Genomic DNA, 134,571 nt, shown 5'->3' on the forward strand with positions numbered 1-134,571 from the left:
ACTCGGTGGATGACTTTTTTGCAGCATTGGGTCTTATTTATGATGACCCAGACAAGATATCGGTGGCTGAAGGGAATATCAGACGCTTACGACAGGGAGACTCCTCTGTCGAAGATTATTGTGCTGGGTTTCGACGTTGGGCAGCAGAAACTCAGTGGAATGACCCTGCTTTAAAGAGCCTGTTCCATTGTGGTCTGTCCAATGAGATCAAGAATGTACTGGTAGGTTATCCAGTACCCCGTAGTCTTGATGAGGCCATGTCTCTGGCTATCAAAGCTGGGAGACGGATCAGGGAGAGACATCAGGAACTCTCCATAGATTCTGGCTTCTTATCGGCGGATGTAGAGGAGCCCATGCAGTTGGGGTTTCTGGCTGCCAGGGCTAGGAATGGGAACAAAGTACAGTGTAAAGGGCGATACTTTTCCTGTAACCGCATTGGTCGCATGGCTCAGTGTTGTCCCCGTCATAATTGCCAGCCAGGACTGGATGACCAGGAGATTACTGAGGGGGCCCCTCTAGGCCATCAAATTGCCTGGATATCACCCTCCAGACTGGTGCTTCCTGCTGAGATTCTGTCTGATAGTGTGGGCAACCCCATAAGAGTCCTTCTGGATTGTGGAGCTAGTATTAATTTAATACATCGGGAGACGGTCAGACGTTTAGGCTTAGAGATGAAGGCTCTGGAGTCTCCCATCCCAGTATCTGCCATTGATGCTGCTCCACTATCGCAGAGAAGTCTGAGGTTTTGTGTGCCTAACGTCCGTTTAAAAATTGGGCTGTTCCACATGGAGACTATAACATTATATGTCCTAGAATCCCTCCTTTCGAAAGTAGTCTTGGGGCTGCCTTGGCTATGTCTACACAACCCAGTAGTAGACTGGGAGAAGGGGGACATTGTTAAATGGAGCCCTGGGTGTTTGTCTGGTTGCATTTCTGTCGATCTGGCTTCTATTCAGGCAGAAGAGCTGCCGGAAGTCATTGCTGACCTCTCTGATGTGTTTTCCCCAGAGGGGGCAGACAGATTGCCACCGCTCCGACAGCGGGATTGTGCAATTAAACTCCTCCCTGACTACGAGTTCCCCAGGAGCCGCATATCCCCTCCTGAGAGACTGACGCTCAAAGATTATACCCAAAAGGGTTTTAAGATGGATCCTGAGAGGGTTCAAAAATTGAAGAAGTGTGTTGCTATGACTCTGGCACCGGGGCAGCCAGATTCCACTGGGCCTATTATTGCCGAGGTCCAGAGAGAGTTACGGCGAGCAGTTCAGCGGAGAAAGCGAGTTGCTAACAGTCACCGCTCAGAGGGGGCGGAATTCCGTGTTGGAGACTTGGTTTGGTTGTCTACCAGAGTTATAAAACCCAAACAACCGTCCGCTAAACTTGGCTTGCGATTTATAGGTCAATTTTAAATAACTGAGAAGAGTAACGCGGTTGCTTTTTGGTTAGAAAATCCCAGTGCGATGAAAATTAACAATGTTTTCCACAAATCTCTGCTCAAACGATTCATCGATCCTGGGAATGACCCTCCACCCCCGTCTCCTGTGCTAGCGGATGGGGAGGAGCAGTTGGCCATAAGTCACATTTTGGACTCCCGTCGAGTCAAAAAATTTCACAGATTAAACCCTGGTCGTCCTGATCTTAAGGCTCCTGGGGCCCCTTCTAGAAGGGGAGGTACTGTTGCAGCCGTTCTGAGGTTCCCACCTTGCTTTCAGGCCAGACCAGGGTTTAGCAGCATTCCTACCTCTCCTGGAGCTGAGAGGTGTGGTGGTTGCAAGATTAATGTCAGTCAGCACCTGGTGCTAAGTAGCTCTGCTCCTATTTAAGCAGAGTTAACTGTGACTCCTGTGCTGGTCAAATCACTTCAGTCCTATGTTGGACAGCGACGGGGAAACACAGAGTGGTGGAAGCTCTTCATATTAAGCTAAGTTCTTTGCTGTTTGGTTTGGTTTGGTTTCTCCTTTTGTTTTGTGCTAGGGCTCCCTGATAGGGACTGGTCAGTGGCCCAGGCACGAGTGCAGGCTCGCACTTATCAGCGCGGTCGGTCTGTAGGCAGGGCCCCCTCCCGGGTTAGGGGACGATAGGGAGAGCATTCCCCTTTAGTTTTTGTTTCCTTTTGCACAGTTATGCCTTTGATTTATGTTATTGAGGTTGCATGTCCTGAGGACGCAACAGATCATGACCATGGCCAACAAGTCCACATAAAGGTCAACAACAAGGAAATCAAAGTGGTTAATCATTTCCTATTCCTTGGGTCCCTCATCGATCATAGTGGCAGCTCGACAGGTAATATAAAGCATCGATTAGCACTGGGGTGTACGGCCATAGTGAGCATGAACCCAATATTGAAGTGCAAGGATGTCTCAGTCACTATCAAAGGAAGGTTCATTACAGCCATTGTCTTTCGGACTGAAATACATCCTGTGAGATGTGGACATTGAAGAGAGCAGACAAAAGAAAAATTGACGCTTTCGAGCTGCGGTGTTGGAGAAAACTAATACAAATCCCGTGGACATCTAGGTTCATCAACAAAGCTGTCCCAGACCGTATCAACCCAGAGGTGTCCCTGGAAGGCAAGATCACCAGACAGAGACTGAATTACTTTGGACACGTGATGAAGGTGAACTCGCTGCAAAAAGAGGCTGAAATAGTCATCGGTAAAAGGAATCAGGGAAGACAAGACACGTTGGCTGGAAACCATCGAGAAGGACAAGGAAATGGACATTAGGAAAATTGAAAGCAGCTGTAGAGAATAAAGAAGTTTAGTGGCCCAGAGTTGGGGTGTCCTTAGGGTGACGTTGTGTCTGTTTTATGTGACCTGTTGTTTACGTGTGTCTGTGTTTACTTGTGTTCTGTGTGATGTTAACAAGCTGTCTTGTAACTGTGCTGTCTCACTTAACGCTTTGTTTGTGTATGTGTCTCGTGGGAACTTAGGACGAGTGGGGAGGTTGAGCTTAGAAGAAAGGAGAGTTGAGATATCAGAGATGTAGTCAGTGGAGGCGAACGTGTCAGTCGGAGGCTGACGTTCACTTTGCTTCTGCCCACGCCGAGCCATGGGCCTACCTTAGTCCCGGCGGGATGATTTACCCTGGGCGCCGAAGCACAGAGCGACAACCCCTGTTATAACAAGTTGTGTGGGAAGTGTGCAGCACAGTCGTAGAGATATCGTTGCCAAAGAGGGGAGCAAGAGTACCTCAAAACAACGGAAGTGAGCGAAGAGTGAAGAGAAACCGGAGTTGGAAGCCGTCTATCCGACATAGAGTTGTAGCAGCCCCTATTAGATGAAAGCCAGGGAATTTCAAGCGGCCCAACTCCAGTTACTCCATCACCCACTAACATAATCCCTGAGAAAACAACCCTCAGATAACTCGAACTGATGGAAATTGTTTAGGAAAAGCTGTAACCGAGAGAGAGAGAGTGGAAAATTGTGTGTTCAGAGCAACGTAAATTCAAGTGCTCAGTAAGACTGCATCACTGTGAACTGTACTTTGTTAAATTGTTGATTGAATACTGCTCAGTAAACTGTGTACCTTCGGTTTACCACAAAGCTACGTGGACTTGTCTTCATTATTTCATCATCACCACCAAGAGTCCACCCCCCTCCCCAAAGGTACTGTCATCACAGTGACAACTACCATTGAATTGTGCTAATTTTCTCTTTCCGTGCGACTGGGTTGGTCGTGGCTTTGCCGCTTTTGAGGGAGAAGAGATTGCAGAGCCACCCGTGATGACCACTTTGAACATATCCCACGGTCTTGCCCCGCTATGGTCTGTGGAGTAGCCCGGTCGCCACAGAAACTTGGGGAGGACTTGACTACGGAGTATCCAAGAGTATGCAGTGACTGAGGAGTGGGTTGCGGCCTAGGAGACAGCGGGGTAGAATTTGGCTTGTCACAGTGGCTCTACCGTCTCCCACCCGGAGAGTAACCGGTGACACATCCAAGGCCCGAGGACAGGTTAATAAAGGGGAACCCAAGGGATGGATTACCTTGAGTCCTATTTTTGTCTCGTGATGCCACCGTTTCTTCCACAGCAGGGATTCCTGGATGGTGGAGTAAATCCTCTCCTGTGTAGCTTCCGTGGGAGAGATCCCTGATGGAGTAAATCCACAGACGGGTACAGTTTAAGACACAGCCTCTGGAAACGGTCATTTTATTCAACAGAAGTCCCCCCATTCACTAGGCCATCCTCTCAGCCTCCTCCATTCTGTGTCTGTGGGTTGAAGGTATCCACAGACAGCTGCCTTGCACTCCTCTCTCTAGCAGAACTCAGAACAGACTCCCTTTCCTGCGCAGACTCCGAACACATAACTCAAGCATCATCACGTGACACACAAAACGATACAAAACCAGACAGTCATCTACATCCCAGACACATAACTCTTTCAGTGCTGCAGAAATGCAATGCACACCATTCTTGCAACATGAAAGACACTGACAACACAGGACTGAGCATACACACCATTAAAGAAGGGGCCCCGTTGTACTGGGCCACTACAAGTACACGGCTCAATGGATAGAATTCAAATTGAGCAACATGTTTTATCTTTCGACATTCCCATGGAATGCTTCGCCTTTTGTTTTCAGTGGGACCTTAAAAGACATCACATGGCACTCACTAGTGTGCCTGAGTTTGAAAAAAAAAACAGAAACGGGAAGATAGTTCCTGTCCTATCTTGCTCGTAGTATTAACTACATGTGAGAAAGAAAAGGCGAGTCCTATCTTTTCAATGGTTTAGTAACCGTTATCAGGATTTCCAAGCACGATATTAGTATGCGATTAGTATCTTGATAGTGGAAACGAAACCACTTAAATCAATGGTTTTGCTACATCCCGTTATGTGGCTGTGATTTTCACGGCCACATAACGGGCCAAAACATGCCCACCTGTTCAAGCCCTTACTGCGTGTTTATGCCAAGGATACAGTTTAACCCTTTCCAATCCACTGTCTGACGTCTGAAGACATTCTGATTGAAGGCTGTACAGCTCCGATGTCGGAAGACATCTGGCAGGGTATTATTACTGTATATTACTGGCCGCCCTGTTGTTAGGGGCCTCTCCAGCATGCCCCATACCGCAGTAGTGGCTCTAGCCAGCAGATGGCACCATTTTATAATGGCAGAAAAAAGCCCCCTAGGAAACTGAATCCAAAATTGGATTGCAAACGGTTAAATTCATGTGTAAATATCTTTGTAGTTCTGTTCCCCTGACCTGACAGGAGGCAGTGGTGAGTGAATTCAATAGGTTCCTGATACTTCCAGTTTCTGTGTATATATAATAGTTGACTTTTCATTTAGGGATTAGTGTTACAACCAGCTTCTCATCATATAAATTTACTGAGTAAACTGTAAGGAAAATGTTTCTAATCGCGCTCGGCAACGTGTGTTATTAACGGAGATGCGAAGCGATTTTGATTTCTGTGTTTTACGTGAAAGGATCACAAGTCTTTCCCATCGACTTCAATGGAAAATAATATGAGACGGCGCTCAACCCACTGTAATGCAATATTACTGCAATAAATGAACGGGACTTACATGGCGTAGGCGGGTGGGTCTCGTAGGGGACCCCCCACCTAACACCTCCACGTCCCGGTAAGCGTTGTATATATAGAATAATAATTCCTGGAAGGCTTAATCCAAGTTTTCTGAGACTCCTCTCTCCAGTCCAGAAACAAGGGAAACGGTGCAAAGAGCTGGCAAGGATCTGTCGCACCCCTAAGATAGGGATGCGACTCCGTATAAACGAATATGAATAAAGAAACAAAAAAGGATCCAGCGCTCCAAAGCAAATCTCTTTAGCCCAGTTAATACAAGGCTCTTTAGACTTCAAAACATATGGATGCTTTTATTGAGAATATGTCCGACGCGTTTCATCGCATAGCAGCGACTTTTTCAAGTGACATATAAAACACATACTGACCTTATATACTATACATAAACCAATCTTACCTATGAGACAACTGTTGCTTATTCGCTGATCAATAGCCCGGACTGCCGTCCCATAGCTTCCGGTGCACGGAGACGTCCGTGGATGTCTTCCGGTTCATGTTAATACTTCCGAATACGTACCCCACGTTAGATTACTAGTGGTGTGACGTATTGCTGTACAGATCACATGACAGTGTGCGTCTCGTGATCCCCCAGCGGCTTGACGTCATTACGCCCAGCGCAGGTCCTTCAAATCTATAATAGAAGGATGCGTTACCATAGTAATGGAACGCGTGATACCCCAGCGCTTTGACGTCATGGCGCCCGGCGCAGGTCCTTCAAATCTATATGTGAAGGATGCCTTACCATAGTAATGGAACGCTCTCCTCCAGATTAGAACAGATGAAACATTATATATAACGCTTTGCTGTGGCATATCGATAAGTGAATAATGCAACTGTATACATTTATAAGTTTTTCATTATATCATCATTATTACAAATGCTCATATATAAAATTCCGTTAAAAAGTACCGTTAAAAGACAATAATAGCATTATTATAACAACGTTCATCTGAAATATAAACGACGTGTATAACATGCAGACTTCATTATTGTCTCCCTCTATAATCTACATTACACCCTCATTAAAATTATCTAAAATCTATAAATAATCCTATTTATAATGATAATATGCAATGTTATACCATTCATATATATATATATATATATATATATATATATATATATATATATATATATATTATCCCAAGGCCATAAACACTAAAAGACTTTTCCTTAAACATATGTCCCACTTCACACTGGAATATACACTAGTAAGTGAACAACCCAATGTTTCCCAATCCATTTGAATGCATTTCTGCGTAAACTCACCCTTAATAGATATTTTATACAGCACTCACAGGATAAAAAGAGGAACATGGGAAATGAGGAGGTAGTAAGTGATTTTTCATTAGAGGAAACTCTCATTACAGAGTTAAAACCTCATTCAAAATTGTATCCAATAGAATCCAAGGGGGAGTACTTAGAGTTGTTTTATCAGAATGTTCTGAGAGACTTTAATGCAATGTGCAAAAAGTCGACTAAAACGGGGAAATCTAATCTTAATAAAAAACAGAGAAGAACATTGGATAGACTTATGAAGGAGAAGGATGTTGTAGTTAGACGAGCTGACAAAGGGGGGGGGGATTGTTTTGATTGATCACTCTGATTATCATAAAGAAGCGTTAAGAATATAAGATGATGCATCATATTATAAAAGGCTTACTAAAGATCCGATGGGAGAAATCAATAAAAAGTTTTATGATATGATGAAGATAGCTCTAGATAAAAACAGTATTTCAAAAACAGAATATAAATATATCACCAATATTGATTCAGAGACCCCTTATTTTTACCACATCCCCAAGGTGCATAAATGCATTTATAATCCCCCTGGACGTCCCATCATAGTCGGCATGTGCTCTATAACTAGTCATCTATCCGAATATGTAGATATACAGCTACAACGGTATGTAAAAACATTACCGTCCTATATCAAGGATACCGGCCATCTATTAGAGATCTTAAAGGAAGAAAAATGGCATAACTCATCACTTTGGTGTACTTTAGATGTTGAGGCCCTGTATTCGAATATATCACATCAGCAGGGATTGGATGCCATAAGAGAAGTCCTGGATGAAGACCCACTTATGCCCAATCAGCAGAAAGATTTTCTCATACAAGCCATGTCTTTTATTTTAAGTAATAATTGCTTTACGTATAACGGAGTGTTTTATAGGCAGATAAAAGGCACAGCCATGGGCACTAAATGTGCCCCTAGCTTTGCCAATCTTGTCATGGGTATATTTGAGAGGAACCGGTTTAAGGACCCACGTATTGGGCTGTATAAACGTTATATTGATGACATCCTAATGATTTGGAGAGGAGATCTGGAAAGTCTGAGAGAATTTATAGATACCTTGAATACAAATGAATATAATTTGAGGTTCACCGACACGATTAGTCCCCATAGTATAGTATTTTTAGATTTGGAGATATTTTCTGATGAAGAAGAAAAGATTAGTATGAAAACATTTTTTAAACCAGTCGACACAAACAGTTTTTTAGAGTTTAATAGCTGCCACCTTAAAAGTTGGCGAACAAACATACCATATGGCCAACTCAGAAGGATAAAAAGGAATTGCTCCAAGAAATCTGATTTTAAGTTACAGGCGGAAGTGATGAAACAAAGGTTTAGAGAAAAGGGTTATCCTGGAGAAGTAATAGAAGGAGCCTACAAACGGGTGTGTGTAATATCAGAAAATAGTCGGAAAGGAGAGGATAGGGAAAAGACACAAGAAAATAGATCCTCGAGGACTATGTTTATTACTAAATATAGCTCACAGCATAGTGAAAGAAGAATGATAATTAAAAAGAATTGGAGTCTATTGAAAAATGATCCGTTTCTGGGGAAATACATAGATCAAAATCCAAGATGCAGCTTCAGAAGGAACAAGACCCTTAAAAATATGTTGGCCCCATCACGCCCAAAAAAAGAAAAAAGAGAAGGAGATGATCTAGAGAAACAGGAAAAAATTGGTAAAAAGGGTGCGTATAGATGTGGAAAAAAGAGGTGTAAAAGCTGCACACATATTACTCATGGAATCATGGAAGTAACAACTCAGGAGGAGGAGAAGATCCAGTTAAAACAACATCTTACATGTAGATCCAAGAATGTAATATACCTACTGGAATGTCCATGTCATAAAAAATATGTTGGAAGAACTCTTAATGTGTTGAGAGCGAGGATTTCAAGGCATAAGAGCAACATAAAAAAGGGATTCATGCAGCACAGTATCTCCAGGCATTTTAAAATCTACCACGACAGCGATCCATCAAGCCTGAGAGTTACCCCATTAGAAATCATCTCCTTACGGTCCGTGAGCAATTTACGGATCAAGGAGATGTACTGGATATATAAATTAAATACGCTTATCCCACATGGCCTAAATGAGGTTTTGGAGAAATTTTAATGTGGATTTCCTTTTATATCCAGGTGGTCTTGATCTCTCTCTAGGTAGGCAGTTTTGTAAATATATCCATATCTATATGATATACACATGCAAATATACATTGGGCTGTGCGCTTACTAGTGTATATTCCAATGTGAAGTGGGACATATGTTTAAGGAAAAGTCTTTTAGTGTTTATGGCCTTGGGATAATATATATATATATGAATGGTATAACATTGCATATTATCATTATAAATAGGATTATTTATAGATTTTAGATAATTTTAATGAGGGTGTAATGTAGATTATAGAGGGAGACAATAATGAAGTCTGCATGTTATACACGTTTATATTTCAGATGAACGTTGTTATAATAATGCTATTATTGTCTTTTAACGGTACTTTTTAACGGAATTTTATATATGAGCATTGGTAATAATGATGATATAATGAAAAACTTATAAATGTATACAGTTGCATTATTCACTTATCGATATGCCACAGCAAAGCGTTATATATAATGTTTCATCTGTTCTAATCTGGAGGAGAGCGTTCCATTACTATGGTAACGCATCCTACACATATAGACTTGAAGGACCTGCGCCGGGCGCCATGACGTCAAAGCGCTGGGGTATCACGCGTTCCATTACTATGGTAACGCATCCTTCTATTATAGATTTGAAGGACCTGCGCTGGGCGTAATGACGTCAAGCCGCTGGGGGATCACGAGACGCACACTGTCATGTGATCTGTACAGCAATACGTCACACCACTAGTAATCTAACGTGGGGTACGTATCCGGAAGTATTAACATGAACCGGAAGACATCCACGGACGTCTCCGTGCACCGGAAGCTATGGGACGGCAGTCCGGGCTATTGATCAGCGAATAAGCAACAGTTGTCTAATAGGTAAGATTGGTTTATGTATAGTATATAAGGTCAGTATGTGTTTTATATGTCACTTGAAAAAGTCGCTGCTATGCGACGAAACGCGTCGGACATATTCTCAATAAAAGCATCCATATGTTTTGAAGTTTAAAGAGCCTTGTATTAACTGGGCTAAAGAGATTTGCTTTGGAGCGCTGGATCCTTTTTTGTTTCTTTCTTCATATCCATCGACTTCAATGGGAAGCATTACATCCCACTCGCATGCACATCGCACGGTATGCGAGTGCCATGCAATGGCTTTTAAGGTCCCATTGAAAAGAACTCCAAAAGATGCAATTTTTTTTCAGCATGTGAATAAATCCATTCAAAAGAATTGATTTCAGATTCAGCAAATTTTTGTACACATCACATTGAACAAAACATGTGCGAGAATATCGCTTGTGTGAATAAGCCCCAAAGGTGATTTTACGCAGGACGATCTGACAGGCAGCAGATGCCAGACAGCTCATCCAAGTGATAATCGTTCCTGTGCATTTAGATAGGAACGAGCACCGCTGACTGAATGGAGGCAGAGCCAGTCACGGATCATTCTGGCCCACCCGCTTCCGTTCTCAGTGAACAGGCAGCCATTCACAAGTAAACGACTGCCTGCTTACGCGGGTCGATCCATCATTCTGTTTTCTGCATACAGAAACTGAACGACGAACAAGAAGTGAATGAATTCTTCTTCGCCATTCATTCGGTGTATGCATTCACACTAAATGATGATCGCTCAAATTCTCACTGGATCACAAGAAAAAAACGCATGGTTGCAGCTAAATCTTGCGTTCTCTTGCCCATTCAGACGGCTAAGTGCAGCATATATACGCCACAGCCCGGAATTTCATTGGCTGGGTAACAAATCCTTCAACTGGCTCAATAGACCCAGCAGAGATACATTAACAGCGCTAGCACTGCTAATCTCCCCCCCCCCTCCCGTCAATAGAAGCTCCCATAGAAGCCTAGGAAGGGGGAGGGAGTTTAGAAGTACTAGTTGTGCTAAACGCCCTCCCCCTCACTTTGCTGGCAACTCCCATAAGCCACTATGGGAGCTGCCAGCTGATTGCGGCCAAAAGATAAGGCAAAGGACTACTCCAGCGAAAACACTTCTTCACTCCCTGCCCCCCTCACTTGAATGCCTGTAACACTCTGGAGGTGTCCTCTGTATATTGTAGCCACTTCCATGCAGTGCAGCGCCCTGTATAATGCTTCTCAGATACCATCTTGATGATGAGAGCTTTTAGTTTCACTTTCACATCTATCCCATAATGCATCAGCACAGCATTAGCTACAGGTTGTACCATGTATGCCTACTAGGGGGACAGCTTATCATTAGCTTCTATATCCCCTTAAATAAGCTACAAACTGTAAATATACAGTCAGGAGGATGAGCTGTGATCTTCTCTATTATAACTGTGTAACGGGAGCTGTGTGGTCATCAATAACTGTATTTCCTTGCCCAATCCCTTGCAGTGGCCTCCTCTTCTGTCTACTGTTCCACTAAGTAACAGCCGCTCAAGCTCATTCTATGTGAATGCGTGCATGGTCCTGAATGGGATGACTGAGGTGGAGCTTGGGGTATGCCCCTATCCACCGCGAGAATTACAGGAGTAGCGAGCAGCTCAGACCCTATTTGAAATACACCGTATATTTATCATCACCAGACATCTTGAATGCGAAGAATTATTCAAGCCTAATAACAATGCAACAAGCAAAATAGCCGGTACGCCCGTATCTGCAATGTCACATATCAATAAAGTCTTCAATTTCTGGAAACCAGCTGTATTTAATGATGAGGGTGTAACCAGCCATGCGATAGTTTGTAGGACACGAGTTGCTTACTGCTAACGGAATGTTTGAAGTCCTTAGTAGAGCTCGCCCCGTTGTCCTTAGTTGTCCTTTACAGCCCCTAATGCTTCCAGACTGGCCACCAGTTACAGAACAGTCTTCATGCTGAGTATCGCGGCTCCCGGTTGCTTGTAGGCAATTAACTTTGCCTCTCTCACCCATAGGGCGTTTGGACAGATCACCCGTTGGGTCCTGTCCGCAGCATTCCTGTGTACAGGAGATACCCCTGCAGCATACTACTAGCAGCTCACAGTGCTTCTCACCGACTAAGGGTTCTTTCAGACACGCCGATTACTGTTTGTACTAGGGAGTGACGTCATCGCCATCTCCTTTGCTGGTTCGCCTTGTTTAGACAGGCAGATACATCGTTGGTTCGTTCAAACGGGAATCGTTCAGTCCTTAGCATCCATTGCATAAGTGACTAAGAAGGATGGAACGATCGGTATCTAAACCCAACGAAACAACGGTGGTTATTATTATATCACTTTCGCTCATTTGCATAATTTTGTTAAACTGTACTCACAGTTCTCCAAATGTGCTGGTATTTAACCCTTCAACGCTGCAGGGCGTACAGTTACGCCCTGCAGCATCAGGGTATGCCTGAAAGGAGATCGCGTGGTGATCTCCCTCCATACAGCGCGGGTGCCGGCTGTTTCTTACAGCCGACAACCGCACGCCACAGCTCCGATAAGCCGAGCGGCTCATCGGAGCTGTTAAGTCTTTAAATGCCGGCTGATTTTTGAGGGTGCCGTAGGGCTTCCTGCGATGAGATTGCAGGGAGCCGTGGGGGTGTCATGCCAGCTGGGGGCCTTCTGAAAGACCCCATGGCTATCATGGCAGAATGCCTATCAAGCCATGCCATTGGGGTGGCTTAATAGAATGCCTGCCCAATCGCAGTATGATGTAATGCTATGGCATCTCATCATACTGCAGGAGCAATCAAAGCATCGCAAGTTGTTGTTCCCTCTGGGGACTAAGAAAAAAAGTAAAAATAAGATTAATAAAAAAGATTAATAAAGTTTTACTAATTATTAAAAAATAAAAGCCCTTTTGTCATATTTATAATAAAAGAATCTAAATAATAAAACAAAAATAAATATTGAGTATCAGTGCGTCCGTAAAAGTCTGATCTTCCAAGGCAATGGATTATTTACCCCACATAACAAACGTCGTGAGGAAAAAAAAGAATGCCAGAAGTGCCCTTTTTTTGTCACCCTGTCTCCAAGAAAAAACGCAATAAAAAGCGATCAAAAAGTTGTATGTATTCCAAAACACAACGCAAACTACAGGACATCCTGCAGAAAATGAGCCCTTGCACAACTATGTTGATGGAAAAATAAAAAATTATGGCTGTCAGAAGATGGTGGCAGAGGATAATTAAGAAAAACAAAAAAAACCTATATGTTTGGTATCATAGTAATCATACTGACCCATGGAATAAAGTTATCAGGTCATTTTTGTTGCGGTTCGTGCGCCATAGAAACAAGATGCACCCAAAGATGGAGGAATTTCTGTGTTTTATTTTCATTTTACTCCAGGTTTTTCAGTACATTATATGATACATGAAATAGTACCATTGAAAAATACAGCTCTTCCCGTGAAAAACAACAAGCCCTCAGACATCTGCGTCGATGGATAAATAAAAGAGTTCCGATTTTTTTAAAAGGGGGGAGGAAAAACCAAAGATGAGAAAACAAACGGCCATGTCCTAAAGGGGTTAAAGACACATAGCCCATTATAATGAAACCACATGGGGCACCCCCTTATAGTTCCTCCATTCAGATCTATATGAAAATGACGCTTTGAACATTTCTTAGATGCAGTAACTGAGGAGCGGGTCACGGCCTAGGAGACAGCGGGGTAGAGTTTGGCCTTGTCACCATGGCTCTACCGTCTCCCACCCAGAGGGTAACCGGTGACACGTCGAAGGGCCAAGGGCAGGTTAATAAAGGGAGGCCAAGGAATGGATTACCTTGAGTTCTGTTTTGTGCCGCCACCGTTACTTCCGCAGCGGGGGATTCCTGAGTGACGGAGTAAATTCACACACACACGGGTACAGTTTATGACACCGCCTCCGAAACTGGACGGGCGACTGGTCGTTTTACTCAACTTCATAAACAGAACAGTTCAGCAGTGACTTAACAGGTGATGTGACAGGGAGGACTCATGGGACGTCAGTAGAAACCACAGCCACAGTTATTTGTAGGTCCTGGCCCAGTACCACACTTTCTTCTCTCTCTCTCTCTCTCTCTGACTCTACCGGTTCACCTTCACAGATTAGGACATGCTGCCGGACCGCTGGGGAGTAGTAGTCCCCACACTCGCTAGGCCATCCTCTCGACCTCCTCCATTCTGTCTGTGGGTTGAAGGTACCTACAGACATCTGCCTTGTACTCTTCACTCAGACAGGAACAGAACGGAACAACCTCTCTCCCACGCAAACTCAGAATACCTAACACATCCACCATCACGTGACTGACAAAGAGATACAAAACCAGACAGTCATCTACATACCAGACACTTAACTCTTTCAGTGCTGCATATATGCAATGCACCCCAATCTTGAAACATGAAAGACACTGACAACAGAAGACTGAGCATACACACCATTAAGGAGGGGCCCCGTTGTACTGGGCCATTACACAGGAGTCATCTGATTGCTTCATCTTCACAATCAGATTCATGAATCTGTAATTATAGACACTTAACCTAATTGTTTTCTAGCATTACATTAAGATTTACTAGGGAATAATTATATTTCGCAATAAGTTGTTTATGTTCTATAACATTAGCTTGTATATTGATAGGATCTAGGCGATAAATTAAGTCACTATGTACATTATTAGAGATGAGCGAACGTGGTCGTTTAGGACAATTAATCGATTGAGCATCGCTTTTTTCGAGTAACTGCTTACTTGGGCGAAAAGATTCAGGGGGTGCCTGGGGGAGGCGGGGTGGAGCGGAGGGTAACAGGAGGGAGCTCTCTCTCTCTTCCCACCCCATTTCCCACCGTAACCCCCCGCTCACCCCCGGTGCCTCCCGAATCTTTTTGCTTGATTAGGCAGTTACTCGAAAAAAGCAATGCTCGATTGAGTAGTTGCTCTAAACGAGCACGTTCGCTCATCTCTATACATTATATTACTTATCCTGTACTGCTCCTGAGTTACATAGCTGCACTCAATCTGCTGGTGGAGACATTGAGGCTTATTTATTCAACTACTGTGTTTCCCCAAAAATAAGAGCCTGTCATATATTATTTTTTGCCCCAAAAGAAACTCAGGGTTTTACTTTCAGGGGATGTCTTATACCTTCCTAGCTGTCGCCGTCTGGGTCCCTCCCGCTGGTCTCCGCAGATCCGGAAGGCTTCCTTGCAGTTCTCAGCCGCCGACAGAAGATCTCCTGCTGGTAACGGGTTTGTAAACGCCGCCTCTAGCAAGCAATTGCTTTGATTGGTTCTCAATTGTTGCGGCTCAGCCAATCACAGCCATTCAATGGGGCACTCAATGTACCAATCATAGCTATTCAAACCCCGTTAGCAGCAAGCAATCTTCTGTCGGCACTGAGAACTGCAAGGAAGCCTGCTGGAACTGCAGGGACCAGCGGGTGGGACCTGTGCGCCACCTGCTAGGTAAGTATTGTCATTCAATGATCTGGAATTTTTTTTGTATAAATTGGCAAAAAGGCACATAAATATTTTATTTTCTGTGAAAACGGAAAAAATACAGCACTTTCCTTTTAAGAAGATTTTTGTGCCTTTAAGGCTGCTTCCACACGAGCGATCCGATATCACTGCAAAATAATCGCAGCTATATAGCATCTGTGTTCTGTGTGATACCGCTGCGTTTTCTCTAGTCAATATCGGGGTTTTGTGTCGCTACAAAGTCGCACTTGACGATACAAAGTCGAAAATAAGCCCAGCCTGCAATAAAAAAAAACAAAACAGATACATCACCTAACTGCCGCACTTCTCCACAGCTCCCTGGTACTTGTCTTCAGGCAATTCTTCCTGGTCCGGGGTTTCAAAAACCCGCCTCCAGGAAGAACTGTCTCAAATTGGCTGAGCCACTGTGCTCGACAACCAATCACAGCCATTCAATGAATATTCAATAAATGGCTGTGATTGGTTCATCGAGTGCTGGCTCTGATTGGTTCTCGGGCGCCACGGCTCAGCCAATCAGAGGCAGCGCTTCCTAGAGAACCCCGAACCAGGAAAAATTGCCTGAAGACAAGTACCAGAGATATATAGAGAAATGCGGCATAGGCTGCTGGTGAGTTTTCAGTGGTGTACAGTGTATTGGAGGACGCTTGAAGATCTGGATAAATAACCTTCAGCAGAAGGGTGTGTCCCGGACTTTTTCTGAAAGTGTTAGAAATGTAAGACAACCAGTTTCTTTCTCCACCAACTTGGATCTTACTGGAATTTCCTACCTAAGGTCGGCACAAGTGTAAGTACAGTTGTGCGCACCTGAGTGCTACGTTTATACGCAATGAACTATGCTGTTTTGCGTGCGCATCGGCATAGCTTACTGTACTTTTTTCCCACCCACAAGCCATGTGCATGCAGCAAACAAAGATGCACAGACTGAAATGGCTAATTAGTCTTTGACTTTTAGATCAACCTTTGATGTGCAACTCTGCAGTTAAATAGAGTATGCTGTATTCTGTTTTGCGTGACTGAAATGCGTATGCAAAAAGCGGAGATGTGAACAAACCCACTGCAATCAATGGGTTCTTTTCTCTGCATATTGTGTACACAAATGCCTCCCTTTTTCTCAAACTTAAACTTAAACCTCTCTAAAACTGACCTCCTTGTCTTTCTGTCTTCCAACCGACCTCCCCTCAACATCTCCATTCCAGTGTATGGCACCATCATAACCCCCAGACAGCACGCCCGCTGTCTTGGGGTCACACTGGAGTCTGACCTCTCCTTTACCCCCCACATCCAATGCCTGGACCAAACATGCTACATGCACCTCAGAAATATTGCAAAAATGTATCCGTTCCTCACTACGGACACGCTAAAGACACGTGTTGTCACCCTCGTCCACTCCCGACTCGACTACTGCAACTTGCTATTCATCAGCCTCCCCCCGCACCAGACTCTCTCCATTCCAATCCATACTAAATGCGGCAGCTAGGCTCATTTTTCTAGACTGGGGGGACTCCCCACACTTCCCGCTCCCTTCCAATAAAACACGTGACCACTTCTTAGTAACAAAACTTCTTTATTAACCAAAATTCTTTATTAGACATGTATATCACTCTATGCTGGCATAAACTTATGTGGGAAGGCCACAGCTTATTTATTATTAGTATATAACATCAACTTATTTCCTTCTTTCCATGCCTATCGCCTGTTCTTAACATCTAATGCTCTAAACCTTTCGAGGCGTGAGAAAGCCCGTTACGGCCTGTACGCACCCTCAATCTTCCAGCTGGCATGGAAATACCGCTAAACCGCCATGAAGGATGCAGCCTGCTTATGCTGCCATCCGCCCCCCACATGCCAGCGACAGAGCCGCCTCCACCCCGTCCTGCAACCCTGATAGGAATGTGTCCATACCTATATCACTTAAATGGACACCATCCTTCCTCCACATACCTGGCACCTTTTTCTCCAGCTCCCAGTGCCTAATGGCTACCCCTCCTATTGCCTTAACGAATTTAGAAATTTTAAAATGTACACTTTTTTTTACCCTGTCGATAGCCTCCACGTCCCTTGCTTCTTTCCACACTCTTCTGGCGACTATATCGGACCATACTATAATGGTCTCCTCAAAAATTTCTTGAACCTCAACATATCCTCCTTCATAAGCGTCACTAACTCAGCTATCCTTACCCTCCCCAAGTCATTGCCACCCGCATGAATTACCAATATCACTTTCCCCTGGGACCATCTGCTGACACACAATATTTCTTGTAGCAGCCTGGCCCATTGTAGACCTCTTATCCCGTGCCATTTCACCTGGACCTCTTTCAGGCCCAGGTTCCTGCCAATGGGCCGGGTCCCCGCTCTTTTCTCTGCCCAATGAATGAAAGAGTGGCCCACCACCCAAACCGTCCACTCCGAACCTGCAAAATAAACACATAACGGCACACCACAATGTAACTTTAACTATAACACTCTCAAGTTTGGTCGGACGTACGACTTGTACGCCTCCGACCTCCAGCGTCCAACCCGCTTCACCTCGTCTCCTCTTAATCCGCAAGCGAACGCTGACGTTGCTGCGCCAATCCTGAAAGAATGCGTGCCAAACTCGCTGGGCTCGAAACCTAATCTCTTCAAGCATGCGCGCATCACCGCCCCAAATTGGAACTTGGTTAGTGGGGCTCCTGATGCATGCGCCAACAATTGTCCTTTTCCGCTGTGCCGCGACAAAAACTGTTTCAGCAACGCCACAGGACACGCAGCTGTCCCCAACACCATCAAGCGCAGCCACTCGCCTGCGCCATACACATCAGTCTTGGACTTTTTGATGCATAACTTTATATCCGACTCACTGCACAGCACATCCTCGAAACGCAACCCCCCCAGCTTCCTACAGCTGGGAGCCACTATTTCACTTAGTCTCAATGCTGCGAAAAACGCTAACGAAAACGCAACCCGAAAGAGCAGCACCTCGCTTTCGTCTTTGCACACTGCTCCCAAAACGTTCAGCATCGCATTTAACAGCTGAAAAGTTATCGGCCGCCTGTCGTCTCTTGACGACCTTTCTTTTTTCCAACCTTTAAGTATCTGTCCGAAGACAAAATCCTTTGTCACATCGCGCCGTCCGTGCAGGCGCAACAAAAACGCAATGGCCGATAAGTGCTCGCGCGCCGAGCTCGCCGATGCGCCCCGACGCCGCAGCTCCGCCATAATGTCTAACGTCACCGCTCTCGCCTGCGCTCCATCAGGGAATTGTCCCCCTGCTGCCATCAACCATCTTTTCCATATTGCATTATATCGCTTCCACGTCGATTCCGCAACGGAGTTGCGAATCAGAGTCGTGAGCTCTCTTCTACTATTTCCCATAAGATCGCCGGGCAACATACCCCTTTGACATCCGCTGTCGGGTGGAGTTCCCTGAATCTCTCCATCTGGAAACGAGAAAGAGCGTCAGCCGTGTTATTGTTCACTCCGGGTACGTGTCTCGCCTTCAGCTTAATATTATTCTGCAGGCATCTCAAGACCAAATGGCGTAAAACTGCCAAGACCAAGGGAGATCTGGATGTCTGCTTGTTCACCGCTGTTACTACTGTCTGGTTATCCGACCAGAAGCAGATATTCCTGTTTTCCAAAACCGGCCCCCAGATCTCCACCGCCACCATTAGCGGAAAAATCTCCAGCAGTGTTATGTTCTTCACCCACCGTCTTTCGAACCATTCTCTGGGCCATGGTGCACTGCACCAACTGTCCTCCAAAATTACACCGAAACCACAGGAGCCCGATGCATCCGACATCAGTCCCAGCTCCTCGTTTGCAACTTCCGCAGTTTGACAAATCACCTGACCATTGAACGTTTGAAGAAAGACTTGCCATGTGTGCAAGTCCTCCCTCATGCCCTTTGTCACTCTGATGAAGTGGTGTTTCTCTTTTATCCCGACTGTCGCCAATGACAGCCGCCTTGCAAACGGGCGGCCCATCGGAATGACCCGACACGCAAAATTTAACAAGCCTATAATTACTTGGAGCTGGTGCAGTCTAACTTTCTTAGAACTGCCAGCCAACTTAACTTCTTGTCGCAACCGCGCTACCTTCTCGTCCGGTAAACGAAATACCATTGCCATGGTATCGATTTCAATGCCTAAAAATGTAAGACATGTCACCGGACCGACCGTTTTCTCACGTGACAGCGGTACTCCCGCTTTTCCCATCAGATCCTGAAATGATGCCAATAACAACCCGCATACCTCTGAATCTGATGGCCCGACGAAAAGGAAATCATCCAGATAATGTAACACCGATCGGATGCCCGTCTCGTATCGAAGCATCCAGTCCAAAAATGAACTGAACACTTCAAAGTAATAACAAGAGATGGAACACCCCATCGGTAAGCACATATCCACAAAATATAAGCCGTCCAGGCGGCAACCCAACAAGTGAAAGCAATCTGGATGCACCGGTAATAGTCGAAAAGCGGACTCGATATCAGCTTTTGCCAACAGAGCCCCCTTTCCGGCCTGCCGTACTAAGCAGACAGCCCTATCGAAGGAAGTATACGATACGGCTGTTTGCTCCTTGGAGATCCCGTCGTTGACTGACTCGCCCGTCGGGTAGGATAAGTGATGGATAAGCCGGAACTTACCCGGTTCCCTTTTTGGTACCAAGCCCAAAGGTGAAACGCGTAAGTTCTCGAATGGCGGTTCCTGAAAAGGCCCCGCCATCCGACCCAGTTCTACCTCCTTTAGCAGCTTCTCCATCACCATCTCTTTATTGTCATACGCCGATTTTAAATTGCGACTAAGCGTTAACGCTGAACCCGGTTGATGTGGAATGACGAAACCCGTGTTAAAACCTTCTTTAAGAAGGTTTGCTTCCCATCTCCTGTGGTACTTGCATAACCACTCCTCCAGAAACAGCGCGTTCACTGGCGTTGCCCCCGGGCGACGCTGTGGCCGCGGGCAAGTTTTGCTTTTGTCTCCGAAAACAACGTACCGCTGCGTGCGCACCGCCGCAAAAGGAGCACTCGTGCCGGAACTTACATGCTGCAAGAAACCGACAGTTACCCTCGTTGAATGCCCAGCAGGAACCCGAGGGCTTATGTGCCCCGGGTGCCTGCTGTCCACCCGTTACCGCGTTATTGCTCTGAAAAAGGGGCTTCGCCGGCTTTTGCGCCAGGATCAACTGGATCCAAGCATCCGTCGCTTTTGTCGCCCAACTCACGTTGCTCATTCCCGAAATCCGTCGACGAAAATCTTCGTCATAGCGCCACCATGCCGCACCGCCGTGCAGCTTGTAAGTGCTATGAATAGTGTTAATATATACCAGTAGCTCCGGGCCTTTTCCCGGCTGGTACTGGCATATAACGTGAGCCAGGGTCAACATGGCTTGTAGCCAATTGCTAAATGTTTTAGCTATTTTGGGCTTCTTGTCCCGTTCAGCGAAGCGCTCCTTATCAACCGACACATGCTTCACCGATAGGAGCGACCAAATATCCACGTATATACCACTTTTAATTTTCTCAATTGTTTCCTCCGCGAGGCCCACCCCCAGCGGGGCCACGCCACAAAATAGAGAATCTGAAAAACGTAGACCATCTTTTACCGACTCTTTCGCTTTTTCCGGTCGCCACCGCTGGCGAGCACCCGGTAGCGTGAGCCACATCACCAACCACGGGCGAGTCTCGTCTCCCCGGGTTACCACACGACACCGTTCCTTTACCTTTATCAAACTCATTCACCAGCGCTCTCAGCGCTACCATAAAATTATTCACGTTATTGGGCGACGAATCACCCCACACTCTATCACATTGGGACTCACCTTCCAATTCGTCCTCCGGCCCTGCCGAGGGGAAAGACGGGTGACTCGGTCCCGGTTGGCTCCTTTCCGGACTCGCCACCGCGTGTCGTACCCTGTCCCTATTACGGGAGACACCACGGGGTAGCATGCTATAGCCATAGGACGCCCTGGAGGCTGCAGCCCGTTCGCCCTGCCTTTCGGTACGTGAGGCCCGCCTCTCATCTGTGGAGGAAGCCGGTGAACATGGTAAAGCCTGCTGCGAAGCGCAAACCAAAGTCCCATGGCCGCTGCGCCTACCACTCCTGTCCACCGCTTCCGTACGCCTGTACCCTCTAGCGAAATGGGGCGCCTCCCGACGTGTACAATGCTCACCAGACTCCGAAGACGAGCTATCTATCCTTGCATCGCTGCGCCAGCTTCCTCGCGTCGTGCCGCCAAACCCCCGCCTGCCGCCTAACCCCCCCTCTGTCCCGCTACCGGCCCCTTGACTACCGGGCACGTAGCTTCCCCCTCCCCTCTTACCCTTCCTCTGTCTCGCCTGCCCACTTTGCTCCACCCCGTAAGCCCCTTGCCGGCCTGAAGTGCCTTCGATTACTTGCACTCGTCTGTCCTCTCCAGAAGGGAAAAAACCCCGTGGCGACATGTGACCGCTGCTCGCTGCCCCTCCTCCCCCTCCCTCCTTCCTTCGTACCCCGTAAGCCCCTTGCCGGCCTGAGGCGTCATTATAGTACATACCGCTGCCCCTCATATTAGGGCATGAGCCCTGGGGCGACAAGGGGGCCATACTGCCTAATAGTACTCCCCCCCTCCCCCCCCCCCCTCTGTTTTCCCGCCCTGCGCCTCTTCTTTCTATTCCCTCCCCACCCCCTTCCCCTTGTACTGCGCTCGCGCTGCTGCGGCCGCTTGCGCTGTTGCCGGCCTCGCTGCTGCTGCTGGCGCTCATCTCCCTCCGCACGGGAGTCCCGGCGCCGGAACTTCTTTCGGCCCGCAGATCTATCCGCCCGCCGCCGGCACGGCGCGCAGGCCGTCCCCCTTCTCTCTCTGCCTGACGCTGGACAGCCGCGGGGCAACCCCTTCCCGCGCTGGACTTACCCGCTCCTGATGCCGCTGCTGACGTCCCGGTAAGTACCTCGGGGGTTTCTCCTGTTCCTCCGGCGCTTCTTCCGGTCGCGCCCATGTTGCTTCCCGCCGCGGCTCGCTGCGGCCGCGCTCCGCCACCGATACTTGAACGCGCAGGTCGCGGGCTTGCGTGCTGGCCCCCCTTCTTCACGGCTGGGCTCGGGCTCAGCCTGGTAGGGGGAATCCTCCTTCTCTGGGGTCTTCTGCGGGGCGCACTGGAAACCATCTGCACCGGCTGTTCTTCTCCTGCCCCGGCTTCTCCCGACGGCGTAGCTCCGAACTCCGCGGCCATCCTCATCAGCCAGTCAGGTCCCTGGCTGGCAACAGCTTCCTTGATTTGCAGAACGAGCTGGTCCATGTTTCTTCTCTTTTAATCTTCTGCCTTCCTTCACACGTCTTCCTTCTTCTCTTACTCCACGTGGAATGGCACACTCTCCTTCTCCCTCTCTCTTCTTCCTGTTTTAACTCCTCCCACCTCCTCTGGTCGCTTAACCCTTTCCTGTCCTAATCTCCCGCCCCCCAGTCCCTCGCTCCTACGCTACCCGCTTTGTAGCTATCTATCCTGTTGTTACTCAGACGCCTCTGCACTATGCCAGTGCAGAGTCCAGTAAGGTGACTCTGGACACATGGCATACGCTGAGGAGCTGGGAGGGCAAGATGCTGGCTTGTCATGGTGGCACTTACCACGCTCCCTCTCGGAGTCAAGGCCAGAGCAGCACTGGGCCTTTTCTGGACACCCCTATGATTGGGATGCGCAATAGATGGTAGAACAGTACACACTAAAATGAACTCCGGCAGAGAATAGAATGAAGCGCAGACAGATATGAAGTACCTCAGGTCCCTAGGAATAGTCAGGGCCTGGAATAAACTTTACTTGGCAAACTTCAACAACACAAGGCACTATTTAGAGTAATGACAGTGCAGGAAATTAATAGATTTGAACAGTAGTGCTTCCACCCGGTGATCCAGACTTCAGAACAGCCGGGTGTGACATACAGAATGGGTGTACCTCTACTTGGGGATCCACTTGATTCGGATGGCTGCGTAGGAAATTACCACATAGAGAGTACCTCTGCACTGAGCCTTGACAAGCACTCACTCACAGTAGCTCTCGCTCTGCTTAGATGGGGCTCACTCCTTCCTTCTCACATGTACATCCAAGCTGGGAAAACCTCTTCTACTCTTTCATGCTTCACTACATGAGGGCTAAAGGTACCGCCATGTAGCTGGACCTCCTGACTACGACTCCAGAAGACATAGACCACCTTTCCCGCTCTCAAACACTCAGATTTATAACTTCTCTCATACCATGTGACAGGACATAAATTGATACATTTACAGACAGTCTCCAGGCTTTTCAAACACTTAAAGGAGATGTCCCGCGCCGAAACGGGTTTTTTTTTTTTTAAACCCCCCCCCCGTTCGGCGCGAGACAACCCCGATGCAGGGGTTAAAAAAACCACCCGCACAGCGCTTACCTGAATCCCGGCGGTCCGGCGTCTTCATACTCACCTGCTGAAGATGGCCGCCGGGATCCTCTGTCTTCATGGACCGCAGGGCTTCTGTGCGGTCCATTGCCGATTCCAGCCTCCTGATTGGCTGGAATCGGCACGTGACGGGGCGGAGCTACACGGAGCTACACGGAGCCCCATAGAGAAGAGGAGAAGACCCGGACTGCGCAAGCGCGGCTAATTTGGCCATCGGAGGGCGAAAATTAGTCGGCACCATGGAGACGAGGACGCTAGCAACGGAACAGGTAAGTATAAAACTTTTTATAACTTCTGTATGGCTCATAATTAATGCACAATGTACATTACAAAGTGCATTATTATGGCCATGCAGAAGTGTATAGACCCACTTGCTGCCTCGGGACAACCCCTTTAACCTCTTACTTGCTGCAGCTGTGCAATACACATAAGAGAATGACAAGACAGTTTTGCACAGTGCATCAACATAAGACATACATGTATGACATTATGGAGGGGGCCAGGAAAGCATGTACTGAGCCACTACACCAGTCACTGTATTGGCTGCCCATCCACTGCAGAACTAAATTTAAACTCCTCATCCTCACAGCTTTCTACATCGCCTCCCTCCTGTCCGTACATCACCCAGCCAGCACACTCTGATTCGCTAACACACTCAGACTAAACACCCCTCTTATACGAACCTCACATGCTCACCTCCAGGACTTCACCAGAGCAGCACCCATCCTCTGGAACGCTCTACCCCAAGGCATCCGGACAATTCCTGATGCAGGGAAATTTAGATGCGCCTTAAAAACTCACCTCTTCAGGGAGGCATACTAAATCTCCTGACCTAGCCCCCTGCCCCTCCCTATGGCTCCCCAGAGCTTCCAACCTCCCTATCGCACACAACCTCTACCCCTGCTCCTCCTTACCACCCCCACCGTGTTTGCTTGCTCATAACTGATTTCCACATGTAATTCCTGTACTGCATCTGTTTCCCCATGCCTCACCCCCCCCCCCTCCCCATTGTACCTCCTATACCACCCCAACGCTGTTTGTTTCAAACGGATTGTATATCACATGTAATTGTTGTATTGTCTGTGTTCTCCCTTGCTTGAAAATGCTGCGGAATAAGTTGGCACTATACAAATAAATATTAATATTATTGTTATTATATCAGTCCGCTCAGCTCCTCCTGCTCTATAACATCATGCTAGCAGTTTGGACAGAATTTTTAAGCTGACAGATTCTATTTAACTCAGTTTAAGGGCTTATTCACACGGGCGTATATCGGCCGGGTTTTCATGCCCTGGCGATATACGCTGCCCCTCTGATGCATTGGTTTACAATGCATCAGTGCACAGGGGCGTATCTCCGGAGAGTAAAAGCGACTGGCCGGGCGCTTCTATGTCGGCTGTGGCAGCTGCATTGACTCCTATGGGAGCCAATGACAGCTGCAGGAGAAGGGAGGTAGGAAGAAGTTTAGCAGCATGACTGCTAAACTCCACCCCTTGCCTCTGTTTGCAATTGGAGGGTCAGGATGGGGGGGAGCTAAGCCCCACCCCCATCCTGCCCTCCCATTGCAAACAGCAGAGAGGGGCGGGAGCTCAGCACACTAGCTCCTGCCCATCCCGCCTCCTCCCCTTGCAGAGAGCCTGCGAGGAGGAGGGAAGGACTGTCTCCTCCGCCCAACAGCGTATATGCCGCCCCCTGCATGACATGGTAGCGTATATTGTCCGTCCGTTTTCACGGATATACGCTCGTGTGAATAAGCCCTAAAGGTGAAACAAAGGTTAAAGTGATGCATTTTTGCTGCACAATGGAATGTAATGTGGTATACTCTGTTATCAGCCATTTCAGGCAAACTCTTCTCCAATGTATAACACGAGTAGGGAGTCAAAATATTCCAGCCAAAGTATGCTTGATTTGGAATTCTCTGCCATTTGTGCCTACACCTCTCTTTGAATAGTTTCCAATTCATTATGTCCCTTCTGCCTCAGAAGTGCCCATTATATTGATTACAATGAGAATTATGTAATACTGCATTTCTCCTGCGGAGGTGCTGCAGGGCAATCGTATACTTGTACCTGGGTTTCATCACGGATTACAGATGATAGTTGGGGGTTCCCTGTGATCAGCTTTTCATTGGAGACCTTTCTAATAATCAGCCAAGTGCAAAGTTGAAAACAATGACTTGCCACGGGCTATCCGTCTGTGACTGCAGGTTTCACTAAACTGGTTTGCCATTCCAAAATCTGCTGACTTGCCCTGTGCTAATTGAAAGCCGAAAGACCTGTTTAACAGGTCACTAATGGATAAAGGAGGTCACAATGTTCCAGTTTTTTTATTAAATTTGATAGTGATCGTTTTTGCTTTATTTTACATACTTTAGGCCGTTTTCACGGGGCCAAGAAAAATTAGGGAAAAAATACAAAGAACGTGTTTTATAATTTCCTACTGACCTGCAGTGAACATGAGGACACGGCCTAGTGATTCATAATGCCAGCCTCAAAATCCCAGTGAGGCATATTTACTTAGGGCGGCTTCAAATAATCATATGCACAATTATGTATGCTTCAGCACAACGTATTTGCACTATGAATGAGGTCGATTTGCATACGTATCAGAGCATCTTACTGTACTTTTTGTACAGGCAGGGTTTTAATTTAAAAGGCTTTTTAGCCTAATGAGGTCCAAATGCATTCTTTCTCCCATTGAATTGCACATCCTGTTGCATATTGCGTACACATTTGTGCACCTCCATAGACTTCTATGGAGACTTTTAGTGCACCAATGCACACAAAAGTAGAGTATGCTGCGTTGGTGTTTTTTTTGGCGCTCATTAAAAGAGGAACTATGAACGAACCATGTGAAATCAATGGGTTCTATTCTCTACATATTGAATGCAGATTTTGCACATGCAAATACTCTCATGTGAATCCATCTTAACATATATCGGTCGCTGCCCCTCCCACTCACCGTCTCTCTGCCTCTCTCCTCCACTCCTGCGTTTGCAATGGGAGGGGGTGGGATGGGGTGGAGCTAAGATACGCTCTGTCCCGCCCACTCCCATTGCTGGCTATGGACAAAGAGTGGGAGCTTAGCTCCGCCCTGTCCCACCCACTCCCATTGCAAACCACTCGGAGGGGAGGAAAGAAGCAGAGAGCCGGTGAGGGGGAGGGACAGCGTATATCAGACGGCCGTGAAAACCCAGCCGATATACACATGTCTGAATAAACCCTAAAACAAACAATGCATTTTTTAAAATAGTTTTTTCCAATTTTTTCCATAATATTTTTAAAATGTGGCAAGCTGTAGGCCTGCTGCCCATGGCCATGTCAGACTATGCCAGAGGAATATCGCAGCAGAGTCCGACACGGCGCCCCCAAAGACCCCATACTCACTTCTCCGGATCCGCCATGCGAGTCCTATCTGGTGAACCAGCGTGCAAGAGCAGTACAGCGCTTGACGCACTGGCAGTGGGCGATGACGCGGCCGGCGGTGACGTGTCATCACGTGATACTTCCGCTGTGCTCACAGTGGAAGTATCGCGCGACGGATGGGTTCCATTGTAGTCAATGGAACAGTGCCGCATGTTTTTCTGCGGCAATTAGATTTCTTTCACGCTGCGGAATTCCGCGGTGGAATCCCACAGTGTGAACATTGAAATGCAGAAAGCTATTAGGTTCAGTAGAACCTTATAGCTGCGGATTTCCGCCAGAAAAAAAAATATGCCACAACTAAAGTGTGTGTGAAGAAAGTCTAACGTGGGCAATTGGAAAAAAAACTGCTACGGAATTTGCAGCAAAATTCACAGCAGGCATTTGTCAAAACCTGCAAGTATTCCATGAGGATTTTGCTGCAGGCTGCACTACATGCATTGAAAGGGTTAAAGGGGAAATGTGAAAGAAACTTTACTGCAGCCTTTTTTTCACAGCCTGTGGAGGGGATATATACATATATAATAGAATGCGGATGTCTCACCAAAAATGTTGCAGGAAATATGCAGCATAAACAACACATATGAACACGTATGAAGGCGTATGAACACGTGTGAACACGTGAACAAAGAAACATTGAGCAACAAGTGAATAATTCATCAGGATCATCCCGGCTTCATCATCTACTCGGAATCTTCTAACATTCCTTTCAGTCTTTATGAGTCAGGACTCACGAGACCGAACCTACTACCATGTTTCCTTATTTATATAAGACTGTCTTATATAAATTTTTGCCCCAAAATAGACACTAGGTCTTATTTTCAGGGAATGTCTTATTTTACTTATGTAGCAGGCGCGTCCCTCCTGCTGTGCTCTGTAGCTTTACAGCTCCGCCACGCTTCTTGCACTCCTCAGCCGCCGACAGATCCCTTCCTGGTTACGGCATTCATATATCCCGCCTCCAGAAAGTGATGGCTCTGATTGGCTGAGTAGCGCTCGCTGAACCAATCAATGCAGCACTCACGTTGTGGTGGTGGCATTGATTGGTAAATTCATAAATCCTGCCTCCACAACGTGACGGCTGTGATTAGTTCTTCAACTGATGCTCAGCCAATCAATGCAGCGGGCGAAGAACCAATCGCAGCTGTTGCGTTGGTTCAGCGAGCGCTGCATTGATTGACTGAGCAGCGCTCCCTGAACTATTCAGAGCCATCACTTCCTGGAGGCGGGATTTATGAATCCTGCAACCAGGAAGTGATCTACTGTGGGCGGCCAAGAAGTGCAAGAAGCGCAGCGAAGCTACGAAACTTCGTAGAGCAGTGGGTGTGACCTAGATCGTGCCTGCTAGGTAATGTATTCCTTTTTTTAAAATTAAAAAATCAGGTTAGGGCTTATCTTTGGGGTAGATCTTATTTTTGGGGAAATGCGTTTGATAGGAAAATACATATCCTAGTAAAGTTTCCCTCAGGGCTTAAACACATGGGCACATGTGCTAATACGATAGGGAGTTTACTTGGACCTATCTGTGGATGTATCCCAGGAATGAGGCTCACCACCACATTGACTGCTTCTCCCATTATCACCCCTTTACTGCCAGCCCATACGTGATTCCTTCATCAGTAGCTAACCAGCTTCCAAGCAACATGGGGAGAAGGTGACTGGATGCAGAATCTCAGCAGCTGCCAGTCTGAGTCAGAGAACCTGAAACTGCAGTTGGAGCATGTATACGGATCGAAACTGTTGAGATGTGTGTTGCTAAGTTCTAGCTAGGTGCTATAGGCCTGAGTTGATATGTGCCTTGCTGCTGCCACTTTAGAGAAACCGAGAAGTGATATACAGACCGATGTGTAATGACGTCCCGTCTGAAAGGTCACTTCTTGCTGCAACGAACGGCCTGCATCTCACCACTGCCCCATGACAACATCCACCGGCAATCTCTTTCATCAGACTAGACTCTGACAACACATGACCCCATGGTAGAAAATATGCAAATTCACACATCAGGTTATTTACATGGATTGATTGAAATAAAGAATCCGAGCATGCGCTATTCTGATCCAATTTGCGGACGAGACTCGCCCATTCAAGTCAATAACAACTGTCTGCTGTCACGAATCCACTAAGGCAGTGTTCCCCAACTCCAGTCCTCAGGGACCCCCAACAGGTCATGTTTTCGGGATTTCCTCAGTATTGCACAGGTGATGTAATTATTGTCGGTCCTCAGGCATTGCCACAGGGGTTCTTACCATAGGATATCCTGAAAACATGACCTGTTGGTGGTCCCTGAGGACTGGAGGTGGGGACCCCTGCGCTAAGGGACTTTTCACATGTGATGGAATATTCCACCACAGCATTGCGGAATATGCACTTCCTGAATTCTGCACCAAAATCTGCATAGCGAACTGCGGATTTAGATGCAGAATTGCAGGCCGAATTCTGATATTTTCAATTCTGAATTAAAATCTGCATATTTGTACATTTTAATGGGTCTGCCTGCTTTCTTTTTTGCGTGTGTAAAAATGCAGTGTATTTGTGCACATAAAAAATGCGAGTATAGGTAAATATGCTATGCCTGTGTGAACGAGCCCTAATAGTGACCCCCACATTGGTTCCAGTAGTAATAGTGACCTCATAGTGGCCTCAATCGTAAAAGTGTCCCCCATAGTGGCCCCAGTAATAATAATGACCCCCACAGTAGTTCCAGGGATGCTACCCAGCCCGATACCAATAGCAATCCTCCCTGAAAATAAGACCCTGTCTTATATTAATTTTTGCCCCAAAAGAGGCACAGGGTTTTATTTTTGGGGGGTGTCTTATATTCACCCAGCAGGCACCATCTGGGTCCCTCCCGCTGGTCTCCGGCACTCCAGCAGGCTTCAGTGCAGTTCTCAGTGTCGAGAGAGCATCGCTTGCTGGTAACTGGGTTTGAAAACCCCGCCTCCTTAAAGTGATTGCTCTGATTGGTTCTCGAGCGCCATGGCTCAGCCAATCAGAGTCGGTGCTCGATGAACCAATCACAGCCATTCAATGCGATGCTGTGATTGGTTCATCGAGCCCAGCTCTGGTTGGCTGGGCCACATCGCTTTAGAACCAATCAGAACAATTGCTTGCTGGCGATGCGGTTTACAAAACCCGTTACCAGCAAACAATATTCTGTTGGCACTGCACAGAGGTCTGCCAGACCAGTGGGAGGGACCTGGACGGCGCCTGCTAGGTGAGTATTGCTTTTTTTTATCATATAGTGTATCTATGGTCGGTGCTTGAGTAAATGAAGTGGTGCTGGAGATTGACAAAGTGCCTGAACTTGGTGATCTACGGCAAACATCATCGAAGTGAATGGAGCCCGGTTTTCAGCAATCAGACCCCAACAATCATAAATTTATCATCTATCCAGATAGGGGTAAGTTTATAACTTGGCACAACCCCTTTACGCTTTATTCACACAATCGCTTTTACGCTATTTAGCCACGTTTTTACGTCGGCCGAAAATTGCGACACTCTAAGGGCTTATTTAGACGACCGAATATCGGCTGGGTTTTCACGCGGAGCCGATATATGGTGCCCTTGTCTGCAGGGGGGGGGGGGAGGATGGAAGAGCCAGGAGCAGGAACTGAGCTCCCGCCTCCTCTATGCCGGAAAAGATAGGTCTTGTTCTGTCTTTCGACTGATATATGCCGGGGGCTCTCATAGACTCCTATGGGAGCTGCAAAAAAAGGGAGGGGAAGGTAGTTTAGCAGCGTCCAACACATGGAAAAGCACACAGCTGCCTCTATTTAGGCATTTGAAGTCATTCCGAGGATTTATGCTGAGCGAGAGCTTTCCAGGCTGCAGCGTATTTTTTTCGCTAATACATCGCACCTGGCCGCGTGAATGGACGAGGAAATGCTAATTAAGCTCAGGATTTGATCACGTCTTTTTTTAATTCAGGTGATTTTACGGCGTGTTTGGGCGACCGCAAAAACACATACACTCGTGTGAAAGAGGCCTCAAGGAGAAACTGAAGCCTCTGGTTTCTGAATCCTTGAGGTCTGAACTCAGCAGAAAGTCATGATCTCCTCATTGAGAATGCATGACAGCCCTGAACCAATTACCATTAGTGTGTTTGTGTGTCACCATGTCACCTGCCTAGAGATGAGCGCACGCTATGGAATTAGCTTAGGGGTTGTATTTCCACAGCCTTCACCTGAGCAACATAATTGGGCGTGCTTTTGTAATCTCTCTAGAGTTGGAAGGCTCAGCTGTGAGCTGCATGCCACATCCTTACAAGAAATTCCATCCCTGAATAGGTTAAACCCCCGGAATCCTAGGTAGGAGGTGTACTCTTCCCATGTTTGGGGAGGAGGGGTTACACCTGTGTCAATAGGTAACTCATTCCCCATAGTGGTTCGCAGTAACTGTATAGGATACAGTAGTGACGGAGAGCTGCAACGGGCACAGGTTGGCGCACGCCAGGTAGGAAATCACAATTGTCAGCTTCAGGGTTTTTCCCCGTTCATGGGGATCTATACTTCCATGCTTGTGTCATATACCAGTATGTATCGTGTACTCCCGACAGGTCATGATGTGAGGATATCCTATAGGAAGGATCTATTGTTAGTGCCTAAGAAATGTTCACCTCATTGGTGCAATACTAAGGAAATCCTGAAAACCTGACCTGTTGGGGGGGGCTGAAGAACAGCACTGTCTAAGAAGCACTGCTATATACTGACTGTAAAGTCTATAACGATGTATGATATATTTTAATCTGTTATATAGAATTTTTTTACATTTTTTTTTCTTCTCTATTTCCATTTTATGATTCTTCTTTGGATAACATATTATATATTTCTGTCCTGAAATTATGTTCACAATGGCATCAGGAATATATATTTTAATTTTCATCAAAAAGTCAGGAAACACCCATCATTTTTTGCCCTAGATTTGGCTGCGCGAAACATGTGGTGCGTTGGAGAATACGGTCAACTTCACTTTTTTTTTTAGGAATTTTTATTGAAAAAGCAATTAGCAACATTGTAATTAAATTAAGCAACGTTGTAACTTCACTTTTTGAGACACATGTATGAGTGCACAGTATATTATATGGTAATGGAGCTCAAAGCATATATACAACTGTACAGTTATTTATTAAATATGTATAATATAAATAAATATGTGATGGAATGTTTCAAACAGTCCCATTGAAGGTGATGCATGAACAGGGTGTGAACCTGAGCCCTACTTGTTTTGTCTTGATACATAGCTGACTGTTGATGCAATTGTCTAGGTGCTCAGATCTATAGGCAGGCTCAGCAACCCCCCCCCCCCCCCCCCGACCACGGCAATAACAGACCATTTTGGCTTACTGGAAGGATTCTTTCCTGGCTCCATAGGGCAAACATCAATTATTCAGTGTTGTTAGTCATGACTTATTGCCTTACCCTTCGTTAAATGCGGTCATAGTATCTGCTAATGATTCCCTTAGACGGCATGGTCTCATTTGCACAAACAAATGAGCTACTGATGTCATCACCAGCTCGTTTGCGCTCGTGCAGCCTGTGTAGATGAGCAGATTCATCGTTGACTTAGTCAACGCTAATTGTTCGCCGCGTGCTCACCGTTTTGCATTCCTATGTGAAGCACTGAACAAGAAGTGTTTTAAATGCAACAACAAGTGTAAGATTCTTAGTCCTGCAGGGACTGAAAGATTTTTGTTCGCTCGCGTTTAGACTTTTGGGGTAGGGCACTCCAGAGTTTGACTAACTGTAAATGAGGCTGCTTTCACATCTGCGTTGGGAGTTCCGTTCTCCTTCTCCGTTATGGGAACAGTATAGGGGAATCCCCCGGCTGAACGGACCCTACTGATTATAATGGGGTCCGTTTGGTTTCCGCTCAGCTGCCGGACACTTTACCGGATGTAAAAGCGCTGCACACAGTGTTTCCTTCTGGTGTTTTGCGCCAGATCTGCAATAGAGCCTCCGCACGGAGGTTCCAGCGTAGATGTGAAGGAACACTTACCTCTTCCTATATTAAACTACAAACTTTACTGTTTTGAAGTTGTATGAAAAATACTTCCAGTGCCTGACAGACCGCAATGACGTAAAATCTTTGCAGCGCTCTTCTTTCCATCGGAACTGCAGGGAAAGGCTCCAGATGCAGCCTCCGATCGACGGCTGAGTGAACACAGACTAAAATCCTAATAACCTAACATATTCTTTATAATTGAGAATGAACCGACATTAAAAATGGAAATATATAAAAACTGAGGAATGTCAAAAAAAGACAGAGGACCAACCCCAAAAGAGCCTGCCCCTGCAGAAGTCTATGAGGCCCTGCTGCATCTTGATATGCCTGCAATTTCATTACAACTTGTGACGCATCGGATGTGGTGTTATGGGGGTATAATGAAGCATTATTTCTGGAGGAGATCTATGTAATGGGACAGAGAATGGTGGCAGCACACAGGTTGGGTGACTCCATGAGTGGCTTTATATACTATTACGTGCATGAAACCTTTAAAGTGTGCTCCCACTGGAGGGATTTGCTATTTAAAACACACAGTGACAAAAACCTTACTAAAGGCTAGGAGTACAATATTGTATATCGGCCACCTGTTTGTGCTTGTTAATACAGAAATGTGATAAGTTTGTGTAACTTGAATCTTAAATGGACATAAGGTAACTTAATATATAGACGAGCAGTCCTAAAGGAAGGCTCACCACTTGGTACCATCTGTTAATTATTAGAATGCTTCCAGAGTTCCCAATTCACAGATAACTGTCCATGCAATGTTAATAGATCCATGTGTTTCCAATGTTTTTTGTGTCTTATTTTATGGATGGCAAACAGTCTCACCTGTGAGAATAAGTGCTAAATGGTAGAGTTGGAAGGGACCTCCAGGGTCATCTGGTCCAACCCCCTGCTCAAGGCAGGATTCACTAAATCATCCCAGACAGATGTCTGTTCAGTCTCTGTTTGAAGGCTTCCATTGAAGGAGAACTCACCACCTCCTGTGGTAACCTGTTCCACTCATTGATCACCCTCACTGTCAGAAAGTTTTTTTCTAATATCTAATTAGTGTCTCCTCCCTTTCAGTTTCATCCCATTGCTTCTAGTCTTTCCTTGTGCAAATGTGAATAGGGCTGATCCCTCTGCACTGTGACAGCCCTTTAGATATTTGTAGACAGCTATTAAGTCTCCTCTCAGCCTTCATTTTTGCAAGTTAAACATTCCCAGATCCTTTAACCGTTTCTCATAGGACATAATTTGCCAACCAGCTATCCCTCCTAGCTTTGTCGGCAAATTTAAAGAGTTTCCTGTCAAGTCCTTTCTCCAGGTCATTTATAAAAATGTTGAACAACACTGGGCCTAGGACAGAACCTTGTGGTTCCCCACTTGATACATTCTTCCACTTGAATGTGCAGCCATTTTTGACCACTCTTTGAGTACGATCACTCAGCCAGTTGTGAATCCACCTAACCGTTGCCTTGTCAATCCCATATTTGGTCATTTTTCCAGTAAGTATGGTATGAGATACTTTGTCAAATGCTTTACTAAAGTCAAGATATACTATATCCACCGCATTTCCCTGATCAACCCAGTCGGTGATACTATCATAGAAGGAAATTAGATTAGTCTGGCATGACTTGTTTGTTACAAACCCATGCTGGCTCTGCTTAATTACTCCATTCCTATTCATGTACTTGCATACATGCTGTTTAATAATTTGTTCAAAGATCTTTCCCGGTATAGAAGTCAGGCTCACAGGCCTGTAGTTTCCTGGATCCACCCTTTTTTGAAGATGGGGACAACATTTTCCTTTTTCCAATCTTCTGGGACTTCTGTTCTCCAGGAATTTTCAAAGATTATGGCGAGTGGTTCAGCAATTACCTCTGCTGTTTCTTTTAGTATCCAAGGATGTAATTCATCTGGACCTGAAGTCTTGAATTCATTTAAGTTAGCTAAGTGTTCCATCACCATATCTCTGTTTATAGGTAGCCTGCATGTGTCCCGTTTGCCCAACTTTACTGCGGTAATCAAACTGAACTGAATGCTGGCAACGCTTGTGCGGTGCTGCTCCATTTATTTCCCTGTCTTTGAAGCAGAAGTGACCTATTATTGAATAGCAATTTCACTGACTAGATGCCTAAAATAATAAATTTTATTACATACTGACTAAAAAGATGGGAATAGTGGAAAAATCACCCATCCATGGAAGAACAAACATATAAAGACCGATGTTATGAACAATGGTCCCTATGCATAATTCAGCAATAGAGCCAATATGCCTGAGAGAAAATAGGAAATGGAACTCTTATGGGATTGGGAACTGGCTCTTCGCCTGGAACCAGAATCCGAAAGAATCCAACTAAATGTTGAACACTTCAGGGACGTTTCTGTAAATGTATGTGATGACCCATAATTGTTTAACGTTGTTTATCTATAGAAAGTAGAGGAAGGGCTGAAGTACCACTTGACAGCAGAATCAGATGGGTTTGTAGTCTGTTACCATGGAGACACACAGATCTGCATAGTAGCTGTATACACCAAACAAGATTTTATTTATTTTTCTAATCAATTTGCAAAGCTGCATTATTTTAGATGCAAAATATACATACCAAGCTGTTTACAAGCGATGGAATGTTTATATGGTGCCTCCTCTCTGGGGTATGTGCACACTAAATAGGTGCCAATGTATGCCTGGCTGCTAAACAGGTATCTGCTTTACAGATAGTTCTATTGGTTATTGTGCATTATACTGAAATTAATGAAGCTTCATCGGATTATTGGATTATGATTGGCTATACAATCAGTGCTTCTAATTTCTGGCATCTCAGTAACAGGTTTAACATTCTTTTCCAGGTATTTTTAATCTTGTCTCTACCTAGTACTCTGAGTGCACATGGGTGTAGTGATCTCAATGGGTGAGATTCTGATTCATCAATCCATAGATACCCAAAGCAGATCAGAAGATCACTACTATGACATTTGTCCCTATAGCCTCGCTGTACATTTTCCTGTTCACACGGGGAGATGCACTGCCAATCGGCGAGCATGTTTATGCTCGCTGAAACTGAATGATTGAGCTTTCACTCATTCGTTGGCTGATCGTTGGTCGCTTTATGCAGCCTGATTGATGGGTGAATGAGCATTTAAGGGAATGTTTGGGCTATATATATAATATATATATAATATGCCCATGTAAAAGGACCTTACATTAATATTTTGTCACTGATCTAATAGGAATCAAAGGTGGAGGTTCTCAAAATAGATACATGATGATTAAAAACTATAAAAAAAACTTTGTTTTGCTTTTTTAGGCCTCCTGTTGTGGATCTATGCTGCATGGATTCATAATATAGCACCCATAAACTGCCAAGAGCCTATACTCGCGGGCGTAACTATAAGGGATGCAGTTGCACCCGGGCCCAGGAGCCTTAGGGGGCCCATAAGGCCTCTCTTCTTTATATAGGGAGCCCAGTACTATGAATAAAGCATTTGGGGGCCCTGTTACAGGTTTTGCATTGGGGCTCAGAAGCTTCATTACACCATACTTCAACTGTGTAGGCTTCGAATCATTGCACTGGATGCAATATTATGGAGCCATACTCCTCTAGGAGCTTTGCTTACTATATGTGGGTACAATGTGCCCACAGTACAGACCATAGTGACTCCAGGTGCTACCATATGGTTTGCTGTGTGCATTTATCCATTAACATCCAGAGCTGGATACAAAATCCTGCCAGTTGTCACAGTTAATTAATAGAACCGGAAGAATTTTAAATGCAGTTCTTGTACGTGACTCGAAGAGTCCTGATGTAACTAAGTCAATATTTAACGTCTTGCTCATGACTATGGATGTCGCCCAGGTTTTCAACACCACAAAAAGCAAAGTTGTTTAGAAAAGAATATCATTGTATACCAAGCAAACTTGCAATTTGCCACATTAGGAAAGCAATATGACAGCTCTATGGGAGTTGTAATAATAGACTGATTATTTGAAAGGTTACCACTCCTATAGGTGCAAACAGCCTAGGATTTACAATGGAAAATAGATAAGACTGCAGTTTTGTCTTTGGGTTAAAGGGAACCCGTCGGGCGGCTAACAGTACTCATCAGGGGATAGTGACATATGTTGTCTTCAGGTCTCCTGACGGAGGCATTATGGGGGATTTGTGTGGGGTTCATGCCCCTGCCTGGACACACAGATAAGCCTTATGGATGCACTATTATAGCAAAATCAGGGATCTATACCCGGATAGGTAGTATAACCCCCAACAGGTGACCTCTAACCATTGGTCTATGCATGCACCTGTAACGGAGTCCTGAATACATGTGCAACCATTCAGCTTGACTAGCACTTCACAACTGTCATTGTCTCTTTTTGCATATTTAATGTTCCGAGGGGGAACAAAGGTGGCTATTTTGTACTATTGATATATTTAGGACTAGTTTAGATTCGTATTTATTGCTAACCACCCTGAGTGTTATGCAGCGCCTCTTCTTCTAAACCATTTTAAATGGCTTTAAAAAAAAGTTTGCCGCTTACATGTTCATAAACTGTAATTATTACTACTTTTGGCGAGTACTGCATATCTCAGACTCTGGTTTCTATGTATAAGAATAGAACTACTATAGGGCTGGTCTCACACGGGCGTATTAATATTGCATGTCACGCGCTCAATCTTCCCATGCGTGATGCCAATATCCCATTAATTTGTGTTGGGCAGCTCACACCTTCTTTGGTGCATGTATTACTAATGCTAAAACAATTGTGGGATGCAGTATCTTGTGTGTATTACACATGCATATATGCCATAATAGTGTAAGGGATTGGCAGCATGCAACACGTTTGCATGTCATTGCATATTTGCTGTGTGCTCGTACCAAGAGAGGCGCGTCCGGCATGTCGGCACACACGGTCGTATGAGCCCGGCCTAATGGCGTCTCTTATGGATCCTAAAATGTTGACAGTTATTCGCGTCTGTATGTGTAATGGTTGGCCCAGAGGCTGAGGTTGGCCCTCGCGGGTTTGGACATATAGCTGCTGTATGCTTCATATCCTTCTCTTTGTACTTTTTAAGCAGCGTCTCTTTTTCACAATTCTGGAACAGGCAGAATCTGTTCCCACTGACCCCGAAGGATGTTATGTTGTGTACACAGACTAGTGGCTGGTTATATTTGGTCTCGTTTGCAGCCATCATTCAGTATGCAGCCTTGTAATGAGCTGGTTTGGGATTTGAATCCCTCTATTAATACAGCACATGGATATCTGTGTATGGTTTAACCATTTGAGGCTGATTGTGCATACAGAATGATTGTCAATAAATACCTTAATTAGTGATTTCAGTTCATTACAATTTGTATTTGTATTTTAATGAGGGGATAATCCTCCATACAGACATGGGGGCTTCCTCTATTATTCAGGTAGGAACACCTAAATGAAGCCATTATTATTGATTCTGGTCATAGATGGTGTTAAAGTTACCAATTGGATACTCAAGGGGTATTGTAGCTTTATCAATCAGGTATGCCTAATTATTATTCGATGCATCGGAGAAGAAAACAATGAGAAACGTTCAAGTGATGTTTCCAACATCTGTTGTTTTATGGTTCTATAATGTGACAACCCCCACAGTCAACAATTTTAAGTCCCCAGCATGTGTAATATTTCTTGGTGAAACATTAAAAAGGTTAATTATGACAAAGCTGCATGCTCAGCATCTGAGACCGTTGGTAAAATTTCACTACAATGCGTGTCCTTTTCACAAGGTACAAATATTCACATGACACTACTGCATGAAATATAATTCAGTACTTTCACAATGTTAGTTTCTACAGGAGATCACATCATTTTGATAAGCAAAAAAAAAAAATGCCCCAAATAAGTTGTTAACAATACAGCACAAGTTTATTTGACAACTGCTTATCCTTTAATACTTGGTGGCCGTGACAATGTAGTCAAAAACAGTCAGTGGTATAGCAACAGTTATAGCAATCCTTCACTTTCTGGATAAAATTCTATCCCAGGAGCAGAAGTGGCAGGTGGTATGTTACCTGCAGTTGTTCTTCTTGCCGTACCTCCGATCTGCTGATTCCAAGTCCCTCTTATAGACTTCCAAGATGGCCAATGCAATCTTCAGGCTACCTTATCCGCCACAGACCCAGTGCATTGGCGTATTAAACTACCAATGCACTTTACCTGCTCTGTGATTGGTCAATGCTCATCACATTTGCCCATACGAATAGAAAATTGCTCTGGCTATCTTGGACAACCAAAAACAGTGTCCAGAACTAGTAGATTGGAGATTTGGCAAAGAAAAGTAACTGCAGATAATTTACCCATTCCCGCTGCTGTGTCTGGATAGACTTTTGTCCCAAAGCATGTAATATTTGTGCCATTTGGTGCTTAATACCACACAGTGACTATATAACAGACATAAACAATGCTACACATACTGTACCATGTCTAAATAGCACTGCCACACACAAGGTAAACACACCATACAGTAATATGGTAACATAGTATGTTGGGCTGAAGGAAGACAATGTCCATCCAGTTCAGCCTCTTTCCACCCCCCCACCTCCCTTGTTGATCCAGAGGAAGGCAAAAAAAAACAATGCGGCAGATGCCAATGTAGCCCATTGTGGGGGAAATTTTTTTTTCCTGACTCCATAATGGCAGTCAGAATAATCCCTGGATCAACGTTTGAAAGTTCCTACCTGACTCCAAGACCCGGATCAACAACCTGCTGGTTATTTAGTGTCTATATCCTGTAATATCATAGCACTCTAGAAAGACATCTAGTCCCTTAAACTCCTCTATGGATTTTGCCATCACCACGTCCTCAGGCAGAGAGTTCCACAGTCTCACTGCTCTTACAGTAAAGAACCCCCTTCTGTGCTGCTGATGAAACCTTCTTTCTTCTAGACGTAGCAGATGCCCTCTCGTTACCGTCGCAGTCCTGGGTATAAACAGATCATGGGAGAGATCCTTGTATTGTCCCCTAATGTATTTATACATAATTATTTGGTCGTCCCTTAATCATCTTTTTTTCCAGGGTGAATAATCATAATTTGATAGCCTCTCTAGATATTCCAGTCCTCTCATTCCGTTTATTTAGTTGTCCTTATTTGAACCCTCTCAAGCACGGCAACATCCTTCCTGAGCACCGGTGACCCGAACTGTACAAAGTATTCCACATGAGGCCTGACAAGTGCCTTATATAGTGGAAGGATAATGTTCTCGTCCCTCGCCTCTATACCTCTTTTAATGCACCCCAAGACTCTATTTGCTTATGCAGCAGCTGACTGGCATTGATTGCTCCAGTTACGTCTGCAGTCCACTAGTACCCCCAGGTCTTTTCCCATCTCACTTTTCCTTAGCTGTACCCCATTCAGTGTATATTAGTGACATCCGTTTCTGCCGCTCATTTGCATAACCTTACGTTTATTGATGTTTAACTTCATTTGCCATCTTTTTTCTACCCAAACCCCCACTTTATCTAGGTCCGTTTGTAGCCATCCATTTGTCCTCCATTGTATTAATTACCTTGTATAATTTTGAATCATCTGCAAATATTGATATTTTACTGTGTAGCCCCTCTATCAGGTCGTTGATAAATATATTGAACAGAATGGGGCCCAATACTGAACCCTGTGGAGCCCCGCTAACAATGGTGGCCCAATCGAAGTACAAGCCATTTATTACCACCCTCTGCTTTCTATCTCTGAGCTAATTCTTTACCCAGATGCACACGTTTTCGCCTAGACCGAGCTTTCTCCTTTTATATATCAGCCTATTATGCGTCACGGTGTAAAAAGCTTTTAGAAAAATCCAGATATATGAGATCAATAGACTCTCTCAGGTCCAGCCTAGAACTTACTTCGTTGTAGAAGCTGATCAAGTTGGTTTGGCATGATCGTCCACTCATGAACCCATGCTGGTAAGGAGTTATGTTGTTATTTTCCTTGAGGTATACCAGGATGGCATCTCTTAGAAACCCCTTGAATATTTTTCCAATTATTGAAGTGAGACTTACCAGCCTGTAGTTACCAGACTCTCTTCTTGACCCCTTTTTTGTATATTGGAACCACATTGGCAATACATCTATCCAGTGGTACAACCCTGGTCTCAATGAAGCCCTCAAATATGAGAAATAGCGGCCTGTCTATCACATTACTTAATTCCCTTAGAACCCTTGGGTGTATTCCATCTAGGGCAGGTGACTTGTTGATTTTTTTTTTTTTTTTTAAATCTTTTTTAACCAACTCTAATACCAACATATGATGACCATATAACAGATCCATATCTAATGTAACACAGCTATACAAAGTAAAAATAATACTGCGACATAATGTGTACAAACCATACATAAAGTGCAAAACAAAATCTAAATATTAGATAACAACTCCCCCACCCCGGCTACTGCCGCCAGTCAGGTGATGCGGAAGTGAGTGCATCACTTGACCTGCGGTGGGCTCAGTAGCAGTTGCCAGGTAAGAGATGTGCTCTCCAGTGAGGGGTCAGTATTCCGAGGTGATACGAGTGGCATTGTAGGCTGAAATTGGATCGACATACACACCAATGGTGCAGATTTTCCCAAAAACTACATTGGAATGCACGCTTCTATAGCCTTTCTATATTCAGCATCTTAAAGTTAGTCTTATGTAAAGCCTGGTTTAGACACAATGATTATCGCTCAAAAGATGTCTCTTGAGCGATAATCATTGTGCCCATTTACAGGGCAAGGTGATCGCTCAAACGTTGAGCGATCACCTTACGCTCTGAGCCAGGTATGCAGACGACAAGCGGGGTATGCAGAACACAGCTGGACCGCTGTGTTCTTCATACCCCGCCTGTGTTCACGCTGCGAGATACAGCTGAAATAATAGTATCAGCTGTATCCCGCTGTGATCTCCTGATAAGGCTGATTATTCTCTATCAGCATGCTGAAAGACAACGATCAGCGACTGATTAACGAAAACTGCACAAAGTCAGTTCAGTTGGACACAGCGATAATTGCTCAAAAGACTGCTTTTGAGCGATAATCATTGTCTAAATGACCCTTAAGTATTAACTCACAACCTAAAAGATAAACTACGCTACCCCCCCCACCTCCCACCCCCTTAAAGTTATAAACAGCAAAGGCAAGCAACATCCCCTGTCTTTTTATATACACTGCCTTTATTGGTATTTTGGCTAGTCGCTGTCTCATTTGGGCCATGCAGCCTACCAGGATATCTTTGACTCTTCACCTTCCTTCTGTAAACTTCTGTTCTTCTTGGTAAACCATTTCTTAGCAACTCTCCACATTTTATTGTAAACATCCTGAAAGATAATGGTTTCTTACGCAAGTGGGTTGTAGAAGGAAGTGACCTCCTTAAATGTGGTCAAAGACCTGAAACACAAATAGGCCCCATGCTTTGTTGTCCACACAATGGTGGTTTCGTGTGAGGTGTGTTTCCCAGTGACGCTTATGTTGATGACGTCCTTAATGTATTTATATAAAGGCTCTAGTCTATAAGAAAAAAACATTCAGTCTTGGAGACAAAGCTATTTGGCCGGATGCCTCGTTAACTTGCCTCCTCCCTTCCATTGTAAACAGCAATGCCAAACACAAGGGAGGCACAAGGATCTAATAAAGCTTATGCAGTACATGTAGTCTGTGTTCGTAGTTACTGGTACTTATACATTAAATATTAATAATCTTTATTTGTATAGCGCCAACATATTCCGCAGCGCTTACATAGACAGGGGGAATACAGAAAGACAAAATACAAACATTACAGAACCACGGTTACATAGTAATCAGTTGATGGAAACAATAGGGGTGCGGGTCCTAACCATAGATGTACCCCATCTCTGTTATAAAGCGGAGATGGGTAACGTGATCAGAACCACTCAAGTTGTTGCACACAATGGTAGACAAAATAATCCAAAAATATAATGGCACAGGAGCAATTGTTGGGATGGCTGTCGGGCACCTATGTGCGTTACAATTTTCCCATTTTAAAGGGCCCTAAATCTATAGTCTATCCCCACTTGCTTTGCTGCTTAATTTTGTTACTTCCTGCTATCAGCCTGAAAGTGTCACTGTAGTGTTCTTTAATGGGATGACTTGACTACAAGTAATGAAAATGTGTGTCCCCTACCCCCATTACTACATCACATATATCCAGTATTGAGAACCTCCAAATGCATTTACATCCATAGATCTACCTGAATGCTCCAGACCAGCAAGCTGCCGAAACTTCCGCTTTTATAGAGATAAGGCTGGTTTAGACACAACATTTATTGCTGAAAAAATCTTTTGAGCGTTTTTTTGTTTTTTTTTTCAAGCTTGGTGTTGTGTGGGTAGTGAGTGTTGAGGTTAGGTTTGGGGTTATAGGGAGAGCGGGCAAGAGTGAAGTGAGATGTAGTCGGAGGAGAAGCTCCACCAGGATTAGCCATCAGATAACTGAGGCTGACGCAAACCATGTCTCTGGGAAGGAGAAGTTAATCAACCAAGGTTTATCGATGACCATTATGGAAATCTTGCCAGAATTGTTGTTACCTAAGACTGTTGTAGTATGTACTGAAAAACAACATTACAAGTTAAGTAAACCGTGTGCCTCTGGTTCAAACAACGCTTTGACTACTGACTTGTTACTTTGTTCTGATGTTACATCCTACTCAGAGGCACTGGCGTCACGAAAGACTTCTTTTCTGTTGTTGTCGACCATGTTTGTGTGAGCCGTTAGTTGCGCTGGCCTTCATTTCCAGGCAGTGTAACAACCCCCGTGACGAAGCTAGATTTTGAACCAGCCCCTCGAGTTACCCCTGCCGACTTCAGCTCGCTGCAATTCCTATGGTAGCAGTAAGGGTGTACTTAATTTTTCCCACGACTCTTTTGCACTTTAGCTTAGGTTTTGTTAATGACACAGTGTAGTTTGTCATGTGGCGTTCATCTGAGGCTGTATTTACCTAATTTTAAGGCCACCTAAGAATGTTCTTAGGTTTTCCCATGACTGTAACCAATGTCCGCTGCTGTATTGGTGCAGACTTAGTTTTGCATGCAATTTATAGAGTATTGTATACTCAACTTGAAAGGACCAGCTTGAAGTCCAGGAAGTGGGCATTTCCTGTGTAACCCTTATTTAGGGAGCTCCGTTATCTTTGGAACACAATGTGAAGTATTTTTCTTCTGTGTCACGTAATTGTGACCTTATCTATCTTGCATAATAAGCTTTTATTGCCATGCCACCTGTAATAAAATATCAGGAGTCTGTGGTAATCATCACTATGAGAAAACTTACATGTCAACTGGAAAAAAAGAGAGGGCAATTGCGCTTTAGTACTTTTACTGCAGAGAAGGACAAGGTGGTATGTGATTTGTCTTCCCTGCACTCCTCTATTATTGTAATAGAGCCTGCTACTAAAGGGGGGGGGGTCATGTTTATAACCTTATCGAGGGTTCTAAGTAGGTTTTTTGTTTTCCCAGAACAAACTTTTTCTTTGCTGCCCTGTGCCTTCAGTCTAAATAATCCGCCTAAGGATGGTTGGTTTGTTGGTACAAAGGGCAAATAGCTCCTGGCTTTACTTCTGCATTGTACTAGGACGGTAATATATAGTAGTTAAAGGGGAAAATGCTTCACTTGACCCTGATCATAAAGGTTAACTATTTCAGCCCCCTGAAATAATTTTTGGACTCTGAATGTCCAGGTACCAGGAGCTGTGATGAGTACAAGAGCTTAAAAAAGTTCTCTGGGACTTTTACTATTGATAGCCCCTCCTCGGGATAGGTCATCAACAGTGGGATCACTCAGGATCCGTACCGATCAGAAGATTCCCAGGCCTGCTGTCAGTGTGGGCAGCGCTAGAAACAGATGGTGCAGTCAACATTGCAGCAGCCCGGTTTTGTTCTGCAGGCACAGCTCCCATACCAAACCAGGCTGCTGCTATATGGATAGCGCTATTTGCAAACCATGTTGGAAGTACTGACAGCGGGCCTGAGGATCCCGAGGGGTGGACTGCTGCCAATCAACTATTGATGATCATCTTGAAGATGGGTCATCAATAGTAAAAGTCTTGGCAAACCTCAATAATATTTCATACTTAACTAATTTGGTACTAGGATCTAGCTTACTCGGATGATTGAATGGACCAATAGAGAATACAACTAGAACTGCAAAAAAGGAGAAGTTGTATTTTATGGCTCTTGGAAGGCAGGGATGAAAAATAAAGATGGACTTGAAAGAGTTAAGATGAGGTGTTTAAACATTGGTCTTCTAAACTTCCCTTTGTCAATACAAATGTTTGTTTTGTTCTTGTTCATCGGTTCGCTAAATGTTAACTATATATGAAATTACATACATATAGGTGAGGATAATTTGCATCTGCTTTGCCAGCTCAGATGACCGTGCATTAGCTGCAAGCAGCTTTCTGGCATTGTTTGCTCTTCTTGTGTAAGCGCCTCCATCTGTTGTTACCAAACAATGAGTTATTCCCCTCTTGATTACATAAAGCCGGGTCAGCGAGACAGACTTCCTCCATACAACACGTATAGGACGTTCATGACTTCCAGGGTAGCGGATATCGCTGCTGCTATGGGGTCCATCTGCTAAAGGGAGGGTCTACCTTACTGAGAGAAAGTTAAAGGGAACTCGTCACATTGAAAAAGCAGTTCATTCTTCAGGCAGCAGGTTATAGAGCAGGAGGAGCCGGACAGATTGATATATGGCATTGTAGGAAAAGATTCAGTATAACTTGTAGTTTATGTTCATTCTGAGCTCAGGGGTCCAGTGGGCGGTCCTATCGGTGTTCTGTGTATGACTGTGCATAGAGAAATAGCTGTCAATCACTGATAGGACCGCCCACTGGACTCTAAGACCAGAATCAGCAGAAATATGTAAAATGAGTAAAATGCAAGTTACACTGAATCTTTTCCTGCAAAGCTATATATCAATCTGCTCAGCAACTCCTGCTCCATAACATGCTGCCTGCAGTTTGGACAGTATGTTCAAGCTGACAGGTTCCCTTTAACCCCTTAACATCACAACGTATATTTACATCCTGTGCGTCTGGGGTTTGTATGGAGGGAGACCGTACAATGCGGGTGCTGGCTGTTTCTTACAGCTGACACCTGCTGGCAACAGTAGTGACCAGCGTGAATGCTGATCGTGACTTTCAACCCTTTAAATGCTGCTGTCAGTTCTGACATCAGCAATTAAATCCCCTGATTGAAGTTTGGGGGGTACTGCAGGCCTTTCCTCCCATCCCCACAACCACCACACTATGTGATCCTGAGGTTCTGTTTGGTTGCATTGGCAGTCAGGGGCTTCCTGGTTCTGCAATTTTAAATTTTTTTTTGTCACACCCATCTTCAAGAAAATAAATATAAAAGTGAACAAAAAGTTGTATGTACTCCAAATAATACAAAAAAAAACTATAGGACATCCTGCAAAAAACAAAAAAGCCGTCATACAACTACATAAAAAGGTTATGATGGTCAGAAGACGGCAGCAAGAATTTGTTTTTTCTTTCAGAAGAGGCCATCCCCTTTACACACTTGTTGTCTATATCCTTCTACGGCTAACTTTATTGTATGAGTGCTTTTTGAAATCTTCCCCATTGTATGTAGTCAATCATTTTGGTACTTATGGTCATAGTCTTGATGTCTCCTTTCGAAAATTGTGCTGTAGAATGTCATGTGACCATTGTATCATTACTCCCAAGGACCCCTTACATGTTAACGGTAATATATAAGGAAAAACAAGGAAGGAGTCTCCTTCAGTGGCCATTAGAGGTGTAATTTGAAGGTCTTGTTGCAGATTTTCCATTGGTTCACAAGTCCCATCTACCATTTATTCTACTGGTGCCTTATGAGGTAGAAGGGCATTTGGGCCCAGGTGAGACTGATGCAAGTTCTGCATGCCACGTCTATAACCTAGGTAACGGCTAATAACTATGAACTTTCTCTTCCAGGGCTCATGAAGTGAAGACATTGGATGCTGCAATTGCTTCTCCTCATCGGATAATTACAGATATGTATCCAGTATGTCAGCTATCTTATTTCACAGATATTTCTACCAAAATGTATTCCCCCTCATACTCCCCAAAAATCCTCCATGAACCAAGCCTAAGTAGTCACTGTTCATATGTGCATTTGAGCAAAGCAAAGGACATTAAATGCTAATCCGCCCTCTCGTGTCACTAGTGATCCAGCTAATTATTTCTCTTTCTGTTTATTTTATGATTAATGAGTAATCTGCTGGAATGAAGGCTGGGCAAATCAAAGCAACAGCAAGCCGAAAATGGTTTTATTGTACCAGGATACATAAAGCCAGATACAGGGACCAGGCTCAAAAGTCACCAGAGGGTTCTATTAAACGCTTTAGGACTATAATGAAAACACAGAATATAACTTCTGAATGACACAAAATGTCATATCTGCTCTCACCAGTCAGGTGGATTAAGTTTTAATGGAACTAAGTTGCATAATAGTCAGCAATCGTAGAAAACAACAGCAGAGACTAGTGCAAATCTACCCCAAAGTGGGAGGGGGGGTTGGTTGGTGGTTCGGGACGTCACTAAATGTACCTGTACAAAAATTAATTATTGCCCGAGTTCTAGCTGGAAACGGCTAATTTGGGCAATAATCATCCTGTGTCAATGTGGCTGCCGAAAGGGTGCTGAATGAGAAACTGAGTGCTCGGAGTTTCAGGGGTTGGTGTCCACAACCAAAAACTAATAGCCTATCAGTGTCGAAGTCCTGGGAATGCCATTACATTATTGACGGTTGAGATTACTCCATCCTTTCCTGACATATTGTTTAGTTTATTTTAGAATTCTTCTTCTTTATACTCTCAATATATGGTTAAAGCCAAATGCCCCCTGCATATGATCATTTCCGCCACTAGGGACCCAAGCTTTGTACAGCCACTATTGAAACCTATTAATGTCTTTATAAGTAATCACCAGAGTGTTTCTAATTTTGGTCCTGGAGAGCAGACATGTCTTCTATCCTACTTTGAGCCCCCCATCGCCCTACAGTTTGACTCAGGGGTGAAGTAAAAGATTCTTTGCTTCTTACAGAATGCTCCACCCTTTTATGACAATAATGGATACCAACCGGAATACAACAACATCTATACGTCCAGAGGTCCATACTACGTGAATACTCCGTATTCAATACATCCTCCACATTACGTCTCCCCAGCGCCACAGTACTTGCCTCAGGTGACTCCTCATCAGTCTGTTGCAGCAAATCAACAAGCAACCTCAAAAACAGGGATCTTAAGTAAGTGTACTATCTCTCAAAATGAAATGTGTTTTTATTAATGTGGTTTGAATAAAATAGGGAAGGCTCCAAAATAACTACTATAATACTGCCCCCTATGTACAAGAATATAACTACTATAATACTGTATCATATGTACAAGTATATAACTACTATAATACTGCCCCCTATGTACAAGAATATAACTACCATAATACTGCCCCCTATGTACAAGAATATAACTACTATAATACTGCTCTTATGTACAAGAATATAACTACTATAATACTGCCCTCTATGTACAAGATTCTAACTACTATAATACTGCCTCCTATGTACAAGAATATACCTACTATAATACTGCTCCCTATGTACAAGAATATACCTACTATAATACTGCTCCCTATGTACAAGAATATAACTACTATAATACTGCCCTATATGTACAAGAATATAACTACTATAATAATACCTCCTATGTACAAGAATATAACTACTATAATAATACCTCCTATGTACAAGAATATAACTACTATAATACTGCTCCTATGTACAAGAATATACCTACTATAATACTGCTTCCTATGTACAAGAATATAACTACTATAATACTGCCCTATATATACAAGAATATAACTACTATAATACTGCCCCTATGTACAATAATATAACTACTATAATACTGCCCCATATGTACAAGAATATAACTACTTTAATACTGCCCCCATGTACAAGAATATAACTACTATAATACTGCTCCTATGTACAATAATATAACTACTATAATACTGCCCCCTATGTACAAGAATATAACTACTATAATACTACCTACTTGGTACAAGAATATAACTACTATAATACAGCTCCTATGTACAAGAATATAACTACTATAATACTGCCCCCTATGTACAAGAATATAACTACTACAATACTGCCCCCTATGTACAAGAATATAATTACTATAATACTGCCCCCTATGTACAAGAATATAACTACTATAATACTACCTCCTTTGTACAAGAATAGAACTACTATAATACTGCCCCCTATGTACAAGAATATAACTACTTTAATACTGTCCACTATGTACAAGAATAGAACTACTATAATACTGCCCCCTATGTACAAGAATAGAACTACTATAATACTGCCCCCTATGTACAAGAATATAACTACTATAATACTGCCCCTATGTACAAGAATAGAACTACTATACTACTGCTCCCTATGTACAAGAATAGAACTACTATAATACTGCCCTTTATGTACAAGAATATAACTACTATAATACTGCCCCTATGTACAAGAATATAATTACTATAATACTGCCCCCTGTGTACAAGAATATAACTACTATAATACTACCTCCTTTGTACAAGAATATAACTACTATAATACTGCTCCTATGTACAAGAATATAACTATTCTAATACTGCCCCCTATGTACAAGAATATAACTACTATATTACTGCCCCCATGTACAAGAATATAACTACTATAATACTGCTCCTATGTACAAGAATATAGCTACTATAATACTGCCTCCTATGTACAATAATATATAGCTACTATAATACTGCCTCCTATGTACAATAATTTAGCTACTATAATACTGCCCCCTATGTACAAGAATTTAGCTACTATAATACTGCCTCCTATGTACAATAATATATAGCTACAATAATACTGCCGCCTATGTACAAGAATATAACTACTATAATACTGCCCTCTATGTACAAGAATAAAACTACTATGATACTGCTCCTATGTACAAGAATACAACTACTATAATACTGCCCCCTATGTACAAGAATATAACTACTATAATACTGCCTCCCATGTACAAGAATATAACTACTATAATACTGCCCCTATGTACAAGAATATAACTACTATAATACTGCTCTCTATGTACAAGAATATAACTACTATAATACTGCCCCCTATGTACAAGAATATAACTACTATAATACTGCCCCCTATGTACAAGAATATAACTACTATAATACTGCCCCCTATGTACAAGAATATAACTACTATAATACTGTTCCTATGTACAAGAATATAACTACTATAATACTGCCCCTATGTACAAGTATATAACTACTATAATACTGCCCCATATGTACAAGAATATAACTACTATAATACTGCCCCTATGTACAAGAATATAACTACTATAATACTGCCCCTATGTACAAGAATATAACTACTATAATACTGCCCCATATGTACAAGAATATAACTACTATAATACTGCCCCATATGTACAAGAAGAGTTTAAGATTTCACTTTAGTTTGAATTACTGTACTAATATTTACTGGCATAAACTTTGTTTCTGAGAACTGCTTGACATCTGTGTTGCATGGAGTCTTCCAGCATCTAGTACCTCTGAACAGGTATTCCAGTCCAGGAAGATTGGACTGCATTCCACAGCTCTTCTGCCGTTTTTTAATTTTGCCTCAAATACTCATTTTTTTTTTCTTGATGTCGCCCCACAAGTTCTCTATGTGATGGAGCTCTGGGGATTGGTCTGGCCACTCAACTACCTCAATCCTGTTTGTCTGTAACTAAGATGTTCGCGTACTGGTGTTTTTTGGGGTTATTTTCATGTTGAAATACTCATTTCAAGGGCATTTCTTCTTTGGCAAAGGGCAACATAATCTCAAGTATTCAGATATATTCAAACTGTTTAATGATCCCTCAGATGTGATAAATAGGCCCACCACCGTGGTATTAGAAACCTCCCCGTATCATGATTTATGTACCACCATGGTTTATGGCCTTCACAGCATACTGTGGTTTCAATTCAGTACACAGGGGTGGTATGACAGGTACTGCTGCATTATGTCTCTACCGGATGTATGGGTAGAGACATGGGTTAGAAGCCCTGAGTTACAGGGTATGCCTAGGTGATGGGCACAGCTGTGGATTGGCTGCCGCAAACACGCCTCCCCACATGTACTGTCCATCCCCCTGGCAAGCTCACACATCTCCCAGGCAGACTCGCATGTCTCCTTGCGCTGCGCTCACACAACTTCCCTGCTGGACTGCCCTGTCAGCTCCCAGCTCCCATGCCCCCGCTCACTGCCATTTCCGCTCCTGTCCCGCCGTGGTGGCGCTCACACAGCTCCCCGCCTGACTACCCTGTCAGCTCTCAGCTCCTGTCCCCCCGTGGTCATAGCAACCAGCCCTTTTGTCACTCCTCATGCTGGGCGCCATTGCCACAACCAACCCCACTCTCACCGTCCATGCTGCCACTGGTGGCCTGCTCTACCGAGGACTGACAGCTGCTTTTCGGTCGGAGTAATGGAGGCTTACCTACAACACACCGTCCTGCACTGTGCTGGCCAGCTGTGCCTTGGACTGACAGCTGCTGTTCAGCCGGAGTAGTGGCCTGCCTACAACCTGCGTGAAAGAACAGCCAACACCTACCATACTGTCTGCGGGTGGGAAGATGGCCATAACGGCTAACACAGCCAAGACCTGAGATGCTGTTTGCAGGGAGTAGCCAATCCACAGCTGGCGGGGGCATTACCTGCCCTTCCCTGTCACTTGGCCAGGGTAACCCATGTCTCCACCCCTAGTTCCGATGGGGACATAATGCACCAGTACCCGTATGACCTACTGTCTGCAGCCACTAGATTCAAAAATAACAATTATGCTTTCATCAATCTACAAAATATTGCGCCATTGGACCAGTCAATGTTTTCTTTGCAAATTGTAACCTATTGACGGCATGTGAACTTTTCAACAAAGGGACTTTGTCGTGAGTTCTTGCTAGTAACTTGGCTTCAATTAATGGTCTTGTGATCGTAGCTCTACTCGCTGGGAGATCTTCTTTGATCATCCTGGACGTGATCATTGGCTGAGTCTTAGCCTTGTTAGCATTCTTTGATCTATTTGAACAATAGGTCCCCACGTCCTTCTGCATCTTTTTAGGTTCGGGTTGCCATTTCAAGGCATTTGAAATCATTTGGGCTGAGCAGCCTATAATTTTCTGCACTTCTCTAAATCAACTTTTTAATCAAAGTACATTCTTCATCAGAATTGTGACTGGAATGACCCATTCCCCCCCCCCCCCCCAGTATTTCGGAAGGAGATGCACTATAACCAACATTTGCCTCCCGCCTACCTTCACTAAGGGCCAAAATTAGCACCCGTTGTATCACTAAACTAATGATTCCACCAATTATCTCCTCACTGTTATTATTTTGAAAACTCACCTTTCAATTAATGATTCAATTACTCGGAATGAGTGGCTCGCCCTAATTGCTTGATCTGTTTATTTTTCTATTACTCTACTGCACTTACAAGTACATGACTTGCTATGTAGAAATATCACTTGTACCGAAAACGGGGATTTATCAGGTTAATGTTGTATTTTTTTGAGCACTAATGTATGTATAATATGTAAATTAGTAGATACTGGTATGTACCTTTTGTGATATATCCTAGAAAATACTGCAGTATAAATTCAGTAATTCCCTAGCTTTATAGGTATGTATATACATAGATGTGTGTAATATATATCTATATCATTCATTTGTCTGGATGGAATTTGAGTAGATTGACTGAGTTTCATCTTTTTGGAATTATGGATGTTTTACTTTTTTCTTTCAGGTAGAAAAAAGATCTGTATAGTATCGGCAATCCTCATCGTGGCAGCAGTCATCATCACCGCTGTTCTCTGCTGGTATTTCTGTAAGCTTTTATTTATGGATACACTTATTTCTTTGGGGGAAGGGAGGGAGGGGGGGGGGGGGGCAAAATCAATAAATATAAAAATGTCTACATTTACTTAAATACATTTTTCCATTTTTCTGATAGTTTCAAATACCTTAAATATTAATAGCGTGAAATGGTAACATACTGACTGTCTGCAGCTCCCCCTAGTGGTGGCTTCAGGCAGCCAGAATTTGATCGTTCAGTTCAATATCTGTGGGTTCATACTATGGCTAAGAAACCAATATACAACATTGTAATCCATATATCACATCTCCTTCCTTTTAATTTCAACATAGTAAGTACATGTGAAATGAGATGTGGCGCCTCATCGCAATGTGTACAAGCTTCTGAGTGGTGTGATGGTACGGCACAGTGCCCCAACGGAGAAGATGAGTCCTACTGTGGTATGTAAACTGGCATCATACCCTGGATTGCTAAAGAAATTGGGCAGATGTTGCAATAGTGTGCTGGGTGGTAAAGAACTGCAATTTGCTGTGGTTATTGGCTATTGAAGTCCATTGGTTAGCAATGGACTTCAACCTACAGTGATTCAACCCGTACAATAAATGTATAGTCAGACTGCACAGGCCGGTAGTCCATTTTTAGGAGGGCTTTAAAGGGGTGGAGCCACAGACCATATAACAAAGTAGACTAAATGTTCTATTTTGTGACCTGCAGCTTTAAGAAATTATGTTGAGATTGTACTTGCTATTATGTAGACTTCATCCCCCCCCCCCCCCCCCCCCGTGTTCGGGTTTGCAGCGTCTTGATGTAAACGGTGCTTTCATACACTAAAAGCAAGCAGAAGTTTCAAAAATGGCAAACTTTTATTTTCATAAGACTGTATGACTTACTTTAAAATTGTAGAAAAATCTCCCATAAGACTTATTCATTAAAAGTCTTTTTTTTTCTTTCTACTAGTGCGACTATACGGCCAAAATTTTATATTACAAGCCTATTCCCCCAGCAGGGCTGCATGGCTGAATATGTGCTTCGATGACTGGCGTTCAGCATATGCACCCATGGTCTGCCGTGGCATGGGCTACAGGTAAGTGGTGCTACTTATTCACGTCTTCTAGGAGTCCTGTCTCTCATTGTTCTGAATTAGCAGCCTGTCCTGCTACTAGTAGAAACTATACTTGAAGAAGTCTTAGGCTTCACACGCACATTTGCGCACCTCCCATTAACTTCTATGGGGACCTATGGTGTGCAAATATGCAGAAAGACAGAACATGCTCTATTTTTCTCTTTTTTTTTTTGTGTGTGTGACAATTGGGCAGGAAAATACGGAAATGTGAATGTATCCATTGAAATCAATGGGTTCTATTCTCTGCCTATATGCCTGTGTGAAGCCGGCCTTAAGCAGAGACTCCACCCTATTGCATAATGGGCCTCAGGTTTGGAAATGTGCCAAAATAAAATAACCCCAGCCCCCCCCCATCTCAATGCCGGCCACAATGCCACCCCAAAAAAGAGGGCTGGCCACCATAGTGACAGCTTCCATCATGAATATCCTGCCCAATTACCACCTGTAGTACCCGCATTAGTACCAAGCAGTGCTAATCTGCCCTGTCCCTACTCCGGGGCTGACTGAATTAGTAACAGTCACTAAATGTACATTATTCTTTCTTTTCCCAGGTCCACTTATCTTCGTGATGGTTTGGAAGATGTCACAAACGATTTATCGGGTTTTGCCAGTATAAATACCAGTGTGCCTTTCGGCAAGTTATATAGGAGTATTAGGACGAGGTATGCTGGAATTCCCTTTTTTTATCTCTAACAAGTAGAGATGAGCAAACGTACTCGGCCACGCCCCTTTTTCACCCGAGTACCGCGATTTTCGAGTACTTCCGTGCTCGGGCGAAAAGATTCGGGGGGCGCCGTGGGTGAGTGGGGGGTTGCAGCGGGGAGTGGGGGGGAGAGGGAGAGAGAGGGCTCCCCCCTGTTCCCCACTGCTACCCCCAGCGCGGCCACGCCTCCCCCTGCCCCCCGGCGCCCCCCGAATCTTTTCACCCGAGTACTGAAGTACTCGAAAATCGCGGTGCTCGATCGAGTAATTACTCGAAACGAGTACGTTCGCTCATCTCTACTAACAAGTCATCCTTCCAAAACACAGATATTTTGTTCTACAGACCGTAATCTCCTATATTACATTTTCTCTTTGCAGGGATTATTGTCCATCTAGAAAGGTGATCTCGCTGAGGTGCATAGGTAAGACTGTAATGTTATGTCCCCAATTACATCATATCACTAATTTATGCCTCCAGTCACTAGGGTTGCCACCTTTTGTCAATACCGCCCAAGGCTAAAAGGCGCGTGATTAGAGGTGTGGCTTATCCCAATATATATTTTTACCATAGTTATTCTAGTGATCCCAATTCGTAATAATGACTGCAATAGAAGTAGTCTCCAGTAGTAACAGTGCATCCTTAATAATGCTCCCTCTTTGTGCCCTCCCCACCATTAAACTCCAGCATCGACACACCCTCAAGTATTTCACCCACTCCGGAGCTACGATCTGGCCAACGCTGCTGTGATCTCTGACCTGCCCTCCCGACATCTGCACTATGCATAGAACATGCAGGAACGTAGAGGTTGGGAGGAGAGGTCAGAGATTGCAGTCTGATTACAGCAGCGGTGGCCACACTGGTGCTACAGAGTGATTAAAATACTTGGTGTGTGGCTAATGTCTGCCCGCAGCTGCTCACCGCTTACAGTTATTTTTTACCCACCATTTAATATGGCCGGTAAAAAACGAATACCGGCACCAGCCTTGGACTTCATTATTGGCCATACTAGTGAGTTACCGGCCGGGTGGCAATGTCATCTGTCGCCCAACCTGTAGACCCTTCCTATACACTTGCTCGACTCTCTCCATTTCCGTTGATCTTGTATACTATACGTATGTTACTCAAATGTCCATAATTCTCCAGCAACTAGGCTTACTACACAAGGAGAAGGTGCACCTACTGAAGTTTAGAACGGCCACATATCAGCCCACAAGCTAGTAATACAACTTCACAAGTGATCATTCTAAATAAATTCTTTCACCTTCAGATTGTGGCGTGTCAACCAAGGGGGAAACAACTAGCAGAATAGTTGGCGGAACAAGGGCTACAGCTGGAGATTGGCCATGGCAAGTGAGTCTGCAACTCAGGCAATCGCATGTCTGTGGAGGGTCTATTATCACTCCTGAATGGATAGTTACAGCAGCGCATTGTGTCGAGGGGTAAGTTCTCATCTTAATTATAGGTTACTTCTATACACTGTACTAGAGAATGTATACACATTGGTCTTCCAAATATGTGTATGGAATATACAATAAACCGGTAATGGTGTAACTTATATCCCCTAGTATCATCAGTTTAGTGTATCTTACATGTCGTGATCCAAGTATCAGGATAGCAAGCCTGTTGTCCACTCAATAGCGGGCCTCCATATCCGTTTCCCTTAGGCTGGCAGTAAAGCAGGTAGTTTGTCAATAGTAAACATAGTAACATAGTATGCTAGGCTGGAAAAAAGACAATTGTCCACCCAGTTCAGCCTGTTTCCAGCCCCTTTCCCCTCTGTTGATCTAGAGGAAGGTAAAAATAAACAACAATGAGGCAGAAGCCAATTTACCTCATATTGGGGGAAAGAATTGTTTACCAACTCCATAATGTCATAGTGCTCTAAAAAGACGTATAGTCTAGAGATGAGCGAGCACGCTCGGAAAAAGCAGTTACTTGAGCAAGCATCGCTCTTCTTGAGTAACTGTTTACTGGTCCGAGCAGGCTTGGGGGGGGGGGGGGGCTAGGGTGAGCGGGGGACGGTGGGGGTAGCAGGGAGGAAGGGAGAGTGAGAGAGATCTCTCTCCCCCGCGCTCGAGAAGAGCGACACTTGCTCGAGTAACTGCTTTATCCGAGCGTGCTCGCTCTTCTGTAGACTAGATGTCTTTTAAACTCCTCTATTGATTTTTGCATCACCATGTCCTTAGGCAGAGAGTTCCACAGTCTCACTGCTCTTACAGTAAAGAACCCCCTTTTGTGTTTGGTGATGAAACCTTCTTTCCTCTAGATGTAGCGGATGCCCTCTTGTTACTGTCACAGTCCTGGGTATAAACAGATTATAGGAGAGATCCTTGTATTGTCCTCTAATGTATTAATGTAGTAAGGTCAAACTCTAACCAAGAATGAACTAACTAAGCTAGGTGTGTGGCTGAAATATGTAACTCTACCCCCACCCACTAACCTAGCTCTGATTGGCTTTGTGTGTAACTACAATCTGGGCTGTTTAACGGTTTCTGTTCTATATATACAACTAAACCACCACCTATAAAATACATAATACAGGGTGCAAATACATTCAAGAACATAAATATATACCATAAAGATAAAAACTTAACAAACTCTATTTATTTTGGTGCTGGAGTCTCGCTCCTGGATACTACATAAGCCTTTCCTGTGAAGCTTAACAAGGGCCAGGTTTAACGTTCCTAGGCTCGTACTGTAAACAGACAAGTGGGGGAGAGCTCCTGCTGCTGCCGGTTGCCTAACAGACAGATTTGTGAGGATGATGAATATGGGTGATCTTGTGGAACACACATGCTGGGTTAAGAAGTAGTGGATCTATGCTGTGGATTCTGAACTTCAACTCTACGGCCAGTTAGAGTTCAAGTGAATGGGCTTTTCAGAACTTCATCCACATGTAGCAAAAATAAAAATCCATATGGAAATCAAGGCCTGCAGCAGAATTTCAAACCCACAGCATGGCCGTTCTTGTACAGAAATAAAGCAGATTATAGAATGGTAGAGTTGGAAGGGACCTCCAGGGTCATCGGGTCCAACCCCCTGCTTAGTGCAGGATTCACTAAATCATCCCAGATAGATATTTGTCCAGCCTTTGTTTGAACACTTCTATTGAAGGAGAACTCACCACCTCCTGTGGTAACCTGTTCCACTCATTGATCCCCTTCACTGTCTAATATCTGATCTGTCTCCTCCCTTTCAGTTTCATCCCATTGCTTCTAGTCTTTCCTTGTGTAAATGAGAATAGGGCTGATCCCTCTGCAGTGTGACAGCCCTTCAGATATTTGTAGGCAGCTATTAAGTCTCCTCTCAGCCTTCTTTTTTACAAGATAAACATTCCCAGATCCTGTACCCGTTCCTCATAGGACATGATTTGTAGACCACTCACGATAATTAAGCAGCAAAATCTGCAATGAGCCAATCAAAGCAAGGATAATAAGATCCATCAGCCTTAACGGGATTACTAGCTGAGTGTTTCCAGAGTGAAGGCAGAAGAGATGGATTCTAAAAGATGCTGGATGTTATATGTATCTTTCTCTGTAAGACCATTATTTGCTTTTTTAGGACCGGGTCTTACGCCTCAATATGGACTGTCTATGCTGGATCCATCCAATTATCGGGAGGACAGGCAAGTTTTGTGGAGAGAGTCATTTCTCACCCTAAATACCACAGTGACACAAAGAATTACGACATCGCCCTCATGAAGCTAAGGACCAGATTACCATTTGATGGTAAGGGGTTGAAAAACTATGGGGGGCATTTACTTTTTTTTTTACCATATTCCTCCGTGCATACGGATATCACTATGGACTTTAATCCTGTCTGAAGAATAACCCCTATGGTGAAGCCCAGAATCGCACCCTACCATGCAGCACAACCACAGTAACCTAAATCAGAATTACAAAATAGATATGCTATATTTGCACTCTTACTAACTAGCAATGTTGGTAGAAACTCTGTGACCTCTTTAAGGATATTTTGATACTTGAAAATGGAGCACTGCAAACAGAATCCTTGCACTGACGATGACCTATGTCCTAAGAACCTTGTGTTTCCACAGTAACAGACTACAAACAAACCCTGTTGTCACATCCTTTCTAATCCAGGGTCTGGCCTCATCCGACATTGAGATTTCCCTGCATGGTTCTCATGTTGGGCAAGGTCTGACATATGTTTCTAACACTGTTGTAGAGAGGTCCGACATCTGAGAAGCAGTGTGCACAAATATGAACCCCATTCTTTTGATTGGGGTCATACACATGAGCAATGTTTTCCCACATGGCACCAGAATGTGGGAAACAAATCACAGCAAGTTCTATCTTGTGCTCTCTCATCGCACCGCCCATTGTTTGCAATGGGGCCGTCGGCAGCACGCCGTTTGCAAAGTCCATGCTGTACAATGCGAAATCTCCCATTTAAAAAAAAAAAAAAATGGGACAAACTCTGCGAACCTCGACTGACAGCCATGACTCAGGTTCCCTGAGTCCCCAAAGTGATGTGAGGCTGTTTTGACATGAAAACGCATTGCATCCTTGGGGATTTCACATGGTGGGGAGTGTGATAAGGGAGTGGGATTCACGGACCCATATCTCGCTCGCCCGTGTGAAGTTAGCCCAAAGAGGTGCATGCCTCTTCCTATATCAGTTACATCTTGACGAGTTGACATGGATTTAAATGTATTAGTCCGGGTGTCCCTGCCCCCTTATGACAAGCACCACCCAGTTTTTACAAAACTAGTGAGGGTGATGCAAAAAGTCACAAATCTTTTAGGCAAGAGCGACTGGCACAAGAATTTTGGCATAAAGCCCTTTGTAAATGCGCCCCTTTGTGTTGGAAGTGGGCATGCCCTTTTAAAAGGGTTGTCAGTGACTACAAGATCATGGCTGCTGTCTTCTGAAAAATAGTGCACCACCTGTTCACAGATATGGGTGGCATTGCAACTCCACCCCATTGACTACAGCAGCACACGTGGCCTGTGAACTAGTGTTTTTGAAAAGAAGGTAGCCAAGTTTTTTTTTTTCTCTTCTGGACAGCAGATGTAAATATATAAATCCATCTTTACCTTTCAGGGATTAACATAAAGCCTGTATGTCTGCCCAATGCTGGAATGCCATGGACGGATACACAGTCCTGTTGGATCTCAGGATGGGGTCACACATATCAAGGAGGTAAGAAATGAAAATCAGCTGAAATAGTTTACGTTAATGGAGATATTTCCTCCCAAAATCCAGGATGAAATGGCGCCCTCTGCTGCACCATCTTGTCCCAGAAAATGCCAGAGGGCAAGGCGGAAATTGTACAGACCCTGTTATAGCCAATGAGGTCCGTTGGTGCTGTTCAGTTACAATCGTAGAACGCAGGGGTTACATTTTTCTGCCCCCACGATGGAACGGGAAAATGGAAACTAAAACACAGGTGGAGCCTTAGCATGTATTTTACAGGTTGCATCAGTTTTATAGATTTTTTATTTTTTTATAATTTTTTTATTTTTTTTTAAATGATGCATTTTTTGCTACTTTTCTCTTTAAACTACCAGAGAAAAACTACAGCAAAAAGACAAAAACCTGCAAAGGCAGCACATGTGACCACTACATGTCTCTTGGGTGTCTTAGATAAACTGACCACAGTGTTCACATCATGTCATGGGCAAAACCAAGGCCATTTGAAACGTGAGGACCTCACCAACAGCTCCATATATCTCAGCCTCCAGGACTCTGTGTCTAGTGTATGGAGTGAGGCAAAATTCACGAGAGTATATAAAAATTTGTCTTCTACCACTCTTCAGCAACAAACTGTAAGTGAGATCTGCTTCAACCTGGATCAAAAGTGTGCGCACTAGGACAGACTCACAACAGGCCTGCTGTATAGGGCAATGCTGCAGCGATTTCTAGTTAAAGAGACAGTCCTCCAAGGTTACAAACAGAGATCTAATCCAATACATCACCGTGCATCTTGGTGATGCTGTATAGAACTAACAAGCAAGTTCACAGTAGTGCAGTAACAACAGTGTTCATAAGGACTGCATACTGTTTCCAATGGCATTGACTATTATGGATCCATGTACTGTCAGTCCAGTCACTTGTAGACTTGAACAGCCAATGGACTGACAATAGGGCCACATGACTGGTCCCTTATGGAGGATGTAACTCGGAATCCGTAAAGATCAGTAACGTATATACACAGCGACTTCGCTCCACGGAACGAGCGCTCTGCAATCTCTGTCACTGAAATGAATGGAGCGGTGGAGCCTCCTTCACTTTATTCATATGGGGGCTGTTGAGACCCCATTCTTGGAATCGCTTGGGGTTCCAGCGATCAAGTGACTACCCATTCTTTTTCCTTCATGAAGTAATGGCGTCCCGTATCTGGGGGGTGAATGGACTCTGTTGGGGTGTGTTTTATGCTCCGTTTGTAACCTGCGTGGAAGGCGAACGCAGTAAAGGTGAAAATAGATTAACCCCTTGCAGCCACACACATATCAAGTGCTGGAAAAGTCTGTATGGGAAGTTTGTACATAGAGGCTAGTCCCAAATTCACCAAATTAAAGATGGCCCAAAATTTTGGTACATGTCATAAGGTGACCTATATAACGGAGAAATGTGGCTAAGGAATCGCATCAAAATGTTCATGCCTTGTGCGCCATTTTGATAACCTTTTTAGTGTAATTTGTGACTTTTTTGCCAACTTCTATGGTACTACAATGAAGTACTCACAGGTGTATTTTGCCCCGCAGGGACAACGCAGACTTTACTGAGGGCGGCCAGCGTTCCTTTAATCAGTTCTGCAGTTTGTAACTCTCGCTCTGTTTACAACGGAAACATCACTTCCAATATGATGTGCGCCGGCTACCTCGCTGGAGGCGTCGACTCTTGTCAGGTAAGACTGAGGACCGTAAGGAGTGCGGGTACAAATCATGTACAGTTCCCACCATTGTTACTGAGGTACTAATCAATTGAAATTGTCCCTAGTGTCTTTAACCCCTTCTGGATCACAGATTTTTCCCCCCTTTTTTTTTGTCCATGCCTTGCAAGAGCATATGGCTAAAGTATTAAAAAAAAAAAAAAGTGCAGTACAGATGACATATGAACGTTGTTCTATGGGTCAGTACATTTATGGTGTCAAAAAATATTATTTTGTCGATTTGGGATATGTGAGAGCTCATTTTTGGGGTGAGCTAAAGTTTTTATTAGCGCCATTTTGGGAAACCTATATCTTTTTGAACACTTTTTATTCACATTTTTTGGGAGCCGGTATATTTGTGATGCGTTTTTGTGGAATATTCGTTACGTTTTTGCATGCGTTTCGGCATATTTCACTGTACTTTTTGCACGTGGATGTCATGAGCAATTGCATGCGCGGGAAAACACGCACCATTGCTCTCAGCCATTGAAATGGCCAATTGGTTTAAAGGAAAATAGAGCATGCTGACCTGAAATACGCAGGCACACACATTTATGTTAAGCGGTCGTGAACTGTATTAGAGGTGTGTACATTTCCACAATCTATTGTTTTTACTGCTTTAGTGCACCTAAAATAAAAAATGGGCAACTTTGATTAAAAATATCATACTGTGTTTACAGCTCCAGTGCAGGCCTATGTGTTTCCAAGGTTACAGACTACAAACAAACCCTTAATTATTTATTTTAATTGAAGTGACCCTCCAGACCTAAGGGTGGAGGGAGTATATTACCTGCACTTGATCTTCTCATCTAGCTCTCCATTTTGCCTGTCCCTATACTGTTTTTGGCAGCCAAGGTGGCTGCCGCCACTTTCTAAGTACGGGGTGCTCTAAACTGCTCTGTGATTGGCTAGTGCTGATCACACAAACAACACTGGCAAATCACAGAGCAGCTATAGTGCATTGGGAGTCGTAACACTACCAATGCACTGTGGCTTGTTGGGTACTCTAAAGATGGTGGTGGTCATCTGGGCGGCCTGAAATTGGGACTAGAACTAGCGCCAACAGAGAGACAGAGGAGATGATCAAGTGCAACTAATATGCCCTTACCTTCCAGTCCCAGGATACCCTAGTAGTGACTGTATAAATCTGTATGGAGTGAGCTCCCCCTAGTGGTGACTGTATAAACCTGTATGGCGTGAGCTCCCCCTAGTGGCTGTAAAAATCTCTATGGAGTGAGCTCCTCCTTCTGGGTTCAGCTGGAATTATATTATGGATCAGAGCTCCCATGTGCTGATTTAATCTAAAGTCTGCACAGAATCATGGAGCTCTTGGGGGAATGGTGGTGGTGGTGGTGGGGGAGATCCATTCTTATTTTGGCAATGGTGCCCTTTGGGTACAATGAATGACCTTGTTGCTGAGAATTGTCATTTAATTATTAAGTTGTTCCTTTTGTGTCTCTGCAGGGTGACAGTGGAGGCCCCCTAGTAACGAAGACAAATAATTTGTGGTGGCTTGTCGGGGACACGAGTTGGGGGTACGGTTGCGCGAATCGTAACAAGCCTGGAGTCTATGGGAATGTTACAGGGTTCTTGGAGTGGATCTACAACCAGATGCAGGTAAAGTAGTCGTCTGTTCTATTAGAGAACCGCAGTGCAGAAGAAGTTGTTCAGAATTAGAAAAAACTCGGCTGCTTTGTTGCAAAGAAACAGCGCCTCCCCTGTCCAAGGGCTGTCGGGTACTGCAGTTTCACATCATTAAGGTGAATAGAGCTGAACTGTAATACACACAACCTATGGACATGTGCAGCTTTGTTATTGGTAGAAAGTAGCCACATTTTGTAAGGCCGGGGCTCACAGTGATGGTTGGGATCGGTAAAAACCTGTCCTACCTCAGTGGGAGAAAAACTCATCCGACACCAACCTCAACAACCATGTTGGAGTTCGAATTATTGACACCAAACTTCTTCTCCATTGGGGGTAATTCACTTGGGTGATCTTCACTGGCGAGTTGCATCTGGTTGCAATATGGATGGAACTCGCATACAAAAAGAACACGTGCTGGTTTTTTGTTTTTTTTTCATGTGAATAATTTTTTTAGTTCCTTTCTCTGAGCTGTGGTCCAAGGTAGAAAAAACACGGCATAGTCAACTTTTGGACAATCTTGTTTAAGGATTGCCCATTATTTCCCATGAAAGACAGATAAAAAATAATTTGAGATTCTTGCGAGTGCACTGCAATTTTCTCTCTTAACATTGAAAAAATATGCAATTTTTCTTGCAAAATGCATCACAATCGCAGGTAAAAAAAAATCACAGCTTTAAGAGAAGATTGGTCCGAGAAGCTTCGCCCGTGTGAATTCAGCCCTAGGGATACACTGGGGTTGCGCCACCATCATGGGAGCCAGTGGTTTTTTGCATGAATAAAAGATTTTCTTGTTGAGCCCTAACCTTAACTTTGTGCAAGACCTAATCTCCATTTACATGTGACCAGAACACAGTCGTGGCCGAAAGTTTTGAGACGGACACAAATTTTGGTTTACACAAAGTCTGCTGCTTCTGTGTTTTTAGACCTTCTAGTCAGATGTTTCCATGGTGGCTCAAGTACAAAGTTATAAGCATACAAGTTTTTAAACTTCTGACAAATGCATCAAGTTTAGGCAAAGACTCAATAATTAAAGCGTTGACCCTTATTTTTCATGACTTTTGCAGTTCGCCCTGGCATGCTGGATATCAGCTTCTGGGCCAAATCTGGACTGATGACAACACATTCTTCCTAATCAGTGCTTGGTTTATCACAATTTCTGTATTTTTGTTTGTCCACCTGCTTCTTTTGAGGATAGACCACAGGTTCTCCAATGGGATCGGGGGAGTTTCCTGGCCAAGGACTCAATATGTCAATGTTTTGTTCATCAAGCCACTTCGTTATCACTTTTGTGATAGGTTACTTACTCCATCATGCTGGGTAAAGCATTGTTCCTCACCAAATTGCTCTCGGATAGTTGGGAGAAGTCGCTCTTGGAAGAGGTTTAGATTCCATTCTTTATTCATGGTGGTGTTCTTCAAAATCGTGCGAGAGCCCACTCCCCCTGATGAAAAACAACCCCTGAGGAATGGCAGCATGCTGAAAAAAGTCGCCCAAGTAAATGGACCCATTCAAAAGAATAGGTTCTATATTCATGCAAGTTTTGTGATTCTTGTGCAGTGACCAAGGTGCAGGGCCCACAGCTAAGGAGATCACGGGGTAGCTGTTAGGGCTGTAACGGTGGCACTACCATCTCCTCCCTGAGAGACACGTGCAACCCTTTACCAAGGCCCTGGCAGGCCTCTCCAGGCAATGCTGGTGATGCGGTTATCTGTATAAACCTCTGCGTGGAAACTTTAGTATGTGTCATGGGTGACGCCACCATTCCACGGACATATCGCTCCACGTATTCCATGTTGGATAGGCCTAGGTGGGAATGTCTCCTGCCCCATGGGTAGACTTGCAGACTCACTCGCTGTCTGACTAGACTGACTAACTGACTGTTTTGCAAAGACTAAGGACTAAGGGCTCCTTCCCATGGACGGATTTCCGCCGCGTATTACGGAAATCCGTATTACGTTGCCCGCAGCTATTAGGTTCTATTGAACCTAATAGCACAATGCTTATGGTGCGGAATTCCACCGCGGAATTCCGCACCGTGAATTCACCCGTCCTCACCCGCGGCATGCTCTATTTGCTGCGGGTGTACGCACGGACGGCTTCCATTGCGGTCAATGGAAGCCGTCCGTCACGGTATCTTCCGCTGTAGCACAGCGGAAGATAGCGTGAAATCGCTTCCCCGCCTACCGCAGCCACGTCATATGACGCTGTGGGCGTGTCATATGATGCGGCCGGCGCGTCACGCGCTCTATTGCCCATGCGCGCCGAAGCGTCATGCGGGACCTGGGACGCTGGATCCGCAGGTAAGTATTGGGGTCTCTGGGGGGGGGGGGGGGGGCGCCGTGACGGGCTCCGCCGCGGAATTCTGCAGTGGAGCCCGTCACGGCCGTGTGAAGCCGGCCTTAGACTTATTTGCACACCTTGCAAACACCTATATCTTTCATGCTCAGGTGACAACATTGGATACACACAAACTGTTACATTTTCCAGGCATTAACCTCTTGTGTGCTGCAACTGTGCAATACACATAAATCCCTGACAAGACAATTGCACCATATTAAAGACGTGACAGACATTTAGGGACACACATATGAACAGTTATGGAGGGGCCAGATATGTATACTTCAGGCCACTACACTTGCAATGAACAAAACTTGCGTGATGTTATCACCCATCTGAATGAGCTCCGAGGCGATGGCGTCTAGAGGTGGCCTGGTGTCAAGTAAGGCAGCAAAGAAGCCACTTATCTCCAAGAAACCTATTAAGGACAGACTGATGTTCTGCAGGAAGCACGGGGATTGAACTGCAGAGGACCAGGGGAAAGTTATTATCTCTGAAGAAGCCCCTTCAAACTGGGAGATCTGGAAAATGATTGTCCAGAGGAGGAAAGATGAGCGCCACCATGAATCCTATGTCCTGCCAACAGTACAGCATCCTGACACCATCATTCACTTTGTGTAAACCATAATTTGTGTCCGTCTCAAAACTTTTGCCCATGCCTGTATAATGAAAGTTTTAGAATGTTCTAAAAGACTTTTATCTCTTCCTCGCCATTTTCAAGCTCTTTACTTGCTGTCAGTGAATGAAAGATTCTTTAACCTACAAAGGCTAAAACTGTTTTGAACTAGTCTTGCTCACAGCTGAGGGTTTGCTACATTTTAACTTATGGAATGTCCTCTGAGCGATGCATACATCAGTAACATAAATCTCTCTCCCGAAACCACCAATGACCACTCTTACTTACAAAACTATAGAAAACCTACAAAACTATAGAAAACCTATCAGCTGTCTGAGCATCTTTAGTTAAGGGGGATTTTATATTCACTGACATGCTATAGTTGCCCAACTTCTGAAATACAAAGTGCAAAACTTTTCAAATGTGCAAATTTTTGTGACACTAGGCTGCCACTAGGGGGAGCGAACTGCAGACAGACCTATATAGCAAATATTGAGTTCAATGGACTTCATTTTGTGGTACAAAGCTGCCACTAGGGACATAAACTGAAGTATATTGAACTCACAACTTGCTATATAGGTCTGTCTGCAGTTTGCTCCACCTAGTGTCTGCTTTGTATTGCAGATTTGTTAAACACACATTTCTGTGACCCGGATACAGAACTGAGAATCATATTACAAGACGGGATTTCTGCTACTTAACTATTGATTGTTGATCCTTAGGCCTCATGTCCACGGGCAAAATAGCATTTAAAATCCGCAGCGGTCCACCCGCATGCGGATCCGCATCCCATAGGGATGCATTGACCACCCGCGGGTAGATAAATACCCGCGGATGGTCAATAAAAGTGATTTTAAAAAAAATGGAGCATGAAAAAAAATGGACATGCTCCATTTTCGTGCGGGTCTCCCGCGGGGACGGCTCCCGCAGGCTTCTATTGAAGACTATGGAAGCCGTCCGGATCCGCGGGAGACCTAAAATAAGAATAACTTACCCGCAGCGGACCGGGGCAGTTCTTCTCTTCTTCACGGCCGGATCTTCTTTCTTCGGCCCGGCGGATGTGCTGGGTGCATGCGCGTGGCACGCAGCCGGCGTGCCGGGCACATCCGCCGGCCGGAGAGAGAAGATCCGGCCGTGAAGAAGAGAAGATCTGCCCGGTCCGCTGCGTGCGAGTTAATTCTTATTTTAAGCGCTCATGTCCGCAGGGGAAGGAGGGACCCGCTACGGATTCTCCGTGTAGAATCCGTAGCGGGCCTGATTTTCCCCGTGGACATGAGGCCTTAGGCCTCAGACACCATGGATCAAACATTGGTAACCTGTCCTGAGACTTGAATAGTCCTGGGCTGAAGTGCTGCTATGCTGGAGTGGCCAAGACAGTCAAGCTAGGGATGAAGGGAGAGGAGGGGGATGCAGCTGCAGTTTTTAACTTATGAAAGGAAGCAGCAGAACAGATACATGAAATGTATTATGTATTTCATAAGTGCCACATGAGAACTCATCTAAAACTGTCACCTTTTCTTTCCCTTGCAGAAGTACGAATGATGTTGTAGTTCAGCCTGGCAAAGATTTCCTGACTGCATCTATTTTTATACTAATTTTCTACAATGTGAGTCGTCGGGACGTGTGACACTTATTACATAACTTACGGGTATTGGACTATTAACTGCACACCCTGCTGAAGGACGGCTCCCAGAAGACTATGCTCCAGCACTCTGTATATAGATACAGGCGCCATCCGACTCGCACACATGACTGTGCTTGAAGATACATCGGTGCCATCTAGTGGTCAATGTATATATTTTTCTTCAAAATGTTGTAACTAGTTGTACAGTATTGAATCCATCAATGTGTTTACTTCACGTGCCATATGTTTCTATTGTGAATATGAAGGTGTCCAAAATCTGAATGTTGCATTAACTTTATATCAGGTTATGTGTAAAAAGTTTTCTATTAAATTATGTTATGAAAAGATATAATTTTGCCTTTTTATGGATTTACACGCCAACTGTCTTCCAAAGCTGAAGCCCTTTTTAGCAGCTCTGTGCTCCGAGTTAGGCTGGTCTCACACAAGTAGATTTGAATTTTGGATTCTGCGATTGCCGTCTGCACGTATGATACACGATAATACGTGGGCATTGAAAGGCATTGACTCTTGAAGTTTCTCTCACACAAACGGGTGGGAATTCTGGATTTCGTGAGCGGAAGAAAAATCACAGCATGCTGTATCTTACCACGGATTTCACGCGTATGGGCTCCATTGTTCTCTATGAATGCGTTTAAACCTCAGTGCATACAGAATTAACATTGTGTATGAACGGGAATTCGCACCAATGTCGCTAGGAGACCAGATACAAATGGAATAAAGGATGCAGGAATATGTGGTCAGACAATGCAGGACAGAGTCTGGGGAGCAACACACCCATTCAGATTGCTGTCTGCATCCTCTGCTTGTTGTTCTTATGAAGAAGAACTCAAAAGAAGTGTGTGTGTTTTTTTTTTTGTCTTAAGAGGTTTCTACTACTTTCAAAAAAGTAGTATAAACCAGCCAAGCCCAGGGAGCAGTATCCCATTCTGAAGGCTCTTGGAACATCTCTCACCACGACAGCACAAGGGAATGTCACCTGAGCGATAGAAGGGTGTTCCAGGTGGTTGGGCTACTTTCTGATGTTATTCCCTATTCTTGTTCGTTCTACAATTTGGCTGATACACTGGCCAGTACATGTCCGCAGAACACCGCACGCATACGCGACCATACGCCATTCATATCTGTGATCATTCACAGGTCTTCTACTGCGGATATCCGAATGTGAAATCCGACCTGCTTGTGTGGGCCCGGCCTTAAAGAGGGAACATTAACCTGCTTTTAATGGGGTCTGTGGACAAGGGTTGTCATCTTGATTGTTTTTAAAGCTATTTGTTGATCATTTGATCCAGCATGAGACTCTGCAAAACCAGGAACTGCTTTGTTTTCCGCTCCGGTTTGGCACTTAAGATTTGAGGGTGTAGCCACTAGTATATCTCAAATAGAGAATCCTACAAATGACGCCATTTTAATCAGCCTGTCATAGCAATAGGTTTCCTTCAAAATGTGCAGGTTGCACTGGTTTATATGCATTGTATTAAATGGTTTGTCCAGGATTATTAAAAACAATTCAACCCCCCCTCCCAAGAAACAGTGCCACACCTGTCCGTGGGTTCTGTTTTAGTACTGGTTCTCATTTCCATTGAAGTGAACACCTGCAATACCAGATACAGCCTTAGAACAAGAGGGGTGCTATTTTTGGTAAAAAAAAGCGTACACTGGTTTTGGTTAAGATTTTTTTACATGGTCACTGCGTCATGAAGATCTATGCACGGACACTATAGTACTTTGTATACCCTCTGTCTCAGGGAACGGATTGCACATAACCTTTTTTAAATTGGTCACAACATTTTTAGAATTTTCTTTTCTGATTGTGTAGATGCAATATTGCTGGATAGCTTTGTAATTGAATGATTAGATTTTTATATTCCAATACCGAGTTTGACCACATGGTGTGCTGTTACGGATAAATAGATACTTGAGCGCTAAAGAATACCAAGCTCTATTATTGATGCTTGGGGTTTTCAATCCTGTACAGCTCCACCTAGTGGTAGAGAAGCATATTGTCAAGATCAAGACAAGCACTGTTAAGCTACTTTAGACATTGGTTAAAAAAATCAATTGGGGTTCGAATTCTCAGATGTGGAGAGTACAGAACCCCTACAGTATGTGGTCCCCTTGCCATTAGAAATGGCGGAAAACTCTCTGATGAAAACAGTGATGCGACCCCTACTTTGTTTTTTTTTTCCCCCCAGAGTAGCACATGACATAGAGCAAATTTTGTAACCTGCTGGAATGCAGAGTGCTCATGCTCCCTCAGATGCAATGATGAATGGCCTGAGCAACTGCTGTCAGATCACACATCATGTGACCAGAAGTGTGAAGAAAATACATTGTGGACAAAAAGCCCTTATTGCAACTGTTTTAATAGCAACACAACAATCTGAATGAGCTAACGAGCAGCGAGGACAGTGGTGATGGTGATGTGATTGGCACTGAATTGCTTTTGAACAAAGCTTAATAAAAGTGCTAGGTGTTCCTGGTTTCCTTCTCCATTCAGGAAGCAAGAAAACTGCAACCCCTGGCAGAGCAGCTCTTTCTTATAACAGACCCCATGGACTCTAATGGGGGTTAGAGTTCGTTTTCAGCAGGCAGTCCTTCATTTTACAGAATGAAATAGTGCAGCATGCTGCGCTACTTTGTCCTGTGGTATAACATAACTCATACGTTGCACCCCAGAAAACCCTTGCTTGCCATAAATCCTTGGAATGACTTCAAATGCCTAAATAGAGGCACCTGTAAGCTTTTTCTCACCATTGGGTGCATTTAAATGCCTCTCTCTCAAATGATCGAACCAGAACTATCTTTTTACCCACGGTACACCTCTTCACTTAGAGGTGATCCTCTGCACGCCCCACAACATCTCTACTATCCACCAGGGACCGCTGCTCTTCACTTGCCTTCCCGTGCCACTGCCATGTTGCTGGAGTAACCAACGAACTGATGAGCGCCATCAGGTGACATTCACCAGATCCCAGAGATGCAATTAAAGCTTCTGGAACTCCTGCCAATGAAAGCAAGATGATCCATCAGCAACAGCATTCTCCGCACCTGAAGAGCCCTAAAATGAATATGACTCTCCAGGAAGTGCAACAATAAATGACGAAGCAAACTTGGCCGGAGGGAAAACCAAAAAACAGTTTTTAGATGCAATTAACCATGCTGGAATTATCTGTCCATAAGTATGTATGCTGAATGCTAAGGAGATCTTGGCATATCTGTACCACTACAATAATTGGAAATAGCTTCAACAATGTGAGATTTTTGCAGACCCCAGCAGCAGACCATGTCACCGGCAAAGCAGCAGCACACCACTCCAAGCCTAGAATGGCTCCAAAACCACAAGAGCCATAAATAATTCCAGCTCAGGATTGGGGAGCTCCTTGGATGTGTAATGTATGATTGTTCCCAGCAAGAAAAAACAAGTAATCTTGTAGACATACCTTTTAATGGCTAACAAAAATACATGATATAGCAGCAGCGTCCGAGGAGCAGACCATCAGCCGAGGAGACGGCGGGGTGGAAGCCTTGTCACAGGGCTCTACAGTCTCCTTCCTAAGCGTAGCTCGGGATCCTACCTCGTTCCTGACAGTATCGAATAGTAACTGTGGTTACCTGAAGTCCTGTTAGTCACACGTGACGCCAATGTTCCATCCTCTTTGGTGGATCTCTCCGATGTAATCCCGTAGAATAAAGTATTGCACACACATGGAGTGTCTTTTCTGGACGAGAAACGGGAACGTCAGTAACTCGCGCTTTTTTCGCACTCTATCGGTTTCTTTTGATCGCTGCGGACGCATGCAGTTCTCGCGCGGTTTTTCCCTTATCCGGACTCATACACCCCTGTACATGTGCGCTGTTGTATGTCTGCAAAAAGTTCTTCCACATTAACAAATCTTGCTTCTAGGGCTATGTCAGACAAATCTAGTGCTCCGTCAGTTCTACTACCCGGATAGCTAGCGACAGACGGTGACAAACAATCCTGATCATCAGCATTACCCGACAAGCAAAAACCAGCAATCCTAGGAGAGAAGGCATCTTCTTTAAAGTCACTATTTTCACTGCCCCAAAAACCTCAACCAACCCCAACAGATTTTCCAGCTTATCAGATGGTGCCCAGAAGACAATGGCAAGAGTGTCTATCTCTATACCTAAAAATGACTAGGTTGTCAACGTGGCCTTCTGTTTTCTAAAATCGGAACCCCAAACCATTTCATGAGAAATCGGTAAGTGTTCAGTGTGTCCAATATGCCTGCCCCTCCTGGGCTGGGATAGAATCAGAACTCACTGATGTGGAGGGATCTACAGTCACTGAACTCAGTTTGCACCTGGCTATGATTACAGGTAGGAGTCCTGGTGCTTTGTACCCACATTTCAAGCAGCAGGAAAATTTGGCTCCCATGCCCAGGCTCGGGCCACTTAAGAATGGCTATGGGTCAGTTTTTGGTTTCATTATAAAACACCCTTGAATGCAGGATCCAACAGGAACACTGAGGAAAGCTCATGGGGTCAGACATTGTACGATCCTCAAAACTTAAAAACAGTTCAGCTTAGTCCGAACCGGCCAAAATGTATGAACAACAAGTCACTTGTCTCGGGAACAATAAACAGAGACAGGTCACTTCCGACCATAGGATCTTCAGTAGTAAGAGTTTGTTCACAAAGTCCATAGTATGGTAGCTGTCAATATCTCTTAGCGCAGCCGCGCAATTTACGGTTCAAATTATCCAGTAAAACAGTCTCTCACTTCCTTCAGGGGTGGCCGCTGATGTCCCCTCTAAAATGAGTATTAGGAGAGAGACTCAAACTGCCCGTAGGACATGAATTTTGCTCATGTCCCCTAGGGAGAAGCAGTACACACACAGGCTCAATGATGCTAGCTAGGTAAGTATAATAAGACCTCCCCAAAAATAAGACTGGTGCCTCTAGAATACAGTGTTCTTTTTTCAGGGAAACATGGTAATACTACATTTCTCTTGCCACAGATTTCTCCATCATCCCCGGCCTCATTTGATAAAGTTGCTATCATGATGAGACATCTCCTTGTCTGTATTGCACTACATATATCTTCTCATTTTACTATTTCCCCTGCCCACAACTCCCATTTGCGGTGTTAAGAATTAAACAAGGCTCATGTAGAGGGTTCCTTTTTTTAATTTAACGATACATACAGTAAAAACATCACTTTTTATATGGTTTAAGAAAACTCATCCACCAGCTCATATCACTAATTACAGTATATATACTTTTTGTGGGGTGCATTACAGAGCGGCTTCCATGGCTTGGTGTCCTCCTCTGTTATCCAGTACTGAGAGTCCATGCAAAGACCAGCCCTCACTCTGAAGGACTCTGTCTTGTATCATACATAGGGTTCCAAACTTCCAATTGACATCGATGGACACCATGTGCTACTACTTTAACTAAGGAGCATCCGGTAGCATCTCACAGCAGTAACCGCTATTCTCTGTTATCAGAGACTACTGGGCTCACTAAAAAACGTTTACTGTAAGTCAGAGGCTTCTTCCTAAATGGTCACTTCTTCATACTTTACACTGCAGCTCATGACTTTGGTGTAACTTCCTCCATTGCCCCAATATCTTCTGCTACTAGAATCAGTGCATGATGAGAAGATTCCCTTTAGGTCGCTTTCACATGTGCAACGTGATATCGCATTTGTGTTCTGTGCAATATCGCGATTTTGTGTCACTACAAAGTCGTGCGTGACGCAAAAAGTTGCATGACTTTATAGTGTCTTTTGCCCAGATTTTTTGGGGGATGGGGGGGATTTGAAGTATAAGCCCTACCCCAAAAGTAAGCCCGAGCTGCATTAAAAAAAAAAAAAAAAACAACAATACATCACCTAAGAGGCGCTGTCAGACATATTGCATAGAATGGCTATGATTGGCTAAGCCATGGCGCTCGATGAACCAATCACAGCCAGCGCTTCCTGGAAGCGGGAAATTTAAACCTCCAATCCAGGAAGGGCTAGTAGAAGACTAAAGACAAGTGCCAGAAGTGAAGAGGAGACGCCGCAGCTGACAGCGCCTCTTAGGTGATGTATTATTTATTTTTGCTTTTTCTATGCAGCTAGGGCTTATTTTAGGGCTTTTACAGTAGGATTGCCTACTGTAAAAGTTGCATCGCACTGCATGAAAACCGCATTTTCGTGCGGTGTGATGCAACAGAAAGGAAGGGTTCATAGGGTAACATAGGCTACAAGAAAAAAAAATAAAAAAAATCACAAATCTCATCTGTATAGAGCATGCCACGATTTTGTATTCTAGCAATGTAGCAGCCTACAGAACATCGCTCGTGTGAAAGAACCCACTGGAAAGCATGGGCTTCACAAACATGAGTTTTGTAGCGATGTCGCATTGCTACAAAATCGCATAATTTTGCAGCCCGTGTGAAAGTGGCCTAATGGTGAGGACAGAATGACTACCAAATATTAACCCTTTGCAATCCAATTTTTGATTCAGGGCTTTCTAGGGTGCTTTCTCTTTCTGCCATTATACAATAGCGCCATCTGCTGGCTAGAGCCAGTACTGCTGTATTGGACATGCTGGAGAGGCCCCCAACAACAAAGTGGCCAGTAATTTACAGTAACAATACTCTGCCGGACGTCTTCCGACATTGGAGCTGTACAGCCTTCAATCAGAATGTCTTTAGATGTCAGACAGTGGATTGGAAAGGGTTAACAAACTAACCTACAACTACAGGCCATTGTGATAAATACTCCAAGGGAAACATGACATAAGAGGAGGCCTGGAGCGTCTTCTGCTGCTTCTAACAAATAGATATTTTGGGTTAAGTCGGATAATTACTAGCCTGGAAATTTGGCTAATCTTTGCTGGGCTCCGCGGAGGCGTTTGATCCGGTCCTTTAAATTCTGCCGCTCACTGACCAGGTCATTCTTTTCCATTAGTAAGGTACTCAGTCTCTCCTTGTCCTGGAGCAAAAGCATGATGTCTGTCTGAAGCTTGTCAGCAAACTGGTGGAGCATGTAGTGTAGAATGATCATGGGGATCTGGTTTAACAGACGAGCAGACGCGTTCTAGGGCGAAAGAAAACATAGGAAGCTGCAGTTTAATAGATAGATGGATCAGTACATCAGTACATACCATGTGTAGACTATTCAGAAGGACATAGGAAAAAATAATGGACACACACACTCCACATAATGGGGGATTTTACCATTGTTTTTGTTTTCTATTGACAAAAGTCCTCTAGGGGGCAGTATTATAGTAGTTATAATATTCTACATAGGAAACAGTATTCTAGCATTTATATTCCGGTACATAAGGGGCACTATTGTAGTAGTTATATTCTTGTATATAAGGGGCAGTATTATAGTAGTTATATTCTTGTATATAAGGGGCAGTATTATAGTAGTTATATTCTTGTACATAGGGGGCGGTATTATAGTAGTTATATTCCTGTACATAGGGGGGCAGTATTATAGTAGTTATATTCTTGTACATAGGGGCAGTATTATAGTATATTCCTGTACATAGGGGGGCAGTATTATAGTAGTTATATTCTTGTACATAGGGGCCAGTATTATAGTAGTTATATTCTTGTACATAGGGGGCAGTATTATAGTAGTTATATTCTTGTACATATGGGGTAGTATTATAGTAATTATATTCTTGTACATAGGGGGCAGTATTATAGTAGTGATATTCTTGTACATAGGGGGCAGTATTATAGTAGTTATATTCTTGTACATAGGGGGCAGTATTATAGTAGTTATATTCTTGCACATAGGAGGCAGTATTATAGTAGTTATATTCTTGTACATAGGGGGCAGTATTATAGTAGTTATATTCTTGTACATAGGGGGCAGTATTATAGTAGTTATATTCTTGTACACAGGGGGCAGTATTATAGTAGTTATATTCTTGTACAAAGGAGGCAGTATTATAGTAGTTATATTCTTGTACAAAGGAGGCAGTATTATAGTAGTTATATTCTTGTACATAGGGGGCAGTATTATAGTAGTTATATTCTTGTACATAGGGGGCAGTATTATAGTAGTTATATTCTTTTACATAGAGGGCAGTATTATAGTAGTTATATTCTTGTACATAGGAGGCAGTATTATAGTAGTTATATTCTTGTACATAGGGGGCAGTATTATAGTACTTATATTCTTGCACACAGGAGGCAGTTTTATAGTAGTTATATTCTTGTACATAGGGGGCAGTATTATAGTAGTTATATTCTTGTACATAGGGGCAGTATTAGAGAAGTTATATTCTTGTACATAGGGAGCAGTATTATAGTAGTTATATTCTTGTACATAGGGGGCAGTATTATAGTAGTTATATTCTTGTACATAGGGGGCAGTATTATAGTAGTTATATTCTTGTACATAGGTGGTAGTATTATGGTAGTTATATTCTTGTACATAGGGGGCAGTATTATAGTAGTTATATTCTGGTACATAGGGGGCAGTATTATAGTAGTTATATTCTTGTACATAAGGGGCAGTATTATAGTAGTTATATTCTTGTACATAGGGGGCAGTATTATAGTAGTTATATTCTTGTACATAGGGGGCAGTATTATAGCAGTTATATTCTTGTACATAGGGGGCAATATTATAGTAGTTATATTCTGGTACATAGGGGGCAGTATTATAGTAGTTATATTCTTGTATATAGGAGCAGTATTATAATAGTTATATTCTTGTACATAGGAGCAGTATTATAGTAGTTATATTCTTGTACATAAGGGGCAGTATTATAGTAGTTATATTCTTGTACATAAGGGGCAGTATTATAGTAGTTATATTCTTGTACATATAGGGCAGTATTATAGTAGGTATATTCTTGTACATAGGGGGCAGTATTATAGTAGTTATATTCTTGTACATAGGGGGCAGTATTATAGCAGTTATATTCTTGTACATAGGGGGCAGTATTATAGTAGTTATATTCTGGTACATAGGGGGCAGTATTATAGTAGTTATATTCTTGTACATAAGGGGCAGTATTATAGTAGTTATATTCTTGTACATAAGGGGCAGTATTATAGTAGTTATATTCTTGTACATAAGGGGCAGTATTACGGAGGTTCGCAAGCGAATAGCCAACCACAAAAGTAACATCAGGACTAAGAAACGTGATCTTCCCATACCTAAACACTTTGAGGACCATAATCATTCCGTCAGCCAGTTACAATTTAAGGTCATTGACTCAGTGGATAGGGATATAAGGGGTGGCGACAGAGAACGAAAACTGAAATTGTTGGAAGCCAAATGGATCTTTAAGTTGGATGCATTGGCCCCCAGTGGCTTAAACGTGGAGTATAATCCGTTATTATATTACCAATAATGAGTACTATGAAATTTAGTGATGTTGTGTTACATGATTCGCACCTTGTTTTTAATATATTTTAATTAAGTGTTTTTTCTTTCTCTTTTTTTCAGATCGCATTGGGTGACGCAGCTATTATTTACATATTTTATATCTGTGCCTGTGCCATACAAATTATTTGAATAAAATTATGATTGATGCATGTTTAATCATGTTTGGATGTCATATTTTTTGCAACTGGTTTAGGCTGCATTGCTGTGTAGATTCTATCTATATATCAGCCTGCATGTGTTGAAGAACACGTGGGGGTGAGGTCAGTATAAGAAGAATCTGATTGCACATTGGTATAACGTCATATTGAATATTGTTAGTTACAGTGATGTGGACATAGCAACATTGTTGCTGATATACATTAATGAGCAAGATCCCTATGTAATTCAATGTATATAACTATTGTAGTTTTATAATTATCTGGTTAGTGATGACTGAATTATAGTCCTGAGCAGTAAGAATGTTGATCCAGTTGTCTGATTTCACTAATAGAGGTCCCTTTACTATGCAGTTATATCATGATTGAGGGAGCGCTGTATTTGGGCACTTAGTTGCTCCGTGAGCCTGCGCATGCGCATTGGTGATGTTTGCATTGTGCTATCTCTGACAGTGGGGGCTTGGTTGCTATGGCGATGTGCTGTGGGCGCCGGAGCCTTGCGCATGCGCTATGTGTACTAGTGGACGGCTGTTGGTGATGACGTGGGGCAGAGGAACCCTGCTGGTCTTGTGAGAACTGCATCATTATTCTGGGAAGTCATCCACGTTAGAGATATGCGTCTGCACCGGTGGCAGCCTGAACACAGCGCTGGGTATGACACTCCTAAACATGTGATTATATTATGTATGTTGCACCTGGCTGTGATTGACTGTTTCACCCAATGACATTTGATCTGTTTTAAGCATAATATGTGTTTCTGTCTGATTGGTGTAGGTGGAGCTTTGAGGGCTATTTAATGTTGGAGTCTGTGTATGTTATTTAGAACTTGATAAAGACCCTCGGATGGAGGGTTGAAACGTTGTGTGGGCACAATAAAGATTTGATCTTTTATTTAACCCCCGGAGTGCTGCTCTCTTACATACTTTGCTGCTGAAACTACGATCCAGGATCTCTGATGAGCGTGCACCTGCTGGTGAGGATTGTCTTCCCTGTATATTTGAAGGTGAAGTGTGTGCTGTGATCGGTGTTACTATATTGGATAAGGGGCAGTATTATAGTAGTTATATTCTTGTACATAAGGGGCAGTATTATAGTAGTTATATTCTTGTACATAGGGGGCAGTATTATAGTAGTTATATTCTTGTATATAGGAGCAGTATTATAGTAGGTATATTCTTGTACATAGGGGGCAGTATTATAGTAGTTATATTCTTGTACATAGGGGCAGTATTATAGTAGTTATATTCTTGCACATAGGAGCAGTATTATAGTAGTTATATTCTTGTACATAGGGGCAGTATTATAGTAGTTATATTCTTGCACATAGGAGCAGTATTATAGTAGTTATATTCTTGTACATAGGGAGCAGTATTATAGTAGTTATATTCTTGCACATAGGAGCAGTATTATAGTAGTTATATTCTTGTACATAGGGGGCAGTATTATAGTAGTTATATTCTTGTAAATAGGAGGCAGTATTATAGTATATTCTTGTACATAGGGGGCAGTATTATAGTAGTTATATTCTTGTATGCAGCAGTCAGTATTATAGTAGTTATATTCTTGTACATAGGGGGCAGTATTATAGTAGTTATATTCTTGCACATAGGGGGCAGTATTATAGTAGTTATATTCTTGCACATAGGAGGCAGTATAGTAGTTATAGTCTTGTACATAGGAGGCAGTATTATAGTAGTTATAGTCTTGTACATAGGAGGCAGTATTATAGTAGTTATAGTCTTGTACATAGGAGGCAGTATTATAGTAGTTATAGTCTTGTACATAGGAGGCAGTATTATAGTAGTTATATTCTTGTACATAGGAGGCAGTGTTATAGTAGTTATATTCTTGTACATAGGAGGCAGTATTATAGTAGTTATATTCTTGTACATAGGAGGCAGTATTATAGTAGTTATATTCTTGTACATAGGAGGCAGTATTATAGTAGTTATATTCTTGTACATAGGAGGCAGTATTATAGTAGTTATATTCTTGTACATAGGAGGCAGTATTATAGTAGTTATATTCTTGTACATAGGAGGCAGTATTATAGTAGTTATATTCTTGTACATAGGAGGCAGTATTATAGTAGTTATATTCTTGTACATAGGAGGCAGTATTATAGTAGTTATATTCTTGTACATAGGAGGCAGTATTATAGTAGTTATATTCTTGTACATAGGGGGCAGTATTATAGTAGTTATATTCCTGTACATAGGGGACAGCATTATAGTAGTTATATTCTTGTACATAGGGGACAGTATTATAGTAGTTATAATCCTGTTCATTTTTTCTATGACACACTACAATCATCATTGATTTTTTTTTTTCAATGTAAATCTATATCTGAGGAGGTTGTGTAATACTAACCTTGAAATATGCCTGGATGTGTTGGGACATCTCATCAACAGATATCTGTGCTGGTGATGGTTTGAAAATTTTTAAAGGTGGAGGCTCTACATCTTCCCGAACGACCTTCAGAGATGCACCATAAATAGTGTCCTGACAGTATATGATCTCTTCCATTTGGAATTGTGTACGGATGAAGTTTTCAGCCTCTTTTTGTTGCTTACTGCAAATCACTTCCAGGTTTCCCTTGAGAAATGTGAGAAAAAGACCATAAAAACAACTATGCAACAGCCTGACATGGGTAAGTTAACAAAAGGTGGGGTTGATCAAAATAAAAATTCCCCCTTCCACTGCAGCTTCTCTTCCCGCCTGCTGCTCCAGAAAGGAGAGAGCGGGCAGAAGTGGGTGAGTGATGTTGCCAGGTTCACCTCATAACTTAGATTGGACTGATGTTTATAATATAGGCATCTGCAGAGTCTAGGGCCCTTTTACACGGCCTGATAAATCGTTCAAGCCAGAATCTGAACGATCGATCAGTGTAAATATTTGCACGGACTGAACGACGAACAAAAATTAATTTGCCTCTCATTTGTCATTGAGTTTTTGCATGCATAAGGCCTATTTCACACGGGCATTAGCGATATTGCCCCAAGAAAATCGCAGTGATATCGCAACTGTGTTCCTGGGATTTCTGGGTTGATAAACTTCTTTTAAAATGGATACCAGATTAATGGAAGCATACCTTATAGGGATGAGCGAGCACCAAAATGCTCGGGTGCTCGTTACTCGAGCCGAACTTTTTGTAATGCTCGAGAGTTCATTTCGAGTAACGAATCCCATTGAAGTCAATGGGAGACTCGAGCTTTTCTCAAGGTGACCCATGCTCTGCATAGGAGAGGGTGTGTGATTCACCTGAAACCATCAGAAAGTGATGTAAACACCACAGAAACGGATAGGGAACAGCAGCAGCAGCATGCAGGGATGCATCTGAGGCTCCCAGGTCACACTATTAAGCCAAATTGTGGGCAAGAGCCTGGCGGTCACCCCCCTAACAATTTACTTGGAACAGACCATAAGCAGCAAGGCACTTGTGCTGGCACATCTTAGCTAAGCAACACACTAGGTGGAACAAAGGCCAATTACCGCTTGCGGGTGACAATGCTGCCTCTTCTCCTGTGTTACATGTTGGCATTGCTGTCCACCCCCCCCCCCCCCCTCCCAGGATGCAGGCACAAGCCTGCGTCCACAGCGTACTAAAATTTTTCCCAGCGCAGTGTCCAGTTGTCCCCATGCCAGACAGGGTAAGGTGCACCTCTTCGCCTACTCAGTAGCCCACAGGGTACTGAAATTTTTCCCAGCGCAGCGTTCAGCTGTCCTCATGCCACACGGTCGCTTGATAGCCACACCACCCTCATGTCTATTTATAAGTGCGTATTGAATGAGGAGGAACAGGAGACACACACTTTAGAGGGTCGACAGGGCCTGGCAGCGACCCTCTTTGAAATTGTGGGCGATATCGCACTATACTGATGTGAATTGATGATAAATTAACGCATGATCATAATTCCAATCCAGTGCCACCTCCGGCACAAAATTTCATGAGCCACAAACGTGGGCATAAAGGGGACTCAGATGACAGTACTTCTACACATCTCCACAATTCAACAACCAATTCTAAAACAAAAGATTTTTTTTACCCTGAGTGCAGGTGAACCCCTGAAAGATTTGTTTACCAAGAGTGCAGGTAAAAACCTGAAAGATTTTTTTGAGCAACAGCCTGTACTTGCTTAATGGGATTCAGGTGGCGGTCCACCGACAGGCAAGCTACCGCCTGTCCCAGCCTCTGCCTCTCCCAGAGGGGCTTGTTAACCAGTGCTCCAGGGAAAGACAGCATGAACTGTAAAGAAATTAGTGGCCAAAGATGGACACCGCGCTGGTATACGTTTCCGTACACCGTGTGACCCTTTTAAAATTGTGCTTCATAGCTGACAAATCGCAGACAAATTAATGTATGATTGTAAGTGCCATCCCATGCCACCTCCGTCGCAGCATTTCATTAGCCACAAACGCCAGCATAGGGGGGACTCAGAGGCCAGTACTTCTACATCTTTAATGAAGAAAATAACCCATTTTTAAAAAGAAGAATTTTTTTTTTACCAAGATTGCAGGTGAGAACCAGAAAGATTTTTTGCAGGGAATTTGTTTACCAAGAGTATAGGCGAACCCCTGAAAGATTTGTTTACTCAGAGTGCAGTGAACCCCAGAAATATTTTTTTAACATAGAGCTTTCTTAATGGGATCCAGGTGGCTGTTCACCGACAGGCAAGCTACCGCTTGTCCCAGCCCCTGCCTCTTCCCGAGGGGCTTTTTAACCAGTGCCCCAGGGAAAGACAGCATGTAATATGAAGAAATTAGAGTAGCCAAACCAGGACAATTCATTCTGTCTCGGTGTCAGATAGCTGGACACTGTGCTCGGATACATTTGTGGACTTTGTGGGCGTATGAAGCTGGAACAAGCATGTTTGCTATACTCTAGTGGTGAACCTCTTCAAAATAGGGGGCGAGAACCTGGAGGCGGCCCTCAGAAAGAATTGTTTTTACAGAGCCTGGAGGCAGCCTTCTGAAAAAAATAGTCTGAAAAATTGGCTGTTCAGCATGCTAACTTGCTGGTTTAGGAGGAGGAGGAGGAGGAAGATCAGAGAAGGATAGACCAAGCTACTTCTACGCTTTTTGGGGTGATAGAGGGTGCATGGTTTTCCCATTTCAGCTTAAAAATACTTTATGTTAAGCTGCTTTTCACATGTGGAGAAGAGAAGTCTGGGGAAATCCAGGCTTTGTTCATCTTAATAAGTGTAAGGCTGGGTTCACACAAGGCGGATTTGCCGCGGTTTTGCCGCAGCAGATCCGCCCGCGGCAAAACCACCCGCGGACGCTAATCTCGGGATTAGCCAGCCATGTGGATGAGATTTCTCAGAAATCTCGTCCACATGGGACGGCTAATCCGCTGCGGTAAATCTGGTTGAAACCGCGACTGCGGCGACCGCAGCCGCGGTTTCAAAAGAAGCAGCATGTCTGTTTACGTTCGTTTTTTTGTTTATTTACGTCGCGGCCGCGCTCTCCTCTATGGGAGCGCCGGCCGCAACGAAAAAGCATGCGGCCGGGCCGCTTCAAAGCCGCCGCGGCTTAAACCGCGGCGGTTTTCCCGGCGGAAATTTTGCGGTTTTTGCTGCGGCCAAACCACGAGATTTCCGACGGGAATCCGCCCTGTGTGAACCCTGCCTAAGCCTGTCGGCGCTGTCAGTTGACAGGCAGGTACGCTTATCCGTGATGATCCCCCAAGCAGCACTAAACACCTTCTCTGATAACACGCTAGCGGCAGGGCAGGCCAGCACCTCCAAGGCGTACAGCGCAAGTTCGTGCCACGTGTCCAACTTGGACACCCAATAGTTGTATGGAGGGATCATGGAGGACGTTGGTACGGTCAACTATGTACTCCCTTACCATCTTTTTACACTGTTCCCTCCTACTCAGCCTAGACTGGGGAGTGGTGACACAGTCTGGCTGGATGCCATAATACTGGCAAAAGCCTTGGAGAGTGTTCCCCTGCCTGCGCTAGACATGTTGCCTGTTTCCCTCGTCTCCCCTGCTAGTTGGCCCACTGAACTACGTCCTCTACCGCTAGCATTGTCAGATGGGAAGTTTAGTATCAGCTTTTCCATCAGGGCCTTGTGGTATTGCATCACTCTCGTACTCCTTTCCTCTTCGGGAATGAAAGTGGAAAGGTTCTCCTTATACCGTGGGTCGAGAAAGGTGAACACCCAGTAATCCAGGTTGGCCAGAATGCGTCTAACGCGAGAGTCACGGGAAAGGCAGCTTAACATGAAGTCAGCCATGTGTGCCAGAGTCCCAGTACGCAACACATCGCTGTCCGCACTACGAGGATGACTCATGATCCTCCTCCTTTTCAGCCCATACACGCTGAACAGATGTGAAGGAAGTAGCATGGGTATCCTCTGCAGTGTGGTCAGCAGTCTCTTCCCCCTCCTCCTCCCCCTCCTACTCCAATACGCACTGAGAAACAGAGGTGAGGGTGGTCTGGCTATCAAGCGATGTATTGTCATCTATCATCTCCTGTTCTATCCACAAAGTGTCGGCCTTAATGCTTAGCAGCAACCTTCTCAGAAGGCAAAGCAGTGGGATGGTTATGCTGATAATGGCTGCATCGCCACACACCATTTGTGTTGACTCCTCAAAGTTTCCTAACACCTGACAGATGTCAGACATCCATGCTCACTCCTCTGTGAAGAAGTGCGGAGGCTGACTACCACTCTGACGGGCATGTTGCAGCTGGTATTCAACAATGGCTCTACGCTGCTTGTAAACACTGGCCAACATGTGCAAAGTTGAATTCCAGCATGTGGGCACGTCGCACAACAGTCAGTGAACTGGCAGCTGGAAGCGCTGTTGCAGTGTCCTGAGGGTGGCAGCATCTGTAGTGGCCTTTTTGAAATGTGAGCACATGCGACGCACCTTGCTGAGCAGCTCAGACAAATTGGGGTAGTTTTTAAGAAAGTGCTGAACCACCAGATTAAACACATGGACCAGGCAGAGCCGCCACCAGATTACGCCCATTGTCACACACGACCATGCCTGATTGGAGGTTCAGCGGCGAAAGCCACAGATCTGTCTGCTCCATCAAACCCTGTAATAGCTCTTGGGTGATGTGCCTCGTCACCTAAGCTCAGGAGTTTCAGCACGGCCTGTTGACGCTTTCCCACGGCAGTGCTGCAGCGCCTCGAGCTACCGACTGAAGGCGACGTGCTCACAGATGGTAATTGAGAGGTGGAGAAGGAAGGGGGGCGGTTGGAGGAGGTGGCATAATAAGCTGGAGAAACCATGAATGAGGTAGGACCCGCAATCCTCGGTGTGGGTAGCACGTGAGCTGACCCAGGGTCAGACTCGGACCCAGTCTCCACCAGGTTAACCCAATGTGCCGTCAGGGAGATGTAGTGGCCCTGCCTGCCAGCCCTTGTCCACGTGTCAGTGGTTAAGTGGACCTTCCCAGTAACCGCGTTGGTGAGGGCACGGCTGATATTCCTAGACACGTGCTGGTGTAGGGCGGGGACGGCACAGTGGGAAAAATATTGGCGACTGGGGACCGAGTAGCGTGAGGTGGCCCGCCGCCATGAGGTTGCGGAAAGCCTCAGTTTCTACCAGCCTGTATGGCAGCATCTCCAGGCTCAGCAGTTTGGGGATATGCATGCTTAGTGATTGTGCATGCGGGTGGGTGGCTGCACATTTGCGCTTGCACTCTAATGTTTGTGTTATGGACAGCTGAATGCTGCGCTGGGACATATTGGTGGAGACAGCGGAGGACCGTGCAGGTGAAGGGGTGGGTGCAGGGCGGGAGACGCTTGTGCCTGCGTCCTGGGAGGGGGATTGCATCTCAGTGCCAGCATGTGACACAGGGGAAGAGGCAGTGGTGTGACCCGCAGGCGGTGAATGGCCTTCGTTCCACATCGTCAGGTGCTTAGCCATCATATGTCTGCGCATGCTGGTGGTGGCCAGGCTGGTAGTGGTGGCTCCCCTGCTGATCTTGGTGCGGCACAGGTTGCACACCACTGTTCGCCGGTCGTCCGCGCTCTCACTGAAAAACATCCACATCTTTGAACATCTAGCCCTCTGCACGGGAGCTTGCCGCGAGGATGTGCTGTTGGGAACAGTTGGGGGATTACTTGCTCTGGCCCTGCTTCTCCCTCTGGCCACCCCACTGTCTCTTCGAACCTGTTCTGGTGCTGCACTTGCCTCCCCCTCTGAAGCCCTGTCTTCTGTAGGCTTACCAACCCAGGTCAGGTCAGTCACCTCATCATCCACCAGCTCTTCCTCTGAATCCTTAGTCTGCTCCTCCCTCAGACTTAGTGCCCTAACAACAACCTCACTGACAACTGTGTCTCATCATCAACAAATACCTCTCCAGACACTACTTGGAAGTCCTCACCCTCATCACCCTGAGACTGTGAAAGATCCAAATTTTGGGCATCCGTCATGACAAACTCCTCAGGTGGCTCATGAACTGTTGTTTGCGACTCAGGGAAGGGTCCTGAGAACAGTTCTTGTGAGTATGCCTGTTCTGCATCTCTACTTTTCCTGGAATGACCAGGCTGGGAGGAAGCACGATCAGCGTGAGGATTCACAGGTCCAGTCCCTTGACTAGCGTGAGTGGACTGCGTGGTAGACTGGGTGGTGGATAACTTACTGGATGCGTTATCCACTATCCACGTCATCACCTGATCGTACTGTTGTGGTTTTAATAATCGTGTACCATGCGGACCTGCAAACAGTGAGATGAAGCTATGGAGCTTAGATACGCGGTGTTCTACTTCTCTCTCAGCAGCAGGCACAGTTTCACCCCGCCCAGGACCTCGGCCTCTGCCCACACCCTCGTCCTTGACTCTTACCCCTAGTGTTGATCATGTTGTATAATGCACTGAGTCAAAATGCTACGCAAACTACGAGGTATTTTGCATATGCTTTAAGCCAAATATAGACAGTGTAAAATGTCTACAGTCTTGTTATATAGTGCGGATCGACAGGACACAGACTAAGGCTATTTTCCGTACGCGTTAAGCCCAAAATAGACAGTGTAAAATGTCTACAGTCTTGTTGTATAGTGCGGATCGAGAGGACACACACTTGGGCCTATTCCTATATAGTCTGTGTACACCAGTAGCAGTATACTGTATAGAACCGGTAACAGTATGCAGTATACAGCCGAGATTCTTGTGAATGCTTTGTGCGCACTACTGGTCCCAGGCAGCCGAACTGATGATGCACAAAAGTGGAGTTGTAGTCCTAAAAAGGACTGTTTGGTTCTTTGCAGATGGATCCCTGCCTAAACACTCCTTCTAACCTACACTAATACTCTCCCTCAGTCACAGCAGCTCTGTCCCTTAGCTAATCCAGCCTCCGTGTGAGGCGAGCATCAGGTGACCTGAGTTTTTATGACCATAGGTCACCTGATCTGGCCAGCCAGTCACTGCTATAGATGTGCACAGGGTTGGCACATCATAGCAGGAGGGGCCAAAGCCTTCACTGCATGTTCAGTGGCTAAAAAAGGTTGCTTAACATGTGGGGAGGAGAGGGTGAAATTTTCTCGAACACTGCGTGGTGCTCGCTCGAGTAACGAGTACTTTCAAGTATGCTAATGCTCGAACGAGCATGCTCGCTCATCTCTAATACCGTATTAATTTATAGACACCTAAAAAAGTGATAAAACGGAAATACAACTCCTACCTTTGTGCATCTGTAAAGGTTGGGATAAGGGAAAAAGTGATTCATCGCGATTTTATTGAACGTTGATCTGACGAGTTCTAAAAAGTAAAGAAAAGTGCAGTCAATATAATATATTATGCTTCAAAAATAGCCCACTCATAGTGAAGCTTGTGTTTTACTATAGTACATATAAGGGCCCTTTAGTAAGAGGGCCCTTCTGCTCAGCGTTTCCTATTGTCTAATGGTACAGTCAAATCTAATCTGTCTAATTTGTGAAGAATTTGCAAGAGAGCCACGAGAGAGAGGAGGTCTATGAGCAACTTCTAGAGAGTAAGGGGCCCTTTTATTGTTCTTACACAGGGGCCCTCTGTATATGTGTCTGTTACTACCTGTAGCCAGGGGCATAACTATAGTGGGTGCAGTCACATATGGGCCCTGGAGTTTTAGAAGGTCCACAAGGCCCATATGAGAAGCCTGGTGATATACATGAGGCTTTATAGTTGGGGGGCCCTGTTACAGTCTTGCATTAGGGCCCATCAGCTTCAAGTTACATCTCTACCTATGGCTCTCCTATTCCAACTTCCTATTTTCAGTGTAGGACTGTAGGGGGGCTGCAGTTTATCATTGTTTAATGTTAAATCCTATGTTATGTTATTTTTATAGTACTGTCTTTTTAAGACGAGACAGGAATGGAGGAAGAGGACACTGAGTGGGAAGAAACTGGAAGGGTGTGGTAGTGAGAGGCAGCAACTAAGCTGTTGATGGAGGGGCTGTAGCCAGTGTCCTATATACAGTATTCTTCTGGTGTCTGTGGTAGAGGATGCGTGGAGTCAGTGTCAAGCACTACCTCCACTCCCTCTCCGACTACACTGAACCCGAGCCAGTGGGTCTGACACAAAGTTCATCCCCAATTTGCCAAGCTAAAAATCACTGCAGGTACCCTGTGTTCTCAGGTCTAAAGACTGTCTATAGAAAGAACTGTTTATTGTTGTTCCTGATTAACTGGGCCAGGACTCTAATACCTGTCTATTTGTACAGACTTACAAGCTGTACCAGGGGCGCTGTTATCCCAGATCACTGAGTCTCAAGTTGCATTTTGTTTCCTGTTCTTAATAAACTGTACTTTGTTCCGTAATATCTGCTCCCATGCCCTATGTCAATTATCCTCGAAGTCTCCAGACCATAGCAGCTAATGACACCCACTTCAAGAGCCATTCATCTCCCTAATCGGTGTGGCCGAAAGTGGCTCATGAGTCCCTCATATAACTTCACTGTTATGTGGCAAAAGGGACCATGACCTTGCTTGACCCTGCATCTCCCTATTATGGAAACAAGCCCATCTGACTATCACTGACCCAGAATATCAGGAATGCGCCAAAACCGATGCTTGCTGTCCCCTCCATGGTCGCAAGTAGGGCTTGAGGGGGTGGTGGTTATGCTAATGTGCCTCAAAAGAGATTCTGCTGGCTGTTTTAGGAGCATTACTCAAAAAAGGGGACAGAGCTTTAGATGACCCGCAATTTTGTTTTTAACTGTCTTTATGTATTCCACGGTTGTGAAACTATGGTCCTAAGCATGTCCAAGCAACATTTTGTGGGACTCCTCTGGCTCAGCCGGACAGCTTTACAATATCAAAACTCTCAAACTGCATGGAGTTTCTTGAACTCCTCTTTGGACAATCTTGAGACTAAGTCAAACTTCTTTCCACTTACTGCTGTGATCACCTTATGTGTTCAACCAAGCCAAAAACGAAGACTTAATGTTTCTGCTTACAAGCTAATCTTTTTATCCTAATATTTTCAAATGTCCTCATCCAAGTACAGCTGACCAGACAAATATCCAACGGGCTTACGACGTTCCCATCAGCTACAGCTTCGCCCATTGTCTACACAGTTCTGTCAATGACTATTGCTATTTTTTCCTACCTGTGATTTCGTGTAGCTTGGCAATGGCTGGCTCCTCGAATTTCTTGATTTGACTTTTTGCAATGTTTTCAAATGTCTTGTAGTTGACGAATCCTGGAAGCTCCCGGCCACGATGTTGGTTCTCATAAACAGAAATGTCATCTTTTAATTGCTTTGGGACTGAAAGACAAAGGATTGGTTATCAATAAACCCATAAAGGAGATGTTTTGACGTGGCTGAAAGTTGGCTATCTTAACAAATACATTGGAATCCAATGCTTGAGATGGTCGCGATTTTCGGATGATGTTTTAATAGGCAAAACACCTGCGATAAAACGCTCCTATGAATGTGGCCTCAAGCTGGTTCAACCTCCAAACTCTATCCAAACCAAATTCCCCACCAGTCATAAGCAACAACAAGTAAAGTGCAGAGTGATCAGACACATTTCGTGGTAGATATTCCACTATATGAACATAAGGAAGCATAGACAGAGTACCGATTGGGAGATCTAGACCAGAAAGTGTATTATATAAGCTAGAATAACAAGAATATTGTCAAATCTCTGGACTTCTCTACCTCCACAGATCACATAAACCCAATTCAATTAATAAGTGTGCAAAAGCAGTTGGGGAAGGAGAAGCCACCATTTATTAAATCGATGCAAACAATTAAAAGTGTGATAATATGCCACGATCAATGTTGATCGTGACCAGATCGGCCCTTCGCCATAATAATCACAGCGGACTGATGGGTTGCTATAGCAACCAGACACCAGTCAATGGTATAATTTTTTTTTTTAACTGTATCCTCCCAAAAAATGGGGGGCACAATAGGTGGACCTTTACTACTGTGGGGTTCACAAGGGAGAATTATTATTTTGTGGAGAGAACATTGTGGGAACTGTTACTGTGTGGGGAGCACATGGGACAATGGAGGTAGCAGCAAGATGAGGAAAGTATGTAGGGACAGGTTGTAGCTGAAAGAAGCCTTCATGACTGTCCAGGCCCAGATAGAGAAGAAAATATATTTTATTTATGGGGTCACAGTGTGTTGTAGAATTTATATTGGGGCACAAGGTGAATTACAATTTATACTGGGGAATATGTAGATTATAACTTATTTCTGGGAGCATAGTATAGACTATTATTTATCTCTGGGGCACAGCGAGTGGCACTATTTATTTTTTGGGGCACAGTGAGTAGCACTATTTTCAAGTGACACAGTGTATGGTGCTATTTTCTTCAGAGTCACAGAGGAGGTACTTAAGGACAGCGACCCCCGATCTGCTGCGATCTATGTAGATCATATGTATGTAAAGGGTTCACAAAGGGAGGGCGCTCCCTCTATGACATCATCGGACCCCCGGAATGTAATCAGATACTGGCATCCTGGCTTGCTATTGCCTAGGATTGCTATTAAAAGTGATAAGGCTTTGCAGTACAGAAGTCCTGCAATGCCTTATGGCTGCCTGTCCACGGGCGTAGTGATATCCCACCGCCAGGGAGCAGGAACAGGAGCAGGAGCCAGCTGATGGTTCTCCGCACTGAGCCTATCTGACAGATAGGCTCACAGTGGAGAATCGCGGCATGCCGCGATTTGTCACCTGTGAGCGGAGAATCACTATGATTCTCCGTTCGTGGACAGGGAGCTGTGCTTTCCATAGCAATGCTATGGAAAGCGGTCACTGCGTTCCCAGCGGACGGATTATCGTCGCAGGGAACACAATGAAAATACGCCCATGGACAGGCAGCCTATCAAAGCAATCATAGCAGCTATGGTTCAGGTCCCCTACAGGGACATAAAGAGTTCAAAAAAGAATACTGAAAAAAAGTGTGTGAAAAAAGAAACGACAAAAAAACCCAACTTTTTTGCTAATTTCCCACTATTTATATAAAAAAATTAAAAATTTAAGAGAAAACCCATGTATTTGGTATCATGCCTGTAATGAAATGTACTATAAATCGAACACACTATTTATCCTGTACAGCAAAAAAATGGAAAAAAGCAGGCAAAAAGCTTATTTTGTTCGTTTAACCTTACAAATAAATGCAATAAAAGTGATAAAAAAAGCCGTATGTACCCTAAAATGGTACAAATGAATTCAATGAATGGCTAAGCGCTACCTCTGATTGGCTGAGCACTGAGACCAATCACAGGCAGCGCTCAGCTGTCATTCAATGAATGGCTGAGCGCTGCCTGCGATTGGCTGAGCACTCAGCCAATCATACTCAGCACTTTCCTGAGGCGGGGATTTTTAAATCCCTGGTCAGCAGAAAGTGCTTCAGAGCAGTGCCGGCAGCCGGGAAAAGACGCGTCGGAGCCCTGACAGCGGTGGAAGGTGATGTATTTTATTTTTTACAGCAGCTACGGATGATTTTCAGAAAAGGGCTTATATTTCAAGCCCTTCCCCGAAAATCACTACGGGGGTTGCCTGCATCCCATTGCATTCAATGGGGTGGCTGCAGCGCCGGCCCCATTGAAAGCAATGGGAGAACATCGTGGTCCTCTGCCACAGCTGTGACAGAGGATTCCTTCATCCCCACAGGGATGAAGGAATCCCCTGCCATAGCTGTCACAGCTGTGGCAGAGTATCGCGATCTTCTCCATATGTTTTAATGGGGCCAGCGCCAGCAATGGGCACGGAAAGCAATGGGCATGGAGCTATGGTCAGGTGCATTTTGCACATTCGTGCAGCGCATTTTTTCTGGGCACATAGGATTGTCTAGGAGTCTTTTGAACTAGAAGGGATTTTAGTGGCTCCTTAGAAGTTTGTTTGGTAGGAATTACCACTAAAGCTAAATTATCTTGAGCACTCTACTGAATGAAAACTTTCCCAACATGAAACTAAGGGCTCCCACCCACTTGCGATCTGCGATTTTGTAGCGCTGCGATTGAGCGCTAAAAAATTCTAGTTTGAAACAAATGATTTGTAATGTGGCTATGCACATTTGCGATTTTTTTTTTTTTTTTTTTGCGCAGCGCGGGTGCGATTTTTTTTTTTCTTTTTCAAATGCGACTGCCCTATATTTGTGCAATGTCCGATTTTTCCCTCACCCATGCAAGTAAATGGGTGCCGTAAAAACGCATCGCACATCGCAGAATCGCATGCGTGAATGCGTTGCGATTCTTTTCTCTACAATTGAGTTTAAAGTGTCAAAAACGCTGCGATAAAAAAAAAAAATTGCAGGACAGTAATATTACATAGAGCTTTGCGATGCGATTTCAGTGGGAGAAAAATCGCAGCGCAATCGCACAAAAATCGCAAATTGTTCACTGCGATATCGCAGCGATTTTATAAATGCACTATCACCCTCGCAAGTGGGTGGGAGCCCTAACGCTGGTAGAAAAAGTGATATGTGACCCTCATAACACCTTCTGGCAGTAGAGACGTTGCCATGAGGAGGCAAAAATGGAATTGAACATACTGGCTGATGCCTTTTACGAAGGTACTCTCTTACTAGCTCTGTTTATAAAGCTGATTTATGGCACATTCCACAATAGGTTTCTTTACGCCTGCCTTCGGTACGTTTCTAATGGTAGGCAGGGCTACTTTAAAAAAAAGGGGCATGTTCGTTTAATTTACTATGATTTATGCCATATGCAGAAAAGACAAAGGTTTTAAGAGACTTGAGTCTTTTAATGCATTTGTCCCACTTACGCAGCGCAAACTTCACTTAGAACGATGCTTTAAGTAGACATGCCGCAATGTCTCGCAGTACGGTTCAGCATTTTCTGAACTACACCTACAGTTATCAACTGATTCCTTCATTTTCATTTCCCAGACGTTGAATCGTTTTCGGATGTTGGTGAAAAGTTTCAGATTTCGGCCCGAGACCTCTTCATCTCCATGCATGACTTCATTAATGCCATCAACAAAATGTCTGATTTTCTGTTGAGGCAATAAGAGTGAAATACAAATAATACATGTTAGAAATGAGCAGCGACAACTGGAGCATATAGGACATATAGGTGTACGGACATGTGGCGGACATAGGATATAGGTATACTGACTGTATACTGACACACATCACTTACCTCTATGAGAAAACACAGCTTATCTGACTCCTTTGCTGGGACACCTGCGCCAATTATCTTTAGTTTTGTCTCTGCTTCATTAAGTTTGGTTATGATTTGCTTCTCCAAGGTAGGTATGGTTCTCTGAAACAAAGGAATGATTAAAAATTATACAAAGCCCCCTCACACTCAGGCCTCGGTCATACGGGCGATTTTTCGCGCGATTTGCGCATGCGATCGGCTATTTTATAAAACCATTGCTTTGCAATGGTATTGGACACATGGGCGCTTTTTATGCGCTTGTCCGATAAATTATAGGACACAAGAAATCGCAGATTGCGCCTATCTGCGATTCCTTGTGTTCTCTATATGCGCTCAATGGGGCCGGCGGCAGCAGCGCCTACCCCATTGAGAACATATACTACACAAATCATTCTCCTCTGCCACAGAATGATGTTTGCCCATTGAATTCAATGGAGCCGGCAATACAGCCGGCTCCATTGAAAGCAATGGGCTACCGGCGAGCGCAGGATGAATTTTCGGGAAGGGCTTAAAAATATAAGCCCTTCCCTGAAAATCATCCAAAAATGTGTAAAAATAAAAAAAATATATATACTCACCTTGTCCGTGCAGCCGGAGTTCAGCTGCGGCCGGCCGGCAGTTCTCCTGAACTGCTCTGAGTAGTATTTAAAATCCCCGCCTGCTGAATGGGCTGCCTCTGATTGGTCACAGCCCTGACCAATCAGAGGCAGCTCTCACTCACCCATTCATGAATTCATGAATGGGTGAGTGAGTGCTGCCTCTGATTGGCTCAGCGCAGGGACCAATCAGGGGCAGCTCTCAGCTGTCATTCAATAGCTGAGAGCTGCCCCTGATTGGTCCCTGCGCTGAGCCAATCAGAGGCAGCACTGACTCACCCATTCATGAATTCATGAATGGGTGAGTGAGAGCTGCCTCTGATTGGTGAGGGCTGTGACCAATCAGAGGCAGCCCATTCAGCAGGCGGGGATTTTAAATCCTAGCCTGCTGAATACTACTCAGAGCAGTTCAGGAGAACTGCCGGCCGGCCGCGGCTGAATTCCGGCTGCACGGAAAAGGTGAGTATATACATTTTTTTTTTTTTTACACATTTTTGGATGATTTTCAGGGAAGGGCTTATATTTTTAAGCCCTTCCCGAAAATTTATCCTGCGCTCGCTGGCAGCCCATTGCTTTCAATGGAGCCGGCTGTATTGCCAGCTCCATTGAATTCAATGGGCTGGACAGCGCTCCTGTGATCGGGCCCGTTTCAAAGGAAACACGGCTAGGAGCAGACTTTTCCGGCGATTTTTCGGCCCCGATCACGCGATTTGCAAAAAACGCCCGTCTGACCGAGGCCTCAATGTGTTAACTTCTTATTTGTGCTACATCCCACATTTGTACATAAGGAGATTTTTAGGAATGCTATCAATAACCCCTCAACTAAGCTATTAGTCTAGTACTTTAGGGGTTAATAAACTATATATGTGGTGGACTCGATTGGTGGCAGGGTTAATGGTAGTATTCATGGTGCTTTAGGGTGTTTACGGGTTAATATCTAATATCCCTTATGCTTAGCCTACATTAGGATGAACGGGTAATCCTGATGCTTTAGGATAGTGAGAATTGTTACTAAAGAGATTCCTACAGGGCGCAGCCAGGCTATAGCTGTTGGCTCACAAGCCCTTTCGCCAATGGCATCCTCCAGTGGTCCTTAGTGGGTTGCGTCTCCCACCTTTTGAGCCATTGCAAAAGCAGAGCATAAATATCTCTCCATGAAGATAACAGTTTTAGTGGCGATAACAAAAAAAATTGGGGAACTCGGCTGTATTAGCTTTTTTTGCTGACAAGGTGCAGTTTAGGCTATTGCCTACTTTCATACCTAAAGTCTCTTCTTTTGCCAATAGAAACCAGGTCATAACACTTCCAGTCTTCGCCTCTAATTCTTCTTCAGATGAGAGGCCAGTCTGCATTCTCTGGATAGTAGTAGAAACCTGAAGATCTACTTAGGCAAGTATCAGGGAGATGATACGTTTAATCACAGGCGTAACTATAGAGGATGCAGGGGATGCGGTTGCACCCAGGCCTAGGAGCCTTAGGGGGCCCATAAGGCCTCTCTTCTCCATATAGGGAGCCCAGTACTATGAACAAAGCATTAGAGTTGGGGGCCCTGTTACAGGTGTTGCATTGGGGCCCAGGAGCTTCAAGTTGCGCCTCTGCGTTTAATGCATCTTTTACAGAGTCTACTGCCACCACTATTTGTCACAGTAGGTTTCACTTGAGCAGTGTCCATTTCGTGGGCAGAAAGAAGTTTAATTCCTTTAGAACCTCTCTGCTGCAGTGACCTGGAGTTCGCACAGCACCTTTATTAACCACTATAGGATAGGTGAACACTTTTCAGATGGAGCTTCCTTCAGACACTCGGTTTTGAATGTGGTTTTGCAGGAGGGCCCTCCCATTTGGTTTACCACTTGCAAGATCTCCATCATTATGCTTCTGTGGGACATAAGGGAAGCACTGATAATGATTGCTAATCTGTTTTCCCTTAGTTTTAAAAGCAACACAAAATGGAATCCCTACACAAGTTCCTCTACCTATGTCAGACGATGCCAGTGAAGCTCCCCAACCCATACTTAAAACGTTTGTGGTCCCTCATTACAGGGTTTGTATGGAGAGGAAGGAAACCACGTATGCGATTCTCGCTCCTCACGAGGAGTAAGGAGAGAGGTGGCCTGGGGCTACCCAACTTTGCCCTATACTACAAAGCTAGCTTCGCCAACTACATGTTGGACCTACTCAAGGGGAGAGTGTCAAATTGTGGGTGGAGGCAGAGCATACTTTAGTCCCGGGGACCTTACGGGGTGCGGCCTGGATTCCACCAAGGTACATAAGTTCAATTCCTAATATCTCACCATTCATAGGTTGGCTGCTTCAGACCTGGTCGGAATTCACGTCGGCCAACAGCCTGGTGTTGGTTCTTGGTGCCCCTTACTCCTACGATCTCCAACCCGCATTTTGAGGCCTCTTTGAGGAGGCCCCCTATACTAGAATTGCCTCCCTCTCCTATACCAAGGGTGCGGGATGTCGTGTCGAGCTTAGGCCTAAGGTCTCTGATGGAGATCATGGGAGAGAGTGGCTTGCGCCCGGATTCGTGGTTGCAATACTTCCAGCTCAGCGGTTTTGTGGGGTCCCTGGTCCCTTGGGTGAATCTTATTGATCTTCTCACACCACTTGACCAAATTTCCATGTCCACGATCTCACAGATACATATGATTTCAACTATATACAAATTGATACTAGATCGGGAGTTGGTGGCCTAGATACTGCCATATGTGGAGGCGTGGGAAAGAGAAATCGAGAGGAGTCTCTCGCAAGAGGATTGGGAGAGAGCTTAGATCCTTTGTCACAAACTATCATTGGCCTGCAAATCTCAGGACTTAAATTTTAAAATCCTATCCCGGTGGTATAGGACACCAGACCAATTACCCAAAATTTTCCCCCAGACCTCTCCCACTTGTTGGCGCTGTAACAACGACAGAGGGAATATGTCCCACATCTGGTGGAGCTGTCTGGCAGTGGGAGCCCTGTGGAAGGAAGTGATGGAGGTCTATAACTGCATCTGTATGGCACAAGTGACACTAATTATGCAGATGGCTCTGTTCTCAACCGTCCCAGGACCGGTCAAAAAACATAAAAAGGGGATACTGAGATTCTTCATTCTCGCTAGAAGGAGAATTATCCCTAGACTCTGGAAATCCACAGTGCCTCCCATAAGAGCAATGTGGACGGAGGAGCTTAAAGAACTTATGTGCTTTGATGAACTAAAGAGGAGAGAATGATACTCATGAGGAGGTCTATAATACTTGGAAGGTTTGGATTTCTTTTCGGTCTTTGAAAAGATTCAAGAGATGGGTGGAATCTGGTCAGCTTTGAGAAGGAGCCCGGGTAACCTCTAAAAAGGCTTGAACGGATCACTATTCACACTGGAGCTCACCCAATCAGGAAGGAATTCTTTTTTCCCTTAAATGGGAAAAAAAAAATAATCCCCTTTGCAAAAAAACTCCTCCCTACATATCTTCCTTTTCTTCTGATCCTATCAGGTCTCAAATCACATTATGACTGTGAGAAAATAATAAAGGATTTGTGTGTCCCCCCCCAGATGATCAGCTTTCCCCTCAAAATTTCTCTTTAAAGATCCAATCGGTAAGTTAACTGGCTGCAGAAGGAGCCTCTCCCACTGCTCCGTCTGCAATAGTAGACTAGGCATACTAAACCCTAATTTCTAATATACTTTGCATGTATCACCTTAATGACCAGCCAATTTTGTGTTTTATGGTCCAAGTAATTTTCATCATTGCATCGCAAGAGCCGTAACTCATTGACATAGTTGTTTTTTGGGGAGAAGGAGTTGTATTTTTTAACGGCACCACTCTGGTTTACATGTGTAGTATATAGGATCATAGTATGTAAGACCGAAAAATGACATATGTCCATCCAGTTCAGCCTATTAACCCCCAATGTTGATCCAGAAGAAGGCAAAAAAAAAAAACATTGAAGTAGAAGCCAAATTTTCCCCATTTAAGGGAAAAAAGAATTCCTTCCTGATTCCAATCTGGCAATCGGAATATACCCTGATCAACAAGCCTTTTGAAGTTATTAAAGATTATAACATATTGTATCGCTCAAGAAAGACATCCAGGCCCCTCTTGAACACTCTTATAGAATTTGTTATCACCACGTCCTCAGGCAGAGAGTTCCATAGTCTCACTGCTTTTACAGTAAAGAACCCCCTTTATAACTTTTATAAATTTTTTCAGGGGTGAGAGATGGAAAAAATGTTCATAAATTCAGCTATTTGGGGGGTTTTGTTTTTACAACGTCCACCATTCAGCAAAAATAACACAACAGCTTCCTTATCTTGTTACACCTCTATAAGGGCCCCTAATAAAGCTTTCTTATGGTCCTCAGTCTTGTGAAGATAATAGGACTACACTTTACCTGAAATGCTCATGGTTCTCAAAGAAATCTTTCTCATTTAGTAAGGCGTTCTCCAGGGAGATGTTGTTCTGGATCTCACTTTGTCCGCGACACTTGACTACCATGAAGCCTTTCTTAAGAGTGTACACCAGATTTCGGACAACACTTACAATATCTGCTTCAGATCCTTTGTCAACTAAATCAGGCTTAGTCAGGATTCCTGGGTAAGAAATGGCATTTGATAATCAGGTGTCATCTATACATGGAATTGTAGCAATCGGAAGAGTGAAGACGTTATCAAGAAGGCATTATTTGGACCCAAATCACTATCCACATCAACATCCTAACAGGCTTGTATAGTGGCTGGTGTATGTATGAACACTGTTGTGAAAGGTGATTAACATCTACATAAAGTCCCAATGACAACACTTACTCCGAGGCTTCATTCACATGGACAAGCGCTATATTGGGCCGAAAAACCCAATATTGTGCTTGCCAATGTGTGATTTTCATGGTGATGCAAAGCGTTTTTGATTAAAAATTACTTTTGTTTCATGCATGTGAAGAGATCACAACTGTTTCCCATTGGGAAACATCGCATGAATGGCTGTGATTGGTTCATCGTGCCGGCTTTGATTGGCTGAGCCAGTGTACTCATGATCTAATCACAGCAATCTCTTGCTTCAAGCCCGTTACCAGAAAAAGGACTACACGGAAAACTGCCAGAGCACCACCGCCCAGTGTGAGGGACCCGAACGCCGCCTGCTAGGTGAGTACAGTCTTGTTTTTTCATGTAGTGTAGCTAGGATTTATTTTCTGGGGAGAGCTTATATTTCAAGACCCCTCCAAAAATCAGGGTAGGGCTTATTATCGGAGTAGGTCTTATTTTTGGGGAAACACAATATCATGGCTGCTTCTATGTAAACAAAGCTTTGGCGATCGCATGGCAGGGAATGCAATAAATGACAACTGCTGACCTTTTTTTCACATACTGCCAGGGATTTTTTTAACTACCTGACATCCCTTTTAATTTGCAGGGCTTTATCATGCAAGGACATTATGTTGAGGGTGCGACATGGGAATATGGTCTCTTATAAAAGGGTGGCATGTATAACTATCGATAAGAATTTTGGTCCGGCCATGATTTTTGATTCAGTTGTCCAGAAAAAAATTGAAGAGATGATTGGCAACCCTGGTCATGCGCCAACCCCTCAGGATCAGAAGTTTTGCCCAGAGCGTTCCTTAAAGTATGATAGGTTTGTCACGACTATGGAAAAAAGCTAAAATGCGAGTGTTGAAGAAGGCCCATCTTGAAGTTCACCACTAAGGAGCTCTAAGATTCTTCAACAACACTAATCGACTTTGCTTGGCCAAGTACCAAGGAGCTTCAACTTGTAAGTGCCTTGTTGAGCCCCATAATTTGTTTATCCGTTTCCCTAGTACTAGCTCATCATTCCCCAATTCTTGGTATAGATAGGAGGAGGAGAAGTAGGAGCTCTACAACTTCTAACAGACTTTGGGTACCTAGTGTTCTCTCTCCATTAGGATCCACCTCTCGAGCCATTTCTAGAGCTTCAGTGGTGGCAATATCCACATTGCTGGGAACTACAGCCAAATTGATGGTCTCCTGCCTTTGTATGTAGGTCTTAATCATCCTCTTGATCTATGAAAATGTAAAATGTATTATCATAAAAGATAGAAGAGACATGCATCGATCAGCGACACCAAAGACAAGACCACTGTGGGGTACATTAAAGACTAGTGTGCCATTTATGTTCATAGGTTGCAGGAGTCAGATCGGTCCAATTAGATGTTGCATATCAGCAGCTCAAAATACTGTCGCCCCCCTGCTTGGCTTCATTGAAGTTGTCAAGTTGCTAATAAAGTTAATTGTTTAACCCCCTTTCTGCTGCAGCAATTTAATATTTTTTTTAAATACCGTTTTTTTACACCTGACTTGCAAGAGCCATAACTTTTTCATTTTTTTTGTCAACACACCTGCATGAACTCTTGTTTTTTTACGTGATGACTTATATTTTTTTTCAATACCAAATCAGATTCCTTTTTTAATAGTAACATTTAATACCAAAATAATACACTGAAAAACGTTTATATATTTTTAGGGCTTATTCACACAAGTGTATATCGGCCACCGTTTTCACGGCCGGCCAATATATGCTACCATCTGATGCATTGGATTCCAATGCATTAGATCACACAGGCATATTTCCGTGGCGTAAAAGCACCAGGCCGCAAATATAGCGCCGGGCAGGAATACGTCGGCCACTGCATAGACTCCTCTGAGAGCCGATGATAGCGGCCGGAGAAGGGAGGTGGGAGGGAGTTTAGCAGCGTGACTGCTAAACTCCCTTCCCCTTCTCCCCTTCAGCTGTTTGCAATGGGATGGGAGGGGGCAGAGCTAAGCTCAGCCCCGCCCCTCCCATTGCTGGCTGCGGACAAGTGGTGGGAGCTCAGCTCTGCCTCAACTCCTCCCATTGCAAACAGCTGGCGGGGAGGAGAGAGGAGGAGAGCCGCAAAGGGAGAGGTAAGCCATTGCGGCCTCGGTGTCTATGCGCTGGGCTCGGGCTGTCTAAATGTTAGATTTGTGCGCCTGTTCACATTTCTACGTCGCCGGCTGGCAAACGTAAAAACGCTGACGTCCGTGTGAACGCACCCTTAAGAGCGGTGGAATAAAACACTTCAATTCCACCATCACTGACTGCTAACGTTATTCTAGCTGTCAGTATGATTACAGCATAATCACATTTTTATGCATTGATACTTTTTACTACTTTTAAACAATTAAAACATTTTTTTTTTACAAATAGATTTACTTTCTATTCCAAATTCACAGGCCCAACTTTCTTCTGTTGGTGCAGCTGAGGGCTTGTTTGCAAGGAGAGCTGTAGATTATATTGGGATCAGTTTGGGGCACATACAGCTATTGATAATTGTTTATTCTAATTCTTTGACATATGGGGTTACCAAAAAACCCCACAATTCTGGCATTGCATTTTTTTTCCAGCGTTCACAGTGTGAGATAAATGCTATGTTATTTTAATAGTTTGGTATTTTATGGACAAGGAGGTACCGAATAAATTCTTTATTATTTGTATATTTAACAAAAAATGGGGAAAGGATTTTTTTTTTAACTTTTACAACTTTTTCATATTTTTTAAAACATTTTATTAAACTTTTTTTTAAAATTTTTAGTTCACAAGCGGGGATTGCACGTGGAATCACTTGTACAATACACTGTCTGTATTGCAGTGTATTGAGGCTCTTCATTGTCTTCTATTAAATACTTCCTCCATCATACCATAAAGCATTAAAGCTTTTTAGTACATGTATACGGTACATAAAATATCATTAAAGGGGTTTTCCGGAACATTAATATTGATGAGCTATCCTCAGGTTAAGTTATGAATAGTTGATCGACGGGGGTCCATTACTCGGTATCCCAACCAGTCAGCTATTGGTCAGGTTTACTGTCAGTATAGTAGGAAACACACAGCTCTGTTCACACTGCAGTGGCCCAGGTTGGTATTGCAGTGAACTGAATGGAAGCTGTGCCTGCACAGCCAAACTGGGCAACTGCAATAAACCCTCGCCAATTAATTTATTGATGACCTATGCTAAAGACAGTCCCAGAAACCCCTCTAAAACATACAACTTGTTCCACACAAAAAAAACTCGTATGGATATGTTTAGGGAAAATAAAAAAGCTATAGCTTCTTGGAAGGTGAGGATGAATAAATGGCAGTAAAACCCCCCCCAAAACATCTGTGACAGGAAAGGGTTAAGAGTTATGAATATAGAACATTGACATACCTGTTGTCCAATATCTTGAGGTTGGTTGGCTAAAGCCACTCGTGTTATTCCAGGAAGATCGAGTAGTGTCAGGTCTGGAACATTTGGAGACTCTACTGCAAGGGTTATGAGCTCATCACTGACTCCATTTCCAGCACCAGCCATAAAGTCTTGGGCTAGAAGAGAATGTGATCTTTGTGAGACATCAAAAATGAATACGGTGTAAAAATCAATCATGGCAACCAAACGATGACACCGATCGGAGTTGCTCCCCAACTTTATACAAGTACAACACTAGGAGCTAGAGGGAAAGGTTATGCAAGTATCAGTCTTCACTGGTGATAAGATATTCTATTAATTCAAGTCAAAGGGATGACTTAAAGCTCTTGGCCCGAATACAAAAGCTGCAACAGGCCCTATGTCTACCATGTGAGTCTTATAAAAGGGACTTTTGAGCACCTGATTGCTTTTGCCATCCCTGGACTTCCTGTAGCAGGAATGCACAGCCTTTGACCCGGCGGCCACAATGCCAATCTGTGCCGCTCCCAACTATCCAGACACAGAAATGCTTGTCAGTATGGGGCTGCTCACATGTAGTTTCCATTTAAGCGAGGTGTGACACAAGGGAGGGTTGGGCAAGTACTAATGGTGCCCTGTGTAGCCATTTCTGAGTAACCTACTGACACTCCATGGTATGTAAGTATGCAGCTCTCTTCATTGCAGTTAATGAAGGTGTGAAATGTTAGGTTGTTACCACAAGGCCTATCATCTACAATGGAGAGAGTCACATTTATGTATGATCTCTTCCTCTCTGGGGCACTGATTGGAGGAGAAGGGGACCCTTTATCCTCCTGATAGGTTGGAGTTCTGTTAGTGCAACCTATACATTGGTCCCTACTAGAGATGAGCGAACCTACTCGGCCACGCCCCTTTTTCGCCCGAGCACCGCGATTTTCGAGTACTTCCGTACTTGGGCGAAAAGATTCGGGGGGCGCCGTGGGTGAGTGGGGGGTTGCAGCGGGGAGTGGGGGGGAGAGGGAGAGAAAGAGGGCTCCCCCCTGTTCCCCCCCCGCTCCACTACGCCTCCCCCCGCCCCCCGAATCTTTTCACCCGAGTACGGAAGTACTCGAAAATCGCAATGCTCCGAGTAATTACTCGAAACAAGTAGGTTCGCTCATCTCTAGTCCATAAGCATTGGTCTGACACACAAAAAGGAACTTATCCCTGTAATGTAAGGAGCTGTAAGGCCTGCTCACATGTACAGACCACGGACAGGATACAAATCTCCAACACACAGCAGGACTATAAGGTCCAGAGGACATTCACATGTTCCACCTCTGATGTTGTGTACCTGATCCGGTGCAGTGAATGTTCTGTTGGGGGGCCTTTATGTTGGGGAAACAGGACAAAAACTGAGAGCCAGGATGAAGTCTCATCACCACACAATTAAACAGAGAAAGACAGAATTACCTGTGGCCGAGCACTTTCTAGTCATGAACACAACATAGAACACATGAAAATTATTATACTTAAAAGCAATTTTAAATTTCAATGTCACAGAAGAATTTGGGAGTACAAGTTTATAACCATCTTTGATATTATTAAAAACGGAATGAATCTCGGAGGGGGATTTTTGCATCAGTGGGGAATATGAGAAACCTAGAGCAGATATAACACATAGGCCTGGTGACCCTCTAAAACTTTAACATCCCTTATCAGTGGACTAATTAAGTATTTACTCCACTGCTTGTTCCTTTCTGGTAGGAGTGCTAATTAATCACAACATGTCTGTGCCTTCTTATCTTGTTCTGAAATCTTTTTCAAGTGCAAATTAATCACACTGTGTCTGTGCCCTTTCATGTGTATATGTATTTATATATTGCCTAATAATCTTGGCTAGTGCATCTTAGGTTTATTCACCAGCTTCTAGCTGTCTTCTCCGATATATACAGGGCGATTGTGCTTCAGGTGTATATTACAACTCCAGGGTGTCAATGGAGATGATTGGGTCTCAGCCCTATGTCTTTTTAAAGACATGTTAGGAGGCCTCCATCTTAATTAGAAGTTACCCAATTGTAGGTTAACACGACTGAAATTTGACTCCACCTGAAACTAAATCCTACATCATTAACTACAGAGTGCGGTTCCGTGATATTTTCACCACATTAAGCTCCTAATGTTCTTTCCGTATGGGCAGAGAAACGCGTCAAGCATTCTAAATATTTGTGGATTTTATAATTGGATTATTGAGAGCTCTGTCATTTTTAACAGAACATCCCAATATCATATTTTGGACCATTAAAGGTCTTTTTGAGTATCCAATATACTGGTTTACCTGACCTCGGTATCCCACTGAGGGCCTTTTTCTGGACACCGCTAAGGGTGCTACGAAACAAATCGACAGCCTCTTTAGCGTTTATCATCAAGCGTTTTTTTTACATGTTTGGCTCCTTGGTTGTGGATCTTTGGCCACAGTCCTCAACCTCCATTCTGAGGGCTGGGGTCAGACACCACAACGAGGTACTAGCCTGGTGATATTTATGTGGGGGGTCTACCCAGCTTACAATCCCCCTTTTATTAGGTCCTACCATCCTACCATCAGGGCCTTGTTACCCCCTTTTTCCCATCTTTGGGGTTTGTTTATCTTTGTACTATGGCTTCTTTTATACCATAGAATCTAGGTGTATATATGTTAGTCCCTTTACACCCCATGGTTTTAATTATTTATCAATAAAACGGTTGTTTTAGGTTATTCTTCTGTAGGGGGTTTTCTGTGAATTATGTATTTACATAAATGAGTCTTTGGATCTATTCCATAAGCCTAAGGAAGGACCCTGATTAGGTTGGAAAGCTCGCTATAACATCATGTATTTTTGTTAGCCATTAATAGGTATCATATCTGCAAGATTTCTTGCTTTCCCTTACTGATCACTTACAATCACATTGTGCTCTACTGGCTAACACCGTACTAAACGTTTTTTGTTTTAGAAGTATACTATACTGTTAATAGGCCATAAATGTCTCAGATGGTAATACACTTTTAAGTTTTACTGTGCCCCTTCAAAGCTGTTGGACAAGAAAATGTTGCGCGCCTGTGTTGTATAGCTACTAGAGATGAGCGAGTATACTTGCTAAGGCACATTACTCGAGTGAGTAGTGCCTTAGCCGAGTATCTCCCCGCTCGTCTCTAAAGATTCGGGGGCCGGTGACAGGTGAGTTGCGTCGGGGAGCGGGGAGCGGGGGGGGGGGGGGGGAGAGAGGGAGAGAGAGATCTCCCCTCCGTTCCTCCCCACTCTCCCTTGCCTCTCCCCGCCCCCCGCCGGCCCCCGAATCTTTAGAGACGAGCGGGGAGATACTCGGCTAAGGCACTACTCGCTCATCTCTAATAGCTACATCCCAGGGGTGTTTGTCAGATACTGTAAATATATATACATTTCATGGCTGGCAGATGCCACTACACTATGGTTACCTTTCCGAACTTCCTTCTCTACTTGCCCTGGACTTTTTAGTACCACTTCTTGGTCTCGATATTTTATTTTGCCTGTCCATGGGGAATTCTTTTTTGATTTTTTTCAACTCGAGCACCAGAGGGCATCTCGTCACAATACCTGCAAGAGAAATCAGAAATAATGGTATGCAGTATTAAAAAATGAGTCCTGCCGGGCAGAGGGAAAGCTCCCAGGCCCCAATGCAAAACCTGTAAGACCTCCAACTACCGGCACCAATGCCATTTATAATACTGATGTCTTCTTATGTAGCTGCAGGGCCTGAGTGTAACTGCTACCTCTGCACCCCATTACACCTTCTTGCTACCAGGAATGTTAGACTTGAATAGATATATGGGTATGATCAAACCACATCTACATGCAACACTGTGAGTAGCTTCTTACCGCTGCCTCTGGGAAGATTGACTCCAGACAGAGCCTCCAGAACAGAACTTTTGCCAGAACTCTGATCCCCAATGACAGCGATCGCAGGTAACGCCAGATCTTTTTCCACCCCCAGTGACCTCAGAGAGTCAATCAGGTCAATGCATGGACGGATCTGGTATTCGTATTGCTGTCCTAGAACGTTGTCTGGTTGCCCCTTTAATAAAAAATATACATGGAAAAGAAAGTTAAAAGGGTTTTCCAGGGTTAGAAAAACATAGTTGCTGTCTTCTACCTTTGTCTGTGGGTTGTGTCTGTTATTGCAGTTCAATTCCCATTAATATCAACGGAGCAGAGCTGCAATACCACTCACAACCTATGGACAGGAGTGGTGCTGTTTTTGGGAGGGAGCAGCCAAGTTTTTCTAATCATGGTGTTTTCGAAACCCCCTTTACAGACAAAGTGCACCACATTTGATACCCCACTCTTAGTACATTTTATGCCTCACCCTCATCTACCCAGAAACATTTGCAAAACCAGGAAGGCCCACTTTGAGGGCACATTTATATAACAGCTGCCCTTTTTGATTGGGGTACTTGGACAGCCACAATATTGCAGAGAGCTCTCAAATGCAGTGCTAGATACATTTCCTATCTTACAAAGTACCTGAGGATGTCACTGGCTAATGTCAACCATAAGTGCAAGTCTCATGGCACATTGCTACATGCACTTTATATACAGTGCAAACAACCAGCATCTCTTAATTACCATTTAACAACTTAAGGGCACTGCCTAGTTTAGTAATTAAAGGGGTTGTACAGTTGTAAACTATTGATGACCTATCATCAATAGTAGATCAGCAGGGTTCTGTCACCCAGAATAGTCACTGATCAACTGTTCTTGGGGTTAGTTCATTCCTGTATTGAGCAGATTTCTCCGGGAGGTAGACAGCTCCGTTCCCACTGCAGTGGCCAGAATTGGTATTACCGGCAAAGTTCCCATTGAAGTGAAAGACCTGTTTTACCAAGTGGGAATGCTTCCTGCAGATATCAGCTTAGTTTAGGAATGCATTGGCTCATAGAACGGCTAATCACTAAAGAACCTGTGCAGTAGATTTCCACTGATCTACAACGGATGGGCTACCCGAAGGATAAGCCATCAATAGTTTACAACGGGAAAGTTTTTTTAAGGATGCAACAATTTGGGGGAGTTTTCACTTCCACTTTTCAAAAGCCATAGCTTTTTTATTTTCATCGACATGGCTGTATGAGGGCTTGTTCATCGTGTGGCAAGCTGCAGTTTTCATCAGTACTATTTTACAGTACATGTAATTTATTGTATAGCTTTTATTCTATTTTGTTTTGGAAGGGGGGGGGGGGGGGGACCCATCAATCCTGCCATTGTTCTTTGGGTGTTTCTTTCTGGTATTCACTATGTGGAATAAATGACATAATTTTTTCTTTAGTTCTTGGTTCAAAAAAATATACTCAACATTTTTTTTGTTTTTGCACTTTTGTACAATAAAAACACTTTTATTTTGACATTTTTGGGGCTTTTGCATCACTGCATTTAACGACCCAGAACTTTTTTCAATGGACAGACATGGGTAAAGAACTTATTTTCTGTGATGAGCTATAGTTTTTATTTTACCCATTTTGGGGTACATGTGTATTTTTCCTTTATTGCTTTTATTGCGTTTTTTTGGGAGGCAAACTACACAAAAAAAAGCTTGTTTTTTTATTTGCTTTTTTATAGCGTTTGCCTTGTGGTATAAAAAGTGTGTTCAATTTATTGTACATTTTGTTACAGTGTTGGTGACACCAAAGATTTTTTTTAATTCACTGCTTTTTAAACAAAGGGAAAAGTGGACAAAAAAAACTGTTGTTGTTTTTACTTTTTTCTGTGATTTTTATTTTACATTTTTTATTTGTCTGTAGCGAACTTGAACTTACAAGCTTGTGATCAATTAAGCACTGTAATACATTGCAGTACTTTATGTAATTAAGTATATTATCTGTATTTACTACTATTATTATTAACTGTATTTACTATTACAATCCATAGCAGACCTGAGGCCATTGGCTGTTGTCTGATTGCCATGGCAATTCATTGGCCCTCTGTGATTGTCTGATAACCTTCTACATGTAACAATCAACATTGATTGTGACAGGTAATGGGTTAATGATGGAGATTTGTGTTCTCTCCAACCCCCGCTGTTGCAGCGGGTCCCCGATTTATCAGCCACAGCCATTTCCCCTGTGAATAGCAGAAGTTCATCTCCTGGGCCTGCACCATCTCTATGCCATACATGTACAGCATTTCTTGGGAACCCCTTGAAATGCCCCGCCAGTCCCTACCCGTAGTTAATGAGTGATACTGCCACCTGCTGGCAGCACTGCTTTCATTTACCATGTCTATGCTACATTTACCATGCCTTCTGTGGAATAGGGGAACAATTTTGCTGAATCTAAGACACTTGGGAGGCATGTAACTATAATTTTGGCACGACCAGCGAAGTATTGAACATTTGAGGTAAGACAATGGGGCTTATTTATGGAGCCCTTTCTGCCACATTTGTTACGTAATTTGTGCTGGAATAACGTAACAATGTTTTTATAACCTATTTACAACTGATTTGCGCCAAAAAGAATGAAAATTATAAATCCTTCTGGCATTTTTTTACCATACGAATGTGGGCGTGGCTTCTGTGTGTCAAATGTTTCCAACACATTTACGAAGCTGAATATCAGAAAACAGGTGCAAAAAGAAAGCGCAGATTAGACCAAGCAAAACTTAGTGCAGAGGTAATGTCTCGGCGTTTGCTATGTATTTGCCGAATTTGGCTGAAATTCTATTGCATAATCTTTCAGCCTCTGAGGCAAATTTTGAGCACAGTCAGAAAAGCTATTCAATTTTGGCGCACCTGTGTAGTTTTTGGCGCAACTTGGCATTCTTTTTGCTGCATCTATGGGCATTTTGGCGCTCAAATTGCTCTTGTTTTTTATTATTTTAGTGGGATCACATTCCTTTTATGACTGAGGATCCAAACGTTCAGCCAGTTGGTTTAAAATTTTGACTGAAGTCAAACAAATTCCCAGTTTTGTGAATTTTGGCGCAACTGGCATGAATTGCGATGCATCTCAGCTTCTTATGCCTCCTCTATTGACAGTTTCTTGGTCTCCGTGAGTTTTTTTCATAAACTTTGTCAAAATTTGGTGCCTTTACTAGTTTTTCTGAGGCTTCTAAATATTCACCACCTTCACAAGCCCTGTTCACCTCTTTCATAAATATGGCGTAGATTACACCTATTGGGAACTGGCGCGAATTACACCTCTATTGATCAATAAGCCCTAGTGTGTTTTATTTTGCCACAAATATATAGAATGAAGGCAGATCTAGACTTACTTTTGCATCTTGAAAGACAAATGACTCAGCCGAGGGACCTAGAAAAGGCAAAAAACTGTTAAAATATATAACGCGAGCAATGAAAATACATGGTGGTGACCTGTGAAGAAAGCTACCTCCATTAGCCATCGGTTTCTGCGTTGTCTCGAGTAACTCTTCCATTGTTGTGACAGATACGTGGACTGGAATGCTTTGGATTTGGATTTGGCCTACAGAAGGCATTGCTGGTTGAGTTTGATGTTTTGACTTCATTTCGAGGTGACTTTGTAGCAATCACTTGTCACTGGGGTCTATTTCTTATGGGCTGATCCACAGATATCCTAGTACAGATTATTGACCATATATCCTGTATGTACAATGATAACTCAGTAAGTTTATAATTCAATTAGAAGTGGATTCAACTTCTATCAAGATCTGCAATCAAAGCCCCTATGACAAAGTCAATAGATTTATGCTAATAAAACCTAAAAAAAAACGAAAGAAAAGAAAAAGTAAATAAAAACAGCTCCTTGTTACTGCAACCCTGTAATATCTGCCTACTGAGACAAAAAGTTCCATGCACCCCAGCCTCTCTTACTGTTCCCACGGGCAGTTTCCTCAAGAGAACACGCATTTTACACAAGTGGCATAGAAAAGTTGCAAATTTTTGTGCAAGTGGGGATTATGCATGAAAATGTGTGATTTTTCATTATTTTGTGCCGGCCTTGCTACTTTAAAAAAAAAAAAAGTGGGCGGGTCACTTAAAAAAAAAGTGGGTTGTCAGCTGTTAGTGACAGCTGATATCCCGGAAGAGAAGGCAGGAGAGGTTTTTAACCCTTTTTGCCTTTTCCTTCCTTGAGTACACAGAGCTCAATGAGCACTGTGTACTGAAAAGTGAGAGTGGAAGTGTAACTTCCACTACAGGAGCCAGCAGGGGGAGGAGGGTGTCATGTGACAGCCGAGTTTCCGTGCTACAGCAGAGGTGGAGGGTCATACTAAACCTTGACCAGCTCTGCCAGTGACTAATGTCACCACAGGGGTGCTTTCCCCTGTAACTGGGGCTCCTATGGATGCCCCAGCTACAGTGGGAAAGTGTCAAATAAAAAAAACATGTGAATGTCCCCCAGGAGGTCTTACATGACGCCATGGAGGACATAGATAGTAAAAAAACATAATTACCTACATAAGTAAAGCAAAATTACAGAATAACGGCTTATTCAGACGGGCGTATATCAGTCAGGTTTTCACACTCGGCCGATATACGCTGTCCCTCTCTGCAAGCGGAGGAAGCGGGCCTGGCCGGGAGTTAGTGCACTGAGCTCCCGCCCCCTCGCCTCTGTTTGCAATGGGAGGGGCATAGCTAAGGCCCGCCTCTCCCATTGCAAACAGTGGCGAGGGGCAGAGAAGGGGCGGGAGCTCAGTGCACTAGCTCATGGCTTGTCCCACCTCCTTCTCTTGCCGAGAGGAACACAGCGTATATCGTCTGGGCATGAAAACCCGACTGATATACGCCTGTCTGAATAAGCCCTAAAACCACAATATGTACATAAAAAAGAAAATAACCCAAAACTGACCCAACCAAAACCGTCACTATAAGCGCCTTTAATCCAAAACCATACATACTATATATCAAAACGTCTGAAACAAAATGAGGAACCCGTTCCCATACTTTATTTTAGCATAAATATACTAATTTAAAAAAAATAGAACTATACATGTTAAGAAAAATTTTTTTTTTCGCCTTTAAGCATCAAAAAAACGGGAAAAAATTTCAGTGAAAAAGAGATTTAAAAAAATAGCCCTATATGTCACAGAAAAAAAAATGCAGCAAAAATAATTTTGATGGCTAAAGAAAAAAAATAGGGCAGTAAACCATCACTAAAAAGTGTCTGGTCCTTAAGGTACAAAACAGCCTAGTCCTTAAAGGGTTAATGAGTTAAATGCAATTTCTTTACCTGTGCAGGAAAATGGAGCATGCTGTGTATTTTTTGTTGTGTGTATGCTCCCTCTTGTGCCCATAGCCCCCCCCCCCCCAGGTACACAGTATGGCCGCCGCAGGCACTCACCGGTGTGTAGAGCTCGGTGTCCTCCTGCAGACTGGAGGAGTGCTGGGGGTCGGCTCTCTTATATAATCCTCTCCATCCACAAAGATTCACTTCTTCAGAAATGAAACTGAAACTATTGCAACCCTCTCACTCTGAACCTGTTCTGCATTGATGTTGTTACCATAGCAACTGCTCTCTTGCCGGAGGCTGCGAGGATTCCACACGGGTGGAGGAACTTTTCACATTAGGATTCTCCTATATGTTTAACCTATATATTAAACGTACGTGAAAAAGCGCCTAAAACATTACGCCATTTTAAGTATACCTCTACTCTTTTAAAGCATATGCATTAAACGGATAACCGTACGTTTCTATATGTTTGTGTCCGTTTTTACTTAAAAAAAACGTATGTTTTTCACTGTAAACTCTTTTCTCTTGAATCCTTTTTTTTCCCCTTAAAGACATTTGATAGCAAAAAATGTGACTGTTAACCGTATGGACGCGCACAGCCGTACGGTTTCCATTGATACGAACGTTAAAAGCATATTACATACGTTTCCATATTTTTTTTTTATTGTGGGACAGAAAATCGTAGCGGGTTATGTTTTTCTATCCCATTAAAAAAAATGTTCAAAAATCTATGCTAGGGCAAACGTTTCCGTAGAAAACCATATTTCGATTCGCAGATGCTCAAATCCCAGTGTGCAGCCGGTCCTAGGGGCTGATTTAGGGTGGTTTTCGGATGATCAGAGAGTAGAAGAAGGAAATACCTGCGGCCAAATGACTCGAACAGGGGAATCGAACAGCACCGGACCCCACTGACTATAATGGGGTACATCTGCTTCCCACCCAGCTGCCAGGATTTGGGATGGTAGTAAAAGCATTGCATGCAGCGCTTTTTCTTCAGTTTTTTCTGAACCGGATCTGTGACAGAACCGCCCGTCGGAGGTGAAACCAGCCTTACTCTATGTGTTGCACCTGTTTATGTAACTGGTACGCATTTTTATCAATGGAGACATTTTAAGAAATTGTTAAACTTTTACTCAAATTCACTTTTTTTTTTTGCTATTTTCGTCCACCAGGACACAATGTAACACATTTATTAAACCGTTGCATGGCGTTTGATAAATTTGATGCATTTCATACGAAGAGATAAATATATTAACCCTTTCCAACCCATTTTTGTATTGAGGGTTTCCCAGGTGGGCTTGCTGTTTCTGCAATTATACACCGGCACCACCTGCTGGCTAAAGCCAGTAACTACATAATGGAATGCGTCAGAGCAGTGTGAGCAGCAGTGCGGACGGGATATTAGTATAGGTATACACCGTCTGACGTCTTCCGATATCAGAGCTGTATCGGCTTCAGTGATTATGTTGGAAGTTGTCGACAGTGGATTGGAAATGGTTGCATGTCTTAATATATTAGCTGGCTCTCCATGCGTCAGATTTATTCTTACTCCAGCTCAGAGATGGCATAGGTTTTAGGTATAGTTCATAGTTTTTAGTGTACATTGCAGTAAATGTGATGGGCCCTGCATGGCACGACCCACTTTTTGAAAAAAGAGAATTAGTTTAAAAAAAAAAAATTTAAAAAAATCGCAAATTTGGGGAATTTGCCAGAATTGCAGTTTTTGTACTCCATAAATCTGGGGTGCCATACAAGCCATAATACGTGTGCCCTATTGACATAGGGGGGGGGGGGGGGTATCTAGGAATCATTTTTATTTTTTTTCTAAAACCTGCGCAGCCTGCTGTACTAACATAAAAGAAGACATGCTCACTGCCCCCTGGTGGTCTTCACTTCTGGGTGCAGGGAGCCAGCAATAATATCCCTGATACCAGGGTCATGTGATCGCTGCAGCCAATCACCAGCTCACTTCAGCCGATGATCAGTTGCCTATCTTGGTGTCAGTGAACATGGGAAGGAGCCGTCCAGGTCGGGGTAGTAATACAGGCAACAAGCCATGGGACAAGGGACCAGTGTTGTCGGTTTCTAGGGAATATCCGCACTCAGGCGTCTCCGATGTATGGCACATATAGTGGGGTAGTCAGAGGGCATACATTTCTTTTAATGTAAAGTTGAACAGTCCAGCACAACAGGCAGGTTATCTCTCACCTGCGTCATTACATGTTTATGAAGACATCGTAAATCAAAGTGAACGGCGTTCTAAGCTGCGTCTCTCAACTATGGCAGGGACTTCTTCTATCAGCGAATAACCTCCTCGAAGAGGTGTCTGCACCCCCGTTTCTGCTGAACCACCGGCAAGAGCTACAGTACTGCGGGCGGATAGCGGTACAGATGTAAGCCATTCTCGTCTGGAATTCACCAGCAGCAGCTTGTTTTCTCAACGTCTCTCTTCCATTGGCGTTAGGATCCTACTTTCGTGAGAGGTACACTGTTCAACTCCAACCTTGTGCCTGGTCTCTAAGAGAAGACATAACATAACTATACAAAGGCCAAACAATACGGAAGCAACGCACATTAATGGGGTAGGGTGGGAGCTCGCCCTCTACATCAGGACATCTGCACCCAGAAATGAAGACCAGCAGAGGGCATCAGTGAAATGGGTGGGGAGTAGAATAGGTATGTCTTACCTACATAAAACCCATGCAGTCACATGGTGTACTGATCGCCAGCTTGTAGAGGGTGCACCAGGTGAATGTAGGCTGGGGGTGATCACCAACCCTTAGATCCACCATGCCAGATGATCTTCTCCCATTGTCCAGCTTCAGGTGTAGCTACGTGAATCATTCTCCTCCTGGCTTTATCTCCTCCCTGGCTCTCAGCCCATCAGCCCCTGCAATACAATTGTTAGTTCAACTGTTGGATTTATATCACACATCCCAACCATACCAGATCTGGATGGGCAGTTCTGGTCTTGAGCTAGTGTCCCGCCATCCCGGGATATCTAATGAATGTCAGGCCAGCTCCTGATCCTTCCCCTTAGTGTGGCCCACAATCCCTCTCCCTAGTCCCATATTTCAACAGACAGTTTGGACTTCAAGGCTGCACCTAGTTTTGCTCCGCCATGCTGTGTGCTAGCGCTACAGCAGTAGTCAGTCTGGCTTCACCCCCAACAGTATGAGTCGTACATTGTGGCATGAGGCTCATACTGCTGCCGCTGTCCTTCTACGCGGTGTGTATGTAAAAACATATCACTGTGTGCATGTTGGTAAAAGGGTAAATGTCTGTATTAAAAAATGTATTCAGAAGTTTGTGACATATTTCCTAAACCTGAATGTATTTTTCTCATCTGCGTTGAAGGCTCCATTTAGGGCCAGAAAGATCTGGCAAAAATTCATAGAAAAAAACTATACTACTCTATCCAGAAAAATGCCAGGTTATGAGACAGGAGCCTGACAGATCCCATTTTCATCAGTGGAGTCCGTCAGGCACCAGCCATGTCAATTAACGCGAATTTCCAGGGCTACACTATTGACGAGCTAGTCTCAGGATAGGTCATCAATACCTGATTAGTGTGGGTCCGCCACTTGGAATCCCCACCAATCAGCTGATTAAAGAGGCCATGGTGCTCAGGTGATCGCTGCGGTCTCTTCACAGGCCAGTCATGTCACATGGCCTGAGAGCAGCTCAGTCCCATTCAAATGAATGGGACAGAGTTGCAATACCAGGCACAGCCACTATACAATGTACGGTGCTGTGCCTGGTATGGACTGAAGTGACATTGGTGCTCACGCAAGCGCCACTGTCGCTGCAGTCAGCTTATCAGCAGGGTTCTCAAACGATAGATTGGTCATCAATAGTGTAGTTCCCAAAAAAACATTAAGTGCTGTATCCTGAACGTCAGTTATTTACGTTGTTTGGCTCCTATGATGGAGCCAAAAACGTAAGCAGTAGTGCATGAGAACCCAGCCTAACTCAGGCTAGATTCGCTAACTGTTTTGAAATATATCCTGCTCTACTACAATAAAGGAAAAAAAGGACCTTTTTGCCCCACTGATATATTATTTGTAAAACCTAAGATAAATTCTTGTACCGGATCTATATAGTAATAGCTGATTTTTGCTACTATACCTATGTAGTAAGCTCAGCTATGTTACCATATCTAAGTAGTAAGCTTGGCTCCAGTAGTATATCTTGGTAGGAAGCTAGGTTCTGGTACCGCATCTATGTGGTAAGCTCTGTAATAGTACCCTATCTATGTAGTAAGCTTTGTTCTGTTACCCTGTCTATGTAGTGAGCTTGATTCTGGTACTCCAATCAGAGGTATCACTGGAGGTAACTGCACTCTAAACATTATCACTGGTATCTCACTATTATTGAGGTATATTAGTACTGTCAGGGGTCACTGAGAGGCACTAGTACTGTGGTAGGATATAAATCCCATGTTTTAGCATAAAAGAGCTATGGCCTAAGGCAGAACACTTTGCCACCACGCCCATAGCACGCCATAACAATTGTCCCTTTTCCATTGTTCAAAAGTTGGGAGGTATGTTTATATCATGAGCTTGGTTCTAGGGCTGTATTGATGATACGAGCTGTGTTCTGGTATTGTATCTATATACTGAGGTTGGTGTTTGTCATAATTAAGTTATGAGCTTGGTTCTGGGGTTGTATTTATGTGACGAGCTTGGTTCTGGTACAGTATTTATTTCCTAAACTGTTCTGATGTCGTTATGCTGCTATCCTGATGATTTCTGCACAAGCAAAACATAGGCAGACTGCAATATATACTGTCATTCTTATGATGGGAGTGGGGGATGCCAAAAAAATTAACAGAGGGTGTCTCCTAACCCAAGGCTGACAGTGAGTGCCAGCAAAGTCCCAGAATATGTATAGAGGAAGTATGTGACCTCATACCAGATGGGCATAGAGGAAAATGTAAGGGGTTTAGAATCAGAATGGACAATACTGTACCAAACCAATTGGGTGATGCAGCCAGATTGACAACGCTGACCTCCAGCCACCCTTAACATCACGCTACATATAGTCTACTTCTATTATTATACCATACATTCATTTATATCGTAAGGTCACATTAAGGAGTCATCTCACCGAGCCTCTACCTTCCTATAACCTTGTGGCTGGGAAGACAATGGGACCTGAGGTGACACAGTAATACCATTGCAGCTGCTGGGTGTGCAGAACTCGGTCTGTGAGAGTCAGGCAGCAGCAAAGCCTCAGAGCGGATCTAGCAGTGACACAATGAATTAGCTTCAGATATGGCATTTACGGGAATAGTGATGGGAGGAGGGAAGTCCTCAATTCAAGAACAGAAAACTGAAACTGAGGATCTCTGAGAATAGAGAGTGTTATAGAGGTGGAGAGATTTGCTGGGAGGATGCCCTGGCTGTTTCAGTTTCATTAGTAACAAGTCATATTTACAAGCTGGTAGTCCGATTGCCCATCCTGCACAAATAAGGATGGCCGCATGGCTTCCCTGACTACCTATGCATTAGCATGTATTGGTAGTCTAAGACACTACATGCTGCTCTGATTGGCCAAACTGCTCGTGTGGGCAGCTCTGGTCAATCAAAGCAGGTGTGCTGTCTTAGATTAATGCCATCCACAGGGCATAACCTTACGTCCTGTTTTGAGTGCCACCCTGCCAGGACGTAAACTTACATCCTGTGGAATTAAGGGGTTAATGGTGAAGGCAGAGGCTATGCTCACATGATGGAATTTTCCTCATGTATTGAGGTTAATTTCAGCAACCCTCCAGGCCCGGGACAAAACTTTATACTGGGACTGGAGGAGAAGGGGGTTATATTATCTGATGCCTGCCTTTATTCCTTTACAGCCACTAATCTGCCTAAACTGTTGACATCTGACAGGAAGGGTTCATCTATTCATGCTGCGGTATTATTGTACCTTGTCACCACCGGAAGTTAGGGGTGGTGACAAGGTACCAGCTCTCAAGCAATTTAGTAACGCCCCCAGCTTCTGATTGGCTGGGGGGTGTTACTAAATTCAGACAGGGAAGGAGGACAGCAGTAAGGCAGGGAGTGGCGGCGCAGGCCTAACCATAGGCGCCGGAGGAGAACGGCCAGTGCTGTTCTGAAATGGCAGGAAGAAACCGCAGCGAGCCTGGGAGTGGCTGCAGAGACGGAGGCGGCAGAGGGGCTGGAGGACACTGGCGAGGCTGTGAGCGGCAGCCAGTTTAATCCTCAAAGTGCCATCCTGACACGGCAGGAGGACTGCGGCCAGAGTGGGAGCGGTGGCTGAGCCAGAGGCAGTGGCTGAGGCACACGGACAGCGGACCCCAACAGCGAGTAACAGGGGCAATTGCCAGTTGAGACAGAGCTGACAGCTGGCACAGCAGCTGCAAAAAAGTGGCTGCACAGACCACTGAGGAAGCATAAGGACAGCTCCAGCCTGTAGACAGATTTGGTGCCTGCCCTGGAGGGTTAGGGATTACTTTTCCTGTTAGGCTTACATTATTAGCTGTAAAGGCTTCAGAATTTACAGGGAATAATGTAAGCCTAACAGGAAAACTAACCCTAACCCCCCAGGGCAGGCACCAAATCTGTCTACAGGCTGCTGCTAGGACCTCTCTGAATTCAGCCAATCGGGAGCTATGGGTTTGACATGGGCATTTTTCTATCCAAGCCCCTGAAATCTGGGGCCATGAAATCTGGATTCATCTGAGCAGGTGATATTTCTCTACTACACAGTGATCCAATTTCTGCGCTGCTTTGTCTACTGGAGTCTCACCTTTCTGTTTCTCTTAGGCCAGATTCACATGGACGTATCTAAGTACACATAAATATTTGTGCATGCAATATGCAGGGAATAGAAACCATTGATTTCAATGGGTTTGGTCACATGCGTGTATTTGGCATGCGTATTTTGGTTTGGCAAAAAAAATATGCAGCACTCTCTATTTTACTGCATATTTGCTCAGGGAAAGAGCACCTATGGAATTCATTACACTTATTGGCCATTTCAATGGCTGAGAGCATGAGTGCATGTTCTTTTGCGCTCTGAAATACACAACACCCATTCCGCAAAAATGCACATGTAAATACGCTCATGGGAGCACTGGAACTGGTCAACTGCTGTTATAGCCCATCAAAGATAAGGAACGATGAGTTCTGTGTTCGGTCACATTAGTTGGAGCACCAACATTGGATTAGGCTGCAAACAGTTGCGAGGAGTGGAGAGGGGGTGGGAGCTCAGTGCACTAGCTCCCGGCCAGGCCCGCCTCCTCCTCTTGCAGAGAGGGGCAGCATATATCGGCCGGGTGTGAAAACCCAACCGATATACGCACATCTGAATAAGCCCTCACACCAATGACCAGGCTTGGTTGAAAGTTACTCAGATTGTTGTTTATGGATTTTCCCATCTAATGTGGATTCACACTGAAACTGATCCGTGGAAAACTTGCTCGCTTGATTTTATACTGTATTTAAGGATCATGGGTCTAATTTTCATATTGGGAAGTTCCAACTGTGAAAGGACCGGTGACTCTAGTAAAGTGGCCATTTGGTGTACATTAAGTAGGGTGGCAGCTATATTGGTACATGTTGGTTCTATGCTTAACTTTGTTCTGGTAATCTCCACCCTCACTCTCCTTTGGTCTCTATAGAATCATAGAATGGTAGAGTTGGAAGGGGCCTCCAGGCACAGTGCAGGATTCACTAAATCATCCCAGACAGATATTTGTCCAGCCTTTGTTTGAACACTTCCATTGAAGGAGAACTCACCACCTCATGTGGTAACCTGTTCCACTTATTGATCACCCTCACTGTCAGAAAGTTTTTTTTAATATCCATAAAAAACAGCTCTATGCTGTCGCTTTTTAGTATGGACACAGGATCTGCCAGGTATGACTTTCATATTTTTCTATTGGCTGGGGTAACATAGGGTGTTAATAGGCAATGCTGAAGGGCAGTCATAGTGTGTGGAGGGACATCACTATTGTGAGGGGGACACAAAGGGGGCTTCATTTCCATAGAGAGCACCATGAAATAGCTAAATAGGTTTTTTAACAGCTTCAGAGAAGACAAAGGTGTTTAATTGAATGATCAAGACATGCCAAGATGGTGCGGGTTTTGATTGTCTTTGATGCAAAATGCTGTGGACTTTGCTGCAGAATTTCCGCTATGTGAACGTACGCTTTCATTGTTTAAACTAAATATTGTATATTTTGGTGACTCCTACTGCGGAGTCCTGCATGGCAACACCTCACCCATGACATTTACGTGGGTTTCTGCAAACATTCCAAAAAAGCGTACTAAGAGGTAAATTCAGATTTTGAACCCCCCTGGGGACAGAAAGTGTTGACAAATTCTGTACAACGCTGCCAAGTATGTTGGTGCTATATTGCTATGTATGAATAATATGATACCGTCTGTTGTATCTGCGATAATCTATTGCATATAAAATGGCAGTACCCCTTTAAGAGAGGACGGCGTTGCCAGTTTGTTTAGCAATTACATCAATGCTTGAACAAAGACTCTGGTATGAGGATGTAGCATGCAAATAGGTGTAATGTTCTGAAGTAGAAACGAAACTAGAGCCTGGAGTGATAACTATCCAGTGGGAATAGAAAGCTAACGCTTAGGTCAGTCTCATACGGGCCTTTGTAAAAACACTGCGTTTTACAGCGTTTTCGAATAGCGTTTTTAAACGCATTTGACAGCGTTTTTAACACACACCATCATTGCAATGGATGATAAGGTGCGTTAAAAAGTGCAGCAACTCAGTAAAATAGAACACACAGCGTTTTAAAACGCCCGTCTGATAAGCCCCATTAAAATCAGCGGAGGCTGAGTACAGCGTTTTTAAGCGGGTGTTTGAAACGCCCGCTAAAACGCTGTAAAAACACATGTATGAGAGTGGCCTTAGGATACCTACCCATGGGCGAGCGCGACACCCCTGTGCTGTGACTGACAAGATCCAAGGGCGCTACCTTCGAAACGTGTTGCACTTTCCTATCTACAACACCTGTGACCATTTCTAGGCATAACCGGGATTTCTGGGGGGGGGTTGACGTTGAACCCCCAAAACATGACAGTCCCATCTATTTGACACTCTTCTATACAGATTGATTGTCTTAGGGCTCAGTCACACAGGCGCATGTTCCTCTACTAAAAGACGGCCGCACTGCAGATGCGGACGACTCTCCGTACCGCCGGAAGAAAGAGCATGTGACCGGCTCCACTGCCCGTCATGTGTTCTTTTTTTCAGCAGTGCGGAGAGTCGTCCGCACCTGCAGTGCGGCCATCTTCCTTGTGCAGGAACATGGGCGCCGATGCGCCCGTGTGACTGAGCCCTTATACTGTACCCTGGAGCGCGGGAACTTTTTATCCTTTGATGGACCTATCTCTTAGTTTGTCCGGGGTGTACTCCATCTGTGGAAATTCTATAGTAAAGACGGGGAACTTTGGAAGTGGCTCAAAACTTGCGTCTAAAGGCAAAACCGGACGAGATGGGGGACAGCCGTGGAGAACTAACTGTTCATGCCAGGTGAGTCACCTCGGATTTAAAATTCTGCTTCTGTTCAATATAGAATTACTTGTGGCGCCTTGCTTTCACTTTAATTGTCTCTCTCCCCCAATGACTACAATACAATAAAGGATTGTCGGTTTCCAAAATACAGCTGAGCTGGAAAGCAAACATTTTACTCTCCATTTTGCTGTTCCTACTAAAGACAGGAGTGAAAACGCCAGCGTGAACTAAGCCTCATTAATCACTCTCAGAGACACATGCATATTTCTATATTACATAACATACAGGCCAATGAACATTTCATTTCAGCCTGCTTCATACACCAAAGGTCCCCATAGAAGTCAATGGGGGCGCGCAATATACAAGGAGATGTGTGAAATACGACATAATTGCGCAAGAAAAAGAACACATCTGAAACTAATTAGCCATTTCAATCGGTGGGTCTTTGTTTGCCGCACACAAATGAACATGCCTTGATGAAGCGCCCAACACTAGTCTGCGAGCATCTTCTAATTCCAATCATCACTGCAACATTTTGTCTTATTTCTAGGGCGCACAAACTGCAACAAAAATAGCACGATAACTTTATTCTATGGGTCAGCATGACTACTGCGATACCGAACGTACATGCTTTTATTTGCTGTACTACTTGTTTTTGTTTTTTTTCAAAGATATTTAATTTTTGGAAATTATTTTCTGCCGCCATAACGTTTTTATTTTTCTGTTGACATAGTTGTGTGAGGGCTGATTTTTTTTTCCGGGACGTCCTGTAGTTTGCGTTGGTACCATGGAATACATACGACTTTTTTGCTTGCTGTTTTTGCATTTTTTTTTAAGACAGGGTGACCAAAAAAGTGCATTTCTGGTGTTTTAAATTTTTTTTCTGATGACATTCATCATGCGGGGTAAAAAATGCATTACTGTGACAGATTGGACTTTTACGGACACAGCGTACCAAGTATGTATTTTTGTTTTATTATTAAGCTTCTTTTATTATAAATATGGCAAAAGGGTTTTTTTGAAAAAAAACTTTTAGAACTTTTTTTTAAATAATTAGTAAAACTTTATTAATCTTATTTTTCCTTTTTTTTTTCTTAGTATCCAGAGGAGACTCCTGCTTTGATCGCTCCTGCAGTATGATGTGATGCCATAGCATTACATCGTACTGCGATAAGGCAGGCAATCTATCAAGACACCCCACGAGCATATCTTGATAGACATTCTGCCATGACAGCCCTGGGGCCTTTCAGAACGCCCCCGACTGCCATGACACCCATACGGCTCCCTGCGATCTCATCACGGGGGGCCGTATAGGACCCTGGAAAATCGGCCAGAGAAACCTCTCCCTTCATACACACCCCGACGCTGCAGGACGTAACTGTACGCCCTATAGCGTTAGGGGGTTAAAACCTGTGTGATTCATGGGCTGATGAAAATTCCTTCTTTAAAGGGAACCCTTTACCTGCCTGAAGCACTATAAGGTAACTTATGGGGCTGTTAGGAAACGTGCTAGGAACCAGGTGATGTATTTTTATACTCCCTTGCTTCCTGGTTCCCGCAGTGCCCGTTGCTGCAGCTCGCGCACTGGATGAAAAACCTACTTTTTTTTAGATTCCTGTACATGCACTCCCCCATTGATTTTTATAGGAGAGCGCATGCACAGGACTCAGAAATAAGTTGGATTTTCATACTTCAGTGCCGGGCACCGTGGGATCCAGTGAGTGGCTGAGTATTAAAAATGATACTGATATGGGGGAATTTTTGTGTCAGGTGAACGAAGTTGTGCTTTTTTATTACAGTTTTTTTGGGGTGGTTGGTCAATCATAGCACAGGGTGTTACTGAAAGCAAAAGAAGGCCCACATAGGGTCTCCTAGATCAAAAATGGCACCAAGGAAAACAGCAGGTGTGCTGCTTGCTATAAAAGCAATATCATAAATTTTACAGGGAGTAATTCTGCCAGGTGAACACAACACTCAAGCACGGGCCTGCTCCAAGGAACGGCTATAGATCTACCAAACATTTTGCTATACATGACAGCAGGTGTGCTGCTTGTTTTAAAAGCAATGTCATAAAGTTTGCAAAGGACACATTTTACCAGGTGAACAGAAGCCAAGCACGGGCCTTCTCCAAGGAAAAGCTGTTTTTTTGTACTTCAGAAAATTTAGAAGCAAAAGGAGAGCAGCACCACCACCAGCAGCAGCAGCAGTAGCACCACCACCACCAGCACCACCCTCAACACCACCACCACCAGCAGCAGCAGCAGCACCACCACCACCACTAGCAGCAGCAGCACCACACCACCACCAGCACCACCACCACCAGCAGCAGCAGTAGCACCATCACCACCAGCACCACCCTCAACACCACCACCACCAGCAGCAGCACCACCACCACCACCACCAGCAGCATCACCACCACCACCAGCAGCACCACACTACCAGCAGCAGCACCACCACCACCAGCATCAGAGGCACCACCACCAGCAGCAGCACCCCCACCAGCAGCAGCAGAGTGCGGTCTATGATAAAAATCTATGCTCCATCATATGTAAGTAAAAATTGCCAGTGTGCTAACTAATCAATTGGCATCTGACACAGGAGTGCAGTAATCACGTAAAATCCACGCCTGTTTTATTTTTATAAATGTGCTGAACACCCTTCTGATAGCACACTGGCAGCGGGGCAGGCAAGCATCTAAAGCATGTTGTACAAGCTCTGGCCACTCATCCAGCTTAGACACCCAGAAAACAAAGGGGCCAATGCCATGTGTGAGTACATCCAAGCGAGAGCTGACATGCTCTTGGACCATCATGGATAAGTGTCTGTGACTGTCAGACCCACTCCTCTTCCTCCTATATACTTTACCTATGTGTGCAGAAATGTGTTGGAGAAGATGTTTCCCTTTCTCGCTCAAAGACACCCTTCCTGTTTAGTTAAGTAATGACAGACTGGCCCAACAGTTGGGAGATTGGTATCCCAACAACACATCATTGTCTCTGAGGCCCTGTAGCATCTGTTCCAGCAGGCAGACAACAGGGATGTTGTTTCCTCAAAGCAGGATAAAATGGCACACGTCTTTTATCTACAACCACTCCACTGGCATCAAGTGACCGACCTCCATACAGCGTCTGCTAATGGCATACTCCATCTGGTACTTGTCATCGCTCTTTATTACTGGCTTAGTCTTTGCAACATATGCAACGTGGAATTCCACTGTGTAGCCACATCACAGATGAGACGGTTGAGTGATAGTGAACTGTCTCTGCATCTCCACCAGACGAGAGGTGGCTAGGTGTGAATGCCAAAAGTGTCAGCAGAGTTTCCTGCCCTTTTCCAACAGTGGATGTAAACCTGGGTAATAGTTTAGGAAGTGCTGCACTACCAGGTTCATCACATTGGCCAAGCAAGGTACCTGTGTAAGATTGCCGAGGCGAAGGGCTGCCCGGAGGTTGGCCCCATTTTCACACATGACCTTGCCTGGCTTCAGATTGTGCAAGGAAAGCCAAGTGTCAGCCTGTGTCTCCATCAACAGCTCTGGACGTGTGGCTGTGCTTCCCTAGACAGATGAGGTTTAGGACAGCATTTTGGTGTTTATCACAGGAAGCCCTATATGGAGGTTGGATTTTGTCTCATAGGGATATCTGTGCCGATGTGGAGGGTGTGGAAAGATGGTATGAAGAGATGAAGAAAGAAGAGGAGGGGACAGACAAGGATGAATGTCCCACAACTCTTGGGGGTGCCATGAAACATGGATCACCACTTTTGGCTTCATGCCCCACCTGCAGGACATTGACCCATATGTATCGAGATATGTAACACCCCTGGCCATGCTTGCTGGAACACATGTTCGTAGTCAGGAGCACCCAGTCACTGAAAGCATTCTTCAATGTCAGAGACACGTTATCACTCACATGTGCAGGGCAGGAACCGCTTTTTGGATAAAGAAATGGTGGCTGGGCATCTGGTACAATGGGTTAGCATGGGGCATCATATTGCAGAAGGTGTCTGTGTGCAATAGCCCGAGGGGAACATTTCTATTGCAAGCAGCTGTACAATGTTGTGTTCAGGCTCTGTGCTCGTGGATGGTTGGGGTGGTATCTTTTTTACATTCCTATAGCTGGGGAATGGCGGGCTGCTGACCTCGGACATGCTAGAATATGAGATATATGTCAATGTCGGTGAAGATGGTGGTGATGGTGGCGCTCAACAACTGCCGCTCTGTACTCAGTGGCACTGCATGACCAGGGAGGGAGATGGAGGAAGAGGAAGCTGCAGCAGCGGAAGAGGGAGCAGGATGAGGATGACTCTTTGCCCTCTGGCCCAGATGGTCTTTCCAAGGCAGCCGGTGGTGGGATTCATGTGACTGTTTTGTTGAGGTTGTTTACATTCTTGCCCCATTTTAAATGCTTACCGCAGATCTTACAGATGACCGCTCTTCTGTCATCATGTATAGTTTCGAAGAGTGTCCAGGCGTCAAAAGTCCCGTGAGCAGACCTAGCTATGGGCCTGATGTTGCTGTGACTAGTAGTACCTGAGGGTGGTGGCACTGCCCTTATGTTATTCTATGACACCCTACTTGCTGCCTTGGCAGGGTTCTTCCCCGCAATGTAAGTCTCTTCCCGCTACTATGATGATGACTCTCCATAGATCGAGTACTTTCAATTTTCTCTGCTCCCTCCAGTATAACCCCATGTAAGTTCTCTGCTGGTCTACAAGCTTTCACACCAGCAGCAATATATCCTCTGTAGAATATCTGTCCCTAACAACAGACCACATGGTATATAGGCATATAAACATGATGCAGCTTCTCTGTCTTGTGCTCAACTGTAAAACTGTCGCTGGTTACACTGTGCCTATGTTATATATGGCGAGGTGATGTGATGCAGGCATCCAATGAAACTGCAGCCCATATACAAGATAGAGGACACATTGGTTGACATCAACAAGGCACCCTGGCTGCTGATTGGCTGCATGCTGATATCTACAGCAGACATTATGGGAAATAATCAATTTTTCTGCACTTTTCAACAAAAATCAGATCGGACTGACTCGATTTGATTTAGCGAAAAATTGGGACAATTTTATCTCCCAGCTGATTAAGTTGAGCAACACTAATTATCAGAAAACTGTGCACATAGACTGCACTTTGGTTTATACCATTCTGTTAACTGCAACGTGCAGTGAAAAATAAATATATATAAATAAATATCCTGTTGAAGACGCCAAAAATAGTGCTGTGGTCGCCTGTTTGTGAGGCCAGAAATAGCTGTGATGAACCACTATGTAAAAAGATATATATTATCCTGTTTGTGACTGCCAGAATTTGTACACAGGGCCGAGCAATAAACTATATACAGATTTTCTCTTGTTACCTGTAATGGCAGACCAGGATGGGGGTTGTAGTTGTCAGTTCGTGACGCCTCCGTTCCATACACCGACATTCACGCTCGGCGCATAAAATGACACTGGACAAGTGCATAGTACCTTGGGTCCTCTGGAACGGGGGAGGCCCGGCAAAACTTTACCAGCGACTTTGCTTAAAGGGGTTCTGACACGAATAATGTTTTTATGCTTTAGCAGCCATTGTTCCCTGGTCTGCCTAATGGACCCAGGGAACCCATGGGTTAATGGCTGCTAAAGCATAAAAATCTTATACTTACCTGTTCTCCTGTTGTTGTTGACATCGGGGGGTCATCTCCCGGCAGCATATTAGCACTTTCTGCTTAGGTTAAGCAGCCTGACTAGAGCCACCTGATTGGTGCACGCTGTGCAGTCACGTGGTGCCGAAGAGCCAATCAGGTGGCTCTAATCAGCAGCGCTGCTTAACCTAAGCAGAAAGTGCTAGTATGCCTCCCGGCAGGCAGTCTTCTTCCTCCAGCAGCCGCGCCGCTCCGGGATCGCGCGCATGCGCAGTGGAGAGGTGCCCTCTGACAGGAGTCAGGACGGGCCGCGTCTCCACTGCGCATGCTCAGCACTCCGGAGTTCAGCCAGGACGGACGGGCCGCCCACAGCAAGCACTGCTTGTGACGTGCTTGCTGTGGCGGTCCGTCCGTTGACCTCGGAAGTGCCTGACGGACGGACCAGAGCAGGAAGCGGTCTTTTTGACCGCTCCTGCTCTGCTTTAAAGGCACAGAAGAAGATGCCGGCTGGAGGGGACATGCCTGGCGATCGGGCCAGGCCAGGCAAGGTGAGTACAATTTTTTTTTTTTCATGTCAGAACCCTTTTAACAGTACAGTAGACTTCAGAATGCAGAGTTTACAGTGCAGGAAAACTTAGTACATATTCAGCAATTACTTGACATGAAAGTCAATGGCCACAGAATGGCAGTAATGATCACCCCGCTGTCATAGACTTCAGCACGAGTGGGTGTCAGTTATGGGTGTACCACTATACGGGGATCTATCCTCCAGACGGCCGCATAGGAATCGTCAATAAATCTCAAAATCATCTTCAACAGTTTCAATATACTTCTGCACTGTTACGGAGCTGTATACATGTCTGGTCACTTGTAAGGGTAATTTACTCACTACGGCTCTCTCTCGGGTTAGGACTTTGGTGGGGGAAACATTTAGGCTCACTCACTCCCATGCGCTTCACATACGGTTCTGTGGTCTCTCCTTCTCTTCCATCTGCAGCTGCACAAGGGCTGATGGTGCCCTCATGCGCCTATGTGGTAGCAAACCCTCAGGTGTAAGATGGGTGCTCCTCGGCAGGCAAGATGGAACTCAACTCTGGAACCCAATCACTCATACTTATAGACTCATGCACACCACGTCACATGACATAGCAGGATAGGTACACACAACATGCAACCAAACTCACAGCAATGACTTTAGGGTAGTTAACCCTTCAGACACTGCAGCTGTGCAACACACATACAGATAATTAGACATGACAGCTTTGCAGACTGCATCCACATAGGACAAACATGAATGACAATTTGGAGGGGTCCAGAATGATGTTCTGGGACACTACAGAACAATGTTCTCGTCATGCGCCCCTAGACCTCTTTTGATGCACCCCATGATCCTATTTGGCTTGGCAGCAGCAGCTGCCTGACTCTGGTTGCTCCAGTTAAGCTTACAGTTAAGTAAAACCCCCAAGTCCTTTTCTATGTCAGTGTTCCCCAGTGGTTTCTCATTTAGCATGTAATGGTGACATGTATTTCCTACCCATATGTAAAACCTTACATTTATTAGTGTTAAACCTCATTTGCCACTTTTCTGCCCCCAACGTATCCAGATCCTCTTACATCCGCTATGTGTCCTCTCTTGTGTCAATATCTTTACATAGTTTAAAGGGGTTGTCTCGCGGCAGCAAGTGGGTCTATACACTTCTGTATGGCCATATTAATGCACTTTGTAATATACATTGTGCATTAAATATGAGCCATACAGAAGTTATTCACTTACCTGCTCCGTTGCTAGCGTCCCCGTCGCCATGGATCCGTCTAATTCTGATGTCTTCTTGCTTTTTTAGACGCGCTTGCGCTGTGCGGTCTTCTCCCCTTCTGGTTGGTCCGGGCACGAGCAGCGTTCTGGCTCCGCCCCCTTCTACGCGTCATCACATAGGTCCGCCCCGTCACGTGTGCCGATTCCAGCCAATCAGGAGGCTGGAATCGGCAATGGACCGCACAGAGCCCACGGTGCACCATGGGAGAAGACCCGCGGTGCATCATGGGTGAAGATCCCGGCGGCCATCTTGGTGAAGGAAGAAGTAAGAAGAAGGAAGATGTCGCACAGCAGGGATTCGGGTAAGTAATAATTTTTTTTTTTTAACACATCCCTTGGGGTTGTCCTGCGCCGAACGGGGGGCCTATGGAAAAAAAAAAAAAAAACGTTTCGGCGCGAGACAACCCATTTAATAGAGTAATTAGCACATTATTTTATTATTTGTCATTTTTCTGGATGAGGAAAATCCTGAATGTTCTGCAGCAGTCAGGACTAGCACAATAATGTCATGACCAGCAGAGACCACTAGATGGCAGCAGAAGATCAGACATAACATTGTAGGGTAGCCTGTAGTGTCGGAGACCTTTTTTGTCTGAATGGAAGGTACATTTCAGGTTCCTTGTAATCGAGCATGCCGATTTCAAAAATCAAGACGAAAAAATTCTCTGAATACCAGAACACCTCCCTATTTACACTTGAAAAAATGAAAAATCATATTTGTATCAATAATTTTCATATTTTATATATACATATTTATTTGTTATTTATTATTAATTAAAACCAAAATACACGAAACATCATAACCATATTATTTGTTATTTATATTTCTGTACATACAGTACACAGAAAACATTACAATCTTTACAACAGTCATATACTCATTAGCCTACTCAATTTACTCATATACTATTTAGGAGAAGGATAGTTAACCCCTTCCCACTCCAGGACATATATTTACGTCTTGGAGCGTCGGGGTATGTATGAAGTGAGGTCGCGGGGCAACCTCATACAGTGCGGGCGTCAGCTGTTTACTACAGCTGACACCCACCGGCAATAGCTGCAATCGGACATTCGCGGCTATTAACCCTTTAAATCCCCCGATACGCCCCCCGCGTTGAGATCAGGGGAGCCGTACAGGTGTCATGGCAGAGACTGCCTTGGGAGACTGTCTATCTAGCCATATCCGTGGAGTGGCTGGATAGACTGCCTGTCAGAACGCAGTATGACGTAATGCTGTAGCATTACCTCATACTGCAGGAGCGATCAAAGCATCGCATGTTGTAGTCCCCCAGGGGGACTTAAAAGTAAAGTTAAGAAAAACAATAAAGTTTATTAAATTGTAAAAAAAATAAGTAATAAAAGTTTAAATCACACCCCTTTTGCCATATCTGTAATTAAAAAATCTAAATCATAAAACAAAAATACATATTTGGTAGAGCCGCATCCTTAAAAGTCCGATCTATCAAAGTTGCGCATTATTTACCCCACATGGTGAACGTTGTCCAAAAAAAAAATAAAGTACGCCGAAAAGCACTTTTTCAGTCACCCTGTCTCCCTGAAAAACACAATAAAAAGTGATCAAAAAGTCGTATGTATTCCGAATTTGTAATAACGGAAAATACAGGACATCCCGCAAAAAATGAGCCATCGCTGAACTATGTTGATGGAAAAATAAAAAAGTTATTGCGCGCACAAGATGACCGCAGAAAATAATGGAAAATTAAATGTCTGAAAAAAGAAAAGAGTAGTATATTAAAAAAAAATATATATATATACAAGTTTGGTATCGTAGCAATTGTACTGACCCATAGAATAAAGGTATCATGTAGTTTTTGTTGCAGTTTGTCCGCCATAGAAATAAGACGCACTGAAAAATGGCGGAATGTCGGGTTTTTTTTCATTTTAGTCCACTTAGAATTTTTTTAATGTACATTTTTTCAGTACATTACATGGTACTTTTAAATAGCACCATTAAAAACTACAACTTGTCCCGCAAAAAACAAGCCTTCATACAGCGATGTCGATGGATAAATAAAAGAGTTATGATATTTTTAAAGGGGTAGAAAAAAACGAAAATAGAAAAAAAAGGGCTGCATCATGAAGGGGTTAAAATCCTTTTTTGTATCTAAAGATGGCAGTGAATTTTTCCTGTTTTTCCGGTCATTTAGGGAGGTGTTCCAGTTTTCTGAGAATTTTTTTATCTTGATTTTTGAAATCCGCATACTTGATTACATAAAACCTGAAATGTGCCTCCATTCAGACAAAGAAGGTCCCCAACACTACAGGCTAACCTGCAGTCCTAGTCCCCTTTTCAGTCTTGCAACCTTTTATGCCAAAGGCTTCCAGTCCAAGGATGGAGAGCTGCAAGGGATCCAAGGAACTCCATACCAGGAGTTCCCAGCTATACAAAACAAACTAAAAAAATTGAAAAAATCCCAGCATTTGTAAAGCAATCACATGTGTAGGTAGCTGCTCCTTTGATTGTAAAGAAATTTAAGGGTGACTACCCACTACAGTTTTTTTTCACTGTGAAATTTGCAGCGTTTTTTTCTCTGCGGGGGTCCACGGGACTTCTAATGTTAAAATCGCGCTCGCGCAAAATCTCAATTTACCGCGAAATCGCGATTTTAACATTACAAGTCCCATAGACCCCTGCAGAGAAAAAAACGCTGCGAATTTCACAGTGAAAAAACACTGTAGTGGGCAGTCAGCCTGAGGGTGCCCACCCACTAGCGTTTTTTTTCACTGCGAAATTCGCAGGGTTTTTTTTCTGCAGGGGGTCTATGGGACTTGTAATGTAAAAATCGCGATCGCGCAAAATCGCGATTTACCGCGATATCGCGATTTTGCGCGATCGCGATTTTAGCTTTGCATGTCCCATAGCCCAAAGACCCCTGCAGAAAAAAAAACCCGCTGCGAATTTCGCAGTTAAAAAAACGCTAGTGGGTGGGCACCCTAAGGGCTCCTTTTCACTGGCGAGGTAATTGCACGTTTTCAGTGCGATGCGAGAGTGCGAGCTCTCGGAAGAAAGTCCCACACATGTTGTTCTATGACAACCTTTCCACTAGTGATGTTTAAGGGCAAGCTGCGATGCGAGGATTAAACATCGCAGCAGGAGGATTGTTTCAGCGTTTTGCATTTTCTGTCGCCCACACAGTGCAATGGCAAAACAGATTCTCGCATCGCAACACAAAAGCTTGCAATTTTGCTGCATTGCGATGCGATTTTAAGGTTGCAATTTTCTCGCAGTGATATCGCTATCGCCAGTGGAAAGGAGCCCTAAGAGAAAAATTGAGTACATGATCCCTTCTTGGAAAATCTCATAATAAATGCCTCTGCTGCTGCAGAACCTCATCATACATACCACAGCTCCTTCAGAACATCATCATACACACTTCAACTGATGCAAATTCTCATAATACACAGCTCAGCTTCCACTGATGTATGATAGTAGACCATGACTATACGTTAAATATCAGTATGAGAATTTTTAACATCAACTGACTGTTAGGGCTCAAATCCAGGACCTCCTGCACTCTTACCACTAGGCCATCCAGGACTTTGACAGCTCCTCTGAACACCTAATCATGCTCCTGCGTTTCCCTGACTGGCTCCACCCTGCTTCTAATCAGAAACGCTATTTAAACCTGGCCCTGTCTCTCCTGCAGATTATTGTGCTCCACAGATGTGATCTAGCTTCCCTCCTCTTTTTCCGCTACAAGTAACTTGAATATTTCCTCATAAGTACTTCTGTCTTTCCTCCCGACAGTGTTACCCGCTTCCTCAATCTGTACTGCGACCTGAGAGTTCATGGTACCAAACTCTGGCTTTCTTCTCGACAACGATACCCTCCTCTTTCTTTGTACCGCAACCCCGGCTTTCCCTGACTACTCTCTAGACAGGTGGTTACCATATCTATGGCTCCAATCCAGTGCCTGAAGGCTACATTAACTATGTGCCACATGGAAGTAGAGAGTAGCCATATGGAGAGCTGCAACATATGCTATGTTTACAAAACTACAAGAGGAAAAGCCAAACTTCACCTGCCAGAAATGCAAGCTTGTGTTTCTGTTGGAGGTAAAGGTGCAAAGTAGAGATGAGCGAACGTACTCGTCCGAGCTTGATATTCGTGCGAATATTAGGGTGTTCGGGATGCTCGTTACTCTTAACGAGCACCACGCGGTGTTCGGGTTACTTTCACTTTCATCTCTGAGACGTTAGCGCGCTTTTCTGGCCAATTGAAAGACAGGGAAGGCATTACAACTTCCCCCTGCAACGTTTAAGCCCTATACCACCCCCCTGCTGTGAGTGGCTGGGGAGATAAGGTGTCACCCGAGTATTGAAATCTGCCCTTCCCGCGGCTCGCTACGGATGTATTCTGACATTAGTTCAGGGAAAGTGGTATCGTGTTGGAGCTGCTATAGGGAGAGTGTTAGGTGTATTGTAGGCTTCAAGAACCCCAACGGTCCTTCTAAAGGCCATAAATCGTCTCTATATGCGCTCAGTGGGGCCGGCGGCAGCAGCGCCGACCCCATTGAGAACATATAGAAGACAAATCCTTCTTTTCTGCCACAGCTGTAACAGCTGTAGCAGAGAAGAACGATGTTTGCCCATTGAATTCAATGGAACCAGCAATACAGCAGGTTCCACTGAATGCAATGGGCTGCCGGCGATCGCAGGATGAATGGTCGGGAAGGGGTTAAATATATAACCCCTTCCCTGCAATTCATCCAGAAATGTGATACACTAAAAATATATACCGGCGTATAAGGCGACGGGGCGTATAAGACGACCCCCCAACTGTCACCTTATACGCCGGCAATACAGTGGAGCAAAGAATAAAAAGCATTACTCACTTCTTCAGATGATCTGCGCCGCTCCTGTAGACTGTCACTCCTTCCTGGTGTTCTGCGGTGCTCCTGCAGGCTGTCGCTCCCTCCTGGTTCCCGGCAGAGCATTGCTTTCTCTACGAAAGGCTTTAAATCCACGCCTCCAGAAACACACGTGCCTTCAGCCAATCACAGCCAATGACAGTGATGTCATTGAATTGCTGTGATTGGCTGTGTTTCTGGAGGCGGGGATTTCAAGCCTTTCATAGAGAAAGCTTTAGTCCGTGGACCAGGAAGGAGTGACAGTCTGCAGGAGCGGCGAAGATCGTCTGAAGAAGTAAGTAATGCTTTTTATTTTTTGCTCCACTGTATTGCCGGCGTATAAGGTGACAGTTGGGGGGTCGTCTTATACGCCCCGTCGCCTTATACGCCGGTATATATTTTTAGTGTATCACATTTCTGGATGAATTGCAGGGAAGGGGTTATATATTTAACCACTTCCCGACCATTCATCCTGTGATCGCCGGCAGCCCATTGCATTCAGTGGAACCTGCCGTATTGCTGGTTCCATTGAATTCAATGGGCTAACATCGTTCTTCTCTGCTACAGCTGTTACAGCTGTGCCAGAGGAGAACGATCTTTACGCTGACAGTGCGGGGGGGGGGGGCACTCTTGCCGCTATTGTGGCTTAATAGTGGGACCTGTGAACTTGAGATGCAGCCCAACATGTAGCCCCTCGCCTGCCCTATCCGTTGCTGTGTCGTTCCCATCACTTTCTTGAATTGCCCAGATTTTCACACATGAAAACCTTAGCGAGCATCGGCGAAATACAAAAATGCTCCGGTCGCCCATTGACTTCAATGGGGTTCGTTACTCGAAACGAACCCTCGAGCATTGCGAAAATTTCGTGCCGAGTAACGAGCACCCGAGCATTTTGGTGTTTGCTCATCTCTAGTGCAAAGTCTTCAGGAGAAAATAGCTAAATTGAAACTCATTAAGGAATATGAGGATTTCCTTGACAGAGCAGAAGTAACTCTTCAAAAAGTTGAAGGAAAATACATTTTCAGTGTATCTGCAGAATAAGAGGAATGGAAGCATGTGACTCAAAGGAGCAGGAGGATCAGGAGTCAGCCAGCACCCGTACTGCTCAGGAATTGGCACCAGGCTCTCACGCAGGAGAACAGCGAAGAGGTACATCAAGAAATTACTTTGCCTAAAAAGAACAGTCTAGTAAGCACTCAGAAACCTCTTGGAAGGAGAAGAAGTATTGTAAAGAAGAAAAGAAGAGTGCTGGTTGTGGGGTATTCCCTATTGAGAGCAATTTTCTATAGAAACTTTGATAATGTAGGGAGGAAAGCAAATGAGCTAGAAGCACAGGCAGTCTTCTCATCCATCCTTCCAGTGGATCGTCAAAGAATAAGGAGATGGAACAGGATTCTAGAGGTGAAGAACTGGCTATGTCCATGGCGCCATCAGCAAGTGTTTGGATTTCTAGACCATAGAAGTACCTAGTGAAGTACCTATATGATAGACTCCTTGCTAGAAATGGGTTGCACCTTACAAAGACAGAAAAGCCTTGCTATACTCATCAAGAGATCTTTAAACTAGAACAATATTGGAAGATAAGTG

At 44.2% G+C, this 134,571-nt stretch overlaps 1 protein-coding gene and 1 pseudogene across 2 annotated transcripts; one reads left to right on the forward strand and one right to left on the reverse strand.

The window, feature by feature from the left end:
* The first annotated feature begins 31,418 nt into the window (after positions 1 to 31,418).
* On the forward strand, positions 31,419 to 68,395 carry TMPRSS2 (transmembrane serine protease 2). Of its 2 annotated transcripts, XM_066599416.1 has the most exons (14): positions 31,419 to 31,636; positions 47,127 to 47,196; positions 48,237 to 48,441; positions 53,045 to 53,125; positions 53,446 to 53,553; positions 54,071 to 54,197; positions 54,788 to 54,898; positions 55,317 to 55,360; positions 56,207 to 56,378; positions 58,501 to 58,667; positions 60,006 to 60,104; positions 61,670 to 61,812; positions 63,301 to 63,453; positions 67,964 to 68,394. In XM_066599416.1, exons 2-14 carry the CDS (start codon positions 47,188 to 47,190, stop codon positions 67,973 to 67,975), a joined length of 1,431 nt encoding a protein of 476 aa, XP_066455513.1. In that variant the 5' UTR covers positions 31,419 to 31,636; positions 47,127 to 47,187; the 3' UTR covers positions 67,976 to 68,394. The 2 variants fall into 2 exon arrangements, with proteins under 2 accessions (XP_066455513.1, XP_066455514.1); XM_066599417.1 differs by lacking the exon at positions 31,419 to 31,636 and having other exon boundaries at positions 47,129 to 47,196; positions 67,964 to 68,395.
* Positions 68,396 to 73,977: 5,582 nt separating this feature from the next.
* LOC136626478 (interferon-induced GTP-binding protein Mx2-like) lies at positions 73,978 to 109,534 on the reverse strand (annotated as a pseudogene).
* Positions 109,535 to 134,571: the final 25,037 nt, after the last annotated feature.

The sequence above is a fragment of the Eleutherodactylus coqui genome, chromosome 4, assembly GCF_035609145.1.
Source record: "Eleutherodactylus coqui strain aEleCoq1 chromosome 4, aEleCoq1.hap1, whole genome shotgun sequence".
Lineage (NCBI taxonomy): Eukaryota > Metazoa > Chordata > Amphibia > Anura > Eleutherodactylidae > Eleutherodactylus > Eleutherodactylus coqui.

Coding starts and splice junctions, on each gene's coding strand:
- TMPRSS2 (XM_066599416.1), top strand. Junction 53,126..53,445: donor TGTTCTCTGCTGGTATTTCT/GTAAGCTTTTAT, acceptor ATTTCAACATAG/TAAGTACATGTGAAATGAGA. Junction 54,198..54,787: donor TGCCGTGGCATGGGCTACAG/GTAAGTGGTGCT, acceptor TTCTTTTCCCAG/GTCCACTTATCTTCGTGATG.